The sequence below is a fragment of the Ranitomeya imitator genome, chromosome 4 (assembly GCF_032444005.1).
Source record: "Ranitomeya imitator isolate aRanImi1 chromosome 4, aRanImi1.pri, whole genome shotgun sequence".
Taxonomy (NCBI): Eukaryota; Metazoa; Chordata; class Amphibia; order Anura; family Dendrobatidae; genus Ranitomeya; species Ranitomeya imitator.
In genome coordinates, this window is record NC_091285.1 from 627,070,096 (window position 1) to 627,214,274 (window position 144,179).

The 144,179-nt window shown below is 44.6% G+C and overlaps 1 protein-coding gene and 1 long non-coding RNA gene across 3 annotated transcripts; one reads left to right on the forward strand and one right to left on the reverse strand.

Moving 5' to 3' along the window:
* The first annotated feature begins 11,757 nt into the window (after window positions 1-11,757).
* Window positions 11,758-101,433, forward strand: SFRP1 (secreted frizzled related protein 1). 2 transcript variants are annotated; one of them, XM_069766673.1, is made up of 5 exons: window positions 11,758-11,985; window positions 28,237-28,349; window positions 76,491-77,029; window positions 95,738-95,815; window positions 100,392-101,433. In XM_069766673.1, exons 3-5 carry the CDS (start codon window positions 76,504-76,506, stop codon window positions 100,712-100,714), a joined length of 927 nt encoding a protein of 308 aa, XP_069622774.1. In that variant the 5' UTR covers window positions 11,758-11,985; window positions 28,237-28,349; window positions 76,491-76,503; the 3' UTR covers window positions 100,715-101,433. The 2 variants fall into 2 exon arrangements, with proteins under 2 accessions (XP_069622774.1, XP_069622775.1); XM_069766674.1 differs by lacking the exons at window positions 11,758-11,985; window positions 28,237-28,349 and adding an exon at window positions 38,680-38,767.
* LOC138676954 (uncharacterized) lies at window positions 37,213-38,687 on the reverse strand. The gene is made up of 3 exons (XR_011320849.1): window positions 38,585-38,687; window positions 38,108-38,174; window positions 37,213-37,515 (listed from the first exon to the last, which is right to left on the reverse strand). It is a non-coding gene; the product is annotated as an uncharacterized lncRNA (long non-coding RNA).
* Window positions 101,434-144,179: the final 42,746 nt, after the last annotated feature.

Here is a 144,179-nt window from a genome sequence, read left to right on the forward strand (position 1 = left end):
CGGGGTTTCAAAGCCAGAAACAGTTTACAATTATTTTTAAAACTCAGAAACTTAGCTCTATCTCCAGAAAACAAATCAGGAATAGGAATTCTTGGTTCTAACATAGAATTCTGAACCACAAAGTCTTGAATATTTTGTACTCTTGCAGTGAGATGATCCACACAAGAAGACAGACCTTTAATGTCCATCACTACACCTGTGTCCTGAACCACCCAAATGTCTAGGGGAAAAGAAAGACAAAACACAGTGCAAAGAAAAAAAAATGGTCTCAGACCTTCTCTTTTCCCTCTATTGAGAAGCATTAGTACTTTGTGGCCTCCAGTACTGTTATGAACTGGTGATTCAGAACCACAATGGACCTAGTGGTTAAGAGCACACAAAGTGACCTGATAGTTACTAATAACATAGGACGAGCTCTGAGACGTGGGAACTCTGCTGACCGCAATCCCTAATCCTATCACACCACACTAGAGGTAGCCGTGGAGCACTCCTGACCAGACCTAGGCGCCTCGGGCACAGCCTGAGAAACTAGCTAGCCCTGAAGATAGAAAAATAAGCCTACCTTGCCTCAGAGAAATTCCCCAAAGGAAAAGGCAGCCCCCCACATATAACGACTGTGAGTAAAGATGAAAATACAAACACAGATGAAATAGATTTTAGCAAAGTGAGACCCGACTTACTGAATAGACCGAGGATAGGAAAGATAGCTTTGCGGTCAACACAAAAACCTACAAACAACCACGCAGAGGACGCAAAAGACCCTCCGCACCGACTAACGGTACGGAGGTGCTCCCTCTGCGTCTCAGAGCTTCCAGCAAGCAAGAAAAACCAATATAGCAAGCTGGACAGAAAAAATAGCAAACAAAAGTAACACAAGCAAAACTTAGCTTATGCAGGGCAGACAGGCCACAAGAACGATCCAGGAGAGAGAGCAAGACCAATACTGGAACATTGACTGGAGGCCAGGAACAAAGAACTAGGTGGAGTTAAATAGAGCAGCACCTAACGACTTAACCTCGTCACCTGAGGAAGGAAACTCAGAAGCCGCAGCCCCACTTACATCCACCAGAGGAAGCTCATAGACAGAACCAGCCGAAGTACCACTCATGACCACAGGAGGGAGCTTGACCACAGAATTCACAACAGTGGGCTGTGCAATAGGCTGTGCAATATACTACGTGGGCTGTGCAATATACTGCATGGGCTGTGCAATATACTACGTGGGCTGTGCAATATACTACGTGGGCTGTGCAATAGGCTGTGCAATATACTACGTGGGCTGTGCAATATACTGCGTGGGCTGTGCAATATACTACGTGGGCTGTGCAATATACTGAGTGGGCTGTGCAATATACTGCATGGGCTGTGCAATATACTACGTGGGCTGTGCAATATACTACGTGAGCTGTGCAATATACTGCGTGGGCTGTGCAATATACCAGTTGGGCTGTGCAATATACTACGTGGGCTGTGCAATATACTGCGTGGGCTCTGCAATATACTACGTGGGCTGTGCAATATACTACTTGGGCTGTGCAATATACTACGTGGATTGTGCAATAGGCTGTGCAATATACTGCGTGGGCTGTGCAATATACTGGGTGGGCTGTGCAATATGCTACGTGGGCTGTGCAATATACTACGTGGGCTGTGCAATAGGCTGTGCAATGTACTGCATGGCCTGTGCAATATACTACGTGGGCTGTGCAATATACTACTTGGGCTGTGCAATATACTGCGTGGGCTGTGCAATATGCTACGTGGGCTGTGCAATATACTACGTGGGCTGTGCAATATACTACATGGGCTGTGCAATATACTATGTGGGCTGTGCAATATACTACGTGGGCTGTGCAATAGGCTGTGCAATATACTACGTGGGCAATGCAATATACTGCGTGGGCTGTGCAATAGGCTGTGCAATATACTGCGTGGGCTGTGCAATATACTACTTGGGCTGTGCAATAGGCTGCGCTATATACTCCATGGGCTGTGCAATATACTGCGTGGGCTGTGCATTAGGCTGTGCAATATACTACGTGGCCTGTGCAATATACTGCGTGGGCTGTGCAATATACTACGTGGCCTGTGCAATAGGCTGTGCAATATACTACGTGGCCTGTGCAATATACTACGTGGGCTGTGCAATATACTGCGTGGGCTGTGCAATATACTACGTGGGCTGTGCAATATACTGCGTGGGCTGTGCAATAGGCTGTGCAATATACTACGTGGGCTGTGCAATATACTACGTGAGCTGTGCAATATACTACGTGGGCTGTGCAATATACTACGTGGGCTGTGCAATAGGCTGTGCAATATACTACGTGGGCTGTGCAATATACTGCGTGGGCTGTGCAATATACTACGTGGGCTGTGCAATATACTGCGTGGGCTGTGCAATATACTGCATGGGCTGTGCAATATACTACGTGGGCTGTGCAATATACTACGTGGGCTGTGCAATATACTACGTGAGCTGTGCAATATACTGCGTGGGCTGTGCAATATACCAATTGGGCTGTGCAATATACTACGTGGGCTGTGCAATATACTGCGTGGGCTGTGCAATATACTACGTGGGCTGTGCAATATACTACGTGGGTTGTGCAATAGGCTGTGCAGTATACTGCGTGGGCTGTGCAATATACTGGGTGGGCTGTGCAATATGCTACGTGGGCTGTGAAATATACTACGTGGGCTGTGCAATAGGCTGTGCAATGTACTGCATGGGCTGTGCAATATACTACGTGGGCTGTGCAATATACTACTTGGGCTGTGCAATATACTGCGTGGGCTGTGCAATATGCTACGTGGGCTGTGCAATATACTACGTGGGCTGTGCAATATACTACATGGGCTGTGCAATATACTACGTGGGCTGTGCAATATTTTACGTGGGCTGTGCAATAGGCTGTGCAATATACTACGTGGGCTGTGCAATATACTGCGTGGGCTGTGCAATAGGCTGTGCAATATACTGCGTGGGCTGTGCAATATACTACTTGGGCTGTGCAATATACTACGTGGGCAATGCAATATATTGCGTGGGCTGTGCAATAGGCTGTGCAATATACTGCGTGGGCTGTGCAATATACTACTTGGGCTGTGCAATAGGCTGCGCTATATACTCCATGGGCTTTGCAATATACTGCGTGGGCTGTGCATTAGGCTGTGCAATATACTACGTGGCCTGTGCAATATACTACGTGGGCTGTGCAATATACTACGTGGCCTGTGCAATAGGCTGTGCAATATACTACGTGGCCTGTGCAATATACTACGTGGGCTGTGCAATATACTGCGTGGGCTGTGCAATATACTACGTGGGCTGTGCAATATACTGCGTGGGCTGTGCAATAGGCTGTGCAATATACTACGTGGGCTGTGCAATATACTACGTGAGCTGTGCAATATACTACGTGGGCTGTGCAATATACTACGTGGGCTGTGCAATAGGCTGTGCAATATACTACGTGGGCTGTGCAATATACTGCGTGGGCTGTGCAATATACTACGTGGGCTGTGCAATATACTGCGTGGGCTGTGCAATATACTGCATGGGCTGTGCAATATACTACGTGGGCTGTGCAATATACTACGTGGGCTGTGCAATATACTACGTGAGCTGTGCAATATACTGCGTGGGCTGTGCAATATACCAATTGGGCTGTGCAATATACTACGTGGGCTGTGCAATATACTGCGTGGGCTGTGCAACATACTACGTGGGCTGTGCAATATACTACGTGGGTTGTGCAATAGGCTGTGCAGTATACTGCGTGGGCTGTGCAATATACTGGGTGGGCTGTGCAATATGCTACGTGGGCTGTGAAATATACTACGTGGGCTGTGCAATAGGCTGTGCAATGTACTGCATGGGCTGTGCAATATACTACGTGGGCTGTGCAATATACTACTTGGGCTGTGCAATATACTGCGTGGGCTGTGCAATATACTACGTGGGCTGTGCAATATACTACATGGGCTGTGCAATATACTACGTGGGCTGTGCAATATTTTACGTGGGCTGTGCAATAGGCTGTGCAATATACTACGTGGGCTGTGCAATATACTGCGTGGGCTGTGCAATAGGCTGTGCAATATACTGCGTGGGCTGTGCAATATACTACTTGGGCTGTGCAATAGGCTGCGCTATATACTCCATGGGCTGTGCAATATACTGCGTGGGCTGTGCATTAGGCTGTGCAATATACTACGTGGCCTGTGCAATATACTATGTGGGCTGTGCAATATACTACGTGGCCTGTGCAATATGCTACGTGGCTGTGCAATATACTCCATGGCCTGTGCTATATACTATGTGGGCTGTGCAATATACTACTTGGGCTGCGCTATATACTCCATGGGCTGTGCAATATACTGCGTGGGCTGTGCAATAGGCTGTGCAATATACTACGTGGCCTGTGCAATATACTACGTGGGCTGTGCAATATACTATGTGGCCTGTGCAATATACTACATGGGCTGTGCAATATACTACGTGGCCTGTGCAATATACTACGTGGCTGTGCAATATACTACGTGGGCTGTGCAATATACTACGTGGGCTGTGCAGTATACTACGTGGCCTGTGTTATACACTACGTGGCCTGTGTTATACACTGCGTGCGTGGTACTGGGCGGGCTGTGCAATATACTACGTGGGCTGTGCAATATACTACATGGGCTGTGCTATATACTCCGTGGGCTGTGCTATATACTCCATGGCTTGTGCTATATACTATGTGGGCTGTGCTATATACTACGTGGCCGGCCGCAAACAATCAGCAACAGGCGCAGTCCTGCCGCGAATTAGCGCGGGATTTCAACCACGCTTCGCTAATTGGTCGTGGCCGGCCAAATCCTGTGTATTCAATGTATTATTCTAAAATCTTCATAAATAAACTACATACATATTCTAGAATATGCATTAGAATCGGGCTACCATCTAGTTTATTATAATGACCAGACCTGAAATGACAATCACTTTTCACCTATTGTGTCCCCCCATTTCCTTGTAGATTGTAAGCTTGCGAGCAGGGACCTCACTCCTAATGTCACTGTTTAAATTGTCTTAACTCGTACCGAATTTATTGTTTGTACATGTCCCCGCTTAATTGTAAAGTGCTGCGGAATATGTTGGCGCTATATAAATAAAAATTATTATTATTTATTTATTGGGCGCCGGCGTCACATGTCACAACAACCGCATGGGTGTCCAGAGAAAATGAGTGCTGACACTGCGGGAATCACGCCAGCGCGGTAGATGAGTAGAAGCTTTACTATTTTTTGTGAGCCAAGCGAGGAGTATGAGAAGAAGTTGGCCAAGTAGTGTGCAGCGCCCCAGGGTCCTGGTCGTTGCAGTAATATCATTCTCCTCTAGGGGGAGTGATGTTGCGTTTGAAGGCAATAAAGGAGATCTCTTTACCAGGTATCACAAACATGGAACATACTTCACACTCCAGTCCACCAGGGGGAACTATGCACCTATTTATTAGGGCACTCTTCACAATTAGGTAAAACTGGTGGTCTGGATAGGAAGTCAGAAGCTGGCTGGGCTTCCCCGAGTCAGTCCCTGTCAGGCAGACAGAGAAAACGGAGGAACATCTAAGAGTTGCTGACAGGGTTGGTCCCTGACAGGGGTGGGATCCTGTCAGAGGCCTAGACAGAAGGCAACGGAGCTGCGCCTGCCCCACGTGCGGCAGCATCCTAAGAAAGAGACATGGACAGCGAACTGTATTGTAGAGGGTGAGAGACGAAGTCATAGCAAAAGGAGAGGAAACCAGAAGGAGTTCTGCCACACACAGGCCGCCTCCTTCTGAGGCGCAGGATCCGGTAGCCGGAACACAGAGGGAGCAACCGTCTCCATGCCTTGCTCCAGAGACCGGCAGGACAGCTAATTCCATGTTACTGATCCGCCCTATACCCAGGAAACACGGTGGCAACTTGTGGGGGCCGGGGCGTGCTAGAGTCCCTGTAAAAAGCCTCAGGCAAACAGTCATACGGGTTTGTTCCTATCCATCTGGGGGACAGAGAGAGACATAACATCTAGAACACCAACAACAGTTGTGAGGATCTTACGAGAGGCTCAGCAATAAGGTACTACAACACCCAGGCACTAGAGGAAGGCTACTGATTTCCACCTGGATAAGGGGACTCTGGATTTGCCTCCAAACCAGCCGGACTCTGCCTACCCTGTGATCTGGTGCTCTGGACTGTGGATGCTGAAGCCTTCAGTAAAGGTAAAGAGACTGCAACCTTGTTTCCTCGTTCTTCACTGCGCCTCACACCATCCACCATCTAAACACTGGGAAGCCCTGGGGATATACTTCACCTGTGGGAAGGTATACCATCTAGCTGCCATAACATCACCCCAGCAGACCACTAAGCAGCATCGGTCACCCTGACCGAATACCACAGGTGGCGTCACGAACATTTTCCCTTTAAAGACCTTCCCCCTTTTATAACGGACGTCCCATGGGCCACGGACGGGGTCAGCTACCGTGACATCTCCCTTGAGAACCGAAGGACCCGGTACCGAGTTCCCCACAGCCCTTGGGGGCGCTCCAAGTGGACTACTTCTTTAACGTCTTTTGTATGTCAATAAAGTAACATAAGTGAACTACTGTCTGATTCTAGTTTTTATTCGATATCCTATGAGTTTTGTCTAATGACATTTTATGCACCTTGTCATATTCTAGGGACCCTCTTATTTGTTGGTATAATAAATGTATAGTAAAAATAAGAAAAAAGATCTGTTCTCATTTATTGGACCTCTGCCGTTCCGCCATAATTTGTTCTCTTGTTGTTTTCCTGTTTCTTCTGGCTAGGAAAAAAATATGACCTCTGGAGTCAACCAGCAGGTCACTTAACCGTGCGGTCTGGTAGGCAAGTATAGATTTTTCTTGTTATTTTTGTACCACCTCGGTCTTATTAATGGTCATTTTTTTAACATATGACATCACTTTATAATTGTGGAAGGTTGAAATATAAGACCTCCACCAATTTCAAATATATATATACTGTATAGTTGCTCATCCAGCACAATGCGTACCGTGAAATTGAGGCTGATTGTGGTTCTTGGCACATCATGGTGGCCAGGAGACTCGCTGAGCTGGGAAAAACATTAAAATGATGCAGGAAAGTGGCTCAGTGGTTAGCACGTCAGCCTTATAGCGCTGGGATTCTGGGTTCAAATACCACCAAGAACAACATCTGTAAGGCTACGTTCACATTAGCGTTTTGCGAGTTTGCGTCGGGCGACGCAGCGGCGACGCATGCGTCACGCGCCCCTATATTTAACATGGGGGACGCATGGACATGCGTTGTGCGACGCATGCATTTTTTTTTGCCGCAAGCGTCGGGCACAGAAAACGCAACAAGTTGCATTTTTCTTGCGTCCAAATTTCGGCAAAAAAGGATGCATGCGTCGCAAAGCGCAGCGTTTTTGCGTGCGTTTTGGTGCGTTTTTATTTGCGTTGTGCGTTGCGTCGCCGACGCAGCGGCGCACAACGCAAATGTGAACGTAGCCTAAGGAGTTTGTATTTTGTCCTCGTGTTTGTATATGTTTCCTCCATTCCTCCAGTTTAATCCCACACTGCAAAGATATCCTGATAAGGACTATAGATTGTGAGCCCCAATGGGAACAGTGATGATAATGTCTATAAAGTGCTGTGGATTTAATGGCGCTATATAAGTGAGTAAAATAAAAATAAATAAAATAGTGCTAAGATAAAGCAGCATTTCATTCATGACTGCCGAGACCTGAACCAACCTCCAGAAGCACCCATGCAATGACTGAAACAACAACCATCAACTTGAAACTTTTTAATTTTCGTTTAACATCAGTAAACAAAACTTACCGTAGCTTTCTTTTTTGGCAGGGGTCAGTCACAGCTTTAAACATACGGCCCGAGGGGCCTATAAACTTTCCATGAAGCACCTTGTCCCCCCCCCCAAGATTGCCTTCGAAAGGATACTTGGCACCATCAACCCACCGTGACTTTTACTTATGTAAACAAATGAACACTTTGAACCTGCTCCGGATCTCAGATGAGGAGAGAGACAGGAAGCCAGGTTGCTGCAGCTTTATAAGGAAGGGGAGGGTCCCATATTGGGAAAAGGGAGCACACCAGGCACACACAAGTCACTGCAATTAGTTAACCCCAGCATTACCAGATCGGGCCTGGCGGTCAGGGGTGCATCGGCAGATATAGCCGAAGTGCCCCACATCTAATTTCTGGTGGTGGTCCGAAAGATCAGTCCCTCACTGGTCATAAACTGTTGACTACTGCAACCTCCTGCTCTGTGGCCTCCCCCCGAACACTCTCGCACGCCTCCAATCTATTCTAAACTCTGCTGCCCGACTAATCCACCTGTCCCCCCGCTATTCCCTGGCCTCTCCCCTCTGTCAATCCCTTCACTGGCTCCCCATTGCCCAGAGACTCCAGTGCAAAGCCCGAACCATGACATACAAAGCCATCCACATCCAGTCTCCTCCATACATCTGTGACCTCGTCTCCCGGTACTTTCCTGCACGCAACCTCCGATCCTCACAAGATCTCCTTCTCTACTCCCCTCTTATCTCCTCTTCCCACAATCGCATACAAGATTTCTCTTGCACATCACCCCTACTCTGGAACCTTCTACCACAACACATCAGACTCTCGCCTACCATCGAAACCTTCAAAAAGAACCTGAAGACCTACCTCTTCCGACAAGCCTATAACCTGAAGTAACCACCGATCGACCAAACCGCTGCACGACCAGCTCTATCCTCACCTACCGTATTCTCACCCATCCCTTGTAGATTGTGAGCCTTCGCGGGCAGGGTCCTCACTCCTCCTGTACCAGTTATGACTTGTATTGTTTAAGATTATTCTACTTGTTTTTATTATGTATACCCCTCCTTACATGTAAAGCACCATGGAATAAATGGCGCTATAACAATAAATAATAATAATAATAACTGTTGGCATATCCTGGTGAAATGACAAGAATGCCCCTTTAAAATTAGTCCTCCTGTATGGTACCGCCCATGACTGAAGGACCAAGTACTTCTTTTCCTCTCAATGACTTTGGGACCAATATCTCACCATGGTGTTTGCTAACAATACAGTTTCTCTGAAGAGTCCTGCAGGGATTTTCACCACTCAGTTACAAGAGGGATAGGTGCAACCAGGACTGAGCCCTGTCAAGGACACCGTAGCATAACACATGGTGTTTCTCTACGGCAGGGGTGGGGAACTTCAGGCCCCAGGGCCATTTACGGCTCTCGATGACCTTTTATCAGGCCCCCGGGCAGATTATCAGTGACCACATTCTTGGGCAGGGAGGTGTATATTGATTGCCACCAGCTCATTAATTTCTTCTTGCGCTGTTACCACACACATGCATTTTTCACTACTGAAGGGCATGCAATGAAAGATTACGTCCTGAAATCAGTGCCAGAGTCAGGATATACTTTGTGGGTGGAGTTTGTACGGCCCCCGAAGGATAGTATAAATATCCAAATGGCCCTTGGTAGAAAAACGATTCCCCACCACTGCACTACGGTATGAATGCCCTTGATAGTTGGCATAGACTAGTAATTGAGTGAAGCTTTCTCCAGAGATCGTTGTTGTATCCTGTTGAGTGCAAAGTCTATGTGTGAGCTTCCAAGAAAAGTGGGAAGAAGGGAGTGAAAACATTTTTGAGTACATTTCAGAACATTGGCTGTCGGGCCCATTAAAGAAAATAGCTCTTTTCTTACATTTAATAGCATATACTACTGTAAAGGTGCCCATACACAGTCAGGACCAACTGACTGGCAGCAGCTGCCAAGGCAAACAGGATCATGGGGTGCATTAAAAGAGGTCTGGATACACATGATGAGAGCATTATACTGCCTCTGTACAAATCCCTAGTTAGACCGCACATGGAGTACTGTGTCCAGTTTTGGGCACCGGTGCTCAGGAAGGATATAATGGAACTAGAGAGAGTACAAAAGAGGGCAACAAAATTAATAAAGGGGATGGGAGAACTACAATACCCAGATAGATTAGCGAAATTAGGATTATTTAGTCTAGAAAAAAGACGACTGAGGGGCGATCTAATAACCATGTATAAGTATATAAGGGGACAATACAAATATCTCGCTGAGGATCTGTTTATACCAAGGAAGGTGACGGGCACAAGGGGGCATTCTTTGCGTCTGGAGGAGAGAAGGTTTTTCCACCAACATAGAAGAGGATTCTTTACTGTTAGGGCAGTGAGAATCTGGAATTGCTTGCCTGAGGAGGTGGTGATGGCGAACTCAGTCGAGGGGTTCAAGAGAGGCCTGGATGTCTTCCTGGAGCAGAACAATATTGTATCATACAATTATTAGGTTCTGTAGAAGGATGTAGATCTGGGTATTTATTATGATGGAATATAGGCTGAACTGGATGGACAAATGTCTTTTTTCGGCCTTACTAACTATGTTACTATGTTACTATGTTACTATCTTATCTGTATGGGGCCTCCCAAATTTAACCTTTAGAAGAGACTGGAGGAAGAAGGATCATGTTAAATTTCAACCCAAGATTCTTAAGGCGGTGTTCCACTTTTAAAAAAGTGGATCCTAAACTTTTCCTGTGATGTAAACTATCAAAATCAGATAGTAATTACCCTACTTGGTTCCAGTTCCAGATCCCAGCTGATGCACTGGTCTCAGTGTATTGGCTGCAACGGTGCCTTCACATAGACAGCTCACATTACTGCTGCTGCAAAAACACTGAGACAGGAGCAGCGGCAGGGAGCCGGTGCTGGAACAAGAGAGGATTAGTACTATATCATGTTGTTATTTTACATCACAGAAAACGTTTTGGACCCTTTTTTCTAAATCTGGAAAGCCCATTGAGGGAAGATTAAACTACACGGAAGGTGGCTAATAAACGACCGTCGATTGGCCGATTGGCAGTCCAAGGTTCAGGCCTTCAGACGAACCTCCGCCTACCGGAAGTAGCAAGCTCACAGCAGCTCAATAGTTCCCGCAGGGCTCACGTAGCTTAACAATGTCATGCAATTTCCAGAGCCGACATCGCTGGAGCAGCGCCAATGCAGGAGGAGAGTGTATGGTGTTTTTATTTTACAAGGGGGGTTACTTCATTATAAAAGGGTTGTCCAGGTAATGCACAACCCCTTTAAGATTGCTTAAAAAAATCATGCTTGTCAGCAGCACATTGTGCTGTATAAATGTGCCCTATAGTGGTGCAGTGTAAATACTCCCTTAGTTCTCGAGATAATTAATTGACAGAGGAGCTTGGTTGCGGCATCTCTCTAGTGAAAATACATACACACTTGGCCGAACTGAGCATACATATGTATGTGGAAGTCGGGAGGAATAGCTGATAACCGAACCAAGTTTGTTTGGCCAGCAACTATTGTCCGGCCTTTGGCTACAAGTCTCCAATCACTCTATGTGAATGCAGACTTGTGAATCCACACGTCACACGCACTGCGAATTGCATACTTGCAGAGACACATTCCCACTAGACATGTCAGGCCCCACTCAAAAAACCTGCATTAAGCGGGACCACACAGGTCTAGTCGGCATTTGATCGAATGTATGCAAACCTTACTGTTACGTACATGAGCCGCTTCATTTGATTTTCGTGCTCTTATGTAATGAACTTCTTAGACTCACACATGCTTCTTGGTATTGCTTTGAGACTAGTAGTAACTCTCTTTGTTGTCTGTGCATAGTTCCAGACCATAGTTCCAGACCACAGTCATGAAGATGTCTCCTGCTTGTCTGTGGTTTCTAGTGGGATACCAGTCACTGATTTACTTGTCTGCGGCTTCCAATAACCTTGCTACCTGTCTGTGGAGGAAATTGTCTACTTTTTTGTGGTATCCAGAACCCTTGTTACCTGTTAGTGAAGGACCTACCTGCCTGCGGTTTGCAGTATCAACCTGCCTGCAGTTTCCAGAACGTCTTCGTGGCTGTCTGCAGCTTCCAAGGTATTCAGACTTTCTAGTTTTTTTGGAGTCCTTTCTGCTACCTGTCACCGGTCTTCTAAGACCTCTTCTACATGTCCACCTGTGGTTTTCAGGACCCCTTCCTGGCAGTGTGTGGCTTCCTTGGTAATAGACTTTCTTGTTACTCCGCAGTTTTGCCTGCTACTTGTCCGCGTCTTCATGATGCCTCTTTTTTGCCTACGTTCTTCAGTAACTCTGCAGTCTGACGAAGGTGTTAAGCAACTCTGCTATCTGTCTGTGGCTTCCAGGACTTTATTAAATTTTTACTTTGCATTCTATGTGTCCGTGTTCCGCATTTTCCATCTAGCGCCCATGGCCCTTTTGCCCACCCGGACCTTGGGCTTGGAGGATCCACCTCACCAGTTGAGCCTGCTATACATAACACTTATACTTGCAGTCATTCACCCGTGGCCCCCTGCATCGGAGAATCTACATAGAGTGAGCGCAGACTTGTAGCCTAGCTCCGGACAACCCCTTGCGAAATATTATGCATACCTATTAGGATTATCTTTTTTAACTCTTGCTGCTAGATGCTAATGGTGCCTCAACTACATAGTGCTTAAAGGAGCTGTAGGGTTTGTTCCGGGACCAGTGGGGTCTAAGCTCCCTGCCACCATGGCCAATACTGTGTGCCAGATTGGGTTGATAACGTGATCAGAAGTGCGTCAGATGGGACTATGGGAATGGACTTTGCTAAAATTGGTATAAGGGAAGTATGTTATTTGCCGAAAGCCTGAGTAAATATGCACAATCCAGCCGGCCAAGTAGGTTGGTTATCTGCTACCAGGACCGTCATAGATCTGGATAGTTTCTCACTCAGGTTCTCATGTATAGCATGCATATAGACAGAAGGCTGCACGGGTGATTGCCTCATCTAATAGTAATGCAGAAGGGCGAGTCTCTGGGGCATGGTTCCTCCATTTAAAGAAAACAGCATTATTACAGAATTTGCTTTTCCTGCCAGGATCCAGGCACCCCCTGGGGCACTGAGTGACACTGTCACCCTCACACCCTCTCCACACAGTCCAGGATTTTGTTTTGTTAGGAATCTTAAACTCTGAGAATTGGGCGACCTTCGGGCTCCAGGTCTTGCAGTGCTCTCTGCTGATAAAAACCTTATCACAAAGACTCTTAACCTTTGACCTTTGCCAACAAGGAACCTGAGACTAGAACAGACTGTGTTCTGAACTAATTCAAGAGAAAATGAAATAGGGACGCAAAATAGCAATATTCACTTACACCAGCTCCATTTTCATCATTGACTTTTATTAGAGCGTAGAGGTGCAGATAATATATTTTTAAAGGGTTCTCTGGTTTCAGAAATCTCTTGTTCCCCGGCTGCGATTTGTTTTAAAAAACCAAATTGTCTTTACTCACCCTCCCAGATCCAGAGCCGAGTCTCCACTGCTGCTCCCCATGTCTGCTATTGTCTGCAGCGCTGATGTCATGTGACCAGCACTGCAGCCAATCAGTGAGCTCAGCGGTTCTTGCTGTCAACAAGAGCAGACCTCACTGATTGGCGGCAGAGATGTCGATGTGATGTTAGCGCTGAAGACAATAACAGACACCGGAAGCAATGGCGGAACCAGGGAGTGTGAGTAAAGCACAGTTTACTTTTTCTAAAAAATAAAACCGCAGCCAGGGGACGGGATTTCCCAAAGCCAGAAAACCAATGGGTTTTTAGATAAACCTAGGTGCACATCAGGCTTGGACTGGCCCACTGGAGAACAGGAGAATACTCAGGTGGGCCACCACCATCTTCTGTGAGCAGTATTTGGCACAATATACTTGAATCACTATGTACTGACAGAAGCAGCATCTTATTCATTTAACCATCTATCCAGGTCATTGTTATATATATTTGTGTTTGAGGGTAATGTCACATTTGCATGTAGTTGAAGCGTGGGACCCTGGGGTTTCTTACTGGTGGGCCCTTGGCTCCCCAGTATGACACTGGTGCACATGGAGTCTTTTTTGCAGTGTTTTTGGAGGAAAAACTGAAGAACCTCCAACTTTTTGAGGAAGATTTGGAGAGTTTTATGCTCCAAAACCTACTCAACCACAAACAAACTCAGTGTAAACATACCCTTACGTTGCCAATATCCTGTCACATCCCTAGGACCTACAAAAAGTGACACCCTAAAAGCCATACACTCATTTCATGAGTACATGTGGCAGGCACACCATGGGACCTTATCCTCCTGGAAATTAGTTGATCGTCAACAGTGCTAATTATATGGAGATTTTCCAAAATCTCTAAATGCTTTCATACAACACAATTATGTTTAACAATTTTCCAATTGTGGCCATGTATGGTCAACCATGGTGGATATATTCCAATGCAAGATTTTGCCATAAATCTTCAGCAAAATCTGTGTGGTACATGCTGATTCAGCCCTGAACTTGCAATGGATTTTTGTCCAATCTAAAGTAAAAATTAGCTAAGCTAAAAAATTGACGTGTTATGAATTAAAAATTGTTCTCCACAAATTTATTCCTTTATATGTTTGAAAACTCCATCCACACGCTGCATGGTCTTGTAAATTGACACAATATTTATTGATGTGAGGTGAACATATGTCATCCAAGTGCTGTCCGTTTTTATCACAGACCCTGAGATTTTTATTGCCAAGTTTGATCCGACATTGGACTCCATAAATTTTGTGCGGCGTCGGAGAAGAGATACGCCGCTGTCAGACCCTTATTTCAGTAGCTTATCACAAGTATTTGGCTTTCCAAAGTTTTCCACTAATGAAAAAAACCTTTGAGTGAGCATAAGACGACTCCTCAGCATTGCATAGGCGGATTTGCAGCTGTCTATTGTGCTACTGCTATACATTGCAGCTGAGTCAGGGATTAGGAATTACGTCTGGCATGTAGATGATGAAGACATGTAAATTGTGTGACAGGAACAACTGAGTCTATAGAGATTGAAGGTTTTTTTTTCTAGTTTCTGGGAAGGAACCTCACTCATATACCAGAACTGGTTTGTCTATATTCTAAATCTCAAGTTCCTTCCCAGAAACAGACATTTCATATAGAGGAGATCACTTATTGTTTATCTATGGAGTTTGGCAGGGATCTCAATAAAATAGAGACCCCCATACACAAAGACTAAAGTCAGCCAAACCTGCCGACAGGCTGGCTGGCACTTTTCAGCCTGGGGGCAATCACAAGGCAGTGGTCCTCCAGTTGAGGTGCTTTTGTCCTGCTTATGTCTGGCCGCTGCATTAAAGCAGCAGGGATAACAGGTTTTAAAAACAGGCTGGTACATAGATATGGGAACAGAACGGAGCTTGCTGCCTGCATAGATACTGTGACAGAAGCAAGCTGACTACATAGACACGAGACCGGAACCAAGATTGCTATGTAGACAAGGAAACTGACTGGAGCTTACTACAGAGATATGGGAGCAGAACGGAGCTTACTACAGAGATATGGGATCAGAACTGAGCTTAATACAGAGCTATGGGAGCAGAACCGAGCTTACTACAGAGCTATGGGAGCAGAACTGAGCTTACTACAGAGCTATGGGAGCAGAATCAAGCTTACTACAGAGCTATGGGAGCAGAATCAAGCTTACTACGGAGATATGGGAGCAGAACAGAGCTTACTACAGAGCTATGGGAGCAGAACCGAGCTTACTACAGAGCTATGGGAGCAGAACCGAGCTTACTACAGAGCTATGGGAGCAGAACCGAGCTTACTACAGAGCTATGGGAGCAGAACCGAGCTTACTACAGAGCTATGGGAGCAGAATCGAGCTTACTACAGAGATATAGGAACAGAACGGAGCTTACTACAGAGCTATGGGAGCAGAACTGAGCTTACTACAGAGCTATGGGAGCAGAATCGAGCTTACTACAGAGATATAGGAACAGAATGGAGCTTGCTGCAGAGCTATGGGAGCAGAACCGAGCTTGCTAAAGAAATATGGAAGCAGAATCGAGCTTACTACAGAGATATGGGAGCAGAACCGAGCTTACTACAGAAATATGAGAGCAGAACCGAGCTTGCTACAGAGATATGGGAGCAGAACCGAGCTTACTAAAGAAATATGGGAGCAGAACCGAGCTTACTACAGAGCTATGGGAGCAGAACCGAGCTTACTACAGAGTTATGGGAGCAGAATCGAGCTTATTACAGAGATATAGGAACAGAACGGAGCTTACTACAGAGCTATGGGAGCAGAACCGAGCTTTCTAAAGAAATATGGGAGCAGAACCGAGCTTACTACGGAGATATGGGCGCAGAACCGAGCTTACTATAGAGATAAGGGAGCAGAACCGAACTTACTACAGAAATATGGGAGCAGAACCAAGCTTACTACAGAAATATGGGAGCAGAACCGAGCTTACTACAGAGATATGGGAGCAGAACCGAGCTTACTACAGAGATATGGGAGCAGAACCGAGCTTACTACAGAGATAAGGGAGCAGAACCGAACTTACTACAGAAATATGGGAGCAGAACCAAGCTTACTACAGAAATATGGGAGCAGAACCGAGCTTACTACAGAGATATAGGAGCAGAACCGAGCTTACTATAGAGATAAGGGAGCAGAACCGAACTTACTACAGAAATATGGGAGCAGAACCAAGCTTACTACAGAAATATGGGAGCAGAACCGAGCTTACTACAGAAATATGGGAGGAGAACCGAGCTTACTATAGAGATAAGGGAGCAGAATCAAACTTACTACAGAAATATGGGAGCAGAACCAAGCTTACTACAGAAATATGGGAGCAGAACCGAGCTTACTACAGAAATATGGGAGGAGAACCGAGCATACTATAGAGATAAGGGAGCAGAACCAAGCTTACTACAGAAATATGGGAGCAGAAACGAGCTTACTACAGAGATAAGGGAGCAGAACCAAGCTTACTATGTCTACTACAAGATACGGGAACAATACCAAGCTTACGTCATACGTATGGTACCAGAATCTAGATTACTACATTGATTCAGTACCAGAACTACAGTTACTGCTTAGATATGGTACCATAACGGAGCTTACTTACAAACATACATACAACTCCAGAAACACGGACATGTAAATACACTGTACGGCAGGGGCATTGCTAGGCTCCTTAAAGATCAAGGGCCCAAGCCCCAAAGTGCATGTCTCCCCATACGACCAACCTTTAGCCATTTAAAAAAGCAGGTGTATATTATTATTATTATTATTTATTATTATAGCGCCATTTATTCCATGGCGCTTTACATGTGAGGATGGGTATACATAATATAATTACAGTATACCACTGTTGCAAACCAAAAACACACAATGCAAAGACCAATATTATCAATATTACTACTATAAAAGGCCAAAACAATACGGCTGCACAATGCGCACTACCATCACCACCACACCGCGAATACATAATATAATGACCATTACCTCTATATAACAAAACACTCTACACAAAGACCAATGACACCACCATACACCTTCTACTACATAATGACCGAAACACATTAAGCTGTTACTAAATAAATTTAAAAACAAAGGTACTAAAAAGAACAATATTCCCACCTTACAGGAACCGTATAGTGGTAGACACCAGTGTGCAGAACACACACATGAGTACAGTACAGTTATATATAGCAACTTAGGCTAGGGTCACATTGCGTTAGTGCAATCCATTTAGCGCTAGCGCTAGCGGATTGCGCTAACGCAATGATTTTAATGGGGCCGCGTCCCGGGGTCGCGGTAACGTCCCCGCTCGCGCAGATCCCCGATCTGCGAGAGCGGGGAACGGACCGCGGGCGCGCCTCGGACGCTGCAAGCAGCGTCCGCGGCGCGCCAGGAAACACCGGCGCGTCGCTAGCGCGTGCCGAACATGGCACGCGCTAGTGCTGCGCGTTCCCATTGCCGTGAATGGGCGCGCTAACGGACGCGTTGCACGGCGTTAATTTTGCCGTGCAACGCTGTCTGTTAGCGCGTTCCCATTAACGCAATGGGAACCTAGCCTTACCGCTGACGTTCTTTCTGATTTGAGTCGCTCACTTCTCCCATCTTTTCCATCTGGCCCAGACCGACATGAAAACTTCTCCAGCCACTACTCATCTGCACAAATTACTACAAAACCACATCTGACTTCTCTCATTTCCATCGACGTCTCCATCTATTACCAACCTACAAAACTCCCCACTCTGCGTGCACTTGAGGAGAGGAACAGTGACCCCAATATTTAAAAACTGTGTCATTACTATGATTACTCCCTCCCCCAAAAATTAAAGTGTGCCATAGAAAGTATTAATGCCCATACTGTGCTGCATAGAAAAGCCCTGTATGTTCCTTTGAAGAATATAATATCCCAAATGCCCCCTTCTAGCAACAAATAGCCTTGAGTGTCCACTTAAAGATAACAATGCCCCCCCACCAAGAAAAAAATAATGGAACCTGAGTGCCCCTATTAAAACTAATAGTGTCCACATTTATAACAAATAATGTCCTCTGAGTGCCCACACAGCTCTGAATATACAGAATGATGGTCCTACAGACCCCAAAACACAATATGATGGTCCCCAAAGCCCTTTATCATACATTGAGGATCCCAGAGCTCCCTATAGTAAAATGGCTACATAGCACCTATATAAAACATGATGTTCCCATTGCCCTAATATATAGTATGATGGTCCCACTGCCCCTATATACAGCATGAAGGTCCACCTGCCCCCTATATATAGTATGAAGGTCCCCACTGCCCCCTGTGTATAGTATGAATGTCCCCACTGCCCCCTGTATATAGTATGATGGTCCCCACTGTCCCTATATACAGCATGAAGGTCCCCCTGCCTCTTTATATAGTATGAATGTCGCCACTGCCCCCTTTATATAGTATGAAGGTCCCCCTGCCCCCTATATGTAGTATGAATGTCCCCACTGCCCCTGTATATAGTATGAAGGTCCCCACTGCCCCCTTTATATAGTATGAAGGTCCCCCTGCCCCCTATATGTAGTATGAATGTCCCCACTGCCCCTGTATATAGTATGAAGGTCCCCACTGCCCCCTGTATATAGAATGATGGTCCCCGCTCCCCCTGTATATAGTATGAAGGTCCCCACTGCCCCCTGTATATAGTATGAAGGTCCCCACTGCCCCCTGTATATAGTATGAAGGTCCCCACTGCCCCTGTATATAGTATGAAGGTCCCCACTGCCCCCTGTATATAGTATGAAGGTCCCCACTGCCCCCTGTATATAGTATGAAGGCCCCCACTGCCCCCTGTATATGGTATGAAGGTCCCCACTGCCCCCTGTATATAGTATGAAGGTCCCCACTGCCCCCTGTATATAGTATGAAGGTCCCCACTGCCCCCTGTATATAGTGTGAAGGTCCCCACTTCCCCCTGTATATAGCATGAAGGTCCCCACTGCCCCCTGTATATTGTGGCTAACAAAGTGGCACAAGGATAACAATGTCAATGTTTTAGAGCAGCCATCACAAAGCCCTGATCTCAATGCTAGTGAAAATTATATGGACAAAGCTGAAAAGGCCGCTGCGAGCAAGGCGCTCTACAAACCTGGATCAGTTACACCAGTTTTGTCAGGAGGAATGGTCCCATATTCTGACCAACTATTGTGAGAAGCTTGTGGAAGGAGAGCCCAAACATTTTCCTACGTGTACATGTGTCTGCAGATACATGCACAGATAGGAAAGTGATGCTCTGCAGATGCATGAACAAGTAGGGAAGTGATGCTCTGCAGATACACAAACAGGTAGGGAAGTGATGCTCTGCAGATACATGAACAGGTAGGGAAGAGATGCTCTGCAGGTGCATGCACAAGTAGGGAAGTGATGCTCTGCATATACATGTACAGGTAGGGAAGTGTTGCTCTGCAGATACATGCACAGGTAGGGAAGTGATGTATTGCAGGTACATGCACAGGTAGGGAAGTGATGCTCTGCAGATACATGCACAGATAGGGAAGTGATGCTCTGCAGAAACATGCACAGGTAGGGAAGTGATGTATTGCAGGTACATGCACAGGTAGGGAAGTGATGCTCTGCAGATACATGCACAGGTAGGGAAGTGATGTATTGCAGATACATGCACAGGTAGGGAAGTGATGTATTGCAGGTACATGCACAGGTAGGGAAGTGATGCTCTGCAGATACATGCACAGGTAGGGAAGTGATGTATTGCAGATACATGCACAGGTAGGGAAGTGATGCTCTGTAGATACATGCACAGGTAGGGAAGTGATGCTCTGCAGATACATGCACAGGTAGGGAAGTGATGTATTGCAGATACATGCACAGGTAGGGAAGTGATGCTCTGCAGATACATGCACAGGTAGGGACGTGATACTCTGCAGATACATGCACAGGTAGAGAAGCAATGCTCTGCACATACATGCACAGGTAGGGAAGTGATGCTCTGCAGATACATGCACATGTAGAGAAGCAATGCTCTGCAGACTGTCAACCTGCATGTCCCTGTGTGCAGTGAGGAGTGCAGCAGCCCTCCATATAGAGGTGTGATGCTCTGTAGGAGCTGTCCACACATAATAACTCCACTCCTTTGACGACCCCTCAAGCCGTGGGTGCAGGACCTGCCATGGTGAGAGGTGCTGGCCACTCTCCTCCCTTAATATTAGGCTGGCTCTTTCCCAGGGACACAATGATATCCCGGGGGCGAGTTCTGGTTACAGTATAGAGCTCAGGTACTGACTGAGCGTGCTCCTAAACGCGCGCCTTCCACCTTCTAAGCCTGCCCCACGCTGCCCTGATGCACCAATCAGAGTCAGGCCAATTGCAGCTTGGCAGCCAATCAAAGCACGGAGCTGCACAGCCAATGAGCGGCTGCAGCTCCCAGAGACTGACACTCCCTTGACACTCCCACTACACAACGGACCTTCGAAGTACAAACTCACCGGCCTGCATGCAGTTTGCTGTGCACGCTCATCAGCTGGCCGACCCTGCACAGCTGCTGGAGGAGCAGCCCAGGGCATCTGCTTCACTGCCACCTGGCTCAGCCCGCCCCTGCCTGCCAATATTGGCGGGATCAGCAGACCGTCTAATGTTTATGAAAGTCTCCTGACAGAAGGAGATAAGTAGCAGTTTCTTAACTTTAACACCTGACTCTTTTATTATTCAGGATATAAGCCACTGCCATAGCTATTTGGCAGCGACTTTCTCTCTTCTGACCTTTCAATACATAAATACTCAGCTGACCAGATTGCTCATGTGTATGGAAGAGTCAGACGAGACAGCTGACCTTTAAGTATTGACACCCCTGCAATTCTGTCAGATAATACTAATTTTCTTCCTGAAAATGATTGCAAACACAAATTATTTGGTATTATTATCTTCATTTAATTTGTCTTAAATGAAAAACCACAAAAAGAATTGTCCTAAAGCCAAATTGGATATAATTCCACACCAAACATAAAAAAGGGGGTGGACAAAAGTATTGGCACTGTTCGAAAAATCATGTGATGCTTCTCTAATTTGTGTAAATAACAGCACTTGTAACTTACCTGTGGCACCTAACAGGTGTTGGCAATAACTAAATCACACTTGCAGCCAGTTGACATGGATTAAAGTTGACTCAACCTCTGTCCTGTGTCCTTGTGTGTACCACATTGAACATGGAAAAAAGAAAGAAGACCAAAGAACTGTCTGAGGACTTGAGAAACCAAATTGTGAGGAAGAATGAGCAATCTCAAGGCTACAAGTCCATCTCCAAAGACCTGAATGTTCTTGTGTCTACCGTGCACAGTGTCATCAAGAAGTTTAAAGCCCATGGCACTGTGGCTAACCTCCCTAGATGTGGACGGAAAAGAAAAATTGACAAGAGATTTCAACGCAAGATTGTGCGGATGTTGGATAAAGAACCTTGACTAACATCCAAACAAGTTCAAGCTGCCCTGCAGTCCGAGGGTACAACAGTGTCAACCCGTACTGTCCGTCGGCGTCTGAATGAAAAGGGACTGTATGGTAGGAGACCCAGGAAGACCCCACTTCTTACCTCGAGACATAAAAAAGCCAGGCTGGAGTTTGCCAAAACTTACCTAGAAAAGCCTAAAACGTTTTGGAAGAATGTTCTCTGGTCAGATGAGACAAAATTAGAGCTTTTTGGGCAAAGGCATCAACATAGAGTTTACAGGAGAAAAAAAGAGGCATTCAAAGAAAAGAACACAGTCCCTACAGTAAAACATGGCAGAGGTTCCCTGATGTTTTGGGGTTGCTTTGCTGCCTCTGGCACTGGACTGCTTGACCGTGTGCATGGCATTATGAAGTCTGAAGACTACCAACAAATTTTGCAGCATAATGTAGGGCCCAGTGTGAGAAAGCTGGGTCTCCCTCGGAGGTCATGGGTCTTCCAGCAGGACAATGACCCAAAACACACTTCAAAAAGCACTAGAAAATGGTTTGAGAGAAAGAACTGGAGACTTCTAAGGTGGCCAGCAATGAGTCCAGACCTGAATCCCATAGAACACCTGTGGAGAGATCTAAAAATGGCAGTTTGGAGAAGGCACCCTTCAAATATCAGGGACCTGGAGCAGTTTGCCAAAGAAGAATGGTCTAAAATTCCAGCAGAGCATTGTAAGAACCTCATTGATGGTTACCGGAAGCGGTTGGTCGCAGTTATTTTGGCTAAAGCTTGTGCAACCAAGTATTAGGCTGAGGGTGCCAATACTTTTGTCTGGCCCATTTTTGGAGTTTTGTGTGAAATGATCAATGTTTTGCTTTTTGCTTCATTCTCTTTTGTTTTTTTCATTTAAGACAAATTAAATGAAGATAATAATACCAAATAAATTGTGTTTGCAATCACAGTGGCGCAGTGGTTAGCACTGCAGCCTTGCAGCGCTGGGGTCCTGGGTTCTAATCCCACCCAGGACAACATCTGCAAAGAGTTTGTATGTTCTCTCCGTGTTTGCGTGGGTTTCCTCCCACATTCCAAAGACATACTGATAGGGATTCTAGATTGTGAGCCCCATCGGGGACAGTGATGATAATGTGTGCAAACTGTAAAGTGCTGCGGAATATGTTAGCGTTATATAAAAATAAAGATTATTATTATTATTATTTTCAGGAAAAAAATGAGTATTATCTGACAGAATTGCAGGGGTGTCAATACTTTTGACCATGACTGTATATGGTCACCTTTATGCACCCCATACACACCAGACAGTTTTATGTCTATAAGGGCCTCTCAAAAGTCCGATAGTGGCAGATGTCAGGAAAAATATTGATCGGAGACTTTACCCCTTAGACCTCTGTGAGATTCTTCTACAGCCAAAAAGATTTCATGCTTTGCACTGATGAGGAGCAACATCTCGAAACATGTGTCTGCAAATTGAGATTCTGGTTTGGCTTTTGTCCTAAGTCATGTGGGTCGTTAAAAGGTCAATATTGACTTCTATGTCATGTGCACAAGTTTAGTATTTTACATCAATATTTCTTAATGAAGAAGTGGTGCACTGTTTTCTATTATACTTTTCCTCTGATTGCTCCACTCCTGGTTTTGGCTTTAGGATCACTTCTTCCAATAGGTGGCACTAGAGTTCAAGCCCTCTTCCTCTCTGAATTTGCATCTTTGATCAGCTATGTTTAATTTCCACTTGATCATTTTTATGTTCTTGTGAGAGATAAGCCATTGTCAGTATTCTATGAAGGACGGGGTAGATTGACGCTTTCCAGCATTGTTGCAATTGCTTAGGCTAGTTTTTTCAATGTTCCTAAGCCAAGTACCCCTAATATGAAAAACTGCACCACAAGAGCTATGATCATACACTTTACTGCACCTGTCAGAAAAATAACTTGAGGATATTGTGGATCGTCCCCACGTAAGGACAATGGGGTACTCGGTACCGGGTCCTTCAGTTCCCTCAGCGAGGATGTCACGGTGACCCGACCCGGACCGTGGCCCTATGAGGGGCGCCCAATAAAAGGCAGAGTTCGTACATAACTGTAGTGTTCGTGACGCCACCTGTGGATTCGGTCAGAGTGACCGACGCTGCTCAGGGGTCCGCTGGGGTGATGTTATGGCAGCTATATGGTGTTCCTTCCCACAGGTGAAGTGTGTCCCCAGGGCTTCCCAGAAGTGTAGATGATGATGGTGGATGATGTAAGGCGCGGCAAATAACGAGGACACAATGGGTGCAGTCTCTTTACCTTTACTGACGGCTTCAGCATCCTCAGTCCAGAGTGCCGGATGACAGGGTAGGCAGAGTCCGGCCGGTATGATGGCAATTCCAGAGTCCCCTTATCCAGGTGGAAATCAGTAGCCTTCCTTCTAGCGCTCGTGCGTTGTAGTACCCCCCTGCTGAGCAACGCGGTAAGGTCCTCACAACTTTTGTGGATGTTATGTCTTTCTCTCTCTCTGTCCCCCAGATGGATAGGACAAACCCGTATGACGGTGATGGCCTGAGGCTATTTTATAGGGACCCTAGAGACGCCCCTCCTCCACAATTGCCACCCTGTCTGCTTAGGTGTTTAGGTCGGACAGCCAACTTGGAATTGACTGCCCTGCCGGTCTCTGAAATAAAGCGTAGAGTCTATTACTCCCTCGGTGTTCCGGCCACCGGCCCACGCTCCAGAAGGAGGCAGCCTCTCTTAGGACAGGACTCCTTCTGGTTTTTGTTCTCCTTTTGCTGTGACTTCGTGGCTCACTCCCTACAACACAATTCCTTTCGTGTCCTTTCTTAGGATGCTGCCGCATGGGTTTCAGGCGCAGCTCCATGTACTTTCTGTCCTCCTCAGACCGCAGTCTGGATCTGACTGGAGATCATTCCAGCCAGCTCGACCTGGAGACCTTTCCTCGTCGGTCTCCAGCAGGAACTCCCTAACTTCCTCCCCAACCCACCAGTTTTACCCTAATGTGTGAGGAGTGGCCTAGTAGATAGAACCTTTTGCTCCCCCTGGTGGACTGGAGTGTGAAGTGTGTTGTGTGTTTTGTGATACCTGGTAAGGTGAACTCCTTTGGTGCCATCAGACGTAACATCACTGCCCCTGGTGGAAGAACGGCATTACTGCAACGACCAGGACTCTGGGGCGCTGCACTTGTACATATTAAATACCATTACTTAAGATGCAAAGTTTGGACATTTTAACCATGTCTGTTATGATCCGGTGACCTTGGAGCAGCATGAGAACTTTCACTGGAGAAGGTGGTCACTATACTGACCGCAATCCTGAACTTAACACCGCAACTAGAAGTAGCCGTGGAGTGTACCTAACAATCCTAGACACCTCGTCACAGCCGGAGGACTAAATACCCCTAAAGATGGAAATAAGAATACTATCTTGCCTAAGAGCAGATCCCCAAAGGATAGACAGCCCCCCACAAATATTGGCGGTGAGTCGGAGAGGAAAAAACATACACAGGCAGAAAAACAGGATTTAGCACAGGAGGCCACTCTAGCTAAATAGGACAGGATAGGACAGAGTTCTGTGCGGTCAGTATTAAAACCCTTCAAAAATATCCACATCAGAATATACAAAAACTTCCTACATCTAACTAAACAACTGGCAAGGGCTAATGAATCCTGCACACTTAAATATCCCAGTCAGAATTGTAATCAACAGATACAACTGGCCAGGACTGCGACTCAGAGACAACTGCATTCCCACCTACAACCACTGGAGGGAACCCAAGAGCAGAATTCACAACACATGTCCCCATCCCATGTACATGGACAAACCATTCATTTTTAAATGGAACCTGCCACCAGAAAAAAACACTATTAACCTACAAATATGGGGTTAATCCGCAGGTTAATAGCTTTACTAACCTGCCCAGTGCCTGCCCTTAGCCGAACGCTGTTGGCAGAAAATGAACTTTATTCCCCAAAGCAGCGTTTTAATCACAGAGGCGACAACAGCGCAGGATCAGTCACCGCTTTGTATTCTCAGCGGTCCTGACTGACACTGGCTCTGCACTGGGGTCGGCTGTCATCCGGGGCCAGGGATGCGGTTACAGCTGCCGCTCATTATACTCAGAGTGGTGCAGCGACCTGCTCCGGTGCCACCTCCATGACTGAAACCGAAGCGTGGCTGGGGGTAATAAATTTCATTTGATGGGAATTGTCAAAATTTTGCGACTTTTACATTTTTACACCAGTCTCGGCCATCTTCGCCAAAGATACTGGGACGTGGAGAGGACGTGGTGAAGCCAGCCCTGCAAATTTGTCTTAATTTCTACCAGAGACACACAACAGTTGTAAGATGCACCCAACTCATCTAACTCCAGCGGTTCCTTCATCAAGACTGGCATACAAAACAGCTAGTCTAAATGTATTGGGCCCATGGTGTCTACCTTATGTATGGCATGATGGATAGATTAAGAACCTAGTAGTAGGACGATGGTCAACACTCTGGATATTTAATGGTTGCACACTGGTAGGATGTATATCCCATTCATAAAAGTATTGAGAATCATGGAACTTGAATAGATTACAGTGCATCTGATAGCTTTACTAATAGGTCAACATATAACATTCAAGTTATTCCACATATCGAGAAGGAGATTGAGAACCTAGGACTCAAGCAGACAGACCAACGAATCTCATGGCTGCGCCACTTCAAAGTCACTCATGAACTTCTGTCAGGTGATGCAGCCACTAGAGAAGAGCAAATTGATTTGCAGGACCCCGCTCCTTTGGTCACATCAGTGGTCCGTGGCTGCCAGATGAGAGGCCTGAAAACCAACTGCTTTCTTTCATAATCCCTGGTGCCTCCTCTGATTTATAGAACCAGTGTGACGTTGTTGTTTGACGAACACATGACGTCTCACCAAGTCTGCTAATCAGGAGATCCAGCTATCTTTCCCCAAATGACTTTTATTACAAACTAAGTCTGGTTTCTATCTCTTTCCCTTACCATTTGAGGTCTGGCTGGGCATATAGAGAGGTGAGTCACTGGAGCTAAGAACCATCCATATGAGGTCACCTTGTCGTGGTTGCATGGTTTTTACATTTATTAGTGGAATTCATGTAATCATTAATCGCAGTGTGCTGAGGCACAGTGATAGAATACTAATCAGGTGCTGAGAATTCCTGCAGGTAGGAGAAGGTTTGCAGGTCTCCTGTCAGGCGGCCACATACCATTGACTTGGCCAATGGACCAAGGTCCTACGAATCGATTTGCTCGTCTCTAACAGCCACACATAGAAGTGTATGCACTCTATTGAGTGTATTATTTCTGTGAAGGATGGAAAGTAAATGACCTACAGACACAGCTCACTCTACATATCTCAGAGAATTGAAGGCCTGGACACTTTAAAATCCAACCTGTCCAATCCCGTGTTCTAGGAGACATCAGGGTACAGCTAAGATGATTGTCGGGGGGTGGGGATGGCATTGATATTGGAGATTTCTTATGACTGAAGATTATGCTGAGGGTACAAAAGCAATGCATATATTATCATATATATTAAGACCCCAATTCCTCATTTGGAGTTTTCATTTGCAAAGTGAACTCGTCAACAAATTAATTTCAGGTATGTTTCACTATGAAGTTCTGATGCGTTTCGTTAAACATTCTTTAAAAAGTCATCTGGAGACTGTGTCTTGGATGACTAGTCCTAGGTGGTCCCCGGTGGCTTCTCACCACTCCGCTTCAATTGACTGACAAGTTTCTCCTTGTATTGGTACTTAGTGTATTGGCCGGCTGGGGCCCGCATCAGATAAGTCATCCAAGACACATAGTCATTGGCCAGCTTTACAAAGAAAGTTTCTTCTGAAACTCTACAGGGTTTTTAGTAAATCATACCTGGTGGAAATAGTGCAGCCGCTGTCTTATTCATGCTGCCGTTGTTCGGTTTTTTTGTCATTTGTTTTATCTTATATTTCTTTTTGTACCAAATTTATAAAATTGGCGCATTCTTTGTTTTCCTCTTTTGTTCTATCCATGCCTTGTTAGAGAAAAGGATCCTTTGAATAAACTTTGAACTGTTGCATTTAAGCATTAATGGCACAAAAAAAAAGACTAATTTTGCATTGCACTAGTGCACTGGAGTACAATCGTGGCAAAATTTTAATGATTTGGCTGAAAACGTCTGATTAATGAAAACTACACCCATGGTGTGAAGGAAACCTAAAATGACAAGCGCTGAAAGCCAAGTGTAAAAATGACACAAAACCCATAATGAATTGGTGTAGACATAAAATGCTTGAAAACTATACTTTTACTCCATTAAAAACCCAAAACGAAGCATGAATTTGTGGTTTTGCATCTTCTACAATATTCTACACATGATTATGCTTTCCTTATACAGTAACAAAGAGACTCGGACTGATCTGAGGTTCTGGCAGGACATCCCCGTCTACGATTTGGGCATGTGTGTTATATATTTTCCACACTACTGTGTAGCAAATACCATTTATTATGGTAAGTAACTCCTGTTTTCATGACCAGGCTCAGACTATACATCTCATTACTAATGTACTACTAAACACAGAGTCAAGAGTGGAGCGATGAATGGCTTACAATGCCCCAGCATCTGTTCCTTATCAGTTCTTAATTCCCACACTGGGAGTCTCAGTGCAGAGGTGAGACCGCAGTTTTCCCCATAATACAATTGTGAATGTCATATAGAGGGGATTTGTGCACTAACTTATATCATGAAAAAAAAAATAACACAAGTTTTCACTGGTTATATACAAAATAAAGAAAAAATATATATAAATGATATGACAGGCCAAAAAAAAATTGCAGAACTGCAGTGTAGAAGGGAGGACCGGTTGGCCGGGGCTGCTGAAGCGCCGGGTCCAGAACTGTTGGCACCGAACCTCCTGTTCCTGGAGGGAAAGAGATTGCAGACGGAGCGAGCTGGGAGCATGTCATATGGTCTGATGAATATTATTGAAATCCACCGCACTCCCTGTGTGCTCCACACAAGAGCAAATAGTAGATAAAAGTAAATTTATTTCCAATACACAATAAAAAGAGAACCAAATAGGATCGTTTAAAATAGATATATAAGTTACAGGTGAGAACAACACATGAAAGGAAAAAGGTGGAACAACCTGGAAGTAAATAAAAGAATAAAAAATACAAGTGTATATATCAGGCAATGAACGCTGTATAACACATTGAGTATCGATGAAGTGGCATACCTTTTCCCATGTAAATCAGCACAGTGCTGCACGTGACAAGACGTATTCAAAATAGGCAGGACATACTTAACAAATAAGCCTATGTGTAAATATAAAGGGAGTAAAATAACTAAATAGTGGAAGTGACCAAAAAATTCAAGGAAGGTGCATTAATAAATATTAAGAGTTTAATAACCACAATTAAAGAAGTAATCAGATGTAAGGCCCATAGGTAAGTCCTGCATATTTGCTTTAACCACTTCAAAATACATATACAATATAATGGAAAAAGACATTCATTACCAGAAACAAGAAGTAGGGGTCCAGGCGTCCACCACACCCGACGCGCGTTTCGCAATGAAATGCTTCGTTCAGGGGTGGATAGACGCTGGTAAGATACCTTGAAGACACAAAAGAGCACAGTAAAACCAAAAACACTCAGTTGCAAAAAAATCACAGTAATCAGCAAGTGCTAGTAAAAAGATGTAAAAAACAGGGACTGCTCTATATGGGTATACCTTGACTTTATATATCTATTTTAAACCATCCTATTTGGTTCTGTTTTTATTGTGTATTGGAAATAAATTTACTTTTATCTACTACTATCTACTATAGGTGTTTTTTGCCACCATAATTTGCAAAATAAATCTTGCCAAATCAGACAAGGTGATTTTCTGGATTTGTTTTCTCATTTTGACTATCATAGTTGTCGTCTATTATATAATAATAATAATAATTTTTATTTATATGGCACCAACATATTCCGCAGCGCTTTACAAATTATAGATGGGACTTGTACAGACAATAGACATTACAGCATAACAGAAATACAGTTCAAAATAGATACCAAGAGGAATGAGGGCCCTGCTCGCAAGCTTACAAACTATGAGGAAAAGGGGAGACACGAGAGGTGGATGGTAACAATTGCTTTAGTTATTCGGACCGGCCATAGTGTAAGGCTCGGGTGTTCATGTAAAGCTGCATGAACCAGTTAACTGCCTAAGTATGTAGCAGTACAGACACAGAGGGCTATTAACTGCATAAAGTGAATGAGAACATGATGCGAGGAACCTGATTGTTTTTTATTTAAGTAAGTCACACAGGGATCGTTAGGTTAATGCATTGAGGCGGTAGGCCAGTCTGAACAAATGAGTTTTTAGGGTACGCTTAAAACTGTGGGGATTGGGGATTAATCGTATTAACCTAGGTAGTGCATCCCAAAGAATCGGCGCAGCACGTGTAAAGTCTTGGAGACGGGAGTGGGAGGTTCTGATTATTGAGGATGCTAACCTGAGGTCATTAGCGGAACGGAGGGCACGGGTAGGGTGGTAGACTGAGACCAGAGAGGAGATGTAGGGTGGTGCTGAGCCATGGAGTGCTTTGTGGATGAGGGTAGTAGTTTTGTACTGGATTCTGGAGTGGATGGGTAGCCAGTGTAATGACTGGCACAAGGTAGAGGCATCGGTGTAATGGTTGGTGAGGAATATGATCCTGGCTGCAGCATTCAGGACAGATTGGAGCGGGGAAAGTTTGGTAAGAGGGAGGCCGATTAGTAGAGAGTTACAATGATGTCAATTACAGGCCTCTCTCATCTATTTAGGTGGGAGAACTTGCACAATTGTTGGCTGACTAAATGCTTTTTTCCCCACTGTATATATATAGAGAGAGAGACAGACGTTCACACACGTCTTTGTCAGATATGTGGCACATATGTGGTTATAGCCTGAGGATGAACTGTGTCGACTTCGAAACGCGTCGATAATAAAACTGCATATAATATAGTTCTTGTATCCTGGATCTTATTACCATCTCATCAGCAGAACGGAAAATCCACGTTTTTTTTCCTTTATCCACTAGATTAGGATAGTTATTGTATATAAATCTTGAATCAGGAAAGTACCTTTCATTTCCCAAGATTTTAACGAAATGTCAGGAATTATAACTTCCCAAGCAGATAGAGGGGGGAAAAGTGAGAACCTACCCGGAGAAGAAAAAAGTGAGTCTTTTAACTCATTGCCTGGTAACCCTTCGGAAAAGGCTTTGGTAAATGTTCACTCGTTTCAGGCAACTTGATCTCATTTGATAAATAATGTGAAAAGTATGAAATCTGCAAATCACTTTATTTAGAAATTATGTTGTCTTACCCCCCAAAATTCCTTTCTATGTAGCTCACTGTCCACTGCCTGTTGTCAAGTGTAATCCATCTCTAAAAACAGAGCTCCTGAGACACATTACAAGGAATTGGGATGGGTCTTTATCTCTGTCTTCTGCTCTCCTTACAGTCATGCCGCATACAGGTGTAATGGAGAGGTGGGCTTTAAATTCATACCATTGGATTATGGCAGAAGCAATGCTCCTTGGGGAGTGTGGGGGAATGAAGTTCCAGCTCCTATAGTGCTGACAGAATGCTGTCAGCACTCAAAAATAGGGGATGACAAGTTACAGGGTATAAGAATCAGGTCACTTCATAGACATATTAGACTGGTAAGTGCAACAAAAGCAGCTCAAAATTGTTTTGGGCAATTAAGGCAGCAAAATTCTAATATCTAATGTTTAAGCCGTCTTCCTGGCACTCATGAATATACAGTGTACATGTATATACTGTGTTTGGTTAGTGATACGAGGTTGGGACATACGTCAGGATTGTTTGTAGCATTGGCTGCTACCTTCAGACAGCACTGAATGATTTATGATATAAATAAGTCTCAGGATGGTGTCATCCATTACATTTCTGTTTAGGGTGAATTGCCATAATGATGTCTGAATCATCTCGCAGATCCCTGGAACGTGAAACAGAGCCAGGGTGGAGCAATAGAGGAAGGAAGATCCTGTAAACATCCAAGAAGTTACTGACTGCTGACCGCAGATATACAAGTTCCCTCTATGGGGTATACATAATGCCATGCAGCTGGCGCTAAGTATCTATCTAGCTATCTATCTATTTATCTATCTATCTATCTATCTAAAGGTGCTTCTCACAAAATTAGAATGTCATTAAAAAGTTAATTTATTTCAGTTCTTCAATACAAAAAGTGAAACTCATATATTATATAGCGTCATTACAAACAGAGTGATCTATTTCATGGGTTTATTTCTGTTAATGTTGATGATTATGGCTTACAGCCAATGAAAATCCAAAAGTCATTATCTCAGGAAAATTAGAATAATTAACAAAAAAAAACACCTGCAAAGGCTTCCTAAGCGTTAAAAAGGTCCCTTAGTCTGTTTCAGTAGATCCACAATCATGGGTAAGACTGCTGACTTGATAGATGTCCAGAAGGCAGTCACTAACACACTCCACAAGGAAGGCAAGCCATAAAAATGTAATTGCTAAAGAAGCTGGCTCTTCACAAAGTGCTGTATCCAAGCATATCAATGGAAAGTTGTGTGGAAGGAAAACGTGTAATAGAAAAAGGTGCACAAGCAACCAGGATAACCGCAGCCTTGAAAGGATTGTTAAGAAAAGGCCATTCAAAATTTGGGTGAGATTCACAAGGAGTGGACTGCTGCTGGAGTCATTGCCTCAAGAGCCACCACACACAGACGTATCCAGGACATTGGCTACAAGTGTCACATTCCTTGTGTCAGGCCACTCATGACCAATAGACAACACCAGAAGCGTCTTACCAGGGCCAAGGAGAAAAAGAACTGGACTGTTGCTCAGTGGTCCAAGGTGTTGTTTTCAGATGACAGTAAACTTTGCATTTCATTTGGAAATCAAGGTCCCAGAGTCTGTAGGAAGAGTTTAGAGGCCACAATCCAAGCTGCTTGAGGTCTAGTGTGAAGTTTCCACAATCAGTGATGGTTTGGGGAGCCATGTCATCTGCTGGTGTAGGTCCACTGTGTTTTATCAAGACCAAAGTCATCGCAGCTGTCTACCAGGAAATTTTAGAGCACTTCATGCTTCCCTCTGCCGACAAGCTTTTTGGAGATTGAAATTTCATTCTCCAGCAGGACTTGGCACCTGTCCACACTGCCAAAAGTACCAATACCTGGTGTACAAATGACAGTATCACTGTGCTTGATAGGCCAGCAAACTTGCCTGACCTTAACCCCCATAGAGAATCTATGGGGTATTGTCAAGAGGAAGATGAGACACCAGACCCAACAATGCAGACGAGCTGAAGGCTGCTATCAAAGCAACCTGGGCTTCCATAACCCCTCAGCAGTGCCACAGGCTGATCGCCTACATGCCACGCCGCATTGATGCAGTAATTGATACAAAAGGAGCCCCAACCAAGTATTGAATGCATTTACTGAACATACATTTCAGTAGGCCAACATTTCAGATTTTAAAATAATTTTTCAAGCTGGTGTTATAAAGTATTCTAATTCACTGAGATAATGACTATTGGGTTTTCATTGGCAGTAAGCCATAATCATCAACGTTAACAAAAATAAACACATGAAATAGATCACTCTGTTTGTAATGACTCCATATAATATATGAGTTTCACTTTTTATATTGAAGAATTGAAATAAATTAACTTTTTGATGATATTCTAATTTTGTGAGAAGCACCTGTACATATCTATCAAATATCTATCTATTATCTATGTATCTATCAAATTTCTGACATTGAAAGACTCAATTACCCATGGTCGAATGTGCTGATAGATTCAATTAGACAGTAAAGTTATTACCAATAAACTAACACGTAGCTAAATGTATAGAATATGGGGACGTGGCGGAGCGATTTATGCGGTGAGATGTGCCTTCCCTGAGCTCCTGCGGCACTCATCCTGAATGGACCATTTAGAGGCAGGGGATCAGACCAGCGACAGCTTCACCCGCTTCCTTTAAGTCCCTGGATGACAGGGATCTCAACTCTGAGCAGTGGCAATACCCTGACGCGCTCCAAGAAGCAGGGAGACGAAGATGCCATGCCGGATAAAATTCAAGATGGCGCCCACACTGCCGGCTGGTAGAAGCAGAGCTATGACAGGAGATGTGGCTGTGCAGCTGGAGTAGTTGCCCACAGGCCTTAATCCTCTAGTACCCCGCTCAGGAGGTCAGTGTCTCCTACACTAGGGATGAGGGGAACACCTGGTGAAGGGTCTATATATAGACTGAGTCCCCTGAGCTAGTAGTAACTCCTCATGGGCATAATGGATCTACTGCTGCTCCTAAGAGGAAAACTTCTATCCTTGGAGAGATTTCCCAGGAGGACTCCCCTTCCCTGTAAGATGTCCTCAATGCAGGTAATAACTGCTAATTTACTCTCAATACATTGATGGGACAAGATGGCCATATGCAATACTTGATTATTTACCCTGGCAAGCTCATGGTGGTTGTCCTTGGCACTACCACATTCTTTGAGTACTCAAAAGAAGCACTCAGATGGTTGGACACTCATGAGCAACAAATCCGGCAGGAGGCTGGAGGCATCAGAAGGGCCTGAGACAGCCTTAATGCACACAGGCTTTGAAAGACCTTTCTTCTCTTCTCACTACCTGTTATTATCACCAGTAGGTCTCTTCATTGCAGGACTGAGGCCTCTTAAAATGTTACTATGTGACATTAGTACTATTGTGTCTGCTAATATTGGTCCAAATCTCTGTGTTACTTACTTTATTTTCTACATTGGTGTGCTTAGTATGCTTCCTCCTTCGCAGATGAATGCACCCAATGGTTAAAGGTTAGAAGCATGGTGGAGGCTCCTTGCTGGTTTGGGGCTGCATTTCAGCCTATTAAGTCAGAAATTTGGTAAGGATTAATGGTGACCTCAGAGCAGCTGAGAATAGGCCCTCAGTCCCGGTCCCATAAAGAGGACTCTGAAGTAGATTGATGGCTGCGTTCAATCTCTGTGGTACTGCTCCAAGTGGTTGGATCCTCATGATCCTTTCGATAGATGATAATTTTATATGTTGGGAATAATTTATTAAAAAAAAAGCTAACTCTAGCACTAATGTTACTAATTATGACAACATTAACTATGACTAAGTGAAGATGTTTTACAGTTGAGTCTTACATTTGCTTCTCTTCGTTGCGTTAGAACAGGTCCTATGCAACAGTTCCTAAATAAGACGTTCCTACGCTGTATTTTCAGGATCTGTTGTAGTCGTCTTAGACCATTATAGAGTATTTTTCTCCTGTTGTAATTTACAACAGAAGGCCTTGTCATGTCATGGACTCTGATGGCAGTGACTGATAAGAAAATGGAAAATTAATTTCATGGAGCTAAGGGACGTGCCAGAGAAAAAAAAAAGAGATGAAGTTTTAATTGAGTGATTCTGAGTACAATCTGGAACTTGTTGCTTGTCCTCATAATACAATGTCTATGGATTAATGTTTTATTAAATGACCCTTGGGAGTTTCTTGAGGTTAAACAACATGATTCATTTATTAAGATGCTTTTGTTAGAGGAGAATTTTACATTTAAAACAGCAGGGAACCCAAATCATGGACTGCACAATATGAAAAACTACTATTGTCATTTCAAATACACTCCTCAATATTATAATTGCAACACCAAGAAGGTGATAATAATAGAAATTCGCAGGATGGATAGATGTTCATGATAATGTTCAAAACATCTCGATTTATTCAGCATGGAGTATGAGCGCCACATACAAAAATCCCCGCGCTTACAGCCTTGGCTGCTATCAGTGAGGTTATTAATTGTTGCCTGAAGAAGGTTCTGCAACTTCGACTGTACTTGGGAAAATCATCAAGGTCCTCTGCTGGCAGCTCCTTTTGCAATTGCAGACCGATGACGTCTCAGATGTGTGTTATAGGAGACAAGACCGGAGACGCTGTAGGCTATGGCAGCATGTTTAAGTCACGCAGGCTGATCACAGTAGCACAAGCAACATGAGGCTAAGCATTTTCGAATTGAAAAAAGGCTCTTGGGACACTTTGGAGTAATGGTTGTACCACTGGTTCCATAGCTAAATAAATGTAGTGCCCAGCTGTTAGTGTACATGGAATTAAGTCTATAGGGGTCTGGTAGCTGTACATTATGCAACCCCACAACATAATCCATGGACTAGGACCGGTTTGGCGATAAGTGTTTAAAAAATTTGTTTCCATTTTTTCAGAATTTGTATATCATTAACACATCCATCCATCCTGTGATTTCCACAACTCCACAACTTTTCCTTCTTTGTGTTACAATTTCAATGTTGAGAGTGTGTATATATATTACACAGTGTTTAGTTAGCGATACGAGGAGGCTGGGACATACGTCAGGCTTGTTTGTAGTATTATCTGCTATCTTCAGACTGCACAGGATGAAGGGCAGGATTAAAGCAGAGGAAGCTGGCCATACCATCTGGTGGTTGCAAATCTTTATGGCAATATTTAAAATGGCATAAATGTTAGCCTGTACATAATTGAACTTGTTTTCCTCAATATTTCATAGCTCAGAGCCTCTGTGAATATAATTAATAGCACCATACAGTATATACATTAATAATATCGCTATGTTGTGAATGTAAATAATACTGCCCTATATTGTAAATACAGACATGTTACTCAAAGCAAGGATCATCAAGCCAGAGGTGTATCTAGGCTTTCCCAGCTCCTGGGGCAAGAATTCAGTTTGGCGCCCCCCACTCGAGCAGTTTGAGTAGTCGTCATGTGACCAATCATTCATGATTTGCACACTTACAGTCACGTGCCGATTATCTGCTTTTCCTAATTGTCTCAACAGAGAGAAGCAGGAAGAAAAGCTAGTTGTCATGTCACCATAAGTATGAAAATCGCATATGAGTGAAGTGGCCATGTGATGACTGATGGAACCAGCAAGTAGAGCTGAATCCTGACAGTGAGTATATTACACACTGTTAGGATTGGCTACAGGGCTTCATTTTATAATTAGGGCTTGTCTAGGTTTGAGATGAAAGACTGCAGTCACTCTAGGCGATTGCAGGCTTCTGAATTCACACAGCGCATGCACTGAACACTTTTAGGATTCTTCCTTGCTGGTGGCAAGAGTGGACGGTCATGTGAGCAAATGTGAAGACATCGCTGAATCGGCGTCACACACGTCGATTCAGCGATGTCTGCGGGAGTCCAGCGACGAAATAAAGTTCTGGCCTTTCTGCTCCGACCAACGATGTCACAGCAGGATCCAGATCGCTGCTGCGTGTCAAACACGCTATCCAGGACGCTGCAACGTCACGGATCGCTAGCGATATCGTTGTTAAATTATTCAGTGTGAAGGTACCTTATCTTGTTTTTCTTATCTTTCAGGTTACATTGGGGACTTATCTACAGCATTACAGAATGCTGTAGATAAGCGCCTGATGGCAGTGGCCGCAGTTTATAGGGCCAAAATGAGGTGACAAATTCCCTTTAATAGAGCTTACTTGGACAGGCGTTGCACAAGCTATTTCATTAAGGTCTCAGAGAATCTTTGCCTTTACACTTTAACCTCTGTACATAGTGGATGCCTCTAGCAGGAATCTTGACTTCTGCAGAACCCCCTGTGCCACTTTCTTGGAGTCAATCGAAAACTAGGAGAAACACAACCGACCAGATAGTCCACTATAAAATAACCTTATTCTACCAATATAAGATTACAATAAGTAGTACAGTAGCAGGATGATAAAAACAGCAAGAATCAATAGAATTGCAAAAGGAAGCTATCCAGAAAATATTGAATAAATATATATACAATAAGACACAATATAAATCACGACCAAGAGCATGTACAAAAAATCGTGATGTATGATATGACTAAGAAAAAATAAAAATAAAAAATAATAATAAAATCCCTAGATATTGCCAAAAACATACAGTGTGTAAAAAACTAAAAACAATAGTGTACATAAGGTGAAAAAAATGTAATTCTGACAAAATTCAATACTTGACTCAGTGCCAATAAACCAAATAATTATACTGCGAGGTATGAATAGAAAACAAGTGAGATTTAATTTGGATAAATAGAGGAAATAGTAGCAGTACACTATCATCGGTGTAAGAGAGAGAGGAGTTGAGCCGTAAAAAAGGTAAAAAAAAAAGGTAAAAAGAAAAGTAAAAAAAAGCAAACAGCAAAACGCTGTAAACACTGTAAGGTAAGAAAGAATATAAGTAATGTATAATCACCTCGGTGAGGTAGTGAGTCCCTGGTTCCTGAATGGCGTCCTCCCCAACGCGCGTTTCGGCGCTTTGCCTATGTCAGGGATCATAAAGCCAGGTTTTACTAAAACGTCACATGGGCTGGAAAGAAAAAGGGAGAAAACAAGGCATGTCCTAGCGCGATAAGTTCAAAATCAGTTTGTAACCCTAAGATAGTGGAAACCCACTGCAGAACTTATAACCTCACAAGGTTGTGCAGGGAGCGGGCACAACACTGCAGACCTCCCAACCGTCCTGGATCCAGCGGGACAGTCTCGATTTTGAGACTCTGTCCCGCTGTCCTGGCCGGGACCTTACTTTTCCCGCACTGCAGGTTGTACCAGCCTCAGGAAAAACTATAGAAGCAGTGCAGTGCACACGGATACGTCGGTCACATGACTGCGATAAGTCAGAACTTGTCTAATCGGGAACCTGAACCTTGCCCCCTCTAGTGACGTCACTCACCTATTTCTGCCGCATCCTGAAGATGCAGGAGCTCAGAGTCGCTGATGAGTAGTCTTCCTTCTCACATGGTGCCCGGTCTGCTTGTCCTGTAGCGTCTGTTTGTTACCGGGGTGCTGTGTAGTTACCGGAGCCATTTCTGGCGCGCTACCTCCTGAAATGAAGAAACTTACAACCTGGAGTGAGGTGTGTGAATGTGTCCGGGGTCACGTGGTGTAAACATCAGTGTCATTTTACCACAGATTACTAGTACAGCATGCACTGTCAGAAATCTGTGACAAAACTACTACTCCCAGCATGCAGTGTCAGAAATCTGTGATAAATCTACTACTCCCAGCATGCAGTGTTAGTAATCTGTGATAAAACTACTACTCCCAGCATGCAGTGTCAGTAATCTGTGGTAAAACTACTACTCCCAGCATGCTGTGCTTGTAATCCATGATAAAACTAAAACTACTACTCCCAGCATGGTAAAACTACTACTCAGTAGTTTTTACCATGCTGGGAGTAGTAGTTTTATCATGCATCACTGGCACAGCATGCTAGGAGTAGTAGATTTATCACAGATTACTGACACTGCATGCTGGGAGTAGTAGTTTTATCATGGATTACAAGCACAGCATGTTGGGAGTAGTAGCTTTACCACAGATTACTGACCTAGCATGCTGAGAGTAGTAGCTTTACCACAGATTACTGACATAGAATGCTGGGAGTAGTAGTTTTTATCATGTATTACAAGCACAGCATGCTGGGAGTAGCATCTTTACCACAGATTACTGACCTAGCATGCTGAGAGTAGTAGCTTTACCACAGATTACTGACATAGAATGCTGGGAGTAGTAGTTTTTAATATTATTATTATTATTATTATTATACATTTTTATAGCACCATTTATTCCATGGCGCTTTACATGTGAATACGAGGCAAATATAGACAAATACATTAAACATGAGCAGATAACAGGCACACGGGTACATAAGGAGGGAGGACCCTGCCCGCGAGGCCTCACAGTCTGCAGGGGAGGGGTGATGAAACACTAGGAGAGGGCAGGGCAGGTTGCGCGGCGGTTCAGTAACTTTATCATGTATTACAAGCACAGCATGCTGGGAGTAGTAGCTTTACCACAGATTACTGACCTAGCATGCTGGGAGTAGTAGTTTTACCACAGGTTACTGACATAGCATGCTGGGAGTAGTAGTTTTACCACAGGTTACTGACATAGCATGCTGGGAGTAGTAGTTTTATATATAGTGTGTTATGAACAGGTAATTCAGAACCACAATGGACCTTGAAGTTCAGAGCACACAAAGTGACCTGACAATTACCAAAAACATAGGACGAGCTCTGAGACGTGGGAACTCTGCTGACCGCAATCCCTAATCCTATCCAACCACACTAGAGGTAGCCGTGGAGCGCTCCTGACCAGTCCTATGCGCCTCGAGCACAGCCTGAGAAACTAGCTAGCCCTAAGAAAGAAAAATAAGCCTACCTTGCCTCAGAGAAATACCCCAAAGGAAAAGGCAGCCCCCCACATATAATGACTGTGAGTTGAGATGAAAATACAAACGCAGAGATGAAATAGATTTAGCAAAGTGAGGCCCAACTTACTGAACAGACCGAATATAGGAAAGATAGCTTTGCGGTCAACACAAAACCCTACAAACAACCACGCAGAGGGGCAAAAAGACCCTCCGCACCGACTAACGGTACGGAGGTGCTCCCTCTGCGTCCCAGAGCTTCCAGCAAGCAAGAAAAACCAATATAGCAAGCTGGACAGAAAAAATAGCAAACAAAAATAACACAAGCAAAACTTAGCTTATGCAGGATAGACAGGCCACAAGAACGATCCAGGAGGAATCAAGACCAATACTAGAACATTGACTGGAGGCCAGGATCAAAGCACTAGGTGGAGTTAAATAGAGCAGCACCTAACGACTTAACCTGAGGAAGGAAACTCAGAAGCCGCAGTACCACTCTCATCCACCAAAGGAAGCTCATAGACAGAACCAGCCGAAGTACCACTCACGACCACAGGAGGGAGCCTGGCCACAGAATTCGCAACAGTACCCCCCCTTGAGGAGGGGTCACCGAACCCTCACCAGAGCCCCTAGGCCGACCAGGATGAGCCACATGAAAGGCACGAACCAGATCGGCAACATGGACATCAGAGGCAAAAACCCAGGAATTATCTTCCTGACCATAACCTTTCCACTTAACCAGATACTGGAGTTTCCGTCTCGAAACACGAGAATCCAAAATCTTCTCCACTATATACTCCAACTCCCCTTCAACCAAAACCGGAGCAGGAGGATCAATAGATGGAACCACAGGTGCCACGTATCTCCGCAACAATGACCTATGGAATACATTATGGATGGAAAAAGAAGCTGGAAGAGTCAAACGAAAAGACACAGGATTAAGAACCTCAGAAATCCTATATGGACCAATGAAACGAGGCTTAAACTTAGGAGAGTTAACCTTCATAGGAATATAACGAGACGACAACCAAACCAAATCCCCAACACGAAGTCGGGGACCCACACAGCGCCTGCGGTTAGCGAAACGTTGAGCCTTCTCCTGGGACAAAGTCAAATTGTCCACTACATGAGTCCAAATCTGCTGCAACCTATCCACCACAGTATCCACACCAGGACAGTCCGAAGACTCAACCTGCCCTGAAGAGAAACGAGGGTGGAACCCAGAATTGCAGAAAAACGGCGAAACCAAAGTAGCCGAGCTGGCCCGATTATTAAGGGCGAACTCAGCCAAAGGCAAAAAGGACAATAAATCTCTATCTCATCCTGACCCTGACACAGAGCCAGCAAATTTTTCTCTGCCTGATCCACTGAATTAGGTTCATCGTACAGCAATCCGAGCGCCAGAAAAAACGCATCAATATTACATAATGCAGGATCTCCTGGCGCAAGGGAAAATGCCCAGTCTTGAGGGTCGCTACGTAATAAAGAAATAATGATCTTAACTTGTTGAACTGGGTCACCAGAGGAGCGGGGTTTCAAAGCCAGAAATAGTTTACAATTATTTTTAAAATTCAAATACATAGCTCTATCTCCAGAAAATAACTCAGGAATAGGAATTTTAGGTTTTAACATAGGATTCTGAACCACTAAATCTTGAATGTTCTGTACACTTATAGTGAGATTATCCATCCATCCAACGAGACGACAACCAAACCAAATCCCCAACACGAAGTCGGGGACCCACACAGCGCCTGCGGTTAGCGAAACGTTGAGCCTTCTCCTGGGACAAAGTCAAATTGTCCACTACATGAGTCCAAATCTGCTGCAACCTATCCACCACAGTATCCACACCAGGACAGTCCGAAGACTCAACCTGCCCTGAAGAGAAACGAGGGTGGAACCCAGAATTGCAGAAAAACGGCGAAACCAAAGTAGCCGAGCTGGCCCGATTATTAAGGGCGAACTCAGCCAAAGGCAAAAAGGACACCCAATCATCCTGATCAGCAGAAACAAAACATCTCAGATATGTTTCCAAGGTCTGATTGGTTCGTTCAGTCTGGCCATTTGTCTGAGGATGGAAAGCCGAGGAAAAAGACAAATCAATGCCCATCCTAGCACAAAAGGCTCGCCAAAACCTCGAAACAAACTGGGAACCTCTGTCAGAAACGATGTTCTCTGGAATGCCATGTAAACGAACCACATGCTGGAAAAACAATGGCACCAAATCAGAGGAGGAAGGCAACTTAAACAAGGGCACCAAATGGACCATCTTAGAGAAGCGATCACAAACCACCGAAATGACCGACATTCTTTGAGAGACAGGGAGATCCGAAATAAAATCCATAGAGATGTGTCCAAGGCCTCTTCGGGACCGGCAAGGGCAAAAGCAACCCACTGGCACGAGAACAGCAAGGCTTAGCCCGAGCACAAATCCCACAGGACTGCACAAAAGAACGCACATCCCGTGACAGAGACGGCCACCAAAAGGATCTAGCCACCAAATCTCTGGTACCAAAGATTCCAGGATGACCAGCCAACACCGAACAATGAACCTCAGAGATAACTTTATTCGTCCACCTATCAGGGACAAACAGTTTCTCCGCTGGGCAACGGTCAGGTCTATTAACCTGAAATTTTTGCAGCACCCGCCGCAAATCAGGGGAGATGGCAGACAAAATTACCCCCTCTTTGAGAATACCCGCCGGCTCAGGCAAACCCGGAGAATCGGGCACAAAACTCCTAGACAGGGCATCCGCCTTCACATTTTTAGAGCCCGGAAGGTACGAAACCACAAAGTCAAAACGGGAGAAAAACAGCGACCAACGAGCCTGTCTAGGATTCAACCGTTTGGCAGACTCGAGATAAGTCAAGTTTTTGTGATCAGTCAAGACCACCACGCGATGCTTAGCTCCTTCAAGCCAATGACGCCACTCCTCGAATGCCCACTTCATAGCTAGCAACTCTCGATTGCCAACATCATAATTTCGCTCAGCAGGTGAAAATTTCCTGGAAAAGAAGGCGCATGGTTTCATCACCGAGCAATCAGAACTTCTCTGCGACAAAACAGCCCCTGCTCTAATTTCAGAAGCATCAACCTCGACCTGGAACGGAAGCGAAACATCTGGTTGGCACAACACAGGGGCAGAAGAAAAACGACGCTTCAACTCCTGAAAGGCCTCCATAGCAGCAGAAGACCAATTGACCACATCAGCACCCTTCTTGGTTAAATCAGTCAACGGTTTAGCAATACTAGAAAAATTATTGATGAAGCGACGATAAAAATTAGCAAAGCCCAGGAACTTCTGCAGACTCTTCAGAGATGTTGGCTGAGTCCAATCATAAATGGCCTGAACTTTAACAGGGTCCATCTCGATAGTAGAAGGAGAAAAAATGAACCCCAAAAATGAAACCTTCTGAACACCAAAGAGACACTTTGACCCCTTCACAAACAAAGAATTTGCACGCAGGACCTGGAACACCATTCTGACCTGCTTCACATGAGACTCCCAATCATCCGAGAAGACCAAAATATCATCCAAGTATACAATCAGGAATTTATCCAGGTACTCTCGGAAGATGTCATGCATAAAGGACTGAAACACTGATGGAGCATTAGAAAGCCCGAATGGCATAACCAGGTACTCAAAATGGCCTTCGGGCGTATTAAATGCTGTTTTCCATTCATCGCCCCGTTTAATACGCACAAGATTATATGCACCATGAAGATCTATCTTGGTGAACCAACTAGCCCCCTTAATCCGAGCAAACAAATCAGACAGCAGCGGCAAGGGGTACTGAAATTTGACCGTAATTTTATTTAGAAGGCGGTAATCAATACAAGGTCTCAGCAAACCATCCTTCTTGGCCACAAAAAAGAATGGCTCCCAATGGCGACGATGACGGGCGAATATGACCCTTCTCCAAAGACTCCTTCACGTAACTCCGCATAGCGGCGTGCTCAGGTACAGATAAATTAAACAGTCGACCCTTAGGAAACTTACTACCAGGAATCAAATCGATAGCACAATCACAATCCCTATGCGGAGGTAGGGCATTGGACTTGGGCTCATCGAATACATCCCGGTAATCAGACAAGAACTCTGGGACCTCAGAAGGGGTGGATGATGAGATAGACAGAAATGAAACATCACCATGTACCCCCTGACAACCCCAGCTGGACACAGACATTGATTTCCAATCTAATACTGGGTTATGGACTTGTAGCCATGGCAACCCCAGCACGACCACATCATGCAGATTATGCAACACCAGAAAGCGAATATCCTCCTGGTGCGCAGGAGCCATGCACATGGTCAGCTGGGTCCAATACTGAGGCTTTTTCTTGGCCAAAGGCGTAGCATCAATTCCTCTCAATGGAATAGGACACTGCAAGGGCTCCAAGACAAACCCACAGCGCCTAGCAAACTCCAAGTCCATCAAATTCAGGGCAGCGCCTGAATCCACAAATGCCATGACAGAATAGGAAGACATAGAGCAGATCAAAGTAACGGACAAAAGAAATTTCGACTGTACCGTACCAATGGTGGCAGACCTAGCGAACCGCTTAGTGCGCTTAGGACAATCGGAGATAGCATGAGAGGAATCACCACAGTAGAAACACAGCCCATTCCGACATCTGTGTTCTTGCCTTTCAGCTCTGGTCAAAGTCCTATCGCACTGCATAGGCTCAGGTTTATGCTCAGATAATACCGCCAAATGGTGCACAGATTTACGCTCACGCAAGCGTCGACCGATCTGAATGGCCAAAGACAGACTCATTCAGACCAGCAGGCATAGGAAATCCCACCATGACATCCTTAAGGGCTTCAGAGAGACCCTTTCTGAAAATAGCTGCCAGCGCACATTCATTCCATTGAGTGAGCACGGACCACTTTCTAAACTTCTGACAATAAATCTCTATCTCATCCTGACCCTGACACAGAGCCAGCAAATTTTTCTCTGCCTGATCCACTGAATTAGGTTCATCGTACAGCAATCCGAGCGCCAGAAAAAACGCATCAATATTACATAATGCAGGATCTCCTGGCGCAAGGGAAAATGCCCAGTCTTGAGGGTCGCTACGTAATAAAGAAATAATGATCTTAACTTGTTGAACTGGGTCACCAGAGGAGCGGGGTTTCAAAGCCAGAAATAGTTTACAATTATTTTTAAAATTCAAATACATAGCTCTATCTCCAGAAAATAACTCAGGAATAGGAATTTTAGGTTTTAACATAGGATTCTGAACCACTAAATCTTGAATGTTCTGTACACTTATAGTGAGATTATCCATCCATCCACCTGTGTTCTGAACCACCCTGATGTAAAGGGGAAAAGAAAGACAGAACACAGTGCAAAGAAAAAAAAATGGTCTCAGAACTTCTCTTTTCCCTCTATTGAGAAGCATTAGTACTTTGGGCCTCCAGTACTGTTATGAACAGGTAATTCAGAACCACAATGGACCTTGAAGTTCAGAGCACACAAAGTGACCTGACAATTACCAAAAACATAGGACGAGCTCTGAGACGTGGGAACTCTGCTGACCGCAATCCCTAATCCTATCCAACCACACTAGAGGTAGCCGTGGAGCGCTCCTGACCAGTCCTATGCGCCTCGAGCACAGCCTGAGAAACTAGCTAGCCCTAAGAAAGAAAAATAAGCCTACCTTGCCTCAGAGAAATACCCCAAAGGAAAAGGCAGCCCCCCCACATATAATGACTGTGAGTTGAGATGAAAATACAAACGCAGAGATGAAATAGATTTAGCAAAGTGAGGCCCAACTTACTGAACAGACCGAAGATAGGAAAGATAGCTTTGTGGTCAACACAAAACCCTACAAACAACCACGCAGAGGGGCAAAAAGACCCTCCGCACCGACTAACGGTACGGAGGTGCTCCCTCTGCGTCCCAGAGCTTCCAGCAAGCAAGAAAAACCAATATAGCAAGCTGGACAGAAAAAATAGCAAACAAAAATAACACAAGCAAAACTTAGCTTATGCAGGATAGACAGACCACAGGAACGATCCAGGAGGAAGCAAGACCAGTACTAGAACATTGACTGGAGGCCAGGATCAAAGCACTAGGTGGAGTTAAATAGAGCAGCACCTAACGACTTAACCTCATCACCTGAGGAAGGAAACTCAGAAGCCGCAGTACCACTCTCATCCACCAAAGGAAGCTCATAGACAGAACCAGCCGAAGTACCACTCACGACCACAGGAGGGAGCCTGGCCACAGAATTCACAACAATAGTGTACAGGTTATATGTACAGAGGGAGGGGAATAGTGTGATGAGACAGTATGGGGGAGAAAAGTGAGTGGGCACAGAATAGAAACTGAGTAGTGGGGGCGTAGCAAGTACTTTAATTCATTACTTGTAAATAATTTTTTTCTGTTTATAATTATTGTTTATGAAACAGTGTGATCAGCAGTGCTAAATGAGTGTGGTTGGGGCGTGGATATGGGTGTGACTAGTTGTGAAATGGGAGTGGTCAGGGCGTGGCCTAACATTTGCATGCGCCGCCACCTTTGCCCCTCTTTCCCTTCTTCAAACGTTGGGAGGTATGACAACACTGTGGGTCAACGTATAGAGGTAGATCCGAGTACACAATGAACCAGCTGTAACAGCCACTAAGGAACACTTGTTATGTCTGGGTATCCAGGAAAAATGCTTAAAAAAAGTCTAGGACCCACCTAGGCGCTGAAGGTTCCTGCATAAGTGCAGATCCCGGTATCAGGATTGAAGGGAAGGGTGAAGGCCAGGGGTCTGTTGGCACATGTTAGATGGAGTGGCTTGTGCAATGCCTGTTCAATAATTTCCTATTAAGAGCTAGCATAGTTAGTAACATAGTAACATAGTTAGCAAGGCCAAAAAAAGACATTTGACCATCCAGTTCAGCTTATATTCCATCATAATAAATTCCCAGATGTACGTCCTTCTAAAGAACCTAAAAACTGAGCTGCTAGTACCTGGTACCCAGTTACAGTATAACAAAGCCCAAAATTATGGATGGCTTCCAAGCAATGATTAATATGTGATCCTGTCCTGATCATCGACAATCAGGGGATGACTGAACCTCAGATATAACGTCAGCACTATGTGATCCTGTCCTGATCATCAACAATAATGGGATGACTGAACCTCAGATATAACCTCAGCACTATGTGATCCTGGACAATCAGAGGATGAATGGACCTTACATCAGGGCTGGCCAGAGAGATTACAGCGCCCTAGGCAAAACTATTTTGTTGCGCCCCTACTATTCTTGGCAGTAAATGAAAACTTGGGATATAAATTTAGGAGCAAAATAAACCACAACAACAATGATTAATTAACTCTCTCCTAACTCTTTAATCTTCTGAGAAGTTGTATAGGACAAATATATACAAAGTAATCAATAACACAAAACAAAAACGACCATAGGTAATTTTTTGTTTCCTTGCCTTTTTTTTTTTAAAGGATGACACTAAGTCACCGAGATTAATTTGTTTAGCAACTTCAGATTCTATCGAAATTGTTGCCAACCCAACCAACCTCTCTTGCGTCATATTTGCCCTTAAATATGTTTTAATTAGCTTTAGTTTTGAGAAGCTTCTCTCTCCTGAGGCCACGGACACAGGCAGAGTCAAAAGAATTCTTAGAGCCACCACCAGATTGGGGACACTTTCATTCAAGTCAGATTTAAGCAAAAGTTCAAGAACGTCTTTTGGTGATGAATCTTCTGGAACACGTCTTGGGTGTTAAGTATACGTATTTTTTTCTCTCGGGCGCCCCCTTAGTGTAGTGTGTGCTAAGTGTGCATTGTTGGTTGTTTGCTTTGCTTTGCCAACATTTGAAAACTTAGAAGCAAAATAAACGCGCGGGATCAAACACCTGTCAGCAGACGATGCAAACGCCTCCTTTCCGTGCGTCAATTGAAGCTCAATGGTTTTTCTTTTAAATTTATGGTAAAAAAAATTTATGTACACTTTTCTTTCCATCCCTAAAACTTTTTGCCTTTTGAAAAGATTTTTTTATAATTTTTTCTATTTTTTCTCTGGCGCCCCCTTTGGGTCGGCGCCCTAGGCGGCCGCCTAGTTCGCCTATACGTTCGGGCCGGCCCTGCCTTACATATAACCGCAGCAGTATGTGATCCTGTCCTTATCATCAACAATCATAGCATGGATGGACCTTACATATAACCCCAGCACTATGTGATCCTGTCCTGATCATCGACAATCATGGGATGACTGAACTTCAGATATAACCTTAGCACTATGTGATCCTGTCCTGATCATCGACAATCAGGGGACAACTGAGCCTCAGCACTATGTGATCCAGCCCTAATCATCTTCAAGCAGAGGATCACTACGTATTAAACATTAGGATCGTTGGATGAAGTTGGATTCTGCTGCTGATAGTTTTTATTGCCGTTTCTTGAATCTATTCCAGAGTTTCTGAAGTAAATGTTTTCAGGAATATTTTATGAAAAGATTTAAGGACTTTAAGGCACTGGCAGCGAGAGCGCGGTCTGTCTGCTGAGCTTGGTGCAGATTTATGGCCTGTAATAATCCTGCATTAGGAGGGAAGTAGCTCTGCCACAATGGATATACTTGTGTATGGAAGATTTCTTGGCACACTGAGTGCATTCAGTGATTACTAGTCGTGCTCAATGAAGTGCCAGTAGCCTACATGTGCGCTATTAGAAAGGAGAAATGTAACATACGCACCCATTAAATCAACAGCCTCTACACTGTTGTACACACCTGACCCCTGAAATATTATGAGGCAAGCAATGTATTTTGTAATGCAAGCACAGGTGCATGTATCGGCTTTCCTCCACTCAGGTAGAACACTTAGGAGAACCCTTATAAAAGTGACATGCAAGCAACATTCTTTTAGCTCCTGGGGATGAAAGAACCTCTCTGGGAATGAATTGTGTCTGGACAATGTCGAGCTGCGAGTTTTATATTCTTAGCTCGTTTCAACAATTTTTGCTTGGAGCATGATATTAAAAATTGCAAATTGTCCTAAAACCTGGGATTAGACCCAGAGCTGGGTGCAGAATTATGAACAATATATAAATGTCAAATGGACATCCTAACATCTACTTTACCACTAAGCCAACCATAGCGTATCCCTCATGCGGAAAATAAGATCAGGACACACCATGCTACGCCAGGTGTTTTATGCCAGTTTTCAAGCAAATACACTTTGAGTCTGATGGAGATATCAAATCATTGTACTTGGCTAGGTGACGGTCGCTTAGTTCCTGACACATTGAATGGAACATCATTGAATATCTATTGCATTACATTGGACCCCCACTATTCTAATGGTTCTCAGTAGTGGGACACCCCAGCGATCACACATTTATCACCAATCCTTTGGATAGAAAATAACTGCTTTTCATTGGCCAACCTCTAAATATTAGGCTGCACACTCTGGCTGGCAAGACCTGTGGATTCAGGTAATGTGACCCTGCTGACTTCATCACAGGTCCTTCTGCACTTCTATGTTGCTTCCTGCTAATAATTGGTTAATGTAATACAGGAAGAAGACGGACACGCCCCAAGTGAAAAATATCTAATAAAACCCTCTTGGACATAGCTAAAGATAACTCAATATGTGCCAAATTGATGATTGCCAATATCTCCGCAACGGAAAAGCAATAATTAAAAAAAACAAAACTGAAATTCTTTATTCTGCTCTGCAGCCACTATTACATCACGTATCCAGTTCAACATGAAAACTTTGGTGAATTGTTTTGGCCTGAAGACATTGCAACAAACAACAACTCATGATTAAGCCTTTTATAGAATCATAGAACCATAGAGTGTTAGAATTGGAAGGGACCTAAATTCACTAAATTCACTAAACCATCTCATACAGATATCTGTCCAGCCTCTGGTTGAAGACTTCCATTGAAGGAGAACTCACCACCTCTTGTGGCAGCCTGTTCCACTCATTGATCACCCTCACTGTCAAAAAGCTTTTCTAATATCTAATCTGTATCTTCTCCCTTTCAATTTAATTTCATTGCTTCTCATGTTTCCATGTGCAAATGAGAATAAGGATGATCCCTCTGCACTGTAACAGCTTTTCAGATATTTTTAGACAACTATTAAATCTCCTCTTAGCCTTCTTTTTTGCAAGCTAAACATTCCCAGATCCCTTAACCGTTCCTTGTAGAACATACTTGGCAGTCTGCTCACTATCCTGGTAGCTCCTTTCTGAACTTGCTCCAGTTTTTCAATGTCTTTTTTTATAAATGTGGTTCCCAGGACTGGACACAGTATTCCAGATAAGGCCTGACCAAGGAGGTGTGGAGGGGGATAATTACTCATGTGATCTAGAGTCTATGCTTCTCTTAATACATCCTAGAACCGTGTTTTCCTTTTTTGCTGCTGCATCACACAGTTGACTCATGTGCAGTCTGTAATTTATTAGTATACCCAAGTCTTTTTCACACCTGCTGTTATTTAGTTCTATTCCTCCCATTCTGTAGATGTAATTTTCATGTTTTTTGTCCAGATGTAGAATATTGCATTTCTCCCTGTTAAATACCATTCTCATTCTATTAGTCGCTGCCCATTGTTCAAGCTTATCTAGATTCTTCTGAATCCTTTATCTTCTCTGGTGTTAAGGTACCGTCACATTAAGCGACGCTGCAGCGGTATAGACAACGATGCCGATCGCTGCAGCGTGGCTGTTTAGTCGTTGTGTGGTCGCTGGAGAGCTGTCACACAGACAGCTCTCCAGCGACCAACGATGCCGAGGTCCCCGGGTAACCAGGGTAAACATCGGGTTACTAAGCGCAGGGCCGCGCTTAGTAACACGATATTTACCCTGGTTACCATTTTAAATGTAAAAAAAACCAAACAGTACATACTTACATTCCGGTGTCTGTCGCGTCCCTCGCCATCAGCTTCCCGCACTGACTGTGAGGGCCGGCCGTAAAGCAGAGCACAGTGGTGACGTCATTTCTTCTCTTGTTTCTGGATGACAGCAAAGGTCACCTTGAGATGCTTATCTATTTGTATAATCTAAGGCCTTGACCATAACAGTTGAGGTCTCCATGGCTGGTCCAACAAGTTTTTTGTGAACGTATGAGTGATCCTCAGGATGTTGAATACATCTTTTGTCACAGTAAGACTCTACTATGTCATTAGTTATTTACAGATGACATCATCATCTGACATGACCGGTTGGACCTACTACCAGTGATGGAGGAACATCAGTCTGCTGACATTGTATTAGAAAAATAGGTATTATACAGCAACATCATGCAATATAATATCCAAATGTTGCACCTATGTCGGATTCATAATACACCAAGTCGTAAAAGAGCAACAAACTGGGGATATGAGAATCACAAAGAACGACCAAACCTGGTTAATAACTATAAAAATACTCTTTATTGAGAACATACAGTAAAAAAATATGCAAACAAGCAGTGCGAGCATGGTGTACTCTACACCAGTGCACTTATATTTTGGCTGACTATGTGCGGCTTGTTGGTGGTTGTACTGATGTATAGGCAGTGGCCTTTCATTTGTAACCCAGTGGGGTATATATATATATATATAGTAGTATGGTCACCTTTTTGTGAGGTACCCTGGACACTAGCTATATTCTGCCCACCTGCCTTAATAGTACTCTCATCCGGTTGCTTTATCCCCCTATACATACATCGTTTACCTGGGGACCTGGGTCACACAGTCTGCATGTTTTTTTGCATGGTGACAGCTTGGTGTGGGGTTTCACACCATATGTCCATTTTTGTCTCATCATTGTTCGATTGCTTGTTTGCATATTTTTTTACTGTATGTTCTCAATAAAGAGTATTTTTATAGTTATTAACCAGGTTTGGTCGTTCTTTGTGATTCTCACATCCCCAGTTTGTGACATTGTATTAGGTACACTGAGGATTACATTGTTGTGGGTTTTGACAAAACCTGTTTTACTAGTTTCCTGGAGAACAACGACAAAATACCACTATATATATTTCTGGTTTTTCCAGGTGAGGCATTTCCTTAGATTATGTTTGTGCCTGAACAGAAAATAAAGTGCAGTTACATAAACTACAAGGCTCCCCAAGAAAACATAGTCCACATGTGTAAAGCCGCCATACACATGAGATAGGTGCCGTCCTATTACGCAGACATCTATCTCTCCCAACTCCCCCATACACATTAAATACATATATTCCTATATTATTGTCTTAAAGGGAATGTGTCTCCAAGTTTCATTAGCTTATGTTCACATGTCCAGTAATGATCCGTTAGGACGGATCCAGCAGAAATACGTTAGGAAAAAAAATATGCCGTCGCAAATTTTTAGTCTGTTATTCACTAACATTAACATTGAAGTCAATGCCGGATCCGTTAGAAATAGATGACAACGGATATCGCATTAACAGATCCAGCAAGAAAAAGCTGGATCATTACTGGCCATGTGAACATAGCTTTAGCAGTTTTCTATGTGCATTGTATATTGGCAGAGAGTTGCTAGTTCTCCTGCTTATAAAACTCTGATTGTATTGAAACTACAGCACACAGCCCAGTAGGTAACACATCACTGAAATCAATGTCTCTGCCCCTACCTTATGCTGCCCTCAGATTACGCAGCAAAAACCTGTTGACGCATTCCCCTTTTAAAACATGTTCAAATTTGTAAATAATAATTTGGCTTGTTTCATCATTTTTTGAGACAAAGACATTTTTTTAATTTTTTCCCTGCCATTTTGTTTTTACACTGTCACTTTTTATGGCACTTTTAAGGGAAGTTTCTGCAACCGAAAAATGACAGTTCTAACGATTTGATATACAGTATGTATATGCTTCTTACGAAGCCACTCCTTCGTTGCCCTCGCGGTGTGCTTTGGATCATTTTCATGTTGAAAGACCCAGCCATGTTTCATCTTCAATGCCCTTGCTGATGGAAGGAGGTTTGCACTCAAAATCTCACGATACATGGCCCCATTCATTCTTTCATGTACACAGATCAGTCGTCCTGGCCCCTTTGCAGAGAAACAGCCCCAAAGCATGATGTTTCCACCACCATGCTTTACAGTAGGTATGGTGTTTGATGGATGCAACTCAGTATTCTTTTTCCTCCAAACACGACAAGTTGTGTTTCTACCAAACCGTTCCAGTTTGGTTTCATCAGACCATAGGACATTCTCCCAAAACTCCTCTGGATCATCCAAATGCTCTCTAGCAAACTTCAGATGGGCCCGGACATGTACTGGCTTAAGCAGTGGGACACGTCTGGCACTGCAGGATCTGAGTCCATGGTGGCGTAGTGTGTTACTTATGGTAGGCCTTGTTACATTGGTCCCAGCTCTCTGCAGTTCATTCACTAGTTCCCCCCGCGTGGTTCTGGGATTTTTGCTCACCGTTCTTGTGATCATTCTGACCCCACGGGGTGGGATTTTGCATGGAGCCCCAGATCGAGGGAGATTATCAGTGGTCTTGTATGTCTTCCATTTTCTAATTATTGCTCCCACTGTTGATTTCTTCACTCCAAGCTGGTTGGCTATTGCAGATTCAGTCTTCCCAGCCTGGTGCAGGGCTACAATTTTGTTTCTGGTGTCCTTTGACAGCTCTTTGGTCTTCACCATAGTGGAGTTTGGAGTCAGACTGTTTGAGGGTGTGCACAAGTGTCTTTTTATACTGATAACAAGTTTAAACAGGTGCCATTACTACAGGTAATGAGTGGAGGAAAGAGGAGACTCTTAAAGAAGAAGTTACAGGTCTGTGAGAGCCAGAAATCTTGATTGTTTGTTTCTGACCAAATACTTATTTTCCACCATAATATCTAAATAAAATGTTAAAAAAAAACAGACAATGTGATTTTCTGGATTTTTTTTTCTGTTTGTCTCCCATAGTTGAGGTCTACCTATGATGTAAATTACAGAGGCCTCTCATCTTTTTAAGTGGTGGAACTTGCACTATTGCTGACTGACTAAATACTTTTTTGCCCCACTGTATATATATATATATATATATATATATATGTACTTTTTATATTTATATTTAATTTTACTCGCTTATTCAGTGCCAATGATTCTACAGTGCAATACAAAAATAATTATCATCACTGTCCCTATGTCTCTGGAATTTCTTTACAGCATTTACTTTATAGGTTAAGCCATTATATATTACTAGATGGTGGCCCGATTCTAACGCATCGAGTATTCTAGAATATGCATGTCCACGTAGTATATTGCCCAGCCACGTAGTATATTGCCTCGTCACGTAGTATATAGCCCAGCCACGTAGTATATTGCCCAGCCACGTAGTATATTGCCCAGCCACGTAGTATATTGCCCCGTCACGTAGTATATTGCCCAGCCACGTAGTATATTGCCCAGCCACATAGTATATTGCCCAGCCACGTAGTATATTGCCCAGCCACGTAGTATATTGCCTCGTCACGTAGTATATTGCCCAGCCACGTAGTATATTGCCCAGTCACGTAGTATATTGCCCAGCCACGTAGTATATTGCCTCGTCACGTAGTATATTGCCCAGCCACGTAGTATATTGCCCAGTCACGTAGTATATTGCCTCGTCACGTAGTATATTGCCCAGCCACATAGTATATTGCCCAGCCACGTAGTATATTGCCCAGCCACATAGTATATTGCCCAGCCACGTAGTATATTGCCCAGTCACGTAGTATATTGCCCAGCCACATAGTATATTGCCCAGCCACGTAGTATATTGCCCAGCCACATAGTATATTGCCCAGCCACGTAGTATATTGCCCAGTCACGTAGTATATTGTCCAGCCACATAGTATATTGCACAGCGACGGAGTATATTGTCCAGCCACATAGTATATTACCAAGCCATGTAGTATATTGCCCAGCACAGAGCCACATAGTATAGAGACTTAAAATAAAAAATAAACATATACTCACCTTCCGAAGGCCCGTTGAAGTCCTGCTATACTCACCATCCGCCGCCTTTCCCGCTCCTCGCCACGCTCCCGGGACCGCTCCATTGCAAGCGGCAGCTTCCGGTCCCAAGGCTGGTATGAGCAGGACCTGTGATGACGTCGCGGTCACATGACTGTGACGTCACGGCAGGTCCTTGTCGCATACCAGTCCTGGGACCGGAAGCTGCCGCTTGCAATGGAGCGGTCACCGTCGCGAGGAGTGGGAAAGGCGGAGGATGGTGAGTATAGCAGGTTTTTTGATTTTTTTATTATTTTTAACATGCCATTTTTACTATTGATGCTGCATAGGCAGCATCAATAGTAAATAGTTGGGGACACACAGGGTTAATAGCAGCGAGTGCGTTACACCGCGGCCCGTTACCGCTGCCATTAACCCTGAGTAAGCTGGAGGGGATTATGGAGCGGGCGCCGGGCAGTGAGTGCAGGGGAGTAGGGGAGGGACTAATCGGACTGTGCTGTCGCTGATTGGTCGCGGCAGCCATGACAGGCAGCTGCCGAGACCCTTCAGCGACGCGGGATTTCCGTTACGGAAGTTGAGGACAGACAGACGGAAGTACCCCTTAGACAATTATATATATAGATGATAGCTCGGACACTTACAGGTGCAACAATATCAAATATGTGTATTTTTTTAATTTCTGAATTGGATAAAGGGGGTAATTTAAACGTTTATATTTTTACATTTTTTTATATGAGTTATATTATGGGCCTGTTTGTTCTTATTCAGATGTTTTTAGTCTAATTCATCATTTACAACTTTACCAAATGTTGCAAAAATTTGTGCCATTGTACTCGAGTAGAACAAAATCTGTCCAATTATATGTTTAAAGTAGCTAAAGATAAACGTGGAACATTTTAAAGGATTATTCAACTTTTTTTTTTTACTCTAAGAGGACACCATAAAGTAAAAGACGAGAAAAAGAGCATCTTTGATTCATCAACCTGTGTGCGCGCCGTTTGAAAAATTGGGCACGAAAAATAGCAATGAAAGTCTATGCTCCACTAGAAAATCTGGTGTTTTTGGAGGCCCCGCTTTGCTTTATATTTGCCTATTTTGCCGGGTGGCTTCCTGGTAGACCAATCATATCTCTTCCTCCTGAAAATCATATAGGAGGGTTTTTTGTTTTGTTATTACTACGCCATCACCGGCTATGATGTTTGGCCAGTCCAATGGAGACATTGACATACAATGAGGGACAGCTACTCGCCACTTTATAGCAAAAATAGTGGAAGAAGTGTTGGGCCGCCTCTCTCTCCGCTTCTACCTTACGTCAGTCCATGCCCAGATTTATGGACTGTCGGTGGGATATGGCAACAATAGCTTGTCATGTAATATGGTAGGGCTGTTTGGGAACTATATGGCATTATTACATTTTACAAAGATATGGCTATGGGAATCATATTTAGCAGGTGCGTCGTTATACCACAGTATCATTTTAGATGAAGTAATATCCGCCATTTTTCATTTGACAGTAAAACTTTGGACTATCTCTAAATTCATGCTTTGGGAAATGTAACCTCTGTATTGACCCCGGATTGTTCCACTCAGCAGAGACCAGGTTAATCTGCCGTCCCGTTGGTTAGATAAGTATTGAATGAACATGTGTTTCTAATAAGTCCGCTGCTTATGTGAAACTGATCTGTTTATTGCTCCAAGCTTAACTTTTGTTTCCAGTAAAAATAACATTTACCATGGTGGGGAGTAAGATATCGAAGAATACAGGCAAACATACAGTAAATGCGGTGAACGGCGCAGATGTTACATACTGTACCTTACGAAGACGAATAGAGCAGGCGGCTGGGCTATCTGTCTAATATATATATATATATATATATATATATATACCAGTATATCACTTAGTTCTTTCCCCTAAATCGGTACAATATTCCCAACCAAAATCGGATTATACAGTATGTAGATCTGAGCAAAAAGATTGGTTGGACCCCACTCAAGGGGCCACATCACTAGTCCTTGGCCACCTTACCAGAGCTCTGTGAACATCCTACTATCTGCAATATAACCGGCGCCTCTACTGATCAGTAGGGTGTTACACGCGCGTCGTGGTAATAATGTCACGGTCACCTACTCATCAGAAGATGATGCTGGTAGGAAGGTGAAGGTTCACAGGGATCTGATCTGGCATTCATAGCCACTACTGGACCAGGATCCTGCAAATTATGTGCACCAATACCTAAAACTGGCACAAAAGGATTGATATATGCCCCCTATATATATGATTCAGCCAAATCAGGCTCTCTATTTGAAAGATCAGGTCTAGGGTTAGATCCGTGGTCCGGACTTCTGAGGCTGTAAAGAAGTGGATGAGGAATGGCATGACACCCAGTTGTTATGACCTGGTGGTCAGGACAATATTGGACCTGGTGGCTAAGAGCACACGGAATGACCTGATAGTTACTGATAATAAAGGATGAGCTCTGGGACGTGGGAACTCTGCTGACCGCAATCCCTAATCCTATCAAAATACACTAGAAATAGCCGTGGATTGCTCCTAACGCTCCCTATGCAACTCGGCACAGCCTAAGGAACTAGCTAGCCCTGAAGATAGAAAAATAAAGCCTACCTTGCCTCAGAGAAATTCCCCAAAGGAAAAGGCAGCCCCCCACATATAATGACTGTGAGTAAAGATGAAAATACAAACACAGAGATGAAATAGATTTAGCAAAGTGAGGCCCGACTTACTGAACAGACCGAGGATAGGAAAGGTTGCTTTGCGGTCAGCACAAAAACCTACAAAAAGACCACGCAGAGGGCGCAAAAAGACCCTCTGCACCGACTCACGGTGCGGAGGCGCTCCCTCTGCGTCCCAGAGCTTCCAGCAAGCAAGACAACAATAAAAATAGCAAGCTGGACAGAAAAATAGCACACCAAAGAAATACAAGCAGGAACTTAGCTTCTGCTGGGAAGACAGGTCACAAGAACGATCCAGGAGTGAACTAGACCAATACTGGAACATTGACAGGTGGCATGGAGCAAAGATCTAAGTGGAGTTAAATAGAGCAGCCAGCTAACGAATTAACCTTGTCACCTGTGGAAGGAAACTCAGAAACACCCACCAGAGGAAGTCCATGGACAGAACCAGCCGAAGTACCATTCATGACCACAGGAGGGAGCCCGACAACAGAATTCACAACACCCAGTCTGAACAACCCTGCTTACTAACTCGTGTGTTACATGTAGGGACCAAATTAGAAAACTCAGAACGAATGATCTGACATTATAAATTCTGTACTAGGGAATTCTTTCTTTCAGTTCCCCAGCGGAGAGTGGACAAACTGAACTTCTCTCACTCTGGAGGATTCAGCAATACACTGACAGTCCAGTCATTTACATGAAAACGATGCAATTCTTCATTATGCCTGTGGGGGCGTTGCAAGTAAAATCAACATATGAAGATCGGTTTAGTCCCCTATATTACAGATGATTCCTGGGGTCATAGCAGCGGGACCCTCTCTGATCTGCTTATCCTCAGTCATCCCTTCTAATAAAATGAGCTAAATGTTTGGAAAATAGTTCATACTGTATCTCCAACACTGAGTATTCTATTACTAGGTGGATAAGGACTGTTCACTTCCTCACTTATCAGTTGTGTATTAGCATTAGACTATAAGCTATCACTTTGTCAGAAATTAATCACTATTATGTGTAGTTTACCAATCTATCTCTATCTACAGTATCTATCTAAAATCAAACTATTAAATTAATATTAGTTTGTAAATAAATCTTCTTCTGTAATGCCGTATTTTTTCTAACCTTATTGAATTGCATCAAAGAGAATCTTTTACAATACAATCGGCTTACATTATTAGATAGATCGCTTATACCTGATGAGGCTGGTTTACTTACTTTCATAATCCATGTCAGAATGGCTGTATGTTCTGTGACAAAGGTGGGGGTGGGATAAAATGTGGAATAAATTGCGTATAGAAGTTGTTGAAACCCATGAACTGCTGGATGGCACGCAAGCCCTGAGGAGGAGGTAGGAAAGAACAGCAGAAAACTTCTCAGGATCCATTTCGAGGTCCTCGCTAGAAGCAATGTAGCTAAGAAAATGCAAAGAGGGTTTTCTGAAGTCACATTTGGACAACTTAATAAATAAATCTTTCTCCCGTAGACTCTGCAGAACCTGACGGATGTGTCTTCTATGGGTAGGTAAATTGGAAGAAAAGCAGGATGTCGTCCAAATACATGACCATGGGAACATAGAGGAGATCCCGGAAGATGTCATTAACAAATTCCTGAAACAAGGCAAGTGTATTGCACAGACCAAAGTGCATGATGAGATACTCATAGTGACCATAATGAGTATTAAAGGCCACCGTCTATTATTCGCCCTTTTGGATCTGGATCAATTTACAGTGTAAGCCCCTCGCAGGTCAAATATAGTGAAAATCTTCACCCCACGGATTCTGTCAAATAGTTCAGAAATCAGAGGCAGGGGATACTTATTCTTTATGGTGATTTTGTTAAGGCCCCGATAGTCAACACAGGAACTTATGGAACCATCCTTCTTTGTCACGAAGAAGAAACCGGCACCATTTAGGAGAAGAGGACTTACGGATGAATCCCTTGGGTAAGTTTTCTAGGATGTACACTGACATGGCACAGGTTTTTGATAAAGATAGGCAATATACCCGGCACCAGGTTGGAGAAGTGGCAGACTAAAAGTCAATGGGACAATCGAAAGGTCTATGGGCAAGACATCTGCCTTCTTTACACAAAAGACGTGGTGGGCAGAGAAGAAAGATTTAAAGGCACGGTTGGAAGAGACTTGGGCAAGACCTTGATAAGGCAGCTGGTAACACAACACAGTCCCCACTGAAGCACCTGGCCAGTGGGCCAGTCAACAACCAGCAGATGTAAACACAACCAAAGAAGTTGTCCAACTATGGACGCAATAATCAGGGGTTGATCTAGCTGTTGTGTAGGAACCTAAAGTTGAAGAACCAGATCCTTATGGATGAAGTTGGCAATGGAGCTAGAGTTCCAAAATGGCTGCCCCAGAGAGAGACCTCTCTCCCCAGATCAGGGTGACCTTGGTAAATAGTTTTGGAGAACAATCTTTCTCCTCTAAGATCATCTCTCCAGGCAACTCTAGGTGATGGAGTTTCCCAGCCTTACAGTGCACTGACGAACATAATGTCCTTTGCCTCCACAGTACATGAATTCATTATCTCTATACCTTTGCTGTTTCTCTTGTATAGAAAGTTTGGTTCACTCCACTTGCATCAGCTCTATAGCAGGAAGTGTGACTTTCGATATAATGGGGTACTGGAAGGTTGGAGCCAGCCTGGGTGGTCTTCTGACTTGAGATGATACTTGAACTTGTTCCAGAACTTGCTCATTGAAGCGTAGACTGATCCTAGTAGCCATAAAGCTCATCTAAGGAAGATGGATGGCACTTCATCATTCATGCCTGACAATTCATCATTAATATGACCAGACAGGCCATGCCAGAAGGTTGCCACCAGTGCATCTTTATTCCAAGCCAACTCTGCTGCCAGGGTACGGAAGCAAAACGCATACCGACCCACGGTGTGAGTGACTTGTTTTGGGGTCAAAAGGGGCGGGGCGGCTGAGGAGGTGCGGCCTGGTACCTCGAATCCTGCTAGGAACTTCTCCAAGAACATCCGCAAATCGCCGGTTTTTGGACCTCCACGTTTCCACATGGGATTTGCCCAAGCCAGGGCTTGTCCGGGCAGATGAGAGACTATAAATGCATTCTTGGTCTTCTCCAAAGGAAAGAGATAAGTATGAAGAATAAAGTGGATTTGGCACTACTTAATGAAGCTCCGACTCTATTTGGGGTCTCCATCATAGTGGGACGTTAGTGGAAGCTGGCACTCAGCTGCTCCACCAGGAACAGGCTGCGTAATGGGGGTGCATTATACTATACAGACTGCCTAATGGGGGTGCATTATACAGTACTGGGTGCCTAATGGGGGTGCATTATACAGTACTGGGTGCCTAATGGGGGTGCATTATACTGTACTGGCTGCCTATGAGGGTTCATTATACTGTACTGGCTGCCTATGGGGGTGCATTATACTGTACTGGCTGCCTATGGGGGTGCATTATACTGTACTGGCTGCCTATGGGGGTTCATTATACTGTACTGGCTGCCTATGGGGGTGCATTATACTGTACTGGCTGCCTATGGGGGTGCATTATACTGTACTGGCTGCCTATGGGGGTGCATTATACTGTACAGGCCTATGGGGAGTGCATTATACTTTACAAGCCTATGGGGAGTGCATTATACTATACAGGCCTATGGGGAGTGCATTATACTATACAGGCCTATGGGGAGAGCATTATACTTTACAAGCCTATGGGGAGTGCATTATACTATACAGGCCTATGGGGAGTGCATTATACTATACAGGCCTATGGGGAGTGCATTATACTATACAGGCCTATGGGGAGTGCATTATACTATATAGGCCTATGGGGAGTGCATTATATTATACAGGCCTATGGGGAGTGCATTATACTATACAGGCCTATAGGGATTACATTATACTATACAGGCCTTTGAGGAATGCATTATACTATAGAGGCCTATGGGGAATGTATGATACTATATTGAGGACTATCTGGCACATTATACTATGTGGAGGCTATCTAGGGGGCCATCATACAGTGTGGGGATTACAGTGAAGAGGCCATCATACAGTGTTGGAGCCATCAAGCAGTTTGGGGGCTACTAAGGAATCAGTATACTGTGTGGGGGTACATTACAGTGAGGAGGCATCATGTTATGTACAGTGGGGCAAAAAAGTATTTAGTCAGTCAGCAATAGTGCAAGTTCCACCACTTAAAAAGATGAGAGGCGTCTGTAATTTACATCATAGGTAGACCTCAACTATGGGAGACAAACTGAGAAAAAAAAATCCAGAAAATCACATTGTCTGTTTTTTTATCATTTTTTTTGCATATTATGGTGGAAAATAAGTATTTGGTCAGAAACAAACAATCAAGATTTCTGGCTCTCACAGACCTGTAACTTCTTCTTTAAGAGTCTCCTCTTTCCTCCACTCATTACCTGTAGTAATGGCACCTGTTTAAACTTATTATCAGTATAAAAAGACACCTGTGCACACCCTCAAACAGTCTGACTCCAAACTCCACTATGGTGAAGACCAAAGAGCTGTCAAAGGACACCAGAAACAAAATTGTAGCCCTGCACCAGGCTGGGAAGACTGAATCTGCAATAGCCAACCAGCTTGGAGTGAAGAAATCAACAGTGGGAGCAATAGTTAGAAAATGGAAGACATACAAGACCACTGATAATCTCCCTCGATCTGGAGCTCCACGCAAAATCCCACCCCGTGGGGTCAGAATGATCACAAGAACGGTGAGCAAAAATCCCAGAACCACACGGGGGGACCTAGTGAATGAACTGCAGAGAGCTGGGGCCAATGTAACAAGGCCTACCATAAGTAACACACTACGCCAGTGTGGAAACTTCACACCAGACCTTGGAAATCAAGGTTCCAGAGTCTGGAGGAAGAGTGGAGAGGCCACAATCCAAGCTGCTTGAGGTCTAGTGTGAAGTCTCCACAATCAGTGATGGTTTGGGGAGTCATGTCATCTGCTGGTGTAGGTCCACTGTGTTTTATCAAGACCAAAGTCAGCGCTGCCATCTACCAGGAAATGTTAGAGCACTTCATGCTTTCCTCTGCCGACAAGCTTTTTGGAGATGGAAATTTCATTCTCCAGCAGGACTTGGCACCTGTCCACACTGCCAGAAGTACCAATACCTGGTTTACAAACAACAGTATCACTAAAATAATAATAATTTTATTTATATAGCATATACATATTCCGCAGCGCTTTACAATATAGAGGGGATTTGTACAGACAATAGACATTACAGCATAACAATAATCGCAGTTCAAAACAGATACCAGGAGGAATGAGGGCCCTGCTGCTCGCAAGCTTACAATCTGACGAAAAAGGGGAAACACGAGAGGTGGATGGTAACAATTGCTTTTGTTGTTCGGACCAGCCATAGTGTAAGGATCGGGTGTTCATGTAAAGCTGCATGAACCAGTTAACAGCCTAAATATGTAACAGTACAGACACAGAGGGATAATTAAGTGTATGAGAACATGATGCGAGGAACCTGATTATGGTTTAAGTTGTTTTTTTTTTTTTGAATGGGCCACCAAGGAATAGTTAGGTTAATGCGTTGAGGCGGTAGGTCCCGTCTGAAGAAATGTGTTTTTAGGGCACGCTTAAAACTGTGGGGATTAATCGTATTAACCTGGGTAGTGCATTCCAAAGAATTGGCACAGCACGTGAAAAGTCTTGGAGACTGGAGTGGAAGGTTCTGATTATTGAGGATGTTAACCTCAGGTCATTAGCAGAACGGAGAGCACGGGTAGGGTGGTAGGCTGAGACCAGAGAGGAGATGTAGGGTGGTGTGTTATGAACTGGTGATTCAGAACCACAATGGACCTGGTGGTTAAGAGCACACAAAGTGACCTGATAGCTACTAATAACATAGGACGAGCTCTGAGATGTGGGAACTCTGCTGACCGCAATCCCTAATCCTACCACACAACACTAGAGGTAGCCGTGGAGTGCTCCTGACCAGACCTAGGCGCCTCGGGCACAGCCTGAGAAACTAGCTAGCCCTGAAGATAGAAAAATAAGCCTACCTTACCTCAGAGAAATTCCCCAAAGGAAAAGGCAGCCCCCCCACATATAATGACTGTGAGTAAAGATGAAAATACAAACACAGAGATGAAACAGATTTTAGCAAAGTGAGGCCCGACTTACTGAATAGACCGAGGATAGGAAAGATAGCTTTGCGGTCAGCACAAAAACCTACAAACAACCACGCAGAGGGCGCAAAAAGACCCTCTGCACCGACTAACGGTACGGAGGTGCTCCCTCTGCGTCCCAGAGCTTCCAGCAAGCAAGAAAAACCAATATAGCAAGCTGGACAGAAAAAATAGCAAACAAAAGTAACATCAGCAGAACTTAGCTTATGCAGTGAAGACAGGCCACAAGAACGATCCAGGAGAGAGCAAGACCAATACTGGAACATTGACTGGAGGCAAGGAACAAAGAACTAGGTGGAGTTAAATAGAACAGCACCTAACGACTTAACCTCGTCACCTGAGGAAGGAAACTCAGAAGCCGCAGCCCCACTCACATCCACCAGAGGAAGCTCATAGACAGAACCAGCCGAAGTACCACTCATGACCACAGGAGGGAGCTTGACCACAGAATTCACAACAGTACCCCCCCTTGAGGAGGGGTCACCGAACCCTCACCAGAGCCCCCAGGCCGACCAGGATGAGCCAGATGAAAGCCACAAACCAGATCGGCAGCATGGACATCAGAGGCAAAGACCCAGGAGTTATCTTCCTGACCATAACCCTTCCACTTAACCAGGTACTGGAGTTTCCGTCTCGAAATACGAGAATCCAAAATCTTCTCCACTATATACTCCAACTCCCCCTCAACCAAAACCGGGGCAGGAGGATCAACGGATGGAACCACAGGTGCCACGTATCTCCGCAACAATGACCTATGGAATACATTATGGATGGAAAAGGAAGCTGGAAGGGACAAACGAAAAGACACAGGATTAAGAACCTCAGAAATCCTATACGGACCAATGAAACGAAGCTTAAACTTAGGAGAGGAAACTTTCATGGGAATATAACGAGACGACAACCAAACCAAATCCCCAACACGAAGTCGGGGACCCACACAGCGCCTGCGGTTAGCGAAACTTTGAGCCTTCTCCTGGGACAATGTCAAATTGTCCACCACATGAGTCCAAATCTGCTGCAACCTATCCACCACAGTATCCACACCAGGACAGTCCGAAGACTCAACCTGCCCTGAAGAGAAACGAGGATGGAAACCAGAATTGCAGAAAAACGGCGAAACCAAAGTAGCCGAGCTGGCCCGATTATTAAGGGCGAACTCAGCCAAAGGCAAAAAGGACACCCAATCATCCTGATCAGCAGAAACAAAACATCTCAGATATGTTTCCAAAGTCTGATTGGTTTGTTCAGTTTGGCCATTTGTCTGAGGATGGAAAGCCGAGGAAAAAGACAAATCAATGCCCATCCTAGCACAAAAGGCTCGCCAAAACCTCGAAACAAACTGGGAACCTCTGTCAGAAACGATGTTCTCCGGAATGCCATGTAAACGAACCACATGCTGGAAAAACAATGGCACCAAATCAGAGGAGGAAGGCAATTTAGACAAGGGTACCAAATGGACCATCTTAGAGAAGCGATCACAAACCACCCAAATAACCGACATCTTTTGAGAGACGGGGAGATCCGAAATAAAATCCATAGAGATATGTGTCCAGGGCCTCTTCGGGACCGGCAAGGGCAAAAGCAACCCACTGGCACGAGAACAGCAGGGCTTAGCCCGAGCACAAAAAACGGTCAGGTCTATTAGCCTGAAATTTTTGCAGCACCCGCCGCAAATCAGGGGAGATGGCAGACAAAATTACCCCCTCTTTGAGAATACCCGCCGGCTCAGGCAAACCCGGAGAATCGGGCACAAAACTCCTAGACAGGGCATCCGCCTTCACATTTTTAGAGCCCGGAAGGTACGAAGCTACAAAGTCAAAATGGGAGAAAAACAGCGACCAACGAGCCTGTCTAGGATTCAACCGTTTGGCAGACTCGAGATAAGTCAAGTTCTTGTGATCAGTCAAGACCACCACGCGATGCTTAGCTCCTTCAAGCCAATGACGCCACTCCTCGAATGCCCACTTCATGGCCAGCAACTCTCGATTGCCAACATCATAATTTCACTCAGCAGGCGAAAACTTCCTGGAAAAGAAGGCGCATGGTTTCATCACCGAGCCATCAGAACTTCTTTGCGACAAAACAGCCCCTGCTCCAATCTCAGAAGCATCAACCTCGCGAAACATCTGGTTGACACAACACAGGGGCAGAAGAAAAACGACGCTTCAACTCTTGAAAAGCTTCCACAGCAGCAGAAGACCAATTGACCACATCAGCACCCTTCTTGGTTAAATCAGTCAACGGTTTAGCAATACTAGAAAAATTATTGATGAAGCGACGATAAAAATTAGCAAAGCCCAGAAACTTTTGCAGACTCTTCAGAGATGTCGGCTGAGTCCAATCATAAATGGCCTGAACTTTAACAGGGTCCATCTCGATAGTATAAGGGGAAAAAATGAAACCCAAAAATGAAACCTTCTGAACACCAAAGAGACACTTTGACCCCTTCACAAACAAAGAATTCGCACGCAGGACCTGGAACACCATTCTAACCTGCTTCACGTGAGACTCCCAATCATCCGAGAAGACCAAAATATCATCCAAGTATACAATCAGGAATTTATCCAGGTACTCTCGGAAGATGTCATGCATAAAGGACTGAAATACTGATGGAGCATTATAAAGCCCGAATGGCATAACCAGGTACTCAAAATGGCCCTCGGGCGTATTAAATGCTGTTTTCCATTCATCGCCCTGTTTAATACGCACAAGATTATACGCACCACGAAGATCTATCTTGGTGAACCAACTAGCCCCCTTAATCCGAGCAAACAAATCAGACAGCAGCGGCAAGGGGTACTGAAATTTGACCGTGATTTTATTTAGAAGGTGGTAATCAATACAAGGTCTCAGCGAACCATCCTTCTTGGCCACAAAAAAGAACCCTGCTCCCAATGGCGACGACGACGGGCGAATATGACCCTTCTCCAAGGACTCCTTCACGTAACTCCGCATAGCAGCGTGCTCAGGTACAGACAAATTAAACAGTCGACCTTTAGGAAACTTACTACCAGGAATCAAATCGATAGCACAATCGCAATCCCTATGCGGAGGTAGGGCACTGGACTTGGGCTCATCAAATACATCCCGGTAATCCGACAAGAACTCTGGGACCTCAGAAGGGGTGGATGACGAAATAGACAGAAATGGAACATCACCATGTACCCCCTGACAACCCCAGCTGGACACAGACATAGATTTCCAATCCAATACTGGGTTATGGACTTGTAGCCATGGCAACCCCAACACGACCACATCATGCAGATTATGCAACACCAAAAAGCGAATATCCTCCTGATGCGCAGGAGCCATGCGCATGGTCAATTGGGTCCAGTACTGAGGCTTATTCTTGGCCAAAGGCGTAGCATCAATTCCTCTCAATGGAATAGGATACTGCAAGGGCTCCAAGAAAAATCCACAGCGTCTAGCAAACTCCAAGTCCATCAAATTCAGGGCAGCGCCTGAATCCACAAATGCCATGACAGAATAGGATGACAAAGAGCAGATCAAAGTAACGGACAAAAGAAATTTCCACTGTACCGTACCAATGGTGGCAGACCTAGCGAACCGCTTAGTGCGCTTAGGACAATCGGAGATAGCAAGAGTGGAATCACCACAGTAAAAACACAGCCCATTCCGACGTCTGTGTTCTTGCCGTTCAGCTCTGGTCAAAGTCCTATCACATTGCATAGGCTCAGGTTTATGCTCAGATAATACCGCCAAATGGTGCACAGTTTTATGTTCACGTAAGCGTCGATCAATCTGAATGGCCAAAGACATAGACTCATTCAGACCAGCAGGCATAGGGAATCCCACCATGACATCCTTAAGGGCTTCAGAGAGACCCTTTCTGAAAATTGCTGCCAGCGCACATTCATTCCATTGAGTGAGCACAGACCACTTCCTAAACTTCTGACAATATATTTCTACCTCATCCTGACCTTGACACAGAGCCAGCAAATTTTTCTCTGCCTGATCCACTGAATTAGGTTCATCATAAAGCAATCCGAGCGCCAGAAAAAACGCATCAATATTACATAATGCAGGATCTCCTGGCGCAAGGGAAAATGCCCAGTCTTGGGGGTCGCCACGTAATAAAGAAATAATGATCTTAACTTGTTGAACTGGGTCACCAGAGGAGTGGGGTTTCAAAGCCAGAAACAGTTTACAATTATTTTTAAAACTCAGAAACTTAGCTCTATCTCCAGAAAACAAATCAGGAATAGGAATTATTGGTTGTAACATAGAATTCTGAACCACAAAGTCTTGAATATTTTGTACTCTTGCAGTGAGATGATCCACACAAGAAGACAGACCTTTAATGTCCATCACTACACCTGTGTCCTGAACCACCCAAATGTCTAGGGGAAAAGTTAGACAAAACACAGTGCAGAGAAAAAAAAATGGTCTCAGAACTTCTCTTTTCCCTCTATTGAGAAGCATTAGTACTTTGGGCCTCCAGTACTGTTATGAACTGGTGATTCAGAACCACAATGGACCTGGTGGTTAAGAGCACACAAAGTGACCTGATAGCTACTAATAACATAGGACGAGCTCTGAGACGTGGGAACTCTGCTGACCGCAATCCCTAATCCTATCACACAACACTAGAGGTAGCCGTGGAGCGCTCCTGACCAGACCTAGGCGCCTCGGGCACGGCCTGAGAAACTAGCTAGCACTAAAGATAGAAAAATAAGCCTACCTTGCCTCAGAGAAATTCCCCAAAGGAAAAGGCAGCCCCCCCACATATAATGACTGTGAGTAAAGATGAAAATACAAACACAGAGATGAAATAGATTTTAGCAAAGTGAGGCCCGACTTACTGAATAGACCGAGGATAGGAAAGATGGCATTGCGGTCAGCACAAAAACCTACAAACAACCACGCAGAGGGCGCAAAAAGACCCTCCGCACCGACTAACGGTACGGAGGTGCTTCCTCTGCGTCCCAGAGCTTCTAGCAAGCAAGAAAAACCAATATAGCAAGCTGGACAGAAAAAATAGCAAACAAAAGTAACATCAGCAGAACTTAGCTTATGCAGTGAAGACAGGCCACAAGAACGATCCAGGAGAGAGCAAGACCAATACTGGAACATTGACTGGAGGCAAGGAACAAAGAACTAGGTGGAGTTAAATAGAGCAGCAAATAACGACTTAACCTCGTCACCTGAGGAAGGAAACTCAGAAGCCGCAGCCCCACTCACATCCACCAGAGGAAGCTCATAGACAGAACCAGCCGAAGTACCACTCATGACCACAGGAGGGAGCTTGACCACAGAATTCACAACAGTGGTGCTTAGCAATGGAGTGCTTTGTGAATGAGGGTAATAGTTTTGTACTGGATTCTGGAGTGGATGGGTAACCAGTGTAATGACTGGCACAAGGTAGAGGCACCGGTAAAACGATTGGTGAGAAATATGATCCTGGCTGCAGCATTCAGGACAGATTGGAGAGGGGAGAGTTTGGTAAGAGGGAGGCCAAATAGTAGAGAGTTACAATTGTCCAGACGAGAATGAATAAGAGAAACAGTAAGAGTTTTTGCAGAGTTGAAAGTAAGAAAAGGGCGAATTCTAGAAATGTTTTTGAGATGCAGATAACAAGAGCAAGCCAGTGATCGGATGTGGGGGTGAATGAAAGTTCGGAATCAAGTATGACCCCAAGGCAGCGGGCATGTTGCTTGGGAATAATGGTGGAGCCACCCACGGAGATGGCAATGTCGGGCAAAGGTAGATTAGTAGAGAGAGAGAACACGAGGAGTTCAGTTTTTGACAGGTTCAGTTTCAGATAGAGGGAGGGCATGATGTTAGAGACAGCGGTAAGACAATTACTGGTGTTTTCTATAAAGGAAGGCGACATATCAGGAGCAGAAGTGTATAATTGGGTGCATAGCATAGAGATGGTACTGGAAACCAAATCTACTGATTGTTTGTCCAATAAGGGCGGTATAGAAAGAGAAGAGGAAGGGGCCTATGACTGATCCTTGAGGAACCCCAACAGAAAGGGGAAGGTGAGAGGAGGAGGAACCAGCAAAAGATACAGTGAAAGAGTGGTCAGAGAGATAGGAGGAGAACCAGGAGAGAACGGTGTCCTTGAGGCCAATGCAGTGGAGCATAGTGAGGAGGAGCTGATGATCCACAGTATCGAATGCTGCGGAGAGATCCAAGAGAATTAGAATGGAGTAGTAACCATTAGATTTAGCTGTTAGTAGGTCATTAGAGACTTTAGTGAGGGCAGTTTCAGTAGAGTGTAAAGAGTGGAAACCAGATTGAAGAGGGTCGAGATGAGAGTTATCTGAGAGATAGTGGATAAGACGTGAGTGGACCAGACGTTCGAGGAGTTTAGAGATGAAGGGAAGTTTAGAGATAATTCGCGGCACAGTTTTGGTCGAGGGATGGTTTTTTAAGTAATGGATGTATGATGGCATGCTTAAATGAGGGAAAGATACCGGAAGAGAGAAAGAAAGGTTGAATATTTTTGTTAGGTGAGAGATGACAGCAGGGGAAAGGGATTGGAGGAGGTGTGAAGGAATGCGGTCACTGGTGCAAGTGGTCGGGCGAGAAGATGCAAGGAGCCTAATTACTTCTTCTTCTGTAACTGCTCCGAAGTCAAAGAGTGAATTAGATGCAATGGGGGAGGGAGGACAGTGCATGGTATGAAGGGATCGGGAGATAATTTCTTGTCGGATGTGGTAAATTTTTTCTTTGAAGTAGTTGGCTACATCGTCACCGCGGAGATCCGTGGTTGGGGCCTGCACTCTTGGGTTGAGTAGGGAATGAAAAGTGTCAAAGAGATGTTTAGGGTTATTGGACACTGAGGTGATGAGGGAGTTGAAATAGGTTTGTTTGGAGAGGTGAAGGGCAGAGTTGTATGTTTTAAGCATGAGCTTATAATGGATGAAATCTTCGGGTAGATTGGATTTTATCCACAGGCGTTCGGCGTACCTGGAGCACCGCTGCAGGAAACGTGTCTGCAGTGTGTGCCACGGTTGTCGCCGTCTGTGCCGAGTTGTTCTATGATTAGGAGGTGCAATTTCATCCAGGGCACTTTGCAGGGTTTCATTGTAATGCTTCAGTGCAGAATCAGGACATGAGATGAAGGAGATAGGGGCCAATGAGGACTGCAAGTTCTTCATAAGTTTCCGGGTGTTAATGGCCTGTATGTTTCTATAAGTGTGGAAAGGGGGGGTGACCTGAGCTGGATGGCAGTTCTTGATAGAGAATGCCGGGAGAAGACCAAGTCGAGGGAGTTTCCGTCTTCATGCGTTGGAGAGTTAGTATGCTGCGAGAGGCCGAAAGAGGAGGTTAGAGATAAAAGGTGAGAAGCAGATGGGGAGAGGGGAAAAGCAATGGGGATGTTGAAATCACCCATGATGAGGGTGGGGATGTCACAGGAGAGAAAGTGTGGAGGCCAGGTGGCAAAGTGATCCAGGAACTGATGAGAGGGGCAGGGAGGACTATATACCACTGCCACTCGCATGGTAAAGGGGATGTAGAGTCTGACAGCATGGACCTCAAAAGAAGGGAAGACAAGTGAGGGTACTTGGGGGATAACTTGGAAGGTACATTTGGTTGATAGGAGCAGAGCAACGCCTCCACCTGCTCTGTTGAAAGAGCAGCAGCCGCCGCGGTGGTGTCTCACTGCTGTATCCATGTTTCAGTAAGAGCCAGGAGGTTAAGAGAATTAGAAAGGAAGAAGTCATGGATGAAAGGGAGTTTATTACACACAGAGAGAGAATTCCAAAGTGCTTCACTGTGCTTGATTGGCCAGAAAACTCACCTGACTTTAACCCCATAGAGAATTTATGGGGTATTGTAAAGAGGAAGATGAGAGACACCAGACCCAACAATGCAGATGAGCTGAAGGCTGCTATCAAAGCAACCTGGGCTTCCATAACACCTCAGCAGTGCCACAGGTTGATCGCCTCCATGCCATGCCGCATTGATGCAGTAATTGATGCCCCGACCAAGTGTTGCGTGCATTTATTGAATATACATTTCAGTAGGCCAATAGTTCGGAGTTTAAAATCACTTTTTCAACTGGTATTATAAAGTATTCTGATTTACTGACATAATGACTTTTGGGTTTTCATTGGCTGTAAGCCATAATCATCGACATTAACAGAAATAAACACTTGAAATAGATCACTGTTTGTAATAACTCTATATAATATAGGAGTTTCACTTTTTGTATTGAAGAACTGAACTAAATTAACTTATTGATGATATTCTAATTTCGTGAGATGCACCTGTAGTATATATATGTGTGTGTGTGTGTGTGTGTGTGTGTGTGTGTATATTGCTCGGTCTTGACACTCCTTTTGTACACATTTTTACACCTGATTTTTTCATTCCTTTTTCACACATCTTTTTTTTATTTCTGCTTACTCTTAATTACACAACAGTATACAATCATAGTACTTATGACCTAGTTTCACTTGCACACATACTATTACCATTATTGTTCAATCCTCTCTTGTTCTGGTCGGTTTAATTTCTAATGTCAAATTCATCATTTCTCTTTTTCACTTATTTTTCATCAATTTTTTATTTCACACATTTCTGAACATCCCATCTATTCCCCCAATACCCTTACTTGTTTTACTTTGTTGTGTATTTTTATGTTCTTTTACACTTTCACTCTCCCATATTTTGATATACATCAAGTTATTTCAGTTTATTATGCACGTCCTCCTTTAAACTCATCAGCCCTCTCTGCAAGGCGTTGCATATATCTCTCTCTACATACTGTATAAGTGGCTAATCCAATTCCTTCTTATCCTCCCCATTGCACCATATCCTGGCCCCCACATAGGTATCAACTATCCACTTGGAGATGGTGGTACGCATGCGCACTATCGCCGCCCGCGACTTTCCTCGCTGACTGCTTCTCTATATGCTCGATGGAGCCGGGCCACGTGTTTCCCCACGTCATCGTGGTCGCATGACACAGTCACTCCCTGGCGTCATGGCCCGTGATGTGTCGCACCACGCCCCCTCCAATCAAGGAGATGGCAGCACCCGTGCGTGCCTCGTCGCTCGGGGATTTCCTTGTCAGCTGCGCTTGCATGTGACTGGGGACGCCGGGTCGCATGACTCACCACGAGATCGCGGCGTCACTGGTCACATGGCGCTATCGCCATGGTTGCTTCCCGACACCGTGGGTTTGTCACGCATCATACCACGCCTCCTCCTCCACTGTTGGTGCACTTACACACCCATGCCCCGCAGATTGGTCCTTATTGGTATTTAAACCCACAACCTTCCTGATGACTCCACACCCTGACGAAGGCAGATTGCCGAAACGCACGTCGGGATAGACGCCATCATTGTAACTGCATTCATGAACACTAGTGTTATTCACTAATATGACGGGTTACTCTCTTTGTACACTACCAACTGATGTACTTACTATGCGGTAGTATTTACATATTCCACTACCACACTCTCATGTCACCCTCCAGTACGGTGATTTTATGTACTAACACCCTGGATTAGTAGAGACACTCACCACAGCTATTTTTGCACTAGCACTTTACATCTACTTCTACTACCTCAATTAAACCTTCACATAAACTCATATGTGACAGATTTATTACTAATTTAACTATATAGCTCTTAGCGCTCTGATTTACCAGTCGCCAAAGTGCATTGTCTTTCGCTCCCTCTTGACTACGGTCTTTTGTATACCTGGGTGTGCGGCCCTGTGGTTTTTAATCATTTCCATGTACATTGCTTTGTGTCCAATTGTTGTCACCTATTTAAATAAAATCATTACTTATTCACTATATTTTGTATATGGACTTTATGTTCGGGTTTTTTCCTTCCCCTCTTTTCAGTGTCTTTTCCAACTGTCCATGTGATATACCTATGCCCAGGCTCTTGTTTGCAGGAATTTTACTAATTTGAAATCACAAATTAACCCTGCATCAAGGACATTCCCCTGTTCTTCCTTTCATAGGTCATAAAGATATTAATAAGAATTGGGACTAATATTGATTCTTGTGGGCCCCATTGCTGACTTTATCCATTTAAAGATTGCATCATTTACAATGACTCCTTGTTTCTAGGCCCTTAAAGGGATTCCAGCGATGTGTCACTTTCTGGGCTGCTTTCTGTCATTTTGTTAAAATCCCTGTTTTCTCTGCTGTAGATCTATTAGTTCTCTGAATGCTGAGCTCTGTATAACCACGCCCACACTACTGATTGGCAGCTTTCTGCACAGTAAACATAGAAAGCTGCCAATCAGTGATGGGGGTGGGGTTACACAGAGCTTATGAATATGGTGGACTACATGGCAGGAGGGTTACTAGTCCTCTAATGATAATCTCCTGCTGATAAAACATTGATTTTATCAAAACTACAGTAAGCAGCCCAGAAAGGCTGGTTTCACATTTGTGGTCGGGAGGGCTGCGGATGGCAGCGTACTTCCTCCCTTCTTCCTCCCTGAAGCTCCGCATACTCTGCATGCGTCCTGCGTACCTATCTTTAACATTGGGTACACAAGGACTTGCGTTGTACGCGGATGCGTCCGTATGCGGCGATTTGACGTGTGCAGCGATCGCACGGAAATGAAAAATCTCCTTCAAGATTGTTGGAAGACCATTCCCAGTGACTACCTCTTGAAGCTCATGAAGAGAATGCCAAGAGTGTGCAAAGAAGTCATCAAAGCAAAAGGTGGCTACTTTGAAGAACCTAGAATATAAGACATCATTTCAGTTGTTTCACCCTTTTTTGTTAAGTATGTAATTCCACATGTGTTAATTCATAGTTTTGATGCCTTCAGTGTGAATGTACAATTTTCATAGTCATGAAAATACAGAAAAATCTTTAAATGAGAAGGTGTGTCCAAACTTTTGGTCTGTACTGTAGGCGAATCAAAGGTGGTCAAAAAAGAAATTCGTGGCCAATCTTATCTAGATGTCAGCATGCTGGTTGTTAGTTATTATATTATTCTCTGCTATATACTTTTGCAGGTCATCTCTCTTAATTCTTTCAAAAAATTTACACAGCGCTGAATTCACACTTACCGGTTACATAAATCTTTATTCTTATCCTTCTTGAAGATTGGTACCACATCAGACAACTTCCAGTCTGTTACAAATGAGTCTAAAAAGAGGAGATTCAGTGATTTGTCAGTTACTGAGCTCAACTCCCTAAATACCCATGGATGAATATCATTTGGCCCTGGGGCTTTATCAATATTTAATTTGCTCAGAAACAGCCGTACTTCTTTCTGTATTACGTTAGTGATATTGAGAAGTGAACCTTAATTTTGCACACTACTGATGTCAAACTTACTGGACAGTTATTGTATGGATCATCCTTCTTTTTCTTGAATGTGACACTGACCATGTTATAGGCCCCATTACTCATTAGATAAAAGTAGTCCAACCATCTAATGTTTATGTTGACCTCCTGACTCTTCCATGATAAATGATGTCAGGGGAGAGAAAAGGGAACACAGCATTAGGAATTTTAGCTGATATTCTGTTTGTTCGGCCGTGACATAAGTCACTGCCAGTGGGATCTGGCAGCAGCTCTTTCATAGAGAACACAGGAGTTCTCGACCGAGCTGAACATTTCTGTGTACGGTGGAATTGGCAGAGATAGCTGTCAGTTGAATTAAATGTGTATGGAGGCATTTGGAGAATAACATTCAGCGATTTATCAATTATCAAGCTCAGCTCCCTTAGTATCTGGGGATGAATATTTGCTCAGACACAGCTGTACTTCTTCTTGTATTAAGTTAGTGATATTGGAGGGTAAGATGGAAGCTGACAGCTTGTACTTGCTGCTTCAACCGCATCGGACACTGGCTTTATGATTTCGGCAGGTGTTCTTTACTCTAAAAGGATGCATCATTTCAGAGAGGGACATAGATGTAAAAGCCTCTGGGGAACATATTGCACAGGTGACTAGTCCAAATGCAGGTCCCTGGTAGCTTCTTCCACCCTGCTGCAGGTACATTGCTTGATATTTGGATTTAAGGACTAATGTCAGCGATGATCTCAGTACCGCGCTATGGAATATGTTAGTGCTACATTAGTAACGGGAATTGTAATAAACTAATAATATCCGATTATTCATATGTGTGAATTTTGGTCCAGCGTTTTCAGTCAGTAGACCCCTGTACTCCTCACGCTGGGGGGTGGCCTGGCAGGTCACCATGATGTTGGGTCTGCACTTGTCTGACACTTGTAAATGAATTGTGACTTTGCGGAGAAGTGATAGAAGAGGGAGGCGTGGAGGAGATTCAGCAAAGTGGAAAAATCTGGGAGGATGGGAGAAGTGAGAGGGACAGCTAATGGGCAGCCTGCAAGGAGAGGGTGCAAGACTGGACATCAGTGGAGTGGGCCGGACATCACCAATGTGAGAGGAAAGTAACAGAGAGAGTGTGACACAAGGAGGAGAAAGGGAGGAGAGGAGGAGGGCTGCACTCCCCTCATTGGATCTGCTTGATTCTTTCTTGGCTAACAGTTACTGCTCTCTGTTCTCCAATATCAAACTGTTCAGATCCAGCAGCCAGAAGCTCCAGGAACTCTGCAGCCCATTGTACTGCGCCACCACACAGTCAGCACCATTTACCTCCACGAGACGTTCGGACTGCATACCCCTATCATTGGGATTCATCAAAAGACTTTTACAAACTTTTTCTATTTCTTTTTTTTTGTCTAGGATTTAGGACACAATGTCACCAAGGGGTGGCGTTTGGCCCTTGCTACTTCTGTGGGTCACACCTGGGCTCCTCTCCCGAGAACCTCAGCCAAGTGAATATGACTATGTAGGCTTCCAACCAGAAATGGTTCGCCACTACCAAAGTGGACGGTTTTATTCCAGAACGCCACAGTGCGTGGACATTCCCCAGGATTTAGCGCTGTGCCATGGAGTTGGGTACCACAAGATGGTACTGCCAAACCTTCTCGACCATGAGACGATGGTAGAGGTCAAGTACCAAGCCAGCAGTTGGGTGCCTCTCTTGAGCAAGAACTGCCATCCGGGGACACAGGTGTTTCTGTGCTCTCTCTTTGCCCCAGTTTGCCTGGAGCAGCCTCTTTACCCATGCCGCTGGTTGTGTGAGGAGGTCAGAGATGCTTGTGAACCAGTCATGCAGTATTTTGGTTTCCCCTGGCCTGATATGCTTCGGTGTGACCAGTACCCAAGGGAGGATGTCTGCATCGCCTCACCAAATGCCACCCAGGCCCCTCGTCCACGGAGTAAGTATCACAAACCACGACAAGGTTGGTCCGTCGTCCCCTCCGATACTTCCCTGCAAAATGCTATTGATCCACAAATGTAGCCCAGCTGAAATTGTCATTGTGTGTGTATTGTGATAACCCTCTGATAAAGCTCATGCGCGAAACCACAGATAACATATTGTGATCTTACCATCAGCCACAAAGCAGAAAACATAAGATATCACAAGGTGCGAAAAACTCTGCTGTGTTACATCTGTAAGGCTATTATTTCACATCTCATGTTTGGGATCCGTTTGTAACCGATTCAGTTCCCAAAAAAAAAAACAATCATGGAAATATAAAAAACAGATGCCAAACTGAACCCTAAGTTTCCATTTTTAAACTGATCCATCAAACTTTGGTTTCCATTTTGCATCATTTTTCGCTCCATTTTTATCTGTTTTTGCTTCATTTTTATGTTTTTGCACCATTTTTGCTACATTTTCATCACTATTTGCACAATTTTCATCGATTTTTGCTCTATTTTCATCTGTTTTTGCTTCATTTTCATGTTTTTGCGTCATTATCATCTGTTTTTGCACCATTTTCATCCATTTTTGCTCTACTTTCATCCACTGTTGCTCTATTTTCATCCCTTTTTTGCTACCTTTTCATGTTTTTGCATAATTTTCATCCATTTTTGCTCTATGATAATTTGTTTTTTTGCACCATTGTCATCTGTTTTTTGATCATTTTCATCCATTTTAGCTCTATGATTTTTTTTGCACCACTTTCATCCTTTTTTTTTCACCTTTTTCATTCATTTTTGTTCTATGTTAATCTGTTTTTCGTACCATTTTCATCTGTGGTTTTTTTGCACCATTTTCCTCCATTTTTGCTCTATTTTCATCTGGGTTTTTTTTTTACACCATTTTCATATGTTTTTGCAGACCTTTTTAGGAAACAGAAAAAGCCATGAAAATGAAAGGTTTCCATAACTGAATGTTTTATTTCTGTTTTTATGCTTCACAAACAGATCATAAAAAAAAACAAAAAGCAAAATGTGAACAAAGCCTAACCCCATACGTACAGGTGCTCTTGCTGTACTCTTTTACTGGCTTGCTCTAGTTATTTCTTCGGTACTGTTAGCTAAAACTGATAAAACTGTACAGAATTGCAATTTGTACATACATTTGAGGATTGTCCCTTATTTTCAAGGATTTCCTTGGTCTTTGCTGCACTAAATACCCCATTTTCTGAAAAAAAATTTTTTTTGTTACTTTGAAGCTAAAAATCATTTTTGTTTTGTTAAAAAATTGCAGCGTTTTAGCTTTTACAGCCTTTTATTATCCCTGCACATTCAACTTCGATGTGGTCTGTGGTCATAAATCAGCTAAGAGGAGATGAAAAAAAAAGCAGCCTAAAAAAAAGTCAGAATCTCTCACATTTGTCAGAAGAAGCTCACTGACCATTTCTCAGTGAACTCATTCTGCAGCCTGTAATAGACAATGCAGCACAGAGGCTGCAGAAGGCAAAGAATGCAAACTTTTTTAATGAAAACTAATACATGCACTTAACAAAAGAAATTAAAATTGCCCCTAAAGATGGACAAACCTTTCTTATTAAAGTCCCGCTCATGAGCACATCCAGCCTGAACTTATTTTATGAGGAATTTAGAAGTTCCTCTCCATTATATACGAGGCTTTAAAAAACATTTACCTTGCTGGAATATAGCACCGGAGCTGTAGTAAAAGAAAATGATTTATTTTCACGGAGTACACACTCATAAATTACAAAAGAGGATTGTGGCTAAAAGAAGTCATAAAAATCCGATAAAAATCTCTTTAACTTGTTTAGCAAATTGCTGCACATTTATCATGACAATAAAAGGGAATCTCTCGGCAAGTTTAACGACCCTTAACCATTTGTGGGTCACAGATAGATAAATGCATTGATACCCATTATCTGGAGAAATTCACATTTTTACCAATATGCAAATGTGGAGTTAGGTGCTCCGTCCCGCCCAGAGCACCTAATGAAATTTTCCATCCTTATCACCTGCCTCTCTGTGTTCATTCATTAATAGCTGACGTCAGGCAGCTTAACAGCAATCAGCGCAACTTACATTATATCGAACCTGGTAGTGTTCAACAGTGTACAACGAAATTACTTAAAGGGGTTATTCTTATCTTTATAAATAGGTATTATTAGATAGTGGTTGTAAATACGAGCAATTTTGTAATTTACTGCTTATTAAAATGATCAGTCGTTTTTAAGATAATAACACTTTTATTTTGCTTAAACCTTGTTGCTTCGGAGACCGACCACTTCAGCTAGACATCAGTACAGGCTCAGGGCTTAAAAGCTTCTTTTTTTTTTTTCGATACAGCACTTTTTTTTTAAGCCTGTCAGGTTTGTTTTAGAACGCTCAGTTATTTCCTAATCCCGGCTAGCTTCAGAGCAGTGCTTGCTAGCTAGACATCAGCGGTGGTCGGTCTCCTAGGCAACGAGCAGTAAACAAAAGAAAAAGTCTTAATATCTCAAGAACAGCTGAAAATGTTAGTAAGCATTAAATTGCAAAAGTGCTAGTGTTTATAAGAACTATCCGAAAATATCTAAATTTGAAAATGGAAATATACCCCTTTAAATGGTAATCCTTAATATTGGGTTATTATTGGGATTGTTATTGGCCTCAATCCGCAGTCGTAAGGGCTGGAAACATATTTCAGTAATAAATCTATAGGGAAATTACAGTTCCCTTATTATTTTTCTATATGACCTAACGTGAACATATACTTTGAATATTCCCTAATGTTCTAATGTGGCGTAGATTTGGTTTTACTGTCAATTAAACTTTTTGCCTGTAGGATCCTTTTGTGCTGATACTTGTGGTTCTTCCTCCCTGCTTTCATCTTATTGGGAGTTAGTTACCAACAAAGTGCCAATGTGCACAGTGCCCAATCACCTGCCCTGGCGAACGCTAATTGTTCTAACTGTCCTTTGTCCTTCATTTCCCTCTGTCCTGTTAAACATTCTTGTCATTCTCTTGACTGTCCATAGACACAGATGAGGGTCACATGTAAAAAGCATTAAAGGGTGGATTCAGCATTGCAAGAATTTTTTATTTAATAGTTAAATGCATCAAAAATAAAAAATAAAGTCAACCTTGTAATTATTTTTTATTAGAAACATCCTATCGTTTTGTGTACGCAGCTCCTATGTAAAGCTACGCGTCTCTATAGTTTCAGACCACACAAAAAAAAATCCTGTCTAGTAACTCCATAGAGTTTGCACCTCTTCTTGGAAACGTACAAAAAGAAGAGTCGCAGTACAGGAGGCAGACTGGAAGGAGCAATACATCGCTGTAGGATCAGACTACGCAGAGTCTGTAACTTGCTACCGTGGCGGTACATCGCTCTGCATAAGAGCTGTATACACGAATAGGAGATTTTAAAGGTGATATGTCGCCATATGTTACAATGCAAACTGCATACATTATCAAATAGATATCTTAGACCTGATGAGGCCGGTGTACTGACTCTGAAAATATATATCCGAATGGCCATATAATCCTATCCTTTTCCCTTTTTTTTCTGCTTGACTTTAAAATGAGTATTTTTGAGTCCAGGTAGGTTTAAGAGGTCCTGACTGTGGCATACATACGCACTCTTCGCTTAGCTGATTGTGCATATGTTTTAATTGGGGAGAATAGAGTAAGCCGCCGCTAGTCGTCTTCGGCAGTGGCTTATCTCCTGTGAAAACAATAGGATCAAATGCTGAAATTCAACATGCCCCCCTCCTTTTCTCCCCTGACATAATCTGTCAGGTAGGAGCCCCCATACACATCAGATGTTTAGCCAGTATAAAACCATTAGTGGGTTTAGCTGACCTTTATCTAATATTTATGGGGGCTAGACCATTTTTACAAAGGTCCACATACATGCAGCCATTCCTTGTCATATATCTGTTCTAAACCACCAAAAACAAAGATATTGGTCAAGAATCACTTATTACGGAGGCCTGACTACTATATGACCAGACCGCCATGTTCACTTTTAGTTACTTACATTAATGACCCTTTAACTTGTGCAAACAGTTACCCTGATTGTCAAGGTCTAGAGGATCGAGCAGTAAGAGGAAACGGTTCTTGACTGTCAGTTTTCAGACCCAACTTTTTTTTGTGAACGTATATACCTAGTGGTGTAATATAGTCATTATGAATTTTGGTGACTGCGCGTTTGTAAAGATTCTCCGAATCTTAAGGAATGCAATTTGCGTACATACAGTCACGTGCCGACTAGACGTGCGCATCCTCACTCAATAGCACAGGATTGAGTGAGGCCAGACAAGTCTAGTCGGAATGTGGCCGATGAATGCAAATCGCATGCCTGCAATCACATGGACGCCCACTCCCGACACTGGAGAATCCTTGCAGCTCACACAAGTAGAGTCACTGCAGACTCGTAGCCCAGGATCGGACAACCCCTTTAATGTAGATTAAAGATAGCCATACATTTATTTTCCCTGTAAAGAAAGTTACAATCTTTATCAATTTTTACCAACAATCATTATATCCAGAGTGATTGGATTGACTGGAAACCTGTTCCACTGATCAGAACATTTTATGGGACACGCTTCAAAACTTTGATGGTTTTTGTTTCAAAGGTCTCACTAATAAATTGATCATAGGATTTCTTGCCCCTGGCAGCTAAGGTGTTCAATTTAATGCAGGGGGGTCCAGGGTCGATGCTGTGGGCTGGAATTTGTCTTCTCTTCACCCTCAATCCCCTCTTCTGAACAGGAACCTCTCATGTGTATGTTGTGCTGTGGGTTTCGTTCTGTCCTAACTTGTCGCTCGGGAGTCCTTGATGCCTCCCCATCATTGGGGCCAGAAACAGCTGCACACATAACGGGAGACATTTGGTCCGTTTCAACAGTATAATTCGGATACATATGACTGCTGCACACAGAATGAGACAAAGTTCCCTCCAGTTGGTATTCCCTTTGCCCAGTATACTGTTAGTTTTTGCCTCCGTTCTGCCCGACCTGCCCCCACCTTAACAGACTTGGTTCCAGGGACTTCCTAACTGCGGGACTGGAAAACTTGTTTTGACAGCTCTGGTGGTGGTGAAGTGGCAGCGGCGTCATTGCAGGTTGTCAGCTTTCTTGAAGAGATGGGTTATCAAGTTCCATCTGAAAGTTCCACATGTAGGGGATAATCGGACGTGTTGGGGCACAGAATTCCAGAGGATGGGGGATATTCAGAAGAAGTCTTGCAGGCGATTGGGTGAGGAACATACAAGTGTTGAGGAGAGCAGGTCTTGGGAGGACCGGAGATTAGATGTGGGAAGATATCAGGAGATTATGTGGAGATACATGGAAGAGACAGATTAGGGACTGCTTTGTTAGTCAATGTTAGTGGGTTTATCTGGAAGTGGAAGCCAATGAAGGGATTTGTAGCGGGAAGATGTGGAGGAGTAGCGAGGAGAGAGGTGGATTAGTCGGGCAGCAGAGTGGACTAGAGAGGTCCGAGAGTGTTAACAAGGAGGCCAAAGAGGAGGATATTGCAGCGGTTGAGTACGGAGATGATGAGGGCATGCACAAGTATTTTAGTAGATTCAAGGTTGAAGAAAGAACAGATTCTGGAAATATTTTTGAGTTGGAGGCGGCAGGAGGTGGTAAGAGATTGGATGTGTGGTGTGAAGGACAAATATGATTTGTAAAATGATCTGGATAGTAAGAAAATACTAAAGAACAGACACAGAATAGGTGTGGAATATTTGCTAACAAAGATGGGGCCTACTAAATTCTTTAAGGGCCAGAAGAATGAAGCAGCAGAAGAAGAAGGCCAAGGGTCTGTCTGTGGATCTCCCCCCTATCGTTGTGCAAACACATCTTATCTCTATAAGCTTGGGCAAGATAAATATTTACATAGAAATGGATAGAGGAGGGAAGAGTTAGCAGCAAAGGTGAGAAGAAGTCTTTACCACATCTCAGGTTATATCCTTGCTGCATATACTAACTACTGAGTGAGGCCATTAAGGAGGGGGTCACTGTATCACTCCTCTGCCCACTTTGGATGACCTTCTCTACTGTACTTTGAAACACAAAGTTTAATACTGATACCAGCCAAGTGGCTCCCCAGTCTGGTTTCTTTCCCTAGTGCTTCCTGACCATTTATTATTCTGGGAAATTGGTCTTATGTCTTATTTTTGGTGTGTGAAAATCAAATGTAATGGTTATCATATTATAATTGACTCTCCAAGCATATCACCCAGAGAAGATAAAGGAGGATAGATGTGATGGTAAGGCTTGTTCATATCTGAGTTTAGAGATCCTTTAGCGGATCAATTTACTTATTAATGATACTCACTTATGTAGCGCCATATTGTTCTGCAGTGTTTTACATCATCACTGTCCCCTTGGGGCTCACAATCTAATTTCCTTATTAGTTTTTGGAGTGTAGGAGGAAACCCACTCAAATAAGGTGAGAGCATATATTGTCCTTGGTGGGTTGTGAACCCAGGACCCCAGCGCTGCAAAGCAACAGTGCACCATGTGGCTCTGATTTTTCTTTTTCAGATGTAATTGCCTTAAAGAAGACTTTTAACCATTTTTTCTTTTGAATTGGAAATAGGATGTAATAGTGGATGCATAAAACATTTTTTTTTTCAAATTTTGTCTATGCGTTGCAGAGATATTAGGAATCAAAGTATTTGGCACCTAATGAGTTAACTTTTTTAAAACCGAAATAGGTGTAATCAGACAATTTTTTTTATTAGGGGCGTGTGCTTCTTCTCCCTCTATGATGCTGACCAATCATAAGAAGGCAGCAACACTAAAAGGAAAAAGGACACGCCCACACCAAAGCTTACAGTAGATCACGTGTTTATTTCTTTCCTATGCCAAGCATAGGTGGCTTTCCTTCATAGGATGCTGCCCTTCCCGTGGTTGTTCCTTCCCGGGGAAAGGCCTGGCTATTCACTGCTTGCGTCGAGAAACACGTGATGGTGTCTCCGCAGCTTCTTTACTTGCATTTGCATATTTCCCATAAGGGATGGGGGCAGTGTTCTGGAATCACTGCGTTGAGAAACACGTGATGGTGTCTCCGCAGTGTTGGATGTTTTGGTCTCCCTGAGGCCAATCATCTGTGCCTTTATAGTCTTTTTACTAGGCACTGCTCCTAATAGCCAGATTCCTACTCCACACTGATGAGGGGCAAAAACCCCGAAACAGCTGTCTGTGGATGGATACCATGCTTGGCATAGGTGGCTTTCCTTCATAGGATGCTGCCCTTCCCGTGGTTGTTCCTTCCCGGGGAAAGGCCTGGCTATTCACTGCTTGCGTCGAGAAACACGTGATGGTGTCTCCGCAGCTTCTTTACTTGCATTTGCATATTTCCCATAAGGGATGGGGGCAGTGTTCTGGAATCACTGCGTTGAGAAACACGTGATGGTGTCTCCGCAGTGTTGGATGTTTTGGTCTCCCCGAGGCCAATCATCTGTGCCTTTATAGTCTTTTTACTAGGCACTGCTCCTAATAGCCAGATTCCTACTCCACACTGATGAGGGGCAAAAACCCCGAAACAGCTGTCTGTGGATGGATACCATGCTTGGCATAGGTGGCTTTCCTTCATAGGATGCTGCCCTTCCCGTGGTTGTTCCTTCCCGGGGAAAGGCCTGGCTATTCACTGCTTGCGTCGAGAAACACGTGATGGTGTCTCCGCAGCTTCTTTACTTGCATTTGCATATTTCCCATAAGGGATGGGGGCAGTGTTCTGGAATCACTGCGTTGAGAAACACGTGATGGTGTCTCCGCAGTGTTGGATGTTTTGGTCTCCCCGAGGCCAATCATCTGTGCCTTTATAGTCTTTTTACTAGGCACTGCTCCTAATAGCCAGATTCCTACTCCACACTGATGAGGGGCAAAAACCCCGAAACAGCTGTCTGTGGATGGATACCATGCTTGGCATAGGTAGTATATTGCCCTGTCACGTAGTATATTGCCCAGTGACGTAGTATATTGCCCAGCTACGTAGCATATTGCCCAGTCACGTAGTATATTGCCCAGTCAAGTAGTATATTGCCCAGCTACGTAGTATATTGCCCAGCCACGTAGTATATTGCCCAGCCACGTAGTATATTGCCCAGCCACGTAGCATATTGCCCAGTCACGTAGTATATTGCCCAGTCACGTAGTATATTGCCCAGCTACGTAGTATATTGCCCAGCTACGTAGTATATTGCCCAGCTATGTAGTATATTGCCCAGTCACGTAGTATATTGCACAGCCACGTAGTATATTGCCCAGCTACGTAGTATATTGCCCAGTCACGTAGTATATTGCCCAGTCACGTAGTATATTGCCCAGTCACGTAGTATATTGCCCAGCCACGTAGTATATTGCCCGGTCACGTAGCATATTGCCCAGTCACGTAGTATATTGCCCAGTCACGTAGTATATTGCCCAGCCACGTAGCATATTGCCCAGTCACGTAGTATATTGCCCAGTCACGTAGTATATTGCCCAGCTACGTAGTATATTGCCCAGCTACGTAGTATATTGCCCAGCTATGTAGTATATTGCCCAGTCACGTAGTATATTGCACAGCCACGTAGTATATTGCCCAGCTACGTAGTATATTGCCCAGTCACGTAGTATATTGCCCAGTCACGTAGTATATTGCCCAGTCACGTAGTATATTGCCCAGCTACGTAGTATATTGCCCAGCTACGTAGTATATTGCCCAGCTACGTAGTATATTGCCCAGTCACGTAGTATATTGCACAGCCACGTAGTATATTGCCCAGCTACGTAGTATATTGCCCAGTCACGTAGTATATTGCCCAGTCACGTAGTATATTGCCCAGCCACGTAGTATATTGCCCAGTCACGTAGCATATTGCCCAGTCACGTAGCATATTGCCCAGTCACGTAGTATATTGCCCAGCTACGTAGTATATTGCCCAGCTACGTAGTATATTGCCCAGCTACGTAGTATATTGCCCAGTCACGTAGTATATTGCACAGCCACGTAGTATATTGCCCAGCTACGTAGTATATTGCCCAGCTACGTAGTATATTGCCCAGTCACGTAGTATATTGCCCAGGTACGTAGTATATTGCCCAGCTACGTAGTATATTGCCCAGTCACGTAGTATATTGCCCAGTCACGTAGTATATTGCCCAGGTACGTAGTATATTGCCCAGCTACGTAGTATATTGCCCAGTCACGTAGTATATTGCACAGCCACGTATGTCACAGGTTAAAAAATAAACATACTCACCTTCGGATCCGAGGGCCCATTGTAGTCATAACATCCTCACCTTCGGATCCGAGGGGCCCTTGTAGCGCACGGCTGCCGCCATCTCCCGTTCCCAGGATGTATTGCGAAATTACCCAGATGACTTAGAGGTCTCGCGAGGCCGCTAAGTCTTTTGGGTAATTTCACAATGCATCGCCGGGAACGGAAGATGGCGGCCGGCTCTGTGGACGGTGAGTATAGCAGGTTTTTTGTTTTTTTTTAAATTATTTTTAACATTACATTTTTTACTATTGATGCCGCATAGGCAGCATCAATAGTAAAAAGTTGGGGACACACAGGGTTAATAGCGGAGGTAATGGAGTGCGTTACCCGCGGCATAACGCGGTCCGTTACCGCCGGCATTAACCCTGTGTTAGCGGTGGCTTGAGGGGAGTATGCGGGCGCTGGGCACTGACAGCGGGAAGTAAGGAGCGGCCATTTTCTTCCGGACTGTGCCCGTCGCTGATTGGTCGTATCTGTTTTGTCGTGACCAATCAGCGACTTGGATTTCCTTGACAGACAGAGGCCGCGACCAATGAATATCTGTGACAGACAGACAGAAGGACAGAAAGACGGAAGTGACCCTTATACAATTATATAGTAGATGGGGCCGCTCCCATCATCCATTTTTTTTCTCGGCCTTATTATACGTTCGAGTGAAATCGCAGCATGCTGTGATTTGAAGCGTATATCGTCCGAGACTCGCCAATGAAAGGCTATGGGTGCGAGAAAAACTCGCACACTACATGGACCATCAGTGTGACCTGCGAGAAATATGCACCGGTGTCCTTTGAAAAGCCGGCAATTCAGTGCGGTGTACTGTAAAATCACACTGACAGGTTACAATAGAATAGAATAGAAATATACGCATAGTATATGTGTGTGTGTGTATATATATATATATATATATATATATATATATATGTATATATATATATAATGTCATTGACACACATATACAGTATGTATCTTTGTATTTCATAGAGACATAGATAGCAGAAAAGCCGGTAATTCATTTGTCGGCTTCTGTGAAATAATTGTAGAAGCCGACATGATAGGAGACATGGTTTACATACAGTAAACCATTGCAGAACAGTTAGATTTATATACATCAGTGACTAATACTGTCAGTAGTATGTGTGTGTAAAATTTGGGACCTGTATGTATTTCATAAAAGAATGTCTTCACAGAAAAAACTGGCGTGGGCTCCCACGCAATTTTGTGCTCCAGAAAGGGAAAGCCAGTGACTGAGGACAGATATTAATAGCCTAGAGAGGACCATGGTTATTTCCCCCCCCCCCCGGGCTAAAAACATCTGCCCCCAGCCACCCCAGAAAAGGGGCATCTGTAAGATGCGCCAATTCTGGCACGTGGCTTCTCTCTTCCCACTGCCCAGTAGCGGTGGCATATGGGGTAATTATTATTATTTATTTATATAGCACCATTGATTCCATGGTGCTGTACATGAAAAGGGGTACATACAAATTACAAATATCACTTACAGTAAACAAGCTAACAATGACAGACTGATAAAGAGGGGCGAGGACCCTGCCCTTACGGGCTTACATTCTACAGGATGGTGGGGAAGAAGACAACAGGTTGAGGGTTGCAGGAGCTCCGGTGTTGGTGAGGCGGTAGCTCCGGTGTTGGTGAGGCGGTAGCTCCGGTAGTGGTGAGGAGCCAGCAGGGTCATTGCAGGCTGTAGGCTTTCCTGAAGAGGTGGGTTTTCAGGTTCTGCCTGAAGGATCCGAATGTGGTTGATAGTTGGACGTGTTGGGGCAAAGAATTCCAGATGATGGGGGATATTCGGGAGAAGTCTTGGGTGAGGTGCAAATAAGTGTGGAGGAGAGAAGGAGATCTTGGGAGGACCGGAGATTACGTGAGGGAAGATATCAGGAGATTAGTTCAGAGACAGTGGCGTATCCAGGGGGGGGCAGCCGGGGCATGTGCCCCGGGCGCAGCCAACAAGGGGGCGCCAGCAGGCCACCTGATGCGGTGGTCCAAGGAGGAGGCTCCCCGTCCACGGAATTCTCAAACATGCAGCCCCTGAGGCAAGCATCTGCGGCCCGAGGTGCACGCTAGAAAAGGAGGCGGCACAGAGCTCTGGGACTTTCGCAGCTGCTGGAGACGAGAGCTGCCCACAATGCGTCGCCATGGATACGCAGTGACTTCCGACCCTGTCCAGTGCCCGGAGAATGAGCCGTGCATCGCTAAACAGGAAGTGTGCACTGTGCAGCACCTGGAGCAAAGGATTGCGGGGGCTGGGGGGATGCAGAGCCTGGCTGGAAGGACAAGGTATGGGCTCTAATATACTGCGTGGGCTGCTATATACTACATGGCTGCTATTTATTACGTGGGCTCTGCTATATACTACGTGGACTGCTATATACTACATGGCTGCTATTTACTACGTAGGCTGCTATATACTACATGGCTGCTATATACTACATGGGCTCTGCTATATACTACATGGGCTCTGCTATATACTACATGGGCTCTGCTATATACTACATGGGCTGCTATATACTACATGGCTGCTATTTATTACGTGGGCTCTGCTATATACTACGTGGGCTCTGCTATATACTACGTGGCTGCTATATACTACATGGACTGCTATATACTACATGGCTGCTATTTATTACGTGGGCTGCTATATACTACGTGGGCTGCTATATACTACGTGGGCTGCTATATACTACGTGGGCTGCTGTATACTACATGGGCTCTGCTATATACTACGTGGGCTCTGCTATATACTACGTGGGCTCTGCTATATACTACGTGGGCTCTGCTATATACTACGTGGGCTCTGCTATATACTATGTGGGCTGCTATATACTACGTGGGCTGCTATATACTACGTGGGCTGCTATATACTACGTGGGCTGCTATATACTACATGGGCTGCTATTTACTACGTGGGCTCTGCTATATACTACATGGGCTGCTATATACTACATGGCTGCTATTTACTACGTGGGCTGCTATATACTACATGGCTGCTATTTACTACGTTGGCTGCTATATACTACGTGGGCTGCGCTATATACTACGTGGGCTCTGCTATTTACTACGTGGGCTGCTATATACTACGTGGGCTGCTATTTACTACGTGGGCTGCTATTTACTACGTGGGTGCTGCTATTTACTACATGGGCGCTGCTATTTACTACGTGGGCTGTGTTATATACTACGTGGGCTGCTATATACTACGTGGGCTGTGTTATATACTACGTGGGCTGCTATATACTACGTGGGCTGTGCTGTATACTACTGTGTGGGCTGTGCTGTATACTACTGGGTGGGCTGTGCTGTATACTACTGTGTGGGCTGTGCTGTATATTACTGTGTGGGCTGTGCTGTATACTACTGTTTGGGCTGTCCTATATACTACTATGTGGTCTGTGCTATATACTACTATGTGAGCACTGAAACAATGCCAGGGGGCTGGATGGGTGCAATGTCGTGATTTCTGCCCCCATAATGTGCTCAGATTTCTTCTGCCCCCCCTAATGTCCTGATTTCTGCCCCCATCCCTCCATATGTTCCTCAGATTTCTCCACCACATGCAACTGCACCCGGGAAGGGAGGGGATGGAGGCAGGAATCAGGACATTATGGGGGCAGAAGAAATCTGAGGAGATTATAGGGGGCAGAAATCTGAGGGGGGGGCGCCAAACTGATCTTTTGCCCCGGGTGCAGGAGGAGCTAGATACACCTCTGTTCAGAGATATATGGAGGAGACAGGTTATGGATGGCTTTGTAGGTCAGTATTAGTAATTTGAACTAGATACGTTGAGGGAATGGGAGCCAGTGAAGAGATTTGCAGAGAGGGAAGCGGAGGAGTAGCGAGAAGAGAGATGAATTAGTCGGGCAGCAGAGTTAAGGATGGACTGGAGAGGTGCAATGGTGTTAGCAGGGAGGCCACAGAAAAGGATGTTGCAGTATTCGAGTCGGGAGATGATGAGGGCATGCACAAGCATTTTAGTAGATTGACGGACTGAGAAAGGACGGATTCTGGAGATATTTTTGAGCTGGAGGTGTCAGCAGGTGGAAAGAGCTTTGATGTGCGGTTTGAAGGACAGGGCAGAGTAAATGGTTACTCCTAGGCAGCGGACTTCCAGTACGGGGGAAATTGTGATGTCGTTAATTGCGATAGATAGGTCAGGTAAGGAAGATCTATGAGATGGAGGAAAGATGATGAGTTCAGATGTAATAAGGGGTTAATGTCACCTTTGTATTGTAAGGTGACATTAAGCCTATTTGTAATGGAGAGGTGTCAATAATACAATAAAGTATTTTAATGAAATGAAAGACAACACAGTTTTGCCATCTTTATTTTTCTGCCATTCCAAACGATGCCCTCGATCTCCTGTAATAAATGAAAAAATAACAAACAATCAATATACCCATACCTGTCCGGGGTACAGTCAGTCCCACACCGTAATCAATATCTGGGGTATATACAGTTTACAACCGGGAGCGGTGCTAATGCGACTGCCCCAGCTGTAAACTACAGGGGAATGAATGAAATGCGGTGACGTCTCTGAAGCTGCGCTTCCTCACAGCATGAACTCAGCACCGCACGCCAGCATAAGAGTCAAGGCAGAGTTCAGGACTGTTCCCTGCTGCCCTCATTGTCTACAAGACCTTTTGGAGAAACGCTGTTGTCGGTGCTAGAAACTTGGTGGGAACAGGCCCGCGCGCAACACAGAGAGAGAGAAGTGCAGTGCGCCGAATAGCTGGCAGAGAGCGAGGTGCTGTGTGCTTCGTTACCGTGAGTACAGCGCACATGCCGTGCAGAGAGAACCAAGTACTGGACAGACTTTTGCAACCAACCTTACTAGCATATACCTTCCTGCCCACAGGAGACCCTGATCGTGCTGCAGCCTTGTTTGTTCTGGCCGCATATGTTCATGGAAAAGGGGCTCAGCAGAAGGTACCGGACACCGACCGCTGCCGCCAGAAGACGGACCACCATTACCAGCTGAACCTTCTTGTACATGTGAGGCAGGGCCAGGGCCCTAGTCGTGGCTGAGAGTATGTGCTTTAACGTGCCCTGGTCTCCCGTCACATGAATATGTCTATTTTGTGGCATACTTTCTGCTTCACCTTCTGAACCGTCAGGGTCCCATCGGGCTGGCTGAAGTTCTGCTGCTGGCATTGATGCATATAAACAGACAGAGTCCATTTCAAACTTATAATAAAAAACTTTCCTTTGTTGCAGCACATCCTTTTCAGTTACAGCATCAGCATAAAGTTTCACACAGTTCACATTCTCTACATTCCCTGCATTTCTTTCTACGGTCCTCAGTACGTGCCCGGGTCCTACTGCCTCTTGCGGTAACACAGCGTCCTCCCTGTCCAGACTCACTGCGCTTGGGGGGTTCCCTTGTTCGTTTCTCCCGGATCTGATGGCATCAGCCCATGCGATGATCTGCCACATGATGAGCGACCTGTGTCCCCGTTCTGTATAGGACCTCTACGGTAGCATCCACTCCACCACTGCTGTCACACTGCTGCTTGGCTGTACTTCTGCCCCACTGAGCCCTGGATGGCTGGGTTCCTTGTCATAAGCATTGCGGGGCCCACTGTGTTGCCCCGGGCCTAAGGCCCTCCAGGACTGTCTGGGCTCTCTGGCCCCTCCTGAGCTGTTTCAGCTCCCTGGCTTTTCTGACTCGCTTCAGAAAATGCTCATGTCTTAACCACAGTTGGCCCCTCCTATATTAACTAGTTACTATACTAAGCTTCTATTACCTAATCCTACCGTGCCCCATCTAGTGTCCTAATTAAGGTACTGCGCTTTCCCTAAGTAACCATCTTCATTAAACAGCATATACATAAAGACAAAATATAAATATATGTACATAAGAGCACTAGATACGGCATTTAACTACAAGATACATCATTTAGCACTATCTTCAACCGGGATGTGCTTAAAGGGGTGAGGGCATATACCAATGTCTGTCACCCCTTACATACAAGCACCACGCCAGCTGTTGTCGGCGCTATTGACTCCCCCACAGCATTCATAAAAACTGCCGTTATCTGATTCATTGTTCCTTAACTCTGCATATCTTTTACATCCTTTAAAATTGGACCGTTATTCTCTCCATTTAGCCCTGTACATCCCTGCGAGGTTGCTCGGCACCTCCCCAGTTGTGAGGAAGCAATATATACATAATGACTCAAAACCATTGGCTGGGGAGGAAATGGCAAGTGCACGCGCTGGCCCTTTAAGAACATGGCCAGAGGCCCAGCTGGAAGTGCTGCTGGGAGTATTAGAGGGAGAGGGACCAACTGCAGCGGCGGGTGAGTGAACTGACATGCTGCGAAGCCGGCGTGGTGATATCAGATTACAACTAAAAGTAGATCCAAGGGCTAACATTTCTCCTTGCAGAGAGTGACATGTCAAGCCTGACATGCCAAGGTGAGGAGACTTTTAAGCCTTGCAATGCTCTAGTGCCACACAGCAAACAGGCAATCCCTGCATGTGTTGTGGCAGTCGAACAGCCGCGAGACATGCACCAAAAGCATATTTTTCGAGCACACCGAAGACACTCAGTTAGCACCTGAACATACTAGCTTATCACAACTATCCATTAGTTGCCATTTTACATTATGGCTTATGAGTGACATACTGTATGTTATTTATATGAGACAAGCAACTTTTTTGAATATTTTTGTCCTCTCATTTTTCAGACCTAGTCTAGACCTTTGAACATGATAGCAAAAAAAAAATCACATCTTGAAATACATGCAGCCACACGCTCTCCGGTCCCGAGTGCCAGCGGCAGTGCTGGGTATTGATGTGAGAGACTTGCGTGAGTTTCTCGCAAGTGTGACCCCGGCCTAATAGAGGTATAATACACTGATCTATATACGGTAAGTAGTGAAGTAGATTATTTAAGCAACCAATTGCACGAACAGGACCCCTTGTGAGACTAATACATATTGCTAAAAAGTCTCCCAAAATGTTTTTAACTGCAAAAAAAATAAAAAAATCTTGTACTAATAAAACAAGCTTTATTATGGGAAAAATTAAAAAACGAAATATATAAAATGTCAGTCTTGACTATAAAATTGATTATATTTTTTGTGCATATTGCCTCAGAGAAAATGGAATAAATAGTTGTATGATACAAATGGTAGCAATAAAAACTACTGTAAAAAATCCCCACATGGGTCAATTAACTTAAAAATTAAAAAGGTTGTGGCTCTCACAATATGGTGACATTAACAAATAATTTTCTTTTTAGTGGTTAGTTCAAAAAGTTAATAAAAGTCAAAAGTGAATATAAAGTAATAGCTTTAAAGTTGTAACAATGAAAAAAAATAGCAAAAACACCCACAAAACGCTGCATGTTTAAGGCTGCGTTCTTAAGGGATTAATATAGTGTTTCCACCGGTTGCCACTTATTACCACCAGCCTCACTAATGGCTTCCATGCTGCCTGCCATTGGATTATATGTGTATATTATATGTATTGGCTGGCTAGCTTGATTAGATTTGATGTTCGCATAGCGGACAGCTGTGCTCTGTGTGTTCGGGATCTCAACATGGAGCAGGAAGCAGAAATTAAATCCATTTACACATCAGAGTCTAACAGAAGAGTCAACTCAACGTGTCACCTGGAATGTGAGTGTGACTCCTTACACCGGAGCATCGAGGGAATCAGTTCAAATCATGTCACGTAACAATAGAAGAGCTATAAAGGCTAATTTACTAATGCTATAGGTAAAATTTCATGGCATTATCAGAGGGTATAAACTGTTGTATATATTTAGTTATTGGGGTGTTTTATGGAATTATTAGTCAATTCCTAGATGATTTTTACAGCTCCAGTGCCCAGATGTGTGTCTTGAAGGTTCTGGGCCCCAGTGTTGAACGTGTATCAGAATCATGTTCTATTAGAGGGGTTGTCCAGGATTTTAACATTGATGGCCTACCCTAAGGTCAACAATGTCTGATTGGTGAGGGTGCAACACCGGCACCCGTGCTGGACAGCCGATCTTAGTGGTGGCTGGAACTGCTCAGTTGTGTAGCTGCACAGCACAGCTCTGAAGACAGAATAGAAACCACAGCTGGGTACTGCACATCCACTCTCTACTGGATAGGGGACAGATGTTCAGTACCTCGCCTCAGCCCCTATGCAGTTGACGGAGCTGAGCCGCTTCACAACTGAGCCGTTCCGGCAGGTGCCGACATCAAGAATAGCTGATCGGCAGGTGTGCCGGGAGTCACACCACTACCAATCAGTCACTGTTGACTTACCCTTAGGATAGGCCATCAATGCTAAAGTCCTGGGCAAACCATTTAATTATAGCGGTGCCCTCTAATTTGGAAGAGTTGGCCTTGGACTAATTTGGCACACCTTACAATTGGGCCCCTAGTGCCAACTAGGCTTCAAAAGTTTCAATTGGGAACTCCCATTTTTTCCAGAGGGGCTTTATAACTGAGATTCTGAGGAATGGAAGCTTACGAAAGGCAAATGGCTGAAGATTTCCAGAACATTGAGGTCTCTTAATTGGTCTATTCATTATTATAAACCCCATACACATGGGATGGCTGTTGGCCACTATAGATTGGCACACAGCTTTCTCTCCTGACTTCCCTATACATAGGAATGCTCGGCTGATTAAAATCCAACAGACCAGATCCCTTCCCTGACTTCATCTGTCATGGGAGCATTGGGGCCACAATGCACATTAGATTGTCGTTGACTTCTGCCAGTTTGGACAATTTGGACAATTTTTAGTTTAATGTGTATGTGCCTTAATGTTATTATTTTCTCACATTTCTCAATGTGACAAGAATGGGGTGCATGGGTTAGGAGAGCTACTGTGCTTTCATTGTAGAGGTTCTAATGCCTGTAGAGTAACACTAAGCTTTAGGGATTGCGACTACCCACATCAAGGTCGCGAAAAAGGGACAGAAGCTGAGCAACATAGGTAAATGGAGGTGGGATAGAGAATTTGGCATACTAAAGCTAGCCATACACATGAGGAAACTGTTGGATGTTCATTTGGCCAACAGCTATCTCTCCCGACACCACATACACTGTAGGCCGAACATTCGGTCATCAGACAGCTATCTCTCTGTTACCGCAAACACTTGATTGTTTGGCCGAGTGGTCACATTTTTTCAACAGCGTGGGAGGAGAAAGACACATTTGCACTGACATATTTCCCAAGGAAAACAAAAGATCGGCAGTCGAAATTCCATCTGCTATGAGTCATTCTCTCATGTGATATCATCTGTCAGGGAAGAGTTGGGAGGCTCGCATGTACATCAGATGGGTCCTCCAACATTGGCTGGTACAGGTCAACTTTCATTTATCGCATATGGTGGCCTCTCCAAAAAGTAGGGAATACCAACGAAGCGCTTGCAGAAATGAGCCAGGACATATAATAACAATGTTTGTTTTGTGTCTTACGCAGAGACGGAGGTGTGCCCACAGTGTGACAGCGAGATTAAAGCCGACTCTCTCTATGAACACATGTGCGCCAGTGAATTCGGTAAGAGTCGCCTAAAGTAAAGCCGATCCTGTATTGCTTGATTGAAGCCACGATTGGAAGAAATACTGTTTTGAGACCACGATCACTTCTTTTAGTGACAGCACAGTTGCGATGTGTACTAACATGGCCATCACACCAGTGTGCAGGCCATATACCATAGGAGGCTTATTTAGGTCACAATATGTACAGATATTTTTATATGGAGGGCATTTTAATAACACTTATTTTTAAGGGCACCATGTTGGGATGTACTGCAGAAGACCGGAAAAGAGGAATGTCTGCAGAGAAGAGCTGTGTATATGAAAAGTCACCATGGCATCTGAACAAGATGGCGAGGAAAAGAAACAACTTAGACAAAACCAAAGATAAAAACATAATAAGCAAACACCCTGCAGTAAATAAATAAACAGCAATAGTGCATGAAAATAATATAGGGTGCTTAGTTAACATAATTTTGATCAAATAAATGTAAAAGCCATCCCAACATGTCATGGTGGCCCTATTTGGGACAGTTCTAAGATCTAATATTAAAACTTTTAACACCTTACCATTTTTCAAGTGAAAAGCATGTAGATAAGAGCTGAACATGGCTAGTAGACAGAATAAGAGACAGAGAAGGTGTCACCTATAAGGTACCTAGATGTAAATGCTTACTTGCTGATAATGACTACGTCTCTTCAGTACTGTGGTTTCTGTATGGTCCACAGTCTGATAATGACTGATAACAACTACTCCCAGCATCTTCTTACTATTGTTAAGAACATACTGAAAGGTATCATGTAAGTTCATGAGATACAAATGTGTATGTGCCTGAGTCACGGCACTGTTGCAGGAAATCCCGGGGCTAGGGGCTCCTTCCTTATCCTTAAAGCTAGTGGCAATCTAGCTATCCCTGCTTCCCGGATTACTTCTGATGGTGAAGACACCGGGGTCGTGTGCCTTGCTGAGCTCCTAAATCAGCCCTTATCTATTCCATCCCCCACCCAGGGAAGTGGGGAGTTGTAGTGTATAAGAATACACAAACTAGAGTAACAAAGGAAGACGTACAGGGATAAATGAAATACCAATCATACAAATATGCACTCATAAACAACAGAATGGAACACCAGGATATAAAGGAAGGAAAAACCAAATAGGAGAGGATGAGGATATGCACACAGACAAATCCCCAAGCAGTAGTCTTCTGAACAACACTCCAAACGCCTCCTCAACCAACAGCTCAAACTCCAGAAACAGGGAGTATTAAACTAACACTGGCAATCTCTGATTGCCAGAGACAAGTATATACAGTACAGACAAAAAGTTTGGACACACCTTCTCATTTAAAGATTTTTCTGTATTTTCATGACTATGAAAATTGTACATTCACACTGAAGGCATCAAAACTATGAATTATCACATGTGGAATTATATACTTAACAAAAAAGTGTGAAACAACTGAAATAATGTCTTATGTTCTAGGTTCTTCAAAGTAGCCACCTTTTTCTTTGATGACTGCTTTGCACACTCTTGGCATTCTCTTGATGAGCTTCAAGAGGTAGTCACCGGGAATGGTTTTCACTTCACAGGTGTGCCCTGTCAGGTTTAATAAGTGGGATTTCTTGCCTTATAAATGGGTTGGGACCATCAGTTGTGTTGTGCAGAAGTCTGGTGGATACACAGCTGATAGTCCTACTGAATAGACTGTTAGAATTTGTATTATGGCAAGAAAAAAGCAGCTAAGTAAAGAAAAACGAGTGGCCATCATTATTTTAAGAAATGAAGGTCAGTTAGTCTGAAAAATTGGGAAAACTTTGAAAGTGTCCCCAACTGCAGTGGCAAAAACCATCAAGCGCTTCAAAGAAACTGGCTCACATGAGGACCGCCCCAGGAAAGGAAGACCAAGAGTCACCTCTGCTTCTGAGGGCAAGTTTATCCAAGTCACCAGCCTCAGAAATCGCAGGTTAACAGCACCTCAGATTAGAGACCAGGCGAATGCCACACAGAGTTCTAGCAGCAGACACATCTCTACAACAACTGTTAAGAGGAGACTTTGTGCAGCAAGCCTTCATGGTAACATAGCTGCTAGGAAACCACTGCTAAGGACAGGCAACAAGCAGAAGAGACTTGCTTGGGCTAAAGAACACAAGGAATGGACATTAGACCAGTGGAAATCTGTGCTTTGGTCTGACAAGTCCAAATTTGAGATCTTTGGTTCCAACCACCGTGTCTTTGTGCGACGCAGAAAAAGTGAACGGATGGACTCTACATGCCTGGTTCCCACCGTGAAGCATGGAGGAGGAGGTGTGATGGTGTGGGGTGCTTTGCTGGAGACACTGTTGGGGATTTATTCAAAATTGAAGGCATACTGAACCAGCATGGCTACCACAGCATCTTGCAGCGGCATGCTATTCCATTCTGTTTGCGTTTAGTTGGACCATCATTTATTTTTCAACAAGACAATTACCCCAAACACACCTCCAGGCTGTGTAAGGGCTATTTGACCAAGAAGAAGAGTGATGGGGTGCTACACCAGATGACCTGGCCTCCACAGTCACCAGACCTAAACCCAATCGAGATGGTTTGGGGTGAGCTGGACCGCAGAGTGAAGGCAAAAGGGCCAACAAGTGCTAAGCATCTCTGGGAACTCCTTCAAGATTGTTGGAAGACCATTCCCGGTGACTACCTCTTGAAGCTCATCAAAAGAATGCCAAGAGTGTGCAAAGCAGTCATTAAAGCAAAAGGTGGCTACTTTGAAGAACCTAGAATATAAGACATAATTTCAGTTGTTTCACACTTTTTTGTTAAGTATATAACTCCACATGTGTTAATTCATAGTTTTGATGCCTTCAGTGTGAATGTACGATTTTCATAGTCATGAAGATACAGAAAGATCTTTAAATGAGAAGGTGTGTCCAAACTTTTTGTCTGTACTGTATAGCAGAAGGAAGTGGAAAACACTGAACAGCTGAGACCATCAAAGCCAGAAAGCACCAGGAGCTCTCAAATGAACATATTAGTCCTTGCACTAGAAGTAGAAACCTGAACTGTTTAATATGATGGTGAAGTGCTTATAATCAGTGCAGGAGTACATGAAATCAGACCTTGCGGTCGATGTTTTCATATACTGTACTGATGGTGATTCTGGTGATGTATTCATGTGCTGATTGAGATTCTGGTGACGGTTTAATGCAGTACTGGTACTGTTGTTGTATTTATTTACTGATAGTGGTTCTTGATGTATTCATGTGCTAGTGGAGGTTCTGGTAATGCATTAATGCACTGATAATCATTCTGGTGATTCATTTTTCTAATGATAGTGGTTCTTATGATGTATTCATGTACTGATGGTGGTTCTAGTGACCTATTAATTTACTGATGATGGATCTGGTAACGTTTTTATGTACTGTTGATGACTATGGTGATATATTCATGTACTAATGATGATTTTGGTTTTGCACTCATGTACTGATGATGGTTCTGGTGATGAATACAGCACCAAAACCATCATTGCTATGTGAATACATCACCAGAGCCATTAATAGTACATGAATGCAGCCCTAGAATAACCATCACTACATGAGTATGTCACCACAACATTCATCAGTACAGGAACACCAGAACCACCATCATTACATGAATGCATCACCAGAACTGCTATCCATATAGGAATATGGCACCAGATCCACCATCAGTTTTATTGCAAACTGTATTTGTTGCATGGCAGACATAAAAACCATTATACATATCCCTTTATAATGGGGTCTGTTTAGCTTCCATTGGGGTATCCGCCAAATGCTACACACCTTAATTGAAACCAAACAACCCCCATTATAATTAAGCAAAATTAGTTTTCATGACTGTCCTTGGGTTTGAAATTTAAAATATGGGATGTCAGGGATGAATATTGCTATTTTTCCATGGTACCATGCGAATTATCTGCAAGCATTGAATGATTTCATATCTATCTATCTATCTATCTATCTATCTATCTATCTATCTATCTATCTATCTATCTATCTATCTATCTATCTATCAAAACATACTCCCTGTTGAGCCTCACCTCTAAATTACACATTTTTTTACTTGGTGAAACCAGTACCAATTCTAGTGAAGGTGGTCATTAGAGCTTGTTACCGGATCCATCGGAGCAGGTGGGGGGTACGTTAGGGGTCCTGTGACTCATTCCTTCACATGGGGAGCTGAGGAGGACACCATCAGCTTCATCTGCCTAGGACAACAAAATACCTTGTCCCTGGCCCTGGTGAGGGAAATATGCTTTTCATCTGTCTCAACAAGGTTTCCAGCTGTTGTCTTCACTTGTATTCAACCATTATGAATCTACAACACCCAGTCTGCAGCTATTAGGGAATGCTAGAAGTTGTAGTTTTAATTAAAGGATGGTTCAGGAACAGCTATAGTAAAGTAACATACTAAACATGTAGTTTATTGGTTAAACTCGTTGGAGAACATAAATTGCCATTTTCTGATGATATCAAATAATACTGCAGAAAGATAATAAGCAAAAATAGTGAATAGCAAAATTACAAAAAATATAATAAATAATACACATTTTTTATGTATTTTCTTGTTTTAGCCTTGAAAGTTTCCATCCGGGAGGTCAAGAAGGACAACGGAGACCGCAAGCTGACCCTACGTAAGAAGAAAGCCCTGAAGAAAGGGCCCATCCAGAGGAAGGACTGGGGAGAGCTTGTCCTCTTCCTGAAGAATGGGGCTAATTGTCCATGTCCACAGCTGGAGCAGCTGAGTGGTCAGTTCTTGGTCCTCGGTCGGAAGGTGAAGAATCAGCACATTCTCACTGCCATCCACAAGTGGGACAAAGGAAACCGAGAGTTTAACCGATTCATGCGCAAAGTGAAAAAGAACAAGTGCCCAAAACCCCACTCTGCGTTCATGTGAGGAGGCTTTCCCTTCAAAGACTCAAGATCTGCCCCGTCACGCTACCGTCTCTACTGAAAGGACTCTGCAGCAGATCAGAGTGAGGAAATGGTGGCGAGGAGGGAGGGGGGTGACGATTTTACCCTCTCTAGAAAGCCTACAGACATTGAGGAGAGGGAATTTAATGATAGACTCTGGGACTTGCACCATGGTATTAATTAATGAATTATGAATTTCCAGTCTAGAAATCGCTGCCGTCATTTACATTTTCTAATCCGATCTTGAATCTGTCATCAACAACATGGAACATATTCAGTTTATTCACCGATTCTTGTCATAACTGCATTGCTTTCATTCATTCCAAAAATATTTCATTCCCTTTTTTTTTCATTAAAGATCTTTATTTCAGTCAATAATCCAATAATATCCCCAAGGGTCACATTCATTCATTTAATTCATTGCATTGCTTTCATTTATTCAAAAAAATGTTTTATTATCTTTTTTATTTTATGAAAGATCATTATTTCAGTCACTATTTCCCTAATAACCACAGGGCTCATGTTAATTAACTCGCAGTGGCTTGCGAAAGTATTCACCCCTTTCGTTTTTTTTCCCTATTTTGTTACATTACAACCTGTGTGTAAATATCTGTGTAATCCGATTTGTGTGTGATGTCATGCAACAGCACTAAATAGTCTAAGCTGGTGAAGTAAGAAAAATAAAGGCAAACATTTAATTTATCGGATCAAATAGTTAGAAATTGGCATGTGCATATGTATCCACCATTTTTGCGATGAAGCCCGTAAACATTTCTGGTGCAAGCATAAGTCACATGCTTAGTGAAAGGTTGGGTTTTAAAAAAAATATCCTAATCTCTGATTATCCCCCGGAGCACCATCAGATCCATTATCATCAAGTCGAAAGAACAAGGTACCACAACAAACCTGCCAAGAGAGGGCCAACCACCAAAACTCTCAAAAGAGGGCAAGGAGGACATTAATCAGAGAGGCAGCACAGAGACCAATGATAACCCTAAAGGAGCTGCAGTGTTCCTAAGCAGAGACTCACGTATCTGTCCATATGACCACAGTAAGCTGTACACTCTATAGAGGTGGCCTTTATGGAACACTGGGCAGGAAAAAAGCCTTTACTTACACACAAAATATGTAAGGTTCATTTTGAGTTTGCCAAAAGACGTGGGAGACTCCCCAAATGTACGGAGGAAGGTGTTGTGGTCAGATGAGACCAAAATTGAACTTTTTGGCCACCAAGGAAAATACTATGTCTGGTGCCAAATCAACACAGCTCATCACCCCAAGAACACCATCCCCACAGTGAAACATGGCGGAAGAAGCATCATGTTGTGAGGATGTTTTTTGGCAGCAATGACTGTGAAAATTATCTGTGTTAAGGGGAAGACGGATCGTGTGAAATATAGGCATATTCTTGAGCAAAACCTGTTTCAGTCTGTCAGTGATTTGAGACTGGGACGGAGGTTCACCTTCCAACAAGACAATGATCCAAAGCATACTGCTAAAGCAGCACTCGAGTGGTTTAAGGAGAAACGTGTAAATGTTTTGGAGTGGCCTAGTGAAAGTCCAGACCTTAATCCAATTGAGAATCTGTGGTCAGACTTGAAGATTGCTGTTCACCAGAGGAAACAATCTGACCTGAAGGAGGTGGAGCAGATGTGAAAAGCTTATAGAGACTTATCCAAAGCAACTTGCAGCTGTAACTGATGCAACAGGAGGCTCCACAAAGTACTGACTAGGGATGAATAGTTATGCACACTGAAGTTTTCAGTTATTTTGCCCTATTTGTTGTTTGCTTCACAATAAAAGAAAACCAAATGTTCACAGGTGTAGGCATGCTGTTTAAACCCTATTGCAAATTACTGATGCAAACCCTTAAATAAATGTGAAATTCCAGGTTGTGAGGTAGCAAAACATGAAAAAATGCCTATGGGGGAATAGTGAACACTTTTGCAAACCTCTGTACACATATTAGCAGTATCAAGGCCACCACTGAAAATAATTTTGAAGGCCACCATCTGCCTATTCAGAACATGCACACATCTACTTTTTCTTTCATTGTAATCCATATTTTTTTTTTGCTCACTGGTCACACAGCTCTGGCAAAGATTAAGGGACCACTGCAAAATGTTCAGTTTGTCTGATTTTTCTCTTTGTAGGTATATTTTTGAGTAAAATGTAAATTGTTCTTTTATTCTATAAACTTCTGACAACATGTCTCCGAAGTTCCAAGCAATACATTTTTTATTTTTTTTCTGCAAAAGAAAAATTGTCAAAATTAAAAAAACAACCCCAGTGCTTTCAGACCTCAAATAATTCAAAGAAAACAAGTTCATAATCATTTCGAAACAACAATACTAATGTTTTAAATCAGAAAGAGTTCAGAAATCAATATTTTGTGGAATAACCATGATTTTTAATCACCGCTTTCCTGCGTCTTGGCATGCTTTCCACCAGTCTTTCACACTGCTTCTGGGACAAAAATGTAAGCAGTTCTTCTTTGTTTAAAGGCTTGTGACTGTCCATCATCCTCGATTACATTCCAGAGGTTTTCAAAGGGGTTCAGGTCAGGAGATTGGGCTGCCCATGGCAGGGTTTTGATGTGGTGGTCTCTTAATTTTTGCCAGAGCTGTATAATTAATCAGATTTCATAGGCTATTTGTGGACCATCTCAAGAAATAGACCGTATTGGCAAGTGTTTGGTTTCATAGTCACCACTAATTGGGGTAATATCATACTTACCAACCCCTGGGTTCATAAAATTGAATTGATTATGGCTTATTGTTAAAAATCGTTATTGCGCAAAAATATTTAATCAAGACTTAACCAGGTGCGTTATTCTTAAAAGAAAAATGTCATGATATTCTGACGAAAGTATAGTGGTTTATTGAATTATCCACCATTGCAGCAAAAACATAAAAGTAGATGAAACAGTTACAAACAGAGTGTCCATGTGTAAATATCAACGCTTGTCTTGTTACTCATCTTTCCCAAGGTCCTGAATGGTAAAACAGTCTGTCTGTGTGAAGTTTGAAGATTATCATGGCATGGAGTAGCTAACAGCTGTTGTTCCTCGTGTCTTGTCTCATGTCCATGGAGAATGATGGTGAAGGCAGGGAGGTGACCGTCCCACGTGACAAAAGGCCCCACACCCTCCTAAGAGACGTTTATATATGTTCAACACAGATCACATGTCCTCTGTATATGGTGTTAACTTATACTCTGAGCTACATACACAGAAATAGCTTTTGATAGTGTCAGCAAGAAACCATGTGCTCGGTACAGAATAAAAATAAGAATAATTAATATTTAACACTTATACACCAAGACCCATGCCAAAAACAAAATGCCCAATTTTGGTAAAGGTACCTGAAATCCCACCTCTTTTTGAACCAGGACATACCCAAGTATATTAGTGTTGTTTTAGAAAATTTGGGACAATCCCAGCAAATTTTAGAGCTATGCCAACTATTTTTTATGCTTTTTGACCACCTATGGCTCTTTTCTTCCAGTGACAATGCCAATCTAGTCCATTGACTATGTCTGGTATTGCAGCTTAGACACAATCAAATGTAATATGAAGACAGCGCCACTTTTCTTTAAACAGCACCACCTCTAGTCAGCGGGATATGTCTGGGATTGCAGCTCAGGTTGGACGTCAATGAAGTACTAGACTTAATTACTTCCCTATCGTCACATGACTATATACAGCATATTGTTATCATTAATTATTTTCCGATGGGATAGAGCTACAAATCCCTGTGATTATGGTACAGCAATTACTGGCCTGTGCCTGAAACACTACTGGAGCATCATTAACTCCCTATATGCTGTGGTCAGTAGCGGCCATGCATCTAAGTGGTTAGACAAAGGGAGGAGTCTTCCTTTATGAACACAGCAGCATACCATGGCAGCATGAGATTATTAAAGGGGAAATCCGTGAACTCACCTGATTCTGCCCCTCTTTTCCATTTTGTGTTGCATTGTTCCATTGCAGAGATATTAACATTTGTTGCTTTTGTAGTGCAGTATGTGAAATCTCTGCTCTGCAGTTCAACTGGACGACATTTTAGAGTCTTCTCTGGGGGCGTGCGCTTTAATCTCTTCCTCCCAGATGCTACCAATCAGAGCTCGGCAGCGTCTGAGACTCCTAGATCAATTGATCGGCTGTGATTGGCCGAATCTTTATTGGAAGGGTGAAAGCACACTCCCCAGGGAAGACTCTGAAGAACCTTCAATTGGACTGCAAAGCAGAGATTTCACATATGGTGCTACTGATGCAACAAATTTTAACATCTCTAGGGTTACTCATAGTATAAAGGTTAGAATAAAATTACTTGAGGCGAACAGTGAACTGCTGGTATCTAAAATGCAAAATTATGGTGATAATCGTGTATTTCCATTCTTCCCCCAAATTGTTTAGAAACGTTAATTAATAATTCTATGTACAGTAATCAGTAGTTAGTGGTACCTCACAATGGTGCCACTGAAAAATACAACTCAGACTGCAAAAAAACAATTGTAAAGAAAACAGTTATGGTTCTCTGAATGTGAGAACAAAAAATGACCAAATTCTGCCAGGAGACAGAAAATTGACATGAAATAGAAGATGTCAAATCCTTAGGTGAGGAAGTGATTATGGGACGTCCCAAATCGGGAAGTTATCACCTAATATAGGGGGAGTTACCAGTGTGAGACTAGCAGATCAGGAGAGCAGAATGTCAGTTATTACATGTCTCACACTGGTAACTCTCCCTTTCATTTATAAGTTCTGGTGGCAGATTCTGATGGAGATCTATGTCTCATCCATAGCTCTTAACAGCTCATTTACATATTAAGAAAAAATATTATTTCTCTTGAATAAGACACGGGATCGAAAATATCAAGGTGTATTTTTTGCCATGACCTGCATGCCCTTATACATGGCTTAGGAGGGTTGATCCTACCCTTCCGTTTATTAGTTTGAGAATAACTCTTTAATGTACAGACAATTTATAGTACGGTTGTATCTCTTTAAGAACATTTCTTTTTTTTTAGATTTTGGAAATGTCGTTTCTGCTCCATTAAATTATGAGAGGATTTGTAATTCATGAGGACAGATTAAGGAGCAGTATTGCAAAACTTTTCTTTTTCATTACGTTAGTAATACCCTGGCTGTGAGCGCTCGATAATAAATGGACTACTGTATTCAGTAATCTCAGACCTTGCAACATGACCCATTTTCCCCAGGACAAAATGTTCTGCTTCCTGTTTTCCTACTGATTTTCCAAATGATTTACCCTGTCCTGGTTTAAATAATTGATGTTAAAGAGGGAAACCGTAACACTTTTCTACATCATGTTACCCATAGAGGAATAGAGCAGTATCATTACCCTGTTCTTATTGAAAGTTCTGAACAGTTTTTTGGGGGGAGTGGGGGGCATCACCATTATTGGTTAGTAATTGGAGGGGATGTGTGGTTTGGACAAAGCCTATACAGTAAAGCACATTGTGGAGGAGGGGGAATTGCTGGGACCCCACTTCTTGCTACCAGCTGTTATCACGAGGAGAAAATTAACCATTTAGGCATTGCTAATTAAAATTCAATGGCCATTCATTGGTTATAATGGGCACTGGCAGTGATCCAGAAGAGTGACGCCCTTGATATGGCTCTTGCTTGTCGTTAATAGTGCGGCCTTTACTTATCAGCTTAACATTTCATTGAGGGTCACAGATCAGCCCTTAGCATAACTATTAGAGGCACCGTTGGCACTGTGTTGGGGTACAGGGGCCGTGAATTTCCTTTTCTGGTTTTTATATAACTGTCAGAGGTATCCTGTATCTGCTCCTAGGTAGAGTTACATTTTTTATTTCCCTTGAAAACAACACCATGAAAGTCAAAGCTTTTCAATTAATTTATTTTTTATAAGTGTGGGTTTTATTGTATTTTTTTCCAGTACTATAGAGAAGCCTTCAAATAACATACGTGGTGTAAAATTTCTATTCTAAAAGCAATTCACAGAGCAAAAGTTCCAAAAAATGCCATCAGCTGCCGAAAAAAAAGAACACTCAACTATGCTGGGGGAGAGTTATGAAACTGTCTAAGGCAGGGGTGGGGAATCTGTTTTCTGCCCAGGGCCATTTGGATATTTATACCATCCTTCGGGGGCCATACAAACTCTGCCCACAAAGCATATCCTGACTCTGGCACTGGTTTCAGGATGTAATCTTTCATTGCATGCCCTTCAGTGTTCAGTAGTGAACACTGCGTGTGTGCGCTAACAGAGCAAGAAGAAATTAATGAGCTGCCTGTAATCAATATACACCTCTCTACCCAAGAATGTGGTCCCTGAGAATCTGGGGTGTGATAAAAGGTCATCGAGGGCCAAAAATGGCCCTGGGGCCTGAGGTTCCCCACCGCTGGTCTAAGCCCTTATTCATGCGTTCTTTCTGACACACCCTTTGTCTGCTCTGCTATGTTTTAAAAAAATCTGTTTTTGTTGCTCTTAACAATGAAATAAAGCCAAAGTTTCTTTTTATAGTCTGCTTTTAAAACATGAAAGCTGTGCTTTGATTGCTTGCTATGGGCAATAAAGATGGCAGGGTTTAGACATGTTTGTGTGTGTTTATGTGTGTGTGTTTGTCTATGTGTTTGTATACAGGTGTGTATGAGTCTGTGTATTTGTATATAGGTGTGTATGTGAAGGGACATGTGTTGCACACATAACAGGAAACCTTGGGTCCGGTTCAACATGTTTGGTTTTACTGCAAAGTTCAGGTACATTTGGCTGCGGCATAAAGTATGAGACAGATTGATTGATATTCCCTTTGCCTGGTATACCAGCAGTTCTTGCCTCCGTTCTGTCTGGCCTGCCCAGCTTTCTTGAGGTTCGCCACCCGCCACCGTTTTCTCTGGCTCTTCCCTCACCGGCCCTTTCTTCTTAGGAGAGAATGAGACATGCATTTCAATGCCTCTTCTGGACCATAGGCCCCGGACCATCCTGTGATATATGCTCTTGGTGTGCAATCTTGCTAGATGGAAACTTGGTACTGTTAGGGCCCATCGCAACTTGTACTTGAGCCTTCACACTGTCTAAGACTCTCACTGACTGAACCAGACTGAGCTCTTTCACATTTCTCTTTAACTAGGAAGTGCATCCCTTTTTATCACATCTAACCTATCCCAGTATGTGAGCTAATCCCATGCTATTAATTATGTCTTACCCTAACTGCTGCAACTATATCTCTATGCCTTGTAATGGTTCCCCTAGTGGACATCCCTCCCCAATCCCCTGGAGACAGCCTTGACGTAAAGTAAGGGTCAGCCTCTGTCAAGAACTGAATTACACTGTGACTTTAAGAGACGATGCTCCCCTCTAATTTGTGTGCATTTGGACTAGTCCTTTTCCCCCCTGCAGCTCGCTGTGTGTTGGTTTGAGCAATTCTGGATAGGATATTCAAGATGCCGACAATTCCACGCTCCTCCAAAATCAGGCAAGGGAATCACAGAGTTCAGAAGAGTTGCATACTTTATTCAGGGCTATAAAACTACGCGATTCGTGGATGTCATGTCCACTTCCTCAGGTACATAGCCAATCTTTACCGTTTTGGTTTGAGCAAGAAACAGGAAGTGTCTTTTCAGGAAGTGGAGAGGTTAGAGTCTGCATCCTTTCTTCTACCACATCAGGGATCTCCTGCAGCCACTAGAACCCAGGAATTGGGGGTCCCACTGTCCTCGATCCCAATTAAATCTCTCAGGCTGAGCCTGTGCCAGGTGTATGGGGGCAGGTAGTGGGGCTTTCTCCCTCAGCCTCTTCATCTAGGGGCAGGACGGATGGCACAGCAGGAGTAGACTGACCTGAGGGATGAATGTCCTCCAAGGCAGGAATTTGGTCCTGTGTGAGTATCCGGCTCCATTATACCAGCCTGACCTCGTGCTGATAGAGGCCTACCCATGGCTGCAGTGTTGTCTCCCAGTGGATAGCCATTGACAGAAGCGTCTTCTGCTCTCCAGCTTCACTGGGTGCATCTTTACCGGCTGCAGTCCGTAGGGTGGTGAGATAGGTGAGATAGATGACTTCCTCATTGGATGATGTCTCCATCTCAGCAGCAGCATACTTGTTAGATACATGGCTCACTGCGAGAGAGGTATCATGAGTGTCTAATCTGCTCTGATACTGTAAACAAAATGGTGCTTGCCTGTCACTTCTGGTGAGCTTCCCGTCTGACAGACTCCGCCCTTCCAGCGGTGGCACCAATGACGCAGCTGGCACCTCCGCTTTCACTCCCTGTGACTTCACCTCTGGACATGCCCTCTCTTCACGTCGTCTCTTATCCGGTAAGCTGCTTCTCTTCTTGGATTGCGCCTCCTGCGCTGCTCCATCTTTTCTGGGTTGGACCTTGGATCCCAAACATCTCCTCCTTGGCTAAAAAAAAGTAACCATTACTGACTACCACATTGTTCTTGATTTCTTTTAGTGTTTCTTAAAAGTTGCCATTTGAAATGACTTTAGTTTTGTGCCATGTCTGTGATCTGCTTTTTTCCTACAAAATTAAACAACTGAATGAACATCCTCCAAGGCCGGTGATTCCATCATTTTTGCCAGGGTTGTATATATATATATATATATATATATATATATATATATATATATATATATATATATATATATATTTATATATATATACACACACACACACACACACATATATATTTATATTTATTAAGTGTGTCTGAGGAAAGTAAGTGTTTGACACACTGCCGATTTTGCAAGTTTTTCCACCTACAAAGAATGGAGAGGTCTGTCACTTTTATTGTAGGTACACTTTAACTGTGAGAGACGGAATGAAAAAAAAAATTAATACATAATTTTTACATAATTAAATTGCATTTGATTGCATGAAATATCTATGTGATCACCTACCAACCAGCAAGAATTCTGGCTCTCGCAGACCTGTTAGTTTTTCCTTAAGAAGCTTCCTACTCTGCACTCATTATTACCTGTGTTAAAGGGACTGGCTCCTAGACCAACAACAAGAGCAAAAAAATTCCCCGTGCCTCTCTCTGCTAACTTACTAAGGTAGCAAATCAGTAGCAGGTTTAAGACAATTGTGCATTGGTATAAACCAAATCATTTACTTACATTTCTGGCTGATGTTCAAAACTGAATGTAAGTGGGAAAAACATTAGAAAAAAACATGCCATATAATGTGTCACAGCTCCTCGGTATATGAGGCCACAGAAGACTGCAAAAAGCAGAATATAGACACAACTACAGCAGTGACCTCTACAGGCTGTAAGTGGGTACTGCAATACATATAAAGCAAATCCTACTATATAATTGTCTAAGAATCACTTCCGTCTGTCTTTCTGTCACGGATATTCATTGGTCGCAGCCTCTGTCTGTCATGGAATTGAAGTCGTTGATTGGTCGTGGCAAAACGCCCACGACCATTGCCACGACCAATCAGCGATGGCCACAGTCCGGCGGCAATATGGCCGCTCTTTACTCCCCGCAGTCAGTGCCCGCTCCATACTCCCCTCCAGTCATCCAGTCAGCCCTCACACAGGGTTAATGCCAGCGTTACCGGAGCACGGTGTAACACACTTCGGTTACGCCGCTATTAACCCTGTGTTACCACGTTTTTACTATTGATGCTGCATATGCAGCATCAATAGTAAAACGATCTAATGTTACAAATAATAATAATAAAAAAAAGTTATTCTCACCCTCCGATGCTATGGGAGAAGGACCTGCCATGACGTCACGGTCATGTGACCGCGACATCATCACGGGTCCTGTGCTGATAGTCATCCAACCCTGGCACCGGAAGCTGGAGCGTGCACCGTACACAGGAGCCAGGACTAAGGTGAGTATATGTTTATTTTTTATTTTATGTCACTGACCAATATAGTACATTACTGGGCAATATACTATGTGGCTGACCAATATACTACATACTACATGGCTGTGCAATATACTGCGTGGCCGGGCAATATACTACGTTGCTGGGCAATATGCTATGTGGCTGGGCAACATACCACGTGACTGGGCAATATACTACGTTGCTGGGAAATATAGTACATGACTGGGCAATATACTACGTAGCTGGGCAATATACTAAGTTACTGGGCAATATACTACGTGGCTGGGCAATATACTACGTGACTCGCCAATATACTACGTAGCTGGGCAATATACTACGTTACTGGGCAATATACTACATGGCTGGGCAATATACTACGTCACTGGGCAATATACTATGAGACTGACCAATATACTACGTAGCTGGGCAATATACTACTTACTGGGCAATATACTACGTGACTGGGCAATATACTACGTGACTGGGCAATATACTACGTGGCTGGGCAATATACTATGTCACTGGGTAATATACTACGTGACTGGGCAATATACTACATGACTGGGCAATATACTACGTGGCTGGGCAATATACGTCACTGGGTAATATACTACGTGACTGGGCAATATACTACATGACTGGGCAATATACTACGTGGCTGGGCAATATACTACGTGGCTGGGCAATATACGTCACTGGGTAATATACTATGTGACTGGGTAATATACTACGTGGGCTGGGCAATATACTACATGGACATGCATATTCTAGAATACCTGATGCGTTGGAATCGGGCCACCATCTAGTGGAAAATAAATATGATTTTAGATGTTTAATTACACAGATATGCAAAATTTGAGTTTATGAAATAAAATCCGATGACTGATTCTTATGGTTTCTTATGCCCTGATTTAAGAAAAACACTTCTATTTTTAACCATTGCCTATGAATTTTGCACAAAACGCGTCTAAAACTATGTACCAGCAAGATGAACATGAAAAATCTTTATTGCAGCCAAAAATATACACAATATTATATATAAAATTTTACTGAACAATCATTCCACAACTTTGTTAGAAACTAATTATTGCGCCTTTTCCATTTCTCTTCAAAGCTTGTCTTGATACGTTTGCTCTTCTAGAAGGCCTGTGTATCTTCTTTGTGAAGCATCCAGCAGTAGTCCTCCATCATGTTCTTGTTCCATCCACCTTGGTGTTGTTGTTCCATCTTCTTGATGTCCTGGTGAAATCTTTCTCCCTGCTCTTCGCTAACAGCACCAAGATTTTCGGGAAAGTACCAGGTGGCAGGAGCTAGCAGGTTCTTCTCCTTTAGTGTAGAGCCTAAAAGTTCTGCAGAATGTTCAAGAAGGTCCAAGTCCTTGACTAAATCATTTAATTTGAGCTGTGAAAAAAGCTGTGGTTCGTTGGGACTAGCGTGAAAGTCTTCGTCAGAATCCTGCTCTTCGTGTTCTGAATCTTGTGAATCAGGTGAATCTTCAAGTTTCTCCAGAGGTGAAGGGACAGGTATTCCTGGACCGTGAGGCACAGGGGGAATTGCTGTTGGGAGGTCCTGATCACCTAGTTTTACACCAAAGTACGCATACACACTTTTTTATGTCCGTAATGTTTCTTCGATGTTTCTTCACTACAAAACAACCACAAATGTAAAAAAGTTGTTGGGTGAATTACAACACCTCCTTGTAGCCATTTCGATAACGTTGTTAAAAACAGGAGCTGAATCCACCACAACGACTAAATACTGAAAGGAATCGTGGTTGAGAACGCACCGCCACACTCTTATGAATTCAGTCTAAAAGAAAATCTGCCTTTTCTCTGAAGCGATGGCCGGGGGACCACCACGGTGCAGGAAGACTACTGTACACAAGATGAAGTGCAAACAACAAAGGATAGATTTATTGGGAGACAGGGAATGGAAGGGACAAGGAAGGTGCAAACAGGGGTTTACAATAACAAAAGATAATGCACATGAGTTATCTTGTCTGTAAAATAGCACTGTGCTTCAACAATTACAAACTCAGAGTCTGTCTCACAAGCAACTTTACACAACAAAAGAAATATCAATGCTACTCTGCATATAACCTCCTTGGCCTTTACTATGCAGGCCACAAGGCTACCGTGCTCTAACTACTGAAGCCTGCACTAGGCCCTCACTGGTGCACCAAACAGGAACAAACTCACGGTGATGTTGGGGACACAGGTCCAGTCCCAGTCCCAGGGGGCCCCCAAAGTCCAAAACGGTGGTGCGCACGGATTCCTGTCAGCTCTGCAAAGCGTGGTCTTCTCCTTGCTCCTGGAAACTGTAAGTCCCCTTCTAGTATCTTCGTGGCTTCACAAACCAGCACAGAACAGCCTCCCTTTGCTGTAACCGGGAAAGTCTATTTAGCAAACGCAGTTCGTCTCAAGCTGTGTAATCTTTCTTGCAGCCAAAGTTCCTTCTTCCGGCCAGAACAGCACAAAGTTCTCTCAGTCCTCTCTAGAAACTTCCTCCCTCCACGCTGCTTCAGCTCCCTGCACACAGCACCGACCAGCTCATAACACCCATAAGAGTAGGGGAGAAAAGCAGAACACACCATCACACCAGACAAGGGGATGCAGCCTCTTAAAGTGATAGCGTGTTTCTTATTGTCCATAACAGCACCACCCTCTTACATGCCTCCCTTCTTAATGATGGTCGTCCTCGGCCATCACAGCATCAGGGTAAAAGTGTAATGGAGGAGGCAACAAAGGTGTAAAAACAGACAGAGCACACTGTTCTACATATCGGACTGGTGGAATCGCTGCATTAGACCTCTGGGATCTCCGAAGCTCTTGGCTGTCAGGCAAGGCTTGACTATCTTCCAGGGGAACACTTGTTGCAGGGGACGTTGTGAGCTCTTGTCTGGTCTCATCCTCGCATGGTGGTACTGGTACATCCATGGGATTACCGTCTCTGGGCAGCTGAGGATCCCTTACTGTGTCAGGGATGGTCCACCACTCATCATCGATTTGGTCATCAGGCATGACAGATACTGGAAGTGGAGTGGCGCTTTCAGGTGACAATGGCATAGAACAGACCTCAGACCAGCAAGGCCGCAGCATATTTCTGTGAAGTACTCTAGGGGCAGATGCCCCATCTTCAATCTGTACTTTGTAGACAGGGCCGTTAGCATACACTCGCTCGATAACCTTGTACGGCTGTACTTCCCATCTCTCACTTAGTTTTCCCTTAGGGCGTTTCTCTCTGACCAATACTCGGTCTCCAGGTTGGAGCGGTAACTCTTGAGTTGGTTTGCGGGCCGTATGTTCTTTTTCTTGCAGTTGCTGACCCGCCAACCACCGTATCGTTTGCAAACGTTGCTAATGCTCTTTCACCCATGAGGTGACAGTTCGCTCCATCAGCTCCTCTGGCTGTTCCAAATTCAGCTCAATGATCTCTCGTCCAGCTCTTCCAAACAACAGTAGATAGGGGGTATAACCCGTGGTGGAGTGGACCCGATTGTTGTAGGTCCAGACCAATTCTGGCAGATAGTCTGGCCAACACACCTTCTTATCCTCCTCCAATGTTCTCAGCATCTGAAGCAAGGTTCTGTTGAAGCGTCCGCAAGCTCCATTGCCTTGAGGATGGTAAGGGGTGGTCCGGGACCGCTTGATGCCATACATGCGATACAATTCTTCCATCACCTTGCCTTGGAAACATGCGCCTTGGTCAGAGTGGATGTGCTTTGGACACCCATACACCCGGATGAAGTCTTGACAGATGGCTCGCGCCGCCGACTCCGCAGTCTGGTTTCTAGTCGGAGTGACTACTGCGAACTTAGAGAAATGATCGGTCATCACCAAACAGTATTGCAGCCCCCGGGCCGAGTGTCCCACGAGGAGATAGTCGATCATCAAGACTTCCAACGGTTCCTTAGTTTGTATGGTCTGGATGGGTGCCCTCTGTTCAGTACTCTTAATGAGGTCACATACTCGACACTGCCGGCAAACCTCTTCCACCACAAGCTCCAACCGGGGGCAATACACATACCACTGCAACCATTGGTAGGTCTTTGTAGGGCCGAAGTGCGCTCCGAATTCGTGGGCTTCTTTAGCTATTTCTTGAGCCATTCTTCCTGGGATGACCACTTGCCACCTTACTTCCATATCTTTTGGCTGTTGCCTCTTACGATATAGTACTGACTCTCGCACTTCCAGTCTATCCCACTGGTGCAACACACTCCTCATTTCAGATTCCAGATTATCTCTCTCTTGTTTGCCAGGCTTCCGCTTTTGCGCTACCCACCATTTCATCTGTCTCAGCCCTTCGTCTTCATCCTGAACGTGTCCCCATTCCTCATTGGTTCTCCCCAGGGACCGGGGTAATGCGCAGGCCTCCCTTCTTGACTGGGCCACAACCATTGGGGGTTTGAACTTATTGAAGTCTGGGGTTTCCTCCTCTTCGAGTTGCTCATCAACATCCCCAACTGGAGTCTCCACAGGCACTCTTGACAGCCCATCCGCATTTGCGTTTTCGGTAGCAGAGCGATAACGGATGGTAAAGTCGAACTTGGCCAGGCGAGTCATCCACCGTTGTTCTAAGGCCCCCAGTTTAGCATTCTCAAGGTGGGCCAGGGGATTATTGTCTGTTCGAACTTGAATTTTGGTACCTGTCAGGAAACCTGCAAACGTTTCTGTCATGGCCCACACCAGGGCCAGGAGCTCTAACCGGAAGGAGCTGTAATTGTGAGGGTTTCTTTCGCTGTCTCACAGGGACCTGCTAGCATACTCGATAACTCTCTCATGTCCATCCTGTATCTGAGAAAGTACTGCACCGAGTCCGTGAATGCTACCATCGGTGTACAACAGGAACGGTTGATCGAAGTCTGCGTAGGCCAAAATCGGGGCCGAAGTAAGGGCATTCTTTATAGCCTGGAAGGCCTCATGTTGTCCCTGTGCCCAGGGGATGCGCTGGGTCTTCGGCACTCCAGCGGTCCCCGTCAGCAACTCATTGAGAGGACCGGCCACCTTTGCGAAGTCTTTAACAAACCGGCGGTAGTACCCCGCGAGTCCCAGGAAGGCCTGGAGTTCTCTCACTGTTTGAGGGACTGGCCACTTCTGGATAGCAGCCACTTTTTCTGGCAAGGGTAGAACTCCATCTTGTGACACTATGTGGCCTAGGTACTCGATCTCCCTCTTGAAGAGGTGGCATTTTTTTGGCTTCAACTTCAGGTTATGAGCCCGCAGTCTTCCGAGTACCTGTCCAAGCCGGGCAAGGTGGTCTTCGAATGAGGATGAAAACACAATGATGTCATCCAGATAGATCAGGGTAGCCTCGAAATTTAAATCTCCCAAACACTTTTCCATCAGCCGTTGAAAGGTGCCTGGAGCATTGGAGAGCCCGAAGGGCATCCGGTTAAACTCGAACAGTCCCATAGTGAGGATGAAGGCGGTTTTCTCTCTGTCTTTCTCTGCCACGGCTACTTGCCAGTATCCGCTTGCTAGGTCCAGGGTGGAGAAGTACTTGGCTTTCCCCAACGCTGTCAAGGATTCCTCGATGCTGGGCAACGGATACGAGTCTCAAACAGTGCAGTGTTATGATCTGGTGGTTTAGGAACAACATGAGACAAGCTCTGAAGGAGGTGGTATCTGTACTGACCGCAAACCCTGAACCTAGCAGCGCAACTAAAAATAGCCGTGGGGGGTACCTGACGCTCCCTAGACCCCTCGGCACAGCCTAAGATCTAACTTCCCCTAAAGATGGAAACAGGAAACCTATCTTGCCTCAGAGAAAATCCCCAAAGGAAAGATAGCCCCCCACAAATATTGACGGTGAGAGGAGGGGAAAATAACATACGCAGAAATGAAATCAGATTTTAGCATAGGAGGCCAGTCTAGCTTGATAGATAGGACAGGAAAGGATACTGTGCGGTCAGTATAAAAACTACAAAACAATCCACACAGAGTTTACAAAATCTCCACACCTGACTAAAGGTGTGAAGGGTAAATCTGCTTCCCAGAGCTTCCAGCTAACAGAAAAAATCCATACTGACAAGCTGGACAAATATAGAATGCACAGAACAATAAGTCCACAACATGTGGACTGAAATGAGCAAAGCCAGAACTTATCTTTGCAGAACTGGTCAGGAAACCAGGAGAATCCAAGCAGAGATGTGAATCCAGCCAGGAACATTGACAAGTGGCACAGGCTGAAGAAAGAGCCAGACTTAAATAGCGGACAATAAGTGGAGGCAGCTGATGACAGCTAACTCCAAGGAGCAGCCATACCACTAGAAACCACAAGAGGGAGCCCAAGAGCAGAACTCACAAAAGTGCCACTTATAACCACCGGAGGGAGCCCAAGAGCGGAATTCACAACAGTGCAGGCATTGAGTTTCCTGTAATCTACACAGAACCGGATGGTCCCATCCTTTTTCTTGATGAGCACCACCGGGGCTGCCCAAGGGCTCTGACTACTCTGCACCACTCCTGAATCCAGCATCTGCCTCAGTAATGTTTTCACCTCTTGGTACATCTTGGGCGGGATCTGCCGGTATCGTTCTCGAATTGGACGAGCTTCCCCAGTCAGGATCTCATGCGTGATGGCTTCAGTACAGCCGAAATCTTCGGCGTGATGGGCAAATGCGGCCTGATTTTCCCACAGCATAGTTTCTATTGCTTGCACACGCTCAGGGCCCATAGCCTTCACATCCACTTCCATTTGCTCAAGGATGACCCGTCCACTCCACTGCGGGGATGGTGTCTCTTCGTCTCCCGCAGCAACTGCTAGGGTCCACCCCACGCCTTCTTTCGGTGATAAAGACATCTCCTTCTGACTCACCACTTCACCCTTATGTAGGTACACCAGGGCCAGATCTGTCCCTCGTGGCAAGGTGACCTCCCTGGGGCTCACATTCAAACCTCTTATGGGGACATGTCCTCGCTGGACCACAGCTATCGTACGAGCTATCATGACTTCTTGATCCACTCCTCCGCCTACCACAGGCTGAACAACCACTTCCAATCCATCAAGGTTGCGGTGAGTCCCCACTGGAAGGTATACTATAGTTTCTCGCTCGGGAGGTAGGATTACAGGTTCTTTACCAGGAGCCCGGATGACCCCTACCGTCTGATAAGATGGCACACTCTTCTGCGTTCCACAGACGCAGATCAGTCGTTGAAGGGCTTCTTGAGTAGGCTTACGTGGAGTAGCCTTCTTCCAATATCCAGGTCCCCGTTTGGTAAACATAATCTGATCGAGTTCACGTAGGATATTCATTCCCAGTACTACAGGCACATCTTTCTTGACAGGCTCAGGGACTAGCAGGATCCCTTTTCTTCCAACTTCTTGCCCACAGATTCGAATATTCATCCACACGACCCCTGTGACTGGAATCGGTTGTTGGTTGGCAGCAAACAAGCGAATCAATGTCTCTTTTTCTGGCTTGGCCAGGTTCTGGAAATGCTGCTTGAAGTACGCTTCTGACATTGTTGTCACTTGTGACCCGGTATCTACCAGGCAATCCACCAGAACTCCTTCAAATTCAGCACGTAGGATGGGGCTCCCAGCGATCAAGTGTTCGTTATGATATGGAGCGGCCTCTCTTCTCGCCTCCCCCGCAGAGTGCCGCACTACTGCGGGGGTTGGTAGTTTAACGGCGGCTTCCACTGGCCTTGAGTATAGTTCCGACAGTCTCTGGCAAGGTGCCCCCGTCCTCCACACTCCCAGCATTAAATGCCTCCTCCTCGCCGAGGGGTACTTCGAGCCTGTCCTCGTGCCGCCGATGCCTGATGGGAGGGGGCTTGTTCCCACTGATCCCTTGTCGATCAGGAAGAATGGTTGCATGAGTATGGTGGGTCAGTCTCTTGTAGTTCCCCCACTCTTCGCTCCATCTGGTTCAGTTTCTCTTGCACATTAACAAGGGACCGCTGCAAGTCTTGCACTACCTAGACCAGCACCTCTTGATGGTTTGGGTCCCCTCTGGAATTGGCACCCTGGAAACGCATCACTCCAGACACATAGCTTTCTTCTTTACTTCTGGCCACTGTTTCCGCCAGAACTTGACGAAACGTAAGGGCTGGATCTGCCCGGACCCGCTCTGACAGTGCTCGCCTCAAGGATGTGCTGTGTAGTCCCAGAATGAATTGCTCCCAGAGTATCCGGTCTTTAGAGCCCATGCCGCCAAATCCATCTGCCTCCTTTCTCTGCACCTCTTCGAACACTTCTTGCAGTGCTGTTGCACTGAGAAATTCCTTCTTCTTCCCGCTGCAGCCTAGAGAAAAATTTGGCGCGAAGATGTCTCGCGCTAGCAGTCTCGCCATAGATCTCTTCCAGGAACTTCACTAGCTCCTTCAGGGTACTGCGGGTGAGTTCTGGTTGTAGGCAGACGTTTCTGCGGGCTTCCCCCTCTAGGGCAGTTAAAGCAATGTCCGCTTCAAGGTCTGGGCTGATGTTATAAATCTTCAGGGTGCATTGCAGCCGGGACACCCAGTCGGACAGTGGCATATTCTTGCCGTCAAACTTTGGGAGCACACTAAATATGGTGCCCATAGGGAGTGTCCTTGCAGGGGTTCCACCAATGCCCACAGCATCCCCATTAATGTTAGCATTCCCGCCATTGCTGTCTGCTGCCTCCATCTTGGTGACAGTACCCTGCTCGCAGCGCCACTTGAAGCGATGGCGGGGGACCACCACGGTGCAGGAAGACTACTGTACACAAGATGAAGTGCAAACAACAAAGGATAGATTTATTGGGAGACAGGGAATGGAAGGGACAAGGAAGGTGCAAACAGGGGTTTAGAATAGCAAAAGATAATGCACATGAGTTATCTTGTCTGTAAAATAGCACAGTGCTTCAACAATTACAAACTCAGAGTCTGTCTCACAAGCAACTTTACACAACAAAACAAATATCAATGCTACTCTGCATATAACCTCCCTGGCCTTTACTACGCAGGCCACACGGCTACCGTGCTCAAACTACTGAAGCCTGCACTAGGCCCTCAATGGTGCACCAAACAGGAACAAACTCAAGGTGATGTTGGGGACACAGGTCCAGTCCCAGGGGGCCCCCAAAGTCCAAAACGGTGGTGCGCACGGATTCCTGTCAGCTCTGCAAAGCGTGGTCTTCTCCTTGCTCCTGGAAACTGTAAGTCCCGTTCTAGTATCTTCGTGGCTTCACAAACCAGCACAGAACAGCCACCCTTTGCTGTAACCGGGAAAGTCTATTTAGCAAACGTAGTTCGTCTCAAGCTGTGTAATCTTTCTTGCAGCCAAAGTTCCTTCTTCCGGCCAGAACAGCACAAAGTTCTCTCAGTCCTCTCTAGAAACTTCCTCCCTCCACGCTGCTTCAGCTCCCTGCACACAGCACCGACCAGCTCATAACACCCATAAGAGTAGGGGAGAAAAGCAGAACACACCATCACACCAGACAAGGGGATGCAGCCTCTTAAAGTGATAGCGTGTTTCTTATTGTCCATAACAGCACCACCCTCTTACATCTCCCCAGAGCAACCAATCAAAGTACCGCTTTCAGTTCTTATACTTCTGAGGTAAAATGAAAGCTGTGCTCTGATTGGTTGCTATGGACACTTCCACACTGTTATGAACGGTGACTAAAAGTAGATCTGTTTTTACTGCCCATAACAACCAATCACAGCCCAGCTTTAATTTCTTATATTGCTAAAGTAAAATGAAACATATGCTATGATTGGATGCTATGGACACCACCATTTTTTTGGGACGCTGGGTTAAGTGGGTTAAGAAAATTTTTTTTGCCCACAGCAGCCAATCACAGGACAGCATCCATTAATTTCTAACCAATGTAATGACACAAAAATCACCCACCAAAGGTCACGCAAAGGGGTCAAAAATCACCTCTTTTCAAACAATTTTACCCTTACAGATCTGTGATTAAATAAATTACATCTTCTATTATTGTTTGGTATTCATGGGCTATTTTGTTTATAAATTAAGATGAAAGTTCTCTACACAGCTAAACTGTGTAGAGAACTCTACTCTTCTGCACTCATGGTTAGTGGTTGGGTGAAGCCATTTATTGTCAAACTACTGTGTTTTCTCTTTTTAAATCATAATGACAACCCAAAACGTCCAAATGACCCTGATCAAAAGTTTTCTATACTCGCAGGTCATCATCAGATTATCAATACTATCTGATTTCTTTACTGTTAGGGCAGTGAGAATCTGGAATTGCTTGCCTGAGGAGGTGGTGATGGCGAACTCAGTCGAGGGGTTCAAGAGAGGCCTGGATGTCTTCCTGGAGCAGAACAGTATTGTATCATACAATTAGGTTCTGTAGAAGGACGTAGATCTGGGGATTTATTATGATGGAATATAGGCTGAACTGGATGGACAAATGTCTTTTTTCGGCCTTACTAACTATGTTACTATGTTACTATGTTACTATGATTGGTAACCACTATTCAGGGTTCTTAGTAATATGTTATGGCATGCGAAATCTGTGCCAGAACTGTAGTGCCCCAAACATGTTCTGCCGGACTTCTCCAGTCCTCACCTACTCCAAAAGGTCCTTGAACCTATCTCTTAGTGGACTTCATTACTGACCGGCCTTCCTCCAGGAACACTGCTATTTGGGTTGTGGTGGGACAGATTCACCAGTGTCACTTTGTTCCTCTGTCTGGGTTACCTAACTCCTACACCTCAAGTAATTTGTTCATTAAACACATTGTGCATCTACATGGGATTCTGGAAAATGTTTCCAACCGAATTGCATTCTTTACTAAGATCAATACTTAATTGTCCTTTTTTTCTATTTACCACCCAGAGTCCAGTGGTCAGACAGAACATGCTAATCAGACACTTGATCAATATAGTTGGTGTTATAATAATGTCTCATCATTATTCTGATTGGGGGAAATATCTACCTTTAGCTGAGTTTGCCATGAATCAGTATCAGGTGTCCATTAAGGTACATCCATTTGACTGTAATCTTGGGTATCACCCTCGTTTTGGTCCTTTTTGATCTCCAGATTGGATACTACAGATACATGTACATCAGTAGACAAGCAGTGTGGTTGTCTGTGGTCAGAGAAAACATAAGAAGGCCACAGGTTAGACAGGTCTCTTGTGTTAACAAATGTGACAATTCTTGGTATTATTTACTAAAATGACCCCAAACATTAAGAGCTATCTTCAGCGTAAAGTAGAACAAGGATTCCTGGAAGTGATGATCCGACCCTCACAGAGCCCAGATCTCAACATCATTGAGTTTGTCTGGGATTAGATGAAGAGACAGAAGAACTTATACAAGCAACATCCACAGAAGATCTGTGGTTAGTCCTCCAACATGTTTGGAACTACCTCCCTGCCGAGTTCCTTCAAAAACTGTGTGCAAGTACAAGTGTACCGAGAAGAACTGATGCTTTGATGCTGTTTTGAAAACAAAGGGCGATCACAGCACATATTGATTTGTTTTAGATTTTTGCTTTGTTCAATTTTGCATTTTGTTAATTAATTTTTATAAACTATTAACACTTCCACTTTTTAAAGCATTCTTACTTTGCAGCATTTTTTTCACACCTGCCTAAAAATGATGCACGTTACTGTACATACAGTATGCGTGTAATAGGTGTCAGGTGAGTGTGAGGTTTAAAGGGACACTGTCACCTGAATTTGGAGGGAACAATCTTCAGCCATGGAGGCGGGGTTTTTGGGTGTTTGATTCACCCTTTCCTTACCCGCTGGCTGCATGCTGGCTGCAATATTGGATTGAAGTTCATTATCTGTCCTCCATAGTACACGCCTGCGCAAGGCAAGATTGCACTGTGCAGGCATGTACTATGGAGGACAGAGAATGAACTTCAATCCAATATTGCAGCCAGCATGCAGCCAGCGGGTAAGGAAAGGGTGAATCAAAAACCCAAAAACCCCGCCTCCATGGCTGAAGATTGTTCCCTCCAAATTCAGGTGACAGTGTCCCTTTAAGTACGATCGATCGTGGATCTAAGGTCAGTGATCCATATCATCCAGTTAGTATGCGTGTAGACAGTGCGTTGTGTGTAAGTATACAAGGTTTGTGCTGGCGGTTGTATTGTGGCTCTGCACAATAATATATAACAGATGTGTCCCTGCAGGAGAGAGACAGTAGGAATACTTCCTCCATAAGCTGCAGTCCTGCACATTCTGCTAGCAATTAATAAGAGTTACACTAACTCTTTATCTGACTGATATAAAACGCAGGGATAAACTATAAATGACTCTCATATATTGGGATATTATATGAAGCTCAGTAACGATGTATAATTTACTTTTTCTTCATTTTTAAGATGTCTATTTGCTGCTTTAGAGGATGAATGGATTCAACCAGTGGAAAGACTATAGAAGTATTACAGAGCTCTTGGCACTAAGCTGCCGCCCATCTGCACTCCATTCAAGTGCTTTGTAGCAAGATGTAAAAAGAAAAATGCATCAGCCCTAATTAATTAAGACTGCAGTTTTACACGCCTTTTTCAATGAAAGGGACATGGTGGAGTAACGCAACTGATTTATCAAGAGGCGCACAATATTTATTAAATCAGGCACATCTTATAAGTCGCGTGTGCCTTGCCAGAAATCTTACTCCAGTCAGTGACTGGAATAAGATTTACGGCATAAGATACACCAGAATTGAACATGAGTTAGACAGAGGGGGCATTGTCACTCCTCCCAGACTAGTGGGAAAGACACATAATTTTTGCACAGATTTGCATTCGGTAAAAATTTTCCAACTTTTCAAAGTGTTTCATTTCTGACTTAAACACTTTGATAAATTGATCCCATAAGGTGAATATATATACTGTATATAAATATGGTATATTTAAAATCCTTTTATTTGTAAGGCAATAGCATAGCTATCGGGGGAGGTAGGGCAGTCGGTTCAGGTCCCTCACTTGGAGGGACCCACCCCTTGCGACTGCCACTCTTAACTGTATTGGTGTTCTCATCACACCGATACAGTTAATCTCTGCATTAAATCAGGGTGACATGGTCACCTTGCACTACTGCTCTCCATTCTGTAGGCTGCAGGTCATGATAGGGGGTGCACTCTGTGAGTCCTCGATGGAGTAACTGTGACGCCCCAGTGTCCTGGTCGTCACAGTGGCATTGCTTTCCTCACGGGGAGAGTGATGTTACGCTTGGAAGCGATGAAGGATATCTCTTTATCAGGTAATCACAATGCATACAACATGTTCACACTCCAGGCCAGAAGGGGGAGCTCTAAACCTGGTTTAGGGTGAACTCCACTATAAATACATTCTGATCTGGAGGGAACGGAATGAGTTCAAGCAGACTGTCAGAGACAGAGGAAGAGAGCAGACTGACATAGAGTGTCAGAAGGTCTGAAGGGGCCCTGTAGTCTGAGGTACTACAGCCCCTGGAGAAAGAGAACAGAAAAGGAAAGAACATCATTCAGTGAGCGTGAAGGAGAGTGAGGCACAGGAGAGTGACAACAGAGGAGGACAGCTGCAAATGAGCTATCTCCCTGTGAAGCGCATATGAATGGTAGCCGGAACACTGAGGTTGTGAGGAACTCTAAGACTTACAGCAGAAACCATCAGGACAGCTGAACTGCAAGTTACCTGTCCGCCTCAATACCCAGGAGGCACAGTGACACATAGAGCCCGGGTCATGATAGAGACCTGTAAAAAGGCTCGAGTCACCTGTCATACTGGTTTGTGTCCTATCTTATATGGGGGACAGAGAAGAACTGTGAGGACCTTATCAGAAGCCATAGGCCAGGGGTGTCAAACTGCATTCCTCGAGGGCCGCAAACCATGCGTGTTTTCAAGATTTCCTTAGCATTGCACAAGGTGCTGCAATCATTATGTGTGTAGGTGATTAAATTATCACCTGTGCAGTACAAGGAAATCCCGAAAACATGACCTGGTTGCAGCCCTCGAGGAATGCAGCTTGACACCCCTGCCATAGGCAGTAAGGGAATACAACACCACCTCGCTATAGGAAGGCTTTTAACTCCACCTGGTAAAGGCGAACTCTGGATTCGCTTCCAAGCCGTCCGGACCCTGCCTGTACCTGTGATCTGGTGCCCTGGACTGTGGCTGCCTGCTACCATCAGTAAACCAGGTAAAGAGACTGCACCCCTGTGTCCTCGGTTCTTTACTGCACCGTTCACAATTTCCATCTACATGCGGGAGCCCAGGGGACATAATTCACCTGTGGGAAGTTATACCATCTAGCTGCCATAACATCACCCCAGAAGACCCCTTTAAGCAGCGTCGGTCTCTACTGACTGAACACCACAGGTGGCGTAAGGAACAAACTCTATTCCTACAACCTCTTTTAAAGACTTTCCCTTTTACATTGGTGCCCAGGGCCACGGACCGGGTCGCCGCCACTGTGACGTCCCCCTGTGAGTACCGAACCCGGTGCTGAGTACCCCACAGCCCTGGCGGGCGACTCATAACGTGATTATGTCATCACACCGTGACTCTTACGTAATATACGTGCCCTGGCATGATAACATCACCATGTTGATCTGCCCATCACTTACCGCTGTCTGCCAGCAGATTCTTTAGGATCCAGGGTTACGTGAGTATATGTTTTTTTTATTTTGATAGTACTTGTAAGTAGACTGTGCAAGCATCATACAGTGTGATGGCTATTGTGAAGGCCATCAAACTGCGTGGGGGGGCATTATACAGTGTAAGGGCCATCGTACATTGCTGGGATTTTTGTAGGAGCCATCATACAGTGTGGGGGCTACTGTGGGGGCATCATACAGTGTGGGGTGCATTATAACATGTACCTAATGTTGTATGTGGCATTATACTGTGTGTAGGGGAGCTATGGGGGCATCATGCTGAGAAAAGAGAACTTTTGGACATCATAATGTGTATAGGGGAACCTGAAGACCCACCTCTTCCGACAAGCCTACCTTACCTGCAGTAACCACCGATCGACCGAACCACTGCTCGACCAGCTCTGCCCTCACCTACTGTATCCTCACCCATCCCTTGTAGATTGTGAGCCCTCACGGGCAGGGTCCTCTCTCCTCCTGTACCAGTCGTGACTTTGTTCAAGATTATTGTACTTATTTTTATTATGTATACCCCGCCTCACATGTAAAGCGCCATGGAATAAATGGCGCTATAATAATAAATAATAATAATAATAGGGAAGCTGTGGACTCATCATACTTTACATAGGGGAGCTGTGGACCCACCATACTATGCAGAGGGGAGATGCCGGTACATGACATTTTGTATAGGGGAGCTGTGGGCCAATCATACTCTGTATAGGGGAGCTGTAGGCATCATACAATGCATAGTGCATAGGTGAACTATGGACCCATCATACTTTGCATACGGGAGTTGTGGGGGCATCATACTCTGCAGATGGGAGCAGTGCATCACACTATGTATAGGGAAGTTCTGTGCCATCAGTCATACTGTGTGTTGGGACCTATGGCTCCATCATGCTGCATACTGTGTATAGGGAGCTGTGAGGCATCACACTTTGAATAAGGAAGCTGTTGGCCCATTATACTGTGTATAGGGGAGCTGTTGGCCCATTATACTGTGTATAGGGGAGCTGTTGGCCCATTATACTGTGTATAGGGGAGCTGTTGGCCCATTATACTGTGTAAAGCTTAGCTTGGCATCAGGGTACTCAAGGGGCATTATTAAATTTTAAGAGGACACTTAATAAGCATTATTGCTATAGAGCCACTGTCAGCTTTTGTGACTGTCAAATGGGCCCACAAGGGGAATTATTATGTTCTAGCAGACAAAATGTGGACACTGTTTTCTAACGCACTTGTACAGGGCATATTTTCTAGGTGGCAATTTTACCATCTAGAGGGCACAAAAGAGTAATTTTACTTTGTAAGGAGCAGAATGGTGGCAATATTACGCGGAGCAGAAAGAGGAGCCCTGTTTTTTTTTACTATACTGAAGATGCAGTAATAGGGACACATACGGCGGCAGCGGCTCAGTATTGGAATCAGCAGGATGAGCAGTTTGTGCAGGTTGGGTATAGATGGGGACGGTGCAGGAAATGTGAGATGGTATTCACGGTGGAAAATGAAATGCTAGGTGAAATCCCAAGAAACAATGAAAACCCTATATTAAGGGTCACCAATCTAACCCAAGAAGAGGTTAAACCGGCTAAATAAGATTAAAATAGATAAATCTCCGGGTCCGGATGGCATACACCCACGAGTACTAAGAGAACTAAGTAATGTAATAGATAAACCATTATTTCTTATTTTTAGGGACTCTATAGCGACGGGGTCTGTTCCGCAGGACTGGCGCATAGCAAATGTGGTGCCAATATTCAAAAAGGGCTCTAAAAGTGAACCTGGAAATTATAGGCCAGTAAGTCTAACCTCTATTGTTGGTAAAATATTTGAAGGGTTTCTGAGGGATGTTATTCTGGATTATCTCAATGAGAATAACTGTTTAACTCCATATCAGCATGGGTTTATGAGAAATCGCTCCTGTCAAACCAATCTAATCAGTTTTTATGAAGAGGTAAGCTATAGGCTGGACCACGGTGAGTCATTGGACGTGGTATATCTCGATTTTTCCAAAGCGTTTGGTACCGTGCCGCACAAGAGGTTGGTACACAAAATGAGAATGCTTGGTCTGGGGGAAAATGTGTGTAAATGGGTTAGTAACTGGCTTAGTGATAGAAAGCAGAGGGTGGTTATAAATGGTAGTCTCTAACTGGGTCGCTGTGATCAGTGGGGTACCGCAGGGGTCAGTATTGGGACCTGTTCTCTTCAACATATTCATTAATGATCTGGTAGAAGGTTTACACAGTAAAATATCGATATTTGCAGATGATACAAAACTACGTAAAGCAGTTAATACAAGAGAATATAGTATTCTGCTACAGATGGATCTGGCAGATGAGGTTTACCAATGATAAATGTAAGGTTATACACATGGGAAGAAGGAATCAATATCACCATTACACACTGAATGGGAAACCACTGGGTAAATCTGACAGGGAGAAGGACTTGGGGATCCTAGTTAATGATAAACTTACCTGGAGCAGCCAGTGCCAGGCAGCAGCTGCCAAGGCAAACAGGATCATGGGGTGCATTAAAAGAGGTCTGGATACACATGATGAGAGCATTATACTGCCTCTGTACAAATCCCTAGTTAGACCGCACATGGAGTACTGTGTCCAGTTTTGGGCACCGGTGCTCAGGAAGGATATAATGGAACTAGAGAGAGTACAAAGGAGGGCAACAAAATTAATAAAGGGGATGGGAGAACTACAATACCCAGATAGATTAGCGAAATTAGGATTATTTAGTCTAGAAAAAAGACGACTGAGGGGCGATCTAATAACCATGTATAAGTATATAAGGGGACAATACAAATATCTCACTGAGGATCTGTTTATACCAAGGAAGGTGACGGGCACAAGGGGGCATTCTTTGCGTCTGGAGGAGAGAAGGTTTTTTCCACCAACATAGAAGAGGATTCATTACTGTTAGGGCAGTGAGAATCTGGAATTGCTTGCCTGAGGAGGTGGTGATGGCGAACTCAGTCGAGGGGTTCAAGAGAGGCCTGGATGTCTTCCTGGAGCAGAACAATATTGTATCATACAATTATTAGGTTCTGTAGAAGGACGTAGATGTGGGGATTTATTATGATGGAAACTAGGCTGAACTGGATGGACAAATGTCTTTTTTCGGCCTTACTAACTATGTTACTATGTTAGATGTGTCTTTGCTGTAAACTCTGCAGATGAATCCACGCTGGAGGAAGTTGTCAGGTCAGTCTGGGTCAGATGGAAAAGACGGGAAAAGTGAACAACTCTATATATAGTTTACTACATGGTGGCCCGATTCTAACGCATCGCGTATTCTAGAATATGTATAATAGTATATAGCACAGCCCACGTAGTATAACACAGCCCACATAGTATATAACACAACCCACATAGTATACAGCACAGCCCTCGTAGTATATAACACAGCCCACGTAGCATATAACAGCCGTGTAGTATATTGCCCAGCCACGTAGTATATAGCACTGGCACGTAGTATATAGCACAGTGACGTAGTATATAGCACAGCCACATAGTATATAGCACAACCACGTATATAACACAGCTCACGTAGTATATAACACAGGCTACGTTGTATATAGCACAGCCCACGTAGTATATAGCACAGAGACGTAGTATATAGCACAGAGACGTAGTATATAACACAGACGACGCAGTATATAACACAGCCCATGCAGTATATAACGCAGTATATAACACAGCCCATGCAGTATATAACACAGCCACATAGTATATAGCAAAGCCCAAGTACTATATAACACAGGCCATGCAGTATATAACAGTGCCCAAGCAGTATATAATGCAGTATATAACACAGCCATGTAGTATATAGCACAGCCCACGTAGTATATAGCACAGAGACATCTATATATATAATTGTCTAAGGGTTTTTCCATCTGTCTGTCTTTCTGTCTTTCTGTCTGTCTTTCTGTCTGTCTGTCTGTCCTGGAAATCCCGTGTCTCTGATTGGTTGAGGCCGCCAGGCCTCGACCAATCAGAGACCGGCACAGCATCGACGTAGAAATCCCGCGTCTCTGATTGGTTGAGGCCGCCAGGCCTCGACCAATCAGAGACCGGCACAGCATCGACGTAGAAATCCCGCGTCTCTGATTGGTCGAGGCCGCCAGGCCTCGACCAATCAGCAACGTGCACAGCGACGATGATGTCATAAAGGACGTAGACATCCCGCGTCTCTGATTCAGCGACGGGCACAGTATCGACGTAGATGTCATAATGGTTGCCATGGCGCCGATGATGTCATAAAGGTTGCCTCGACCAATCAGCGACGGGCACAGTCTGCCGCGAATTCTGGAATCATCATTGTCCATATACTACGGGGACATGTATATTCTAGAATACCCGATGCGTTAGAATCGGGCCACAATCTAGTAGTATATAACACAGGCCATGCAGTATATAACACAGCCCATGCAGTATATAACACAGGCAGTGTAGTATATAACACAGCCCATGTAGTATATAGCACAGCCCACGTAGTATATAGCACAGCCATGTAGTATATAGCACAGCCCACGCAGTATATAGCACAGAGACGTAGTATATAACACAGGCCACGCAGTATATAACACAGCCCATGCAGTATATAGCACAGCCCACGTATTATATAGCACAGCCCACATAGTATATAGCAATGTGGGCACCATATCCCTGTTAAAAAAAGAACTAAATAAAAAATAGTTATATACTCACCTTCCGGCGGCCCCCGGATCCAGCCCAGGAGTTACCGATGCTCCGGTCCCAAGAATGCATTGTGGCAATACCACGTGATGGGGTAGCAGTCTCGCAAGACCACTATGTCATCATCTCATGAGACCGTACGTCATCTCCGGTCATTGCCGCAATGGATTCTTGGGACTAGAGCGTCGCGAGGAGCGAGGAAGGCGCCGGAAGGTGAGAATATAATGATTTTTTATTTTTTTATTATTTTTAACATTAGATCTTTTTACGATTGATGCTGCATAGGCAGCATCAATAGTAAAAAGTTGGTCACACAGGGTTAATAGCAGCAATAACAGACTGCGTTACACCGCGTTATGCCGCGGTGTAACGCAATCTGTTTAACGGACTGCTAAAACACTATGGGGGCGCTGACTGGGGAGTAGGGAGGGGGCACTGACTGGACAGAAGTAGGGAAGGGCGAATTCGCAGCCAGACTGTGCCCGTTGCTGATTGGTCGCGGCCGGTGGTGACCAATCAGCGACGCGGGATTTCCGTTACAGACAGACAGACAAACAGACGGAAGTGACCCTTAGACAATTATATATATAGATTTGGAAAATAAGGGTCATTGAAGCGATAGTTACAGCATGTAGGTGGAAACTAAATGGAGAGATAGCCAAGCAAGAGTCTGTTTCCTTTTATTCTATGGAAGTATGTGAAACAGCCCAGCATATAGGCACAGATGTGGACTGGCATCTTTAACACCCTATAACATATGGGAAAGATTTGCTATAAATGTCCATGTTAGGAATATCCCTTTAACTTTACTGTCTTGGGCTTCAAACACCAACTGTAATTCCTCTCCTCTGCCATCTGGTGGTCATATACGGAGCTACAATATTATCTTACAGAAAACTGCATTATGCAGGTACACTATTTTATACTACCAAAAATAAAATGTATTCCTATGATGTCTGGTAAATGCTCTCAAAATTAGAAGGGTCCAGGATTTGGTGTAGACTACCCCAGAACAAAAAGGCAAAACAAGGGCAATTATTGTGTAGATTGAGTTGTGTGTCACCGGCATGAATTTAGAACAAAAATCCTTTATTAATGGTCAGAAATTTCTTACTGTGCCCAGCATTGCAGCGCAGCCACAAATCACTTGGATTAAAGGGGTTGACCACTACTTTTTTTTTATTGATGGCCTATTTGTAGGCTAGGCCATCAGTATCTGATCGGTGGGGATGCGACACCTGGCACCTCTGCCGATCAGATGCCATTGTAAATCGACCCCCTATTAAAATACCCAGCCACTATAGTTCTGACGGACCCGATCAGAGATATTGATGGCCTATACTAAGGAAAGGTCCTTAAGAAAAATGAGTGGCCAAACTAACTAAACTGCCATACCTGCCATAAGAAGTATGGCCCACAATTGCATTCTGTGCGACCCCTAGCTGTCTCAGGGACCCCCATATCTATTTCTCTAACTTTAAAGAAGCACAATGGGAAAATTGGAGAACATTTTTCAGAAAAGTTTCAGACACCTACAACTCTTAGCCATAGTTGCTCTCATCATGCTGGGAGTTGCACTTTTGCAACAGTGAAAGAATGGATTAAAGAAAAAAAAAAGTGATCATCGAGCCGGGATGTATTTTTTAGCTGAGTGGAGATAATTAAATTCCTATCCCCGAACCTCGTGTGGTTCTGCAGGACCAGATGTGTTTCCAGGAATCAGGAAAGTAACCAGGCACTCAGACCTGTCTGCGCTGAGCTTCCCACGCCTGCCCCATTGTAGGAAATTATCCACAGTGGATGAGATCATTTCATTTCATTTCTACTCCTTCAGTCAAGTTGAAATATGAATTTGGACTCTGTTTCATATGCAGCGCCCCAGAGTTCTGGTTCGTTGCAGTAATGTTATTCTTCCACCAGGGGGAGTGATGTTACGTCTGAGGGCAACGAAGGAGATCTTCTGTCCAGGTATCACAGCCACACACACACTTCACACTCCAGGCCACCAGGGGGAGCTAAGGGTTCTATCTACTAGGCCACTCCTCACACAGGGTAAAACTGGTGGGTTGGTTAGGAAGTTAGGCAGTTGTGGGAAGAGAGAGTTCCTGGCTGGGGACCGACGAGGAAAGGTCTCCAGGTCGAGCTGGCTGGGGTGATCTCCAGTCAGATCCAGACTACGGTCTGAGGAGGGAGAAGGACACAGAGCTGCACCTGCAACCCATGCGGCAGCATCCTAGGAAAGGACATGAAAGGAATTGTACTGTAGTGAGTGAGAAAAGAAGTCATAGCAGCAGGAGTGAAACATCAGAGGGAGACCAGCTAGATGCAGGCTGCCTCCATCTGAAGCGCAGATCCGGTGGCCAGAACACCGAGGGAGTAAAGAGCTCTATGCCGTTACTTCAGAGACTGGCAGGACAGTTAATTCCATGTTAGCTGCCCGACCTTTCACACCTAAGAAGACACGGTGGCAACTTGTGGGGGCCGGGGCGTCACTAGGGTCCCTGTAAAAAGCCTCAGACCACCAGTCATACGGGTTTGTTCTATCCGACTACGGGGAACAGTGAGAGGAGTAGCAACAGTGAGGACCCTATTGGAGCTTATGCAAGTAGGGACCTACTGAGTTACTGTGCGCTAGAGGAAGGCTATTTTATTCCTCCTGGATAAGGGGACTCTGGATTTGCCTTCAGACCGGCCGGACTCTGCCTACCCTGTGGTCCCTACCCTGGACTGTGGATGCTGAAGCCTTCAGTAAAGGTAAAGAGACTGCAACCTTGTGTCCTCGTTATTCACTGCGCCTTGCACCATCCACCATCTACACTCTGGGAAGCCCTGGGGACATACTTCACCTGTGGGAAGGTATACCATCTAGCTGCCATAACATCACCCCAGTGGACCCCTAAGCAGCGTCGGTCACCCTGACCGAATACCACAGGTGGCGTCACAAACCTATACCATAAACTGTTGTCCTTTTATTGGACGCCCCTCAAAGGGCCACGGACCGGGCCCAGCCACCGTGACATCCCCACCGAGAACAGAAGGGGCCCGGATCCGAGTACCCCATTGCCCTGACATGGGGGCGCTCCACATAATTCGGGATTAGAAGAGTAAGACCATGTTCACACGTTCCTGATTTCCCTGCTGTTTTTTCTGCACTAAAAACTGCAGCTCTTGGCAGAAAACGCAGGTGCGTTTTTTGGTGCGTTTTTTTGATGCGTTTTTTGATGCGGTTTTTAGTGCGGTTTTTTAATGCAGTTTTCTCTGCAGAGTCTGTGTGTTTTCTAGGAAGTTTTTTTAGGGTTAAAATGGCTGAAAATACCCTAACCCTACCCCTAACCCTAACCCTACCCCTAACCCTACCCCTAACCCTAACCCTACCCCTAACCCTACCCCTACCCCTAACCCTAACCCTACCCCTAACCCTACCCCTAACCCTACCCCTAACTCTACCCCTAACCCTAACCCTACCCCTAACCCTACCCCTAACCCTAACCCTAGTTCTAACTGTAGTGGGGGGAAAAAAAAATTTATTTATTTTATTATTGTTACTACCTATGGGGGTGATAAAGGGGGGGTCATTTACTTTTTTTTAATTTTGATCACTGTGAGGTTATCATAGTGATCAAAATGTGCCTGGAACGAATCTGCCGGCCGGCAGATTCGGCGGGCGCACTGCGCATGCGCCCGCCATTTTGGAAGATGGCGGCGCCCAGGGAGAAGACGGACGGACGGACACCGGGAGGCCCGGTAAGTATAAGGGGGGGGAGATGAGGGTATGGGGGGGGCGTCGGAGCACGGGGGGTGGCATCGGAGCATGGGGGGGTGGGATTGGGGCACGGGGGGACAGCCACACTCCGCCCACGCACTTCCTGCTGCAGCGGTTCTGCACCACAAACCGCAGAAAACCCGCAGATATTTTTTTCGTCTGCGGGTTTTACTGCGGGTTTGACCCTCACAATGGAGGTCAATGGGTGCAGAACCGCTGCAGTTCCGCACAAAGAAGTGACATGGTCCTTCTTTTTTACCGCAGCTATTCAGCGCGGCTTTTTTAGTGAATTTCCGCAATGTGGGCACAGCGGTTCCTGTTTTCCATAGGGTACATTGTACTGTACCCTGCATGGAAAACAGCTGTGGACCCGCAGCGGCAAAATCGCGGCGGTTCCGCAGTAAAAAACGCATTGTGTGAACATGGCCTAAGAGTGTTGTACTGCAAGGAGGGAAGCCATAGGAACCAATACACATGATGCCATCAATTAATACACTCAGTCTATCAGCCACCTGCTAATAATTCAAGTACTCTTCCTCCCTAGGTCCAGCACAGGCTCCCCTGTGTTTTGCTTCAGTGGTGACAATCGTCTAACCTCATCCGATCCTGGATGCAGGTACAGTTGAAAGCAATGATGGAACAGGGATCCATCAGCTCCTTCTTCCGCCATTCTCCCTGTGCGTCTGAGCTCTGGCGTCTCAGCTTAACGACTGCGATTACCTTACTACATCGTACCCACTGTGCAAAGCTTTAGACCACACGGCGCAAAAACCAGAACAGCGGGGGAACCGGGAGAGGTGAGAAGTTTTTTATTTTTTAAATCAATGTGTACAATGTATTGATTGTGGGGATCATACTGAGTGGTGGGCTATGTAACAGGGCAATATACTGTTTGGAGGCGTATGTGGGGGCTACTATACTATTTGGAGGGCTATGTGAGGCCATTATATTGTTTGGAGGGCTATATGGGGCCATTATACTGTATGGAGGGCTGTATTGGGGCCATTATACTGTTTGGAGGGCAATATGGGGGCCATTATTCTGTTTGGAGGGATATAAGAGGGTCATTATACTGTTTGGAGAGCTGCGTGGTGGCCATTGTACTGTGTGAAGGGCTGTGGGAAATGATTATACAGTGTGGGGATCATTATACTGTGTGAAGGGCTTTGAGGGGCCATTATACATTGTGCAGGGCTGTGGGGGCCTCAGTGATTGGCTGCAGTAGTCATGGCACTGTAGTCATGATGTCATCGCTGCAGTAGCAAGGAGTTAGCACTTGCCCTCCATCAGTCAAGTACTATCTTTGATTTTTAGTACTTTCTGATCTGTTGGAGTCCACTTTTCTAAAAGTGGAAAACCCCATTAGTAAAGCAAATGCTTCAACAAAAAGGTGGACTGTCAGCTTCATAGCACAGTTTCACACTGGGATAAAAAAAAAATCATGTGGAACAAGGCAGGAATCCAAACAGCATGATGAAAAAACGTGCACAAGAAAAACATGTACATAGTCTTTCTTACACGTTTTGGGCTAATATGAGTCTTTAGTCATAGAAATGCTAAGTTTCAATTTCTCAAACACGCTAGGTTAAATCCCAGGACAATTCAGTACTACTCCTCCACCTTGCCTGCGTCTGAATGGAAGTGGAGGTCTGTACTGGTTACCGATCCAACCACGGGCCCATCAGTGTGGTCCGTCAAGAGTTATTTCATCAGTCCATAAAACCTTTAAAAAATATGTCTTCAGATATTTCTCGGTCTTGACATTTCCACTTCTGTGTCTTTCTCAGTGGTGGTTGGGTGTCAGCCTTCGCACCTCGGCTATGTTTCTGAGCACTGAGCACCTTGTACTTCTGTGTCTTGATCAGTGGTGGTCGGGTGTCAGCCTCCTCACCTCGGCCATGTCTCTGAGCACTGAACACCTTGTACTTCTGGACCTCCAGGGAGGTTACAGCTCTGGAATATGACAGTGTGGTGCACCTGAGGGTCCAGTTGCCACAGAGGTGCTGCACCTCAGCCAGAGGTGTTGTGCTCCGCTCTCTGGTAGGGAGGGGGGTACTGCCCAGGACCCATACACCGGCACCCAACACTAGACCTCTATGGGCCTGGAGGGAACTGGGTGGAGGGTGTGGGTGGAGGAAGTGGAGAGTTGTTATGGAAACAGGAGGGAGGAGGGGTTAGTCAGTCAGAGAGTCAGTCTGAGAGAGGAGTAAGAAGAGAACAGGGGTGTATGTGGATCGCCCCCACGTAAGGGCAATGGGGTACTCGGTACCGGGTCCTTCAGTTCCCTCAGCGAGGATGTCACGGTGGCCCGACACGGACCGTGGCCCTATGAGGGGCGCCCAATAAAAGGCAGAGTTCGTAGATAACGGTAGTGTTCGTGACGCCACCTGTGGTATTCGGTCAGGGTGACCGACGCTGCTTAGGGGTCCGCTGGGGTGATGGAATGGCAGCTAGATGGTATACCTTCCCACAGGTGAAGTATATCCCCAGGGCTTCCCAGAAGAGTAGATGATGATTGTGGATGGTGCAAGGCGCAGTGAATAACGAGGACACAATGGGTGCAGTCTCTTTACCTTTACTGAAGGCTTCAGCATCCACAGTCCAGAGTGCCAGATAACAGGGTAGGCAGAGTCCGGCCGGTCTGATGGCAATTCCAGAGTCCCCTTATCCAGGTGGAAATCAGTAGCCTTCCCCTTGCGCACAGTAGCGTAGTAGGTCCCTATTTGCATTAGCTACCATAAGGTCCTCACTGTTGTTACTTGTCTCTCTCTGTCCCCCAGATGGATAGGACAAACCCGTATGACGGTGGTGGCCTGAGGCTATTTTATAGGAACCCTAGTGACGCCCCTCCTCCGCGATTGCCACCGTGTCTGCTTAGGTGTTTAGGTCGGACAGCCAACTTGGAATCGACTGCCCTGCCGGTCTCTGAAGTAAAGCGTAGAGTCTATTACTCCCTCAGTGTTCCGGCCACCGGATCTGCGCTTCAGATGGAGGCAGCCTGCTTCTAGCTGGTCTCCCACTGATGTTTCACTCCTGTTGTTATGACTTCTGTGCTCACTCACTACGGCACATTTCCCTTCTTCTCCTTTCTTAGGAGGCTGCCGCATGGGTTGCAGGCGCAGCTCCGTGTCCTTCTTTCCTTCCTCCTCAGACTTCAGTCAAGATATGACAAGGGATCATCCCAGCCAGCTTGACCTGGAGACCTTTCCTCGTCAGTCTCCGGCCAGGAACTCTCCTCTCCTCCGACTGACTAACTTCCTAACCAACACACCAGTTTTACCTTATGTGAGGAGTGGCCTAGCGAACAGAACCCTTAGCTCCCCCTGGTGGACTGGCGTGTGAAGTGTGTGTGTGGCTGTGATACCTGGTAGGGTGAACTCCTTTGGTGCCAGACGTAACATCACTCCTCCTGGTGGAAGAACGACATTACTGCAACGACCAGGACTCTGGGGTGCTGCATATGAAAGAAGCTCATGAGAAGAGAGAAAGAAGGGGTCCTAGGGGCACGGGTAGTGAGGAATCCACCTGTGAGGCCCGTATCCACGCCAACCATAGTCGGGTGGAGGGACCAGGTTGCAGTACGGGACCAGTCCTAGACTAGTGGAGAAACTGAGGACTCAGCTAGCAAACTGGAGGCTGAAGTAACTGCATGTGCTACAGCCACAGCCACACACATTCGCCGAAAAGGCAGCCGCATAGGATAAAGAGGACCAGGAGGACGTTGCCTTACAGAATCCAAGGTTGCTGGCTTGAGACACTGTGTGTGAAGGCAGAGGGCAGGAGAAGGGGAGCCAGCGCATAGAGACGGCCAGGAAAGGAACATAAGCAAGGGGTTCTGGTAAAGTGTGCTCCAAATTACCTGAGAGCTGACTAGACCACAGACCAGGAGGACACAGCACCCGGCTGGGGATTGCATATCAGAACTGTGAGTAAAATGTGGCAACTGCACCCTGCTATGTTCTCTGAATTATTGCTGCATCACCTGCCCTGCACTGCAACATTCACCATCGCCATCATTGACTTCAACACTATAATTGGCCTGGGGCCCAACTCTACCTGAGGAGAGCTGTAACAACTCTGCTACATCACCATCAGCCCCAGCGGTCCCCTTTAGCAGCGTCGGCCACTCATTGCCGAACACCACGGGTGGCGTCACGAACAAATCCCCCACAAACTTGATTTCCCCTTCATATCACTTTTTATTGGACACCCAGGGTCACGGAACGGGTCACTGCTGCCATGACAACCCCCTTAAGAACCGTCGGACTCGGCCCGAGTACCCCACAGCCTTAAGGGGTGCTCCATTTTGGTGTCATGAACAGGATTCATAGCCCGGTACCAAGGAGTCCTGTGTGCCATAGATTTTATTGAACTGTAAAATCGCCGCCATTATTGTGTTACACGGCGCGCGGGAAGAGAGAGGTGTGTCGTCATGGGCGGAACCTGGAAGAAAGGTATGAAAACCACGCCCCGCACTGTAGATACTTCTATGAACTGAGAACGTGTCAGCATGGAGATCTGCCTCCTAGTCTGGGATGGCAGGAAGAGAAAGAAAAAGAAGAACCGCCCATGAAGGAGAGTGTGGGAACAGCACATGGGTGCAACCAAGGACCCAACCAGAAAGATGGGGAGCGGTGATTACCCGGAGCATTGGGTGGAAGCGGAGGACTCCCCTAGCTGACAGGATGAGAACCCTGACCAGCTGCCAGCCATGGACCCAGAGTTCCATGAAGCGGAGGTGGAGGAGCTGAGCCGCTAGCTCCTGCGGTCACAGATCACCGCGGTGTCGGCGTGGAGGGAGGCCTTATAGGAGGTGTGGGAGCGGTGAGCAGCCTCTCAACTAGCATCCCCATCCCCAACGGAAGGCGCCAAGGAGTTCGGCAGCGGAGAGACATCTGACGCAGGTACCATAATCAACGCTGCCCCGGTGACCAAGGAGACCCTGTTAGGCCCACTGCAACTCCTGTCAGCCCTTGAACCCGGCCGGGTGCGTAAACCCCTAGATTGGGACCAGATGTTGGACATTGGGGACCGACTGGCAGTGCCGCTAAAACCCAACTGTACACCCCGGGAGGTGCGCAAAGAATGGGTGGCGTTCCGCTGGAAGCACACAGGAGCTGATTTAATGGGGTTCCCTGGAGAGGCCCAAGGGGAGGGCTGCGTGAAGACCATCAGCAAGGAGGAATAATGCCAGCAGCTGGCGCGCAAGTTGGAGAAGGAGGAGGAAGAGTACGATGCCCGGCGCAGGGTCATGGAGAAGCGGAATATGAAGGCCAAGGCCCAGGCTCGCAAGACAAGACACGCTGACCGGGGTCCGGCTGAGGGATGCTCTGTGAGATTTTTGTCACCCGGCGGGATGTAGAGTCACACCTTCTGGAAGGACATCCAGATCGTGACCTCTACCCGGGAGACCAAGGGACTTACACCCAGCCTATGGGTGAAAAAGGGTGGTACGCCCTGAATGTAAAAAAATGCCAGTGGAGGCACCGATTAGTCCAGTGGCTGCCAGTCCAGAAAGGCTGCCAGAAACTACCACTGAGACGGGTTACCCCATATTGCACTAAGGACAATAAGGAGAGTACCCGACATTTTATTTTTCTCTGTTCCAGCCCACGGACATGCTGTGTTTAACAGGGAAGGAGAATGTGGCACCCCTGAGGGTCCAGTTGCCACAGAGGTGCTGCACCTTGGCCAGAGGTGTGGTGCTCCACTCTCGGGGAGGGAGGGGGGAGCACTGCCCAGGACCCATACACTGGAACCCAACACTAGACCTCTATGGGCCTGGTGGGAACTGGGTGGAGGATGTGGGTGGAGGACGTGGAGAGTTGTTATGGAAACATGATGAAGGCGGAGTTAGTCAGTCAGAGAGTCAGTCTGAGAGAGGAGTAAGAAGAGAACAGAGGTGTATGAGAGAAGCTCCTGAGAAGAGAGCAAGAAGGGGTCCTAGGGGCACGGGTAGTGAGGAATCCACCCGTGGGGCCTGTATCTATGCCGTCCGTAGTTGGGTGGAGGGACCAAGTCATAGTAAGGGACCGGCCCTAGATTAGTGGAGAAACTGAGGACTCAGCTAGCAAACTGGAGGTTGAAGTAACTGCATGTGCTACTGCCACAGCCACACACATTCGCCGAAAAGGCAGCCACATAGGATAATGGGAACCAGGAGGACGTTGCCCTACAGAATCTGAGGCTGCTTGGTTGGGACACTATATGTGAAGGTGCAGGGCAGGAGAGGGGGAGCCAGCGCAGAGAGACAGCCAGGAAAGGAACATAGTAACATAGTAACATAGTAACATAGTTAGTAAGGCCGAAAAAAGACATCTGTCCATCCAGTTCAGCCTATATTCCATCATAATAAATACCCAGATCTACGTCCTTCTACAGAACCTAATAATTGTATGATACAATATTGTTCTGCTCCAGGAAGACATCCAGGCCTCTCTTGAACCCCTCGACTGAGTTCGCCATCACCACCTCCTCAGGCAAGCAATTCCAGATTCTCACTGCCCTAACAGTAAAGAATCCTCTTCTATGTTGGTGGAAAAACCTTCTCTCCTCCAGACGCAAAGAATGCCCCCTTGTGCCCGTTACCTTCCTTGGTATAAACAGATTCTCAGCGAGATATTTGTATTGTCCCCTTATATACTTATACATGGTTATTAGATCGCCCCTCAGTCGTCTTTTTTCTAGACTAAATAATCCTAATTTCGCTAATCTATCTGGGTATTGTAGTTCTCCCATCCCCTTTATTAATTTTGTTGCCCTCCTTTGTACTCTCTCTAGTTCCATTATATCCTTCCTGAGCACCGGTGCCCAAAACTGGACACAGTACTCCATGTGCGGTCTAACTAGGGATTTGTACAGAGGCAGTATAATGCTCTCATCATGTGTATCCAGACCTCTTTTAATGCACCCCATGATCCTGTTTGCCTTGGCAGCTGCTGCCTGGCACTGGCTGCTCCAGGTAAGTTTATCATTAACTAGGATCCCCAAGTCCTTCTCCCTGTCAGATTTACCCAGTGGTTTCCCGTTCAGTGTGTAATGGTGATATTGATTCCCTCTTCCCATGTGTATAACCTTACATTTATCATTGTTAAACCTCATCTGCCACCTTTCAGCCCAAGTTTCCAACTTATCCAGATCCATCTGTAGCAGAATACTATCTTCTCTTGTATTAACTGCTTTACATAGTTTTGTATCATCTGCAAATATCGATATTTTACTGTGTAAACCTTCTACCAGATCATTAATGAATATGTTGAAGAGAACAGGTCCCAATACTGACCCCTGCGGTACCCCACTGGTCACAGCGACCCAGTTAGAGACTATACCATTTATAACCACCCTCTGCTTTCTATCACTAAGCCAGTTACTAACCCATTTACACACATTTTCCCCCAGACCAAGCATTCTCATTTTGTGTACCAACCTCTTGTGCGGCACGGTATCAAACGCTTTGGAAAAATCGAGATATACCACGTCCAATGACTCACCGTGGTCCAGTCTATAGCTTACCTCTTCATAAAAACTGATTAGATTGGTTTGACAGGAGCGATTTCTCATAAACCCATGCTGATATGGAGTTAAACAGTTATTCTCATTGAGATAATCCAGAATAACATCCCTCAGAAACCCTTCAAATATTTTACCAACAATAGAGGTTAGACTTACTGGCCTATAATTTCCAGGTTCACTTTTAGAGCCCTTTTTGAATATTGGCACCACATTTGCTATGCGCCAATCCTGCGGAACAGACCCTGTCTCTATAGAGTCCCTAAAAATAAGAAATAATGGTTTATCTATTACATTACTTAGTTCTCTTAGTACTCGTGGGTGTATGCCATCCGGACCCGGAGATTTATCTATTTTAATCTTATTTAGCCGGTTTCGCACCTCTTCTTGGGTTAGATTGGTGACCCTTAATATAGGGTTTTCATTGTTTCTTGGGATTTCACCTAGCATTTCATTTTCCACCGTGAATACCGTGGAGAAGAAGGTGTTTAATATGTTAGCTTTTTCCTCGTCATCTACAACCATTCTTTCCTCACTATTTTTTAAGGGGCCTACATTTTCAGTTTTTATTCTTTTACTATTGATATAGTTGAAGAACAGTTTGGGATTAGTTTTACTCTCCTTAGCAATGTGCTTCTCTGTTTCCTTTTTGGCAGCTTTAATTAGTTTTTTAGATAAAGTATTTTTCTCCCTATAGTTTTTTAGAGCTTCAATGGTGCCATCCTGCTTTAGTAGTGCAAATGCTTTCTTTTTACTGTTAATTGCCTGTCTTACTTCTTTGTTTAGCCACATTGGGTTTTTCCTATTTCTAGTCCTTTTATTCCCACAAGGTATAAACCGCTTACACTGCCTATTTAGGATGTTCTTAAACATTTCCCATTTATTATCTGTATTCTCATTTCTGAGGATATTGTCCCAGTCTACCAGATTAAGGGCATCTCTAAGCTGTTCAAACTTTGCCTTCCTAAAGTTCAGTGTTTTTGTGACTCCCTGACAAGTCCCCCTAGTGAAAGACAGGTGAAACTGCACAATATTGTGGTCGCTATTTCCTAAATGCCCAACCACCTGCAGATTTGTTATTCTGTCAGGTCTATTAGATAGTATTAGGTCTAAAAGTGCTGCTCCTCTGGTTGGATTCTGCACCAATTGTGAAAGATAATTTTTCTTGGTTATTAGCAGAAACCTGTTGCCTTTATGGGTTTCACAGGTTTCTGTTTCCCAGTTAATATCCGGGTAGTTAAAGTCCCCCATAACCAGGACCTCATTATGGGTTGCAGCTTCATCTATCTGCTTTAGAAGTAGACTTTCCATGCTTTCTGTTATATTTGGGGGTTTGTAACAGACCCCAATGAGAATTTTGTTACCATTTTTCCCTCCATGAATTTCAACCCATATGGACTCGACATCCTCATTCCCTTCGCTAATATCCTCCCTTAAAGTGGACTTTAGACAAGACTTTACATAGAGACAAACCCCTCCTCCTCTCCGATTTTTACGATCCTTTCTAAACAGACTGTAACCCTGTAAGTTAACTGCCCAGTCATAGCTTTCATCTAACCATGTCTCGGTTATTCCCACTATGTCAAAGTTACCTGTAGATATTTCTGCTTCTAGTTCTTCCATCTTGTTTGTCAGGCTTCTGGCGTTTGCGAGCATGCAGTTTAGAGGATTTTGTTTTGTTCCAATCTCCTCACTGTGGATTGTTTTAGAAATGTTCTTACCTCCCTTCTGAGTATGTTTTCCTGGGTCGTCTTTGTTCGAGTCTAATGTTTTTCTTCCCGTCCCCTCTTCTTCTAGTTTAACGCCCTCCTGATGAGTGTAGCGAGTCTTCTGGCGAATGTGTGTTTCCCAGGTTTGTTGAGGTGTAGTCCGTCTCTGGCGAGGAGTCCATCATACCAGTAATTCACACCGTGGTCCAGGAATCCAAATCCTTGTTGTCTGCACCATCGTCTTAGCCAGTTGTTTGCATCAAGGATCCTGTTCCATCTCCTGGTGCCATGCCCGTCTACTGGAAGGATAGAAGAAAAAACTACCTGTGCATCCAGTTCCTTTACTTTCTTCCCCAACTCTTCAAAGTCCTTGCAGATTGTCGGTAGGTCCTTCCTTGCCGTGTCATTGGTGCCAACATGTATCAGAAGAAATGGGTGGACGTCCTTGGAGCTGAAGAGCTTTGGTATCCTATCGGTCACATCCTTGATCATCGCACCTGGAAGGCAGCATACTTCTCTTGCAGTTATGTCCGGTCTGCAGATGGCTGCTTCTGTGCCTCTCAGTAGTGAGTCTCCCACCACCACCACTCTTCGTTGCTTCTTGGCTGTACTTTTTGCTGTCACTTGTTGCTGTGTGCCCTTTTCTTTTTTGCTTGCTGGTATTGCTTCATTCTTAGGTGTGCCATCTTCATCCTCTACAAAGATTTGATATCGGTTCTTCAGTTGTGTGGTTGGTGATTTCTCCATGGTCTTCTTGCTTCTTTTGGTCACATGCTTCCACTCATCTGCTTTTGGAGGTTCTCTGACACTTTTTGCACCTTCTGTGACCAGTAGAGATGCTTCTGTTCTGTCTAGAAAGTCTTCATTCTCTTTGATGAGTTTCAAAGTTGCTATTCTTTCTTCCAGACCCCGCACCTTTTCTTCTAAAAGAGCCACTAGTCTACACTTCTGACAGGTGAAATTTAATTCTTCTTCTGGTCGATCTGTGAACATGTAGCACATGCTGCAGCTCACCATGTAGGTTGTCACATCTGCCATGTTGCTCCTAGATCCTGCTGACTTGCTGTGTGTTTTCCTTCTTGTGTAATCTACTCAGCCAAGCTCTCTTGCAATAATGTCCTACAGGAAAAAATTACTTACGGCGCGCGGTTTGGTGATGCTTTCGAAGCAGCTGGTCCCGGCTGTACCCAACGATCTTCTAGCTTAGGGAGACTTCGCTTCTCCCAGAAGGCACCTGGAATATGCAAATTAGCCTCCTGAAGCTTGAATCCCTGGTTTGGTGATGCTTTCGAAGCAGCTGGTCCCGGCTGTACCCAACGATCTTCTAGCTTAGGGAGACTTCGCTTCTCCCAGAAGGCACCTGGAATATGCAAATTAGCCTCCTGAAG

Coding starts and splice junctions, on each gene's coding strand:
- SFRP1 (XM_069766673.1), top strand. CDS start 76,504: ATGTCACCAAGGGGTGGCGTTTGGCCCTTGCTACTTCTGTGGGTCACA. Junction 77,030..95,737: donor CCAGGCCCCTCGTCCACGGA/GTAAGTATCACA, acceptor TGTCTTACGCAG/AGACGGAGGTGTGCCCACAG. Junction 95,816..100,391: donor CATGTGCGCCAGTGAATTCG/GTAAGAGTCGCC, acceptor TTCTTGTTTTAG/CCTTGAAAGTTTCCATCCGG.